Source organism: Gracilinanus agilis, chromosome 1, assembly GCF_016433145.1.
Source record: "Gracilinanus agilis isolate LMUSP501 chromosome 1, AgileGrace, whole genome shotgun sequence".
In the NCBI taxonomy this organism is placed as follows: Eukaryota; Metazoa; Chordata; class Mammalia; order Didelphimorphia; family Didelphidae; genus Gracilinanus; species Gracilinanus agilis.
Genome location: NC_058130.1, coordinates 343,848,479 through 343,971,062, shown reverse-complemented (window position 1 = coordinate 343,971,062; position 122,584 = coordinate 343,848,479). Strand labels below are relative to the sequence as shown.

At 36.3% G+C, this 122,584-nt stretch overlaps 1 protein-coding gene across 3 annotated transcripts; it reads right to left on the bottom strand.

Moving 5' to 3' along the window:
- Window positions 1–14,363: 14,363 nt before the first annotated feature.
- Window positions 14,364–114,939, bottom strand: SCAMP1 (secretory carrier membrane protein 1). 3 transcript variants are annotated; one of them, XM_044663220.1, is made up of 9 exons: window positions 114,832–114,939; window positions 73,429–73,506; window positions 66,571–66,669; window positions 64,831–64,942; window positions 60,927–61,055; window positions 54,630–54,789; window positions 30,242–30,343; window positions 24,426–24,543; window positions 14,364–17,442 (listed from the first exon to the last, which is right to left on the bottom strand). In XM_044663220.1, the coding sequence occupies exons 1-9, from the start codon at window positions 114,886–114,888 to the stop codon at window positions 17,278–17,280; spliced, it is 1,020 nt and encodes a 339-aa protein (XP_044519155.1). In that variant the 5' UTR covers window positions 114,889–114,939; the 3' UTR covers window positions 14,364–17,277. The 3 variants fall into 3 exon arrangements, with proteins under 3 accessions (XP_044519155.1, XP_044519163.1, XP_044519172.1); XM_044663228.1 differs by having other exon boundaries at window positions 64,834–64,942; XM_044663237.1 differs by lacking the exon at window positions 73,429–73,506 and having other exon boundaries at window positions 64,834–64,942.
- Between the last annotated feature and the right edge of the window lie 7,645 nt (window positions 114,940–122,584).

Genomic DNA, 122,584 nt, shown 5'->3' with positions numbered 1-122,584 from the left:
CTAAATCCAGCAGCAACAACAGCAGTAGTTACCACAACTGACATGATTTACAAAAAGAGAAAAAAGGACAGCTAGTCGTGCGACTTTAGTTTTTCTAAGCATAGAAACTCTTCTGAGGGACAGACTTAAAGAAGACGAAATAACTATAAATGAAGGAATGCTTCCCTGGAAGTTGTAGTTTTTAATGGTCAGTGAATCTGAAAACACCCTACGGATGCCCCATCCATTCGAAGGATAGATGGACAAACTCAAACTCCTTCCTTTCTCTTGGGAAAAGCTCTACCCACCTCAGAAAGTGCCTTGGGGACTAGAAAGCACACCCGTGTTCACAGCTGTAGTGTTTTGATTGCCATTCTGAACTTTAATTTTTAAACCATATTCATAATGCTCTTCCCAAAACTATATATTCCCTGGTTTATAGGCATGGAATCTTCATTTATGCTACTCCATGTTCATGAATTAGCCAAATGTAGGTGTTCATAATTTAGGAAAAAAAGGTTTTTTTGTGAAATTTTTGATGGTTGTTACTTTTTTCTAACACTTCAGAAAGTATCTAAAAAATTTGTATCAGTGAAATCAAATTGACTCACAAATCCCAAGGAATCCATCAAAGGGACCAACAGAGATGCATTTTTATTTTTATTTTCTTACAACAACCTCTCAACTGGGAGCCCTGACTTGGTTAGAAAACAGCTGAAGCCCTAGAACTCTGCTTAGCAGCATTTTTTCTATTCAGCTCAGTAACCCAATTTGTGTGTTTTCCTTTGGATGTTGTATATTAGAAATCTTAGGAAAATTGGTGATTTTCTTGGGGGATATATATTCCTGGTCCAGTTCCCCATCATGGTGTGAAGATGATACTTGGTTCTTGAAGCTCTACTCTATTGTATCAATTCAATTTAATAAGCATTAAGCTGCTATTGTATGCCAGACACAAAATCAAAAAAGAAAACTGGCCTTGCCCTTAAGGATCTTATACTCTACTTGAATACAAGCCCCATGATGGTCTCAGTATTTCAAATGGCAGAAATAATCATCACCAAAAGGCTTTTTTTTTTGTTTTTTGATTGGTGATCAATTATGGCCACAACCACCATGGATCAAAAGTGGATAAAAGGACATTAGCTCTTGGGTCCCAGTACCTGTATGACCTTAGACCCTTTCTGGTAGACATCCATTTCTTCATCTGCAAATTGAAAGAATTAGAGTAGATGGCTTTTAAGATCCTTTCCAGCTCTAGATCTATGATTATTTTCATCAAGAGTTCTCAAAATCATTGATTTGGGAGGGGAGAAGACCCAGCAAATGATGAATCAAACAAAAAAAAGGAAGGTCACTGCAAATAACAAATCAATTGAAAATCCAAAATTACCAAGCAGAATTGTTTATGGATCGCCTGAAAAGATGACAGAGGCAAGGTCATTGGAGGAAAGTATGAGAACAATAACAAAGGTGATGCAGGGCTCTGAAGGAAGGAAAGGCCTTTTTCTTTGGGGGTCTTCCCCATTTCGTCTTACCCCAAAGCTGCTAGCTTTAGAACCTCTGTCCAAGGTGCAAGGTCTTGCCAGAAATAAGATAAAATCCCAAGTTTCATCTTGGGTAACTGTGATCTTGGGTAGCATGAGTTCTGTAAGGGTTTCATCCTATTTCCTACAACCCATCACCCTCTGCTCTCTTCTACTAAAATTCCCCTCCTCAGTAAGTTTCCAGACTCAGCTGAGGGCCAGAAGGGTGACCCAGGAGATTTTGATCTTTTGCACCTTTGGATGTGCTCCCAAATTTGTGCTTTATAAGATTTTCTCAAGGAGCCGCTTTAAAAGCTACATAATCACCACTGGCTCTTACCTTTGACCCATGACTCTAATCACTTGTGAGTGCACACACCTGCCATAAAGCTGGGCTCAGGTTGGCCTGACCTGACTCTCCAGGAACCCTCTTGAGCTAAAGGATGGAAGTCAACTCTGAAACTCAGAGAGAAAGAATGTTAAGGGTTTCTCTTCCAACCACTGGTTCCCACTTTGACCTAAGTCCAAAGTAAGTAAACCATAAATCCTGTGACACGGGGAACAAGGAGAGGCAGTGTTAAACTTCTTGAATCGGCTCCTTTTTTTAGACTAGATTCTCGATCTCGTTTTGGTGGCCTACACTAACAGCTTGGAATCTTTAGCTGTATCTGTTATCCCGTATTATCCTAGGGTTAAAGAAGGCTCTAGGGAGGACTGGAGTCCAGGCTTGTAGTAATGCTCTGACCTTAAAGTTTCTGTGTAGGCCCAGAACCCAGCTTCAGCATTTGCTCAGTTATTGCTTTCAGGGCAAAGCATTGTAGTTTTATTCACTCAGCAAAGGTCTTTTCTTGACTCCTCAACAAAATGTTCCCATACCTGTTTTACCCTCCTTCATTTCGACCCTCAAGATGACTTCAAGCTCCTTTTAAAAGTCAAACTAATTTCTATAGGCTAAAAGGACTTCAAGAACCAAAATGGACATTGTATCAGCTTCTTCAACTCTGTGGCTGTTGTCTTTGATTGTACAAATGGTGCTATCCATACAGTATTCTCTTCCCAACGATTACAAGTAAAGATGTAAATATTTGTGACCAGAACCATCCCCTCCACCCCCCAACAAATTAATTCCATTAGTTGAACCTTGTAAGATTTTCTTAAAAAGTACCAAGAAAATGAAACCACTAAAAAGTAACCCACACACTGAAACAAAAAAAAGAAGGAAATCTACCTGGTGGGTAAAGGGTAGCAAAGAGGACATCAGCCCTTGAAGGCTTGGTGTATGCTAAACCAAATAAAAGAGCATCCATCATCCACCACAATACATCTCTCTCCAACAAAACTTCCCAAAATCATGTTGGTTTGGACTCAGGTTATTCCAAAGAGCTCTTTAAAAACCACTCAAGATGGAGACTATGCAGGGAAGAAATGCAGATGTTAGCTGCTAATTCTCAGCTCTTGCATTTTTCTAGCAGACATCAAAAAAGATAGTCGCGATATTCCTAATACATTTCAGCCAACCATCTCATATTATATCGTTGAAAATGTAATGCACTTGGATTTTTTGCAGCATTACCAGAAAAGTCATATTTATTTCTGCCCAAGTCTCAGCTCTGGGAAAAATTATAACGTGTCACAATAACACCGAGAGGACTATGAGGCTCCGGGAATGTTTGCCAATGGTTCTGTGGATTCTTTAAACCTGTGTGTAGACTCAATGGTGTAACATTCTGACTCGGGGTAGGAGGGGGTATTTTGTATCAATTTTAAATCTGTGGTTTGATAATCTTTTGTTAAACATGTATTCAGTAAAGTGCCATAGTCCTTTTTTTTTTGAAGTGTAGCATATTTAAGAATATATGTATGCGTGTGTGTGTGTATATATCTGTACACACATACACACACACACACAAGTCTGTGAGAGATGTGCAATAACAAAGGCGTATGTTTTGTTTGAAAACTGGAGGAGTTGGAAAAGGGTTGGGGGGGAGGGATGGGGGTTATCGTCCTGTTCAAAGCAAAGGAGAGCTAGGAATTTAGGAGTTGGCCTTTGGACCCCTGGTGATCCTGACGCGCTATATAAAACTTAGCCAGACAGAAAATGAGAAGAAACTTGATTGTTTGGGGGAGGTGAATCTCAGCCTATAAAATCACTAGACTTTTTTTTTTTGGGGGGGGGGGGAGTTAAGCCTGGGAATCCAGGCCCAATTTTTTGCTAGCCTTTAATTTGAAATGTGAAGCTGCCATGCTGCTTTTATGTCAGGCTAATCTCTAGTAGCAGATATATAGATAGATATATAATCACCAAGAAGCTTATTTCTGAATATGCTTTTTTTTTTTTTTACACTTGTCACCAATGTGGGACCACTGCTTTGAGGCTGTTTTCACACATCTTCTTCGCCATATTAGTCTTGCTTCGTACAGGCATTTCTGTGCAATAATCATGTGGGGAATTTGGGATAAATCCTAGGCCTGGAGTTACACATTTCTCCATAGGAGTGATGATTCTGTAAGGCCAAAGGGATGAAAGGCAAGACTAGGGTTTCCTGGGAGATTGAGGTGAAACTCCCCATTGGCCTGGGACATCCTGGGGAGGGGGAGAGGGTGAAGGGGGACCCCGGTGCCCTATGGTATTCAACAGCCACTTGAGCCAAATAGAAATAAAACTGTGCTGATGGACTTAGTTTGAGCCAGTGATCATTTGTGGTACTCCTGTTGTGTTCTCGACTAACTAACTTGTTTTTCTAGCATTGCCTAGGTTCCTGTGCACATGTATTTACCTTCTTTCCCACTCCCAAAAGATCTGAATTAAACTAGTCTTTATAAACCTATTCAGAATGTGCCTGAGTATCTTGATTTGACTGCTGTGTCTAGCTTCTTGGTCAAGAAAGTATGGGGGACGGGGGCAGCTAGGCAGCTCAGTGGATGGCTTGGTGGATTTTTTTTTTTCAACATCCTGACAGAGCTTTGATGAGAAATCATCTTCCTCTTCTTAAAATCACATTTATATGGCCTCAGACACTTCCTAGCTATGTGACCCTGGGCAAATCACTTAACCATCATTGCCCAGCCCTTGCTGCTCTTCTGTCTTGGAACCATACATAGTATTGATTCCAAGACAGAATATAAAATAATAAAAAAAAAATTAAATCACATTTATGCATAACAGAAGACAATCCCCTATGAAAGGCATTAATTTCTACATCTGTGCTTTGAGCAAAACATGGATTTTCTCATATGACTTAGTTGGTCCTGATTCAAATCTGGACTTGGGCATTTCTAACTGTGTGACCTTGAGCAAATCACTTAAGCCCCTTTGCTCAACCCTTGACACTCTTCTACCTTGGAACCAATACACAACACAATACTGATTCGAAGACAGAAGAAATTTGTTGTGTTTTTTTTCTTAATTAAAAAAAAAAAAGTATCGTCCATATACTCTGCATTCATTTCATTGAGCTTTTTGCTAGAATAATAAGCTCTCAAGTAGACTAAAACTTCTATTTAAGGGGATGCTGGATTTCTATTTAAAAAGAAGGTTATAAAACATCTGCTGAGAAGATTTCAAAACTTACGGGGGAAATAGAAAATCAAGGTGAAGGATTCATCTCAAAAGGCAAGCTGCAATCCTGAATGCAAACGCATTTTTGTGGTTTGCTTTGAGGGGCACTGGGAGAGCTGTGACCCACTCCATTTCTGACCTGTCCTGTTGGTGGCCTGGTTTCCCCCTCCTCCCATTCACCAAGTGGTCCAGACATCGACCAGACTACAGCTCAGAATTCCTGAGTGAGCAACAGACAGATCGGGAGAGGGAGCAAGAGGTGAGGAGAGGGAGGGAGAGAAAGAGAGGAGAGAGAAAGAGGGTAGGATGGGGGGAGAGAGAGAGAGAGAGAGAGAGAGAGAACAAATTGGGTAATGGATATCCATGTTGGTCCTACAAAACAATTCAACAGTTACAACACTTCCTAATGGAAGCTATTTTCCACAAGTTTCTACCCAGGATGCAGCAGGGTAACTAACTCCCCTTTTAGTCACTAACATTACTCAGCTTGTTGAATACCATGAGATGGTTTATGACCTATATCCATGATTGGAGTCTTTCTGTCCGAGGTCAAAGGGAGTCAGTGGCATCATTTGGTATTTTGGCTTCTTCCACAGATTAAACAAACAACAACAACAACAAAAAAAAAAATGACCTTTCATGTGTATCAGAAAACCACCCTCTGAGGAATGTGATGATTATTCATTTTCCCAGATGAGGAATCAAATTCAATTGGTCATAGTTACTAAATAAAGTTGGAATTTGAACCCAAGTCTCTTGACTATGTCTCTTTCTCTCTTCACTGTCCCACCTCCTCTGCTGGTGTTCAGCACAGCGCCTGACACATCATAGTAGCTAGATGAACACTTATTCCTCCTTTCCTTCTCTCTCTGTCTCTGTCTTCCACTAACAACCTGGTAAAATTTGGGTTAATTATCCAAAGGGTGAAATCCAAACAGAAATATTATACAGATCATTATCTGGGTCCTTCTGATAAAAAGTAGTGTTTGGTTCACTTCCCTAGATGACTGCCCCTAATTTTCTAGATGTTTCCTGACTTTTCTGCCACAGTGAAGCTTGGAAAACTTGCCTCTGGCCAAGAAACATATCGGAGTTGGGTATATCAGAGATACTCTCTCTTGCTTTTGTCATCTTACTAAACCTTCAACATTTGGTATTCCTTCCCTCACTTAACTAGAACTTCTACACTCAATTTTCTAGAACATCATGAAGGGCAATGATAGTAGTAATGGCATTTATACAGCAGGAAAATGTTTTGCAAACATCATTATCTCATTTGCCCCTTACAACAACTCTGTGAGACACATAAACTATTAGCCTCACTTGTCACTTGAGGAAATTGACATTGAGGCCTTAAGGGGCCTGCCCAGAATCCCAGAGCTAGTAAATTAGAATTTGAACTCGGACCTTCCTATTCCAAATCCAGTACTCCATCCATTAGGCCACCAAACTGCCTCTGGCAGTCATCGATGAACATAATTATTAAAAGTTGGTTGGCACCTTGCTGATCAGTCATCCCCAACTCTATGTGACCCCCTGAACCATAGCCTGCAAAATTGTCCATTGGGGTTTTCTGGGCAAAGATATTGGGGTGGTTTGCCATTTTCTGAAGTAAATAACTTAGGTTAAGTGACTTGCCCAGGGGCCATGCAGCTAGTAAATGTCTGAGGCTGGGATTTGAACTCGGGTCTTCCTGACTCCAGGACCACTATCCACTGAGCCATCGAGCTCCTTTGCACCTGGCACTTATCTGAAATCATGAGGCACCCCAATCTGCTTAAAAATGGACATCTTTATTGATATCACTTTAAAATGAATAATTTATACATGTGACTATAAATATATCCTTGTACTGTATATTATCTACTGCTTCCAAAAAGTTTCTGCTCAAGTGGCTAGAGTACTCTTCCAAGTCACGTCAATGATTTCTGTTCCGGCAGAGGCTGAAGACGCCCTCTCTCCCCTTTGCCCTCTCCTCTCTCCTCTCATCTCCCCCCTTTCTCTCTCCCTCTCTTCCCCCTTCTCCTGCTCCCCCTTCCCCCTCCTTACTTTACCCAGCATCTGTTTGTGGCTCACGCCAAAATAATTCATGACTTGGAATGATTAGGAAGTAGGAAGAGAGATGAGGCCAATCTGCTTCTACACGGCCTTTTCAAGGTTTCCCAGAATGCACGATAATAATTCTACGAGTGACAGGATGCTTCATGGGCAACTTCAGTTTTTTTCTTATACTGCGAGCGTATCCAGGTTCCTTGTTATACCATTTCGGTTCTATAGACACAATTCATTTATGTATGTGGATGTTATTTGGGACTGTATGTCCTTGATGGAAAAGCTGGTTCATCTTTCAGGTCTTAATAAGTCCTGAAGGGCTCTAAATACATTTTCTGCCTGCTCTCTGTAGTCTCCAGAACCAACCACACGTCTTCATTCCCAAGGCTGCTGTTATTCCCTTAGTCATTCTGCCTGTATCACAAGACTGCTGTCCAGAGAAAGAGAAGAAGGAAAGCTGTTCCATCTATCCTTTCCCTCACAGCTTCCTCTTCCCCTTTTCCAGGGCAGTTTTGCAAGTTTAGAGTCTAAAGATAAAAGTGCTTCGAGTAGTTCCTGTTAGAGAGGCCTGATTATTTGCCCATCCCCACAGAAAAGGGAAAACAGAGGCAGGGAAAACTGTATTTAGCTGAAGAATCTCTTGACACAACAACGAGCTCAAAAGGAGATGAACCAATGAATCGAAGAGTCTTTAGTTACAAGATGCTTTAGGCCTGCCTATTTGATTTTAGGCCCTTTAAGGATAGGAAGCAGATCTTACTGGTGTTTGTACCCGCCCACAGCCTTGAATGAGTGGTGCTTTACACCTAATAGTTTCTTGCTATTTTGAATGAACATTTGGATTGCTAAAGGCTCATCTCCATCACCTATAATAGTTCCTTCCATATTAACCAAACAAGCAAATAAAAGGGGGAGGGAAAAATACAGTAGGAACAAAAGCAAGGGCAGTTAGGTGGCACAGTGGCTAGCGTGCCAGGCCCAGAGCCAGGAAGAGATCTTCCAAAGTTCAAATCTGGTGTTGGCTGCTTACCATGTGATTCTGGGCAAGTCACTTAACCCTGTTTGCCTCAGTTTCCACATCTGTAAAATGAGCTGAAGGAAATAGCAAACCACTCCAGTATCTTTGCTAAGAAAACCCCAAATGAGGTCATTAAGATTCAGACACTACTGAATTAACATAAGGCAAAGACCTAGGCCAGAGATGTCAGAAGAAAATGAGAGAAAAGGGTGACATGTTTATGAAGCAAGTAGAACTTGGTGACTGTGTGGAGAAGAGAGATAAAGAAGGGAAGGTCAAAAGATGGCCTAACACTTGTAACGATAGGACGAGAGAAAGTATCAACCAAAAATGGATAGAGAGGAAGAAGAAGAGGAACCAGTTTGCTGGAGGAGATAAAATTCAGTTTTCAAATTTGATCTAATAGTGGTAAATCCATGGGGCAATAACCAGTAAAGTAACTGTCAATATGAATGTAAGAGAACTTGGCTTCTCATGCTAACTTTGCCACATGGGCAAGTAAAGTCATTTAAATGGTGAGCAGTTTCCTTATCTCTAAAAGTGGTCACTAACTCTATCTGCCACCTCACAGAAGTGCAATGATTTAAAACTAGATGGCAGCTGTGAAAATGTTTTCAAAGAAGGGCTTGAGCCTCTCAAGTTCACATGACTCGACTGAAGAAAAAACTAAAGCATCAACCAAATGGGTACTCAGGAGATAGGAAAGGGTCCTTGACCTCAACGAGGTGATATTCTACTGCAGCCATATAACATGTACAAATAAATGGTTACTTCAGGAGGGGGAGAGTTACTTCAGGAGGGGGAGAGTACTAATAGCACCCTCAACTGAGCTTTGGGGGAAATTAGGAATTCTAAGAGGAAGAGATGAAAAGGGAGTGCATTTTAGAGATGGTAGGGAGCACTTAAAGCAAGGAGGCAAGATCCCAATCTGAGTCTGTATTTTATCCTATAGTCAGGATTCTAAGCCTTTTTTGTGGCATGTATCCTTTCTTAATAATTGGAGAAAATGCTACATTTCAGTCAGAGGTTAGTGGAAATAAAGATGTATTTTTTTCTCCAACCAAGTTTACACATCTATGAAACTTGGATCCTGGGTTAAGAGCCTCAAGTTCTAGCTCTCCTATTAGGAAACAGAATATTTTTTGAGCAAAATAGTAACCTATGTTCAGATCTGTTTTTTAGGGATATTAATTTGGAATTGATGTGAGAATGTAATGGAGAGGAAAGAATCCAGAAAGCAGAAAGACCAAATGGTGACTCGACTCTTCCTTTTTAATCATCTTTAATATTCAATCAGTTATCAAGTCTTGTTGATATTCTACTTCCACATTGTCAGACCACATCAGAAGCATTGTGTTCAAATTTCCAGGTGCCATATTGGAGGAAGGGCTTTATAAACTAGAATGTTTACAGAAGAGGGCAACCTGATGGCAAAAAGCTTTGAGTCCATATTATTGATGGAAAAGTTGAAGGAACTTTGAATGTTGAATCCCAAGCCCACATGATGGCAGTGTTCAAGGGCTATCACATGGAAGAGGGTTTACATTTGTTATGCTTAGCATTAGAAGGCAGAAGCAGAAGCAACAGGTAGAAGTGGCAGAGGCAATTTAGCCTTGATGTCAGAAAGAAATCTTCCTAATAAGTACAGCTCTACAAGGGCAGAATGGGAGACAAGCTGGGTTCCCTTTCCCTGGAGAGCTGAGAACCAGACAAAACATTTGTTGTGTATAGTGTACAGGTTATTCTTGTTCAAGCATAACTTCTAAAGTTCATTGTAACTCACATCTTGCCTGACCACTGGAATCCTGGAATATCCAAATCTCCTCTCCAGACCCACCCATAAATCCCAGTCCCCTCACAGAAGGACATTGTCATCTTCTTGAGAAAATCTGAATCATGAGTTCCTTTGTATTCTCTACTCTCCTCCTTAAATCTCTTCTCTATTTCATAATTTGTCCAATACTTTATTCCTCTAATCCACTACTCTCCCTGGGCCCTTGAATCCATCCCTCTCCTATCTATCTTTCATCTCCTCGACTACCTACAAACACACTCAAAGGTAAAATAATAGTAGATTGGAAGCTCTGCTGATAAAGGCAGGTGAAAAGAGGGAGCTCAGTATTGTCACATTTCACCTTGGAATATTAAGCCAGGTGCTAAAAAGGTTAAGGTTTTTCCTGAAATCCAAGGATTCCTCTATTGTCAAAGGATTGATGGCCACTTCTAAAAGAAGAAATCCAGAAACCATAAGTACCCCTTTAGTAGAAACACATAAATATGCAAGACAAGAGGACTTGTAAGAAACCAGTAATTATAAATTTGTCTTTCAAACTATAAAATCGAAGTATGTCAGGAGATATGGAGGTTACCACAGGGTAGTCTGTGTGTTTCACACAGGTCTGGACCCACCTACCCTCACCAGGAAAAGAATAAAAGGGAATATGGAAGATGCCACAGATTAGGCATTGTAGAAACAGCGACAAGAACCTTAAGGTTAAGCAGTTATAGTAATAAAATAATGGGTGGCTTTTTCTTGATTACTTTTCCCAACTTATTTAGAACTTGGGAGGGAAAGAGCAGGAAAAACAATTTGGTAAAAGTTAACAGGTTGGAGACATTACCAATATACTCTGTCAATGCTTTCAATGTTGAGCCAGTAACCTATAGAAACCTAAAATATCAAGTTTGGGACAACAGACAAGTTTTTTGTTGGTTTTGTTTTTTTTTAAACTACATTCTGTCTTAGAATCAATACTATGTATTGCTTCCAAGGCAGAAGAACATTAAGGGCTAGGCAATGGGGTTAAGGGATTTGCCCAGGGTCACACAGCTAGGACGTGTCTGAGGTCAGATCTGAATCCAGGATCTCCTGTCTCTAGGCCTAGCTCTCAATCCATTGAGCTGCCCCCAATGGACAAGTTTTAAGGCATATTAGTTCTGTTTTTATTCAAACAAAGATGGAGTCATGTAGCAAGACAGTAGCTGTCAAGACCAAATTGGAATTTCCAAGTCAAAGTTAGTTGCCATATTAGAGGACAGAGCTAAATAAAGCCATTTTAGTGGTGTTTGCAAATGAACATGGCATGGAATAGGGCATGAATTTGATAAGGATGATAAGTTCACTTTGGCTCTCTTGCCCTGAAGGACTTAAAAAAGACATTTTCAAAATGGTGGTTAACTAAAGGCACTGAATGTAATGAGACAAGATATACTGAAAGCAGCCAGTAGCTCAGCCTATTCTGCTTTCTACAGCAAAGGCTGTATCAGAATATTCCTTTTACAACAAATGGGTTACATACTACTAACTAACATACAAATTCTAGCACAAACTGAATCGACTTAAAACACTAACAAAAATAAACAGCTTCAGTTCAAGGGATATCTAAATTGAATCAACTGAATGTCTATTGTTTCATAGCAATTCTTGCTTTTTTGTGCCAAGGTACATATTCTCTTTTTCTTAATGAAAATTTTAAACAAAATATAGTCCCTGTGAAAATTCTTCTCTCCTTGAAATTAAAATTTAGTTTGTTAGTGGTTATGATTTGTTTGTGTAAATGATAATGTACAACATGTCTAAAAATGTATCAGGCTCCAAAAAAAATTTTTTCCCAACTCACACAATGATTTGTACCATTGACATTTACCTCCAATTGACACAATTTCCCCCTCCTACAAACATCATTTCCTCCTGCTCTATTGCAAAGTCGGTATTGCTTAATCTAAGAGTTATAATCTTGAGAAGATGTCAGGGTAAAAACTCCAAGGACGTCACTGATATTGCTTCATCTTCGGCCTAAATCTGGGACTCTCCATCTAGAATGATGTGATTGCTGAATGAACCAATAAATAGGGGCTGTTTTTCTGGCAGGGAGGTTTCATATATAAGGATCCATTGATCATTACATGAAAAACGTAGAGGAAGCCTGCTAAATGAGACTAAGACAAAAGAAGCTAACATACTTCAAGAGTTATGGAGGATTCTGTGTTCCACATAAGGGTACTAACAGTTAAGGAGAGATACCTGCAAGAGTTCTTAACCTGAAGTCGAATAGGCTGCTTTTATTTTTAAAAAATGTAATAAAAACAACTTCAATATAATTAGTTTCCTTTGTAGTCTTATGTATTTTATCGAAAAGAATTTTAAAATTGGCTTTCTCAGATTATCAAAGAAGTCAAACCCAAAAAGGTTAAGAACCCTTAGATTAGAGAATAAAATATGTACTGTTGGATCTCATAAACAACAAAAACATAAGATTCAAAATTGTCTTCCTATTCAAAGATTTTTTAAAAAAGCTTCATTATATTCTTTTCTACAACTATGCAAAAAAAGAAAAGAATAAGGTTTCAGAGAGGAAGCTTGTTGGTTAGGTTGGCAAGGCTATTAGGTTTAAAATGAAATGAATCAACATTTGAAGATAATGTAAGTCATACGATTTGAATATGACTTAAAAGTATTATTATTCTGTAGTTTTCTTAACATAGGATACTAGTGGAGTATTAAGAAATTGAATAGTGCTAGCAAAAATCTATATGCCGATTAGAAAAAAAAGTTTTTTAATGCGAAACCACTAGAATAAAGTCTGGACCAATAGAGCCATCTTACCCATTTGTTTGAGGAGACTTGAATATCATTTTAAGGTAACAAATGTAATCTTTCTCTGGGGACTTTAAATGAACAAATGCTCATCTATCCAGGACAGTTTAGGTATAGTTAATGACTTAAAAAGTTACTAGACCCTTTTAAGCTCTAATATTTACTTGAATGAACCATCTCTGGAATCAGTGCAACAATAAACTGATGCTGAATCAAGAAAGTCTGGTTTTGGGGGGAAGGGAGGCAGGGAGGTAATCTTCATCTAAATGAAGCTTGTAATTTTTAACAAGAAAATATCATAAAATTTAAAAGAAATATTTCCATTTCTGTAATGTTAAATTAAGACATGTACATTTGATTTGCTTAACACCAAGGCTTGAAATATAATTTAATTCTGTCTTTCCAAAGAAAGAAATCTTCACTGCATACTGTTTATCAAAATTTTAAATTATTCTGTGCTAAATCAGTGTATTGTGATGAATTAAATCCTAAAAAAAGTAAGTTTATAAAACAATTTTCTTAAAAACCCAACATTTTAGCTAACCACATTTATCTATTTATTATTATATTATTTTATTAAAACCATGTGAAGCTATTAATGCTATTTTATGGGCTTGGGTCACTTGTGATGATAATAATAATAATAATTAAAAGAAAACATTTTTCTAACCAGATTTATTTTAACTTCTGGAGTGCTCAAACTAGATTCAATCAACAGATGACTTCTAAAAAATTTCCCAAACCAAAGGGGGAAGTAGATGAGGACACAAGTATGCAACAACTCTGATATACAAGAGCAAAATATGCCCAAGTCAATGAATTCTGCATATGAAAAGTAGTAGTAATTGTTGATTTTTAACTAATAAAAGTGTACAAATTAGTGTTGATGCTAATGTTTTGAGAAAAAAGCATAGCAATAAATAGATTAAAGAAACAAACAAAAATTTTAAATACAAGCATCATTCAATGTAGATGAGGAAATGTTAACTAAGAAAAACATTTTCCTAATCAACTGCGGAACTCCAAACTCACTTCTGTAACACACACAAACTGAAAATACTGTTTGCTTTAAAGTGAACTCCAAAACAAGGAGCACCAAGAACATCATTCTAAATCATGTTCCTGCAAAAAATAAATAAACAAATCTTCAGATAAGGATGTGGGGAATCCAGCAATACAATTTATTCTCTAGATCAGCACATAAAATAGCATTTAGGAGTGATGCTGGAGGTGGGGAGAGAAGGATGAGGGCAGAGAAAGAAACAAAAGAAACAAATACAACGAGAAAATACTGATACAGAAGTATCAATTGGATCAAAAAATAAACATATCTAACTTAAATTCTAGACACGACACATTAAATCTAGCTCAATTTTAGACAGGGCATCTGTGTTTAACACTGAGAAGTAGATTCAGTACAGACAAGTCCATGCTCCACTGCTTTCTGAGTCCAATATAAGACAAACATTTATCTGTTGAATGTTTTGAAATATTTTCTGAAAACACTGTGTATAGTCAAATTCTAAGTGGGTCTGATATGTTACTTCTTGTTTCAAAAAATTATAAAATTATATATAAATTTTAAAACTTCAAATATGGAATTCTCTGTACAGATCAGACCACTTGTATAACTCCTGTCTTCAATTTTTTAATGTATTCTTTAAAACTATACAGAGCAAACATCCAGTACACAGTATTTTATTTTCTGACACTCTGTTAATACAATAAATACACAAAAATTTCAAACTACTCAAAACATGCAACATCAGAGGGACAGATGAGAAGGGCATTTATATAGAACCAAGACAGTTGTCACCATGATAGCAAAGCATTATTAGTCATTTACAAAATATACAAACATCCCTCAGATAAATAATCCAAATCCTAAATTACAGACCACTAAGCAAATGACTTCCAGTGTCCAAACTTTACTTTGAAATAAATTAGCCACAATTTATTACTAGAAAACAAAAATTAAATGGGTGCACATTATGCTTAAATTGCTCTGTGACAGGTACCTGGAATTTTTAGTGTAAAGTATAAAACATTTTTAACAAACAGCCTCTGCTTTCAAAGTGAACACATGAATATTTTTTAATATTGACCAAAGAAAAGTAATTCCTTTAAGGAGTTATGATTTAAAGTTCCTTTCACACCTGACTTTGAACATTACACCATTATTTTAACGCAAACTTGCTCTTTAGAAAAAGAGCACAAATTTGTAACAAGAGTATCCAAACAAATAGATTCAAAACACCTCCCCACTTTCCCTTACACATGAGAAGGACCTGTTGGCTTCATGAATCCTTTTACACTCAATAATGGCAATTTTAAATTTAAAATTTAATTTAAAACATTTCTATTTTGAAGGAAACAATAATTAATCTCCTTTCTAATTTTTAGAGGTCCTCCTAGAAACAAATTTTTATCTGTGGTTTAAGGAAACACCAAAATACATTTGGAATATGAGTTGGTGACTAACAATGAATGCTCTTGTGACATTTAGTAGTCAATGTTTTAACCACTATGAAATTATTACAATAAAACACAAAGCATTATATAGTCTAATACCTCTCAGCAGTGGGAAGAACTGCTCTGAAAGATTTCATTTGCAGTGCTTACTTTATAAGTTGTGTAGGGGTTACTACTAAAGAAAATATTTATGGAAAAATAGCTTTAAACTTTATAATAGGAACTAGATTTTTCTAACAATAATGTAGAAATGTATTTCAAGTATACAAATTTATCATAGTCCCAAATAAATTCAACAGAAAGTTGACTCGATCCACATTACTTGGCCAAGTTATTTACACAATGATTCTTAACAGCAGGAGCTATGTCAGTCAGGTTGCTAAGCTGGTCCAGCACTTAATTTAACTTTATAACAAAGAAAGGGTGAGGGTAAATTTTTAAGTATTTAATTGGTGTTGATCTGAATTTTTTAAAAATAAGACTTTGCATTCCACTCAAATATATTCCCCATATATAAAGCTCATTAAAATCAGATCAATCGATGCTGTTCTCTATAAATGTCTCATTTCTCCTTAAAAACTGCTCAAGGATCTCCATGACTTTTTAAAAAGATGACTTGGGAAGGTATGAAGCCAAATGTATTACAATGAAACTTCTGTGTAGCATGGAGGCAAGTGAGTAGTATAACCTACACAATTAAAAATACACTTAGCTTTACTTTCATTTCCCTTCTCAGAATAAGCAGAATATTTAAATGTTTTAATTTTACTACTTACTTCCACGTGAAAGTCTTGCTACTGCAGAATTTAAACAATTCACAATTTGATTTGTCTCAAATCCCAAAGACTGAAGTGCAATAAAAGGAATTCAAGTATGTGTGAAGCATCAGCTTAAAAAATCATTAGCAGTGACAATAACAGAAGAAAAATAAGTTAAAACACTGTATATTTCTATTTGGGGACAAAGGGCAACCTGCCTTGTAAAGGTAAGAAAGTTAATACCAATATTAAAATACAACTTTCATTGTTAAAACACAAATGACACATGCAAACATTAAGTCCTTAATACAACCAAAATTTCACTCCAAGTAAGGGTAGAAAAGACTAACCACAAACAAGGGTATAGCAAGAACTAAGAAAGCATCTTTTCTTTAACAGCATTTTTTCTAAGACATGAATACTGATTTCTTTTTAAAAAGAGCAAGTATAATCACTTAATTCTACTCCATCAATTATGTTTGAACTCAACTGTACACTGCATTGCATATTCTACTGTTAGAATATCTGAGCCCCCAAATCAATTTTTATTTATGAGTATAATACTCCATTTAAAATGTTTCTATGATTTGAAAAAAACATTCCACCAAATCCTGTAATTATAAATGGTACAGATAAATTCTGAACCAAAATACTAATTTATTCAATTTAAATAACTCAACAGTGTTCATGCAAGCTTACAGGTTGATATCAAAAGAACTACTACCCTAAAAGGAAAATAAAAAATAAAATTGAAATTTACATCAGCTCTTACTGAATGCACACAGGCCCATCATCAATTCATAAAGCTTCCACTCTAGCAAACCAAATTGAACTTTCCAAACTCTCAGCCTACCCTATTTCTTTCTGTACAAAACAGGGAGACAGAAATCAAGAATCAATGCACTTGCTCCTAAATGTCCCTCATATCTAATGAAAGACTCTCAAAAGGATTACTGCAGCTAAAACCTAAATGGATTTTTAATCATAATGAAGTACCTTGTTAATTTCAGTGTTCCATCACTGAAATAAGTCATTAAACATTCATCCCCCAAAAAATATGGAGAATATTTATTTAGCATACAGTATAATCTTTTTCTTTGTGAGGGAGGGGCACTAAAATATTGTTCAAGAAAAAATAATGTTAAGGATTCAAACAAAGAACTTTTCCTGGTTTTAGCCCATGCACAGGTGAATGGGAAACATACATGCTGTGGATAGTGTGTATTTCGAACATAAAAATCTTCATAGAATAATACAGTAACTTGAGAAAAAGTACAGTCAAAAGGTTAACAGTGTGTTGTTGTCTGAAGACTTGTCTAAATCTGGTTACCCTTGAATGCATTTTGGGCTGCACTTGTTGCTGCTGTTGAAGCTGCATTTGCGGCTGCTGTCTGTACGGTTTTATTAGACATCACCCCTGTTGCAAACTCTTGCTGGGCCTTCTCGAAACTAGCACCCGTTGTACGGTATAGTCCATGCACCTATGGAGGCAAAAGGGGAAAATGGCAAAATCCCCAATGTTATATATAGTCAACTATAGATATACAAAATTTTAAGCAACTCAGAGAGAAGAATCTAAAGTGCTTAGAAAGACTGGAATGAGGTTAGATTTTTCAGTAATATTCTACTGAATAAAAAAGACAACCTTAAAAAGAAAATAAAAAAAGCTCAAGGGAAAAAATGAAATGAATAAGGCAGAAAGTGATCTAAAGGAGTGTCAAATCTTAAACTACTACAAAACAGTAATCATTAAAATGATTAGGATAAGCAGCACTGCAATGACCCAGGACAGCTCTGAGGGATTTATGGAAAAGAATGCTACCCACATTCAGAGGAAGAACTACAGGAGAGGAAACACAGAAAAAAACAACTGCTTTGAACACATGGGTTGATGTGGACATGATTGGGGATGTAGACTCGAAACGACCACACCAATGCAACTATCAATAATATGGAAACAGGTCTTGATCGAATGACACATGTTAAAACCAGTGAAATGTATGTTGACAATGGCGGGGGGTGGGGGGTGGGGTGGAAGGAGAAAGTAAAAACATGAATCATGTAACCATGGAAAATTTTCTTATAAAAAAAAAAAAAAAAAAAGATATAGTATGTCCAAAACAAGATTGATCGGTGGAATAGGTCAGGTAAACAACGTGCAGAAAACAGTAGCATTGTGTTTGAGAAATCCAAAAACTTTTTTAAAAAATTACCAGGAAAGAAGAACTTGTTATTTGACAAAAACTACCAGGAAAACTAGAAAGCAAACCTGACAGAAAAGAGGCATCAGCTAACATCTCATATCATGTACCAAAAATAAGTTCCAAATTGATGTCTATGAAATAGTGAAATAATAAATAAGTGGAGCAAGAAGTTACCTTTTAGATTACAGAAGAGTTCATGAGCAAACAAGGAAAAGAGAGAGGATCACAAAAGAAAAAACAGACAATTCTGATTACATAAAACTGAAAATTTTTGAATAAAACTAATGGAGCTAAAACTTAAGAACTCTGTTTAACAGAAGTGATCAATCATGATTCCAAAGGACTGATTATGATACACGTTATCCACTTCTTGGCAAAGAAGTGATGGACTAACTATGAGACATGCATTTCTGAACATAAACATTGTGGGAATTTATTTTATTGAACGTTGCTTATGTTACAAGAACTTTTTCTTCTAAATTATATGTGGGTACTAAGTTTGTACTTCCAAAGCGATAATTAAAAAATGGTTATGCAAAAATATTCATAGCTGTGCTCTTTGTGGCGGCAAAAAATTGGAAAATGAGGGGGTGTCCCTCGCCTGGGGAATGGCTGAACAAATTGTGGTATCTGATGGTGATGGAATACTATTGTGCTATAAGGGATGAGGAACTGCTTGATTTCTATTTGAACTGTAAAGACCTCCAGGAACTGATGTGGAGTGAAACAAGCAGAACCAGGAGAACATTGAACACAGTAATGAAAACACAGTGGGACGATCAAATGTATTAAGACTCTGCTACTAAAAGCAATGCAATGATCCAGGACAATCCTGAGGGACTTATGAAAAAGAAAGCTATCCACCTTCAGAGAAAGAACGGTGGGAGCAGAAATCCAGAAGAAAGCATGTGATTTATCACTTGTTTGGTGCATATGGTTTGGGGTTTTGGTTTTAAAAGATTACTCTATTACAAAAACAAATAATATGGAAATAGGTATTGCATGTTAATATATGTATAACTCAGTGGAATTGCTTGTCAGCTCTGAGAAGGGGGAGAAAAGAGGGGAGGGAGAAAACATGAATCATATAACCATGGAAAAGTATTTTTATTTATGTTAAATATTATATTTATGTTAAAAAAGTAAAAGGCAAAAAAATTATATGCGGGGTAGGAGGGAAAGAAAATACATTGTTAATTGGAATATTTTTAATGTTTACATAAAACATTAGTTAAAATATACATTAAAATATTAAACTATCAATAAACAACTAAAATTGTCTAAAATTACTAATAATCATAAAATACAAATTGAAACAAAGTATCAATTCATCTATCAAGCTGGAAAAGATAAGAAAATTCACAGATCAAAGGACTGTTTGAAGATAGAAAACCAATTCACTACCAGTGGAACTATAAAAGTAATTTGGATTTATACAACAAAAATTACTAAGCTGTTCAAACTCTTTGGCACAGAGATTCCACTACTGTGACTATAATCCCAAGGAGACTGCAGAAATGTTCAGAGCATCATTATTGGTGATAAAATGTTGGCTAGAAAATACATACGAATAACTGGGGAAGAGGGCTGAGCCAATTAAGGAATTTGAAGTACTTTAAGGAATGATAAATATGATGAATTTAGAGAAATGGATATAGAGTAAAGAAAGCAGAGCCAAAATAATAATATTAATGATGGCTAAAACAATTCAAAGTCAAAAAGAGGCAGCAAATTGATGGGAAATATAGCAATCAACACTATCAGTTTATAACCCACAATGGGGGGAGAGGGGGAAGGAGGTTACCCCTCTTCCAGTGACTGTATTTTAAATGGTTCTTTTGGACATATGACAAAGTATCTGCCACATCAATCATTTAAAGCATAGTAGGATTAAAAAATTAAGTTAAATTTGAATTGTTTTTTAAGGCAATATTCAAAGTGAGTCTCTATATGTAAGTGATTATTCAAACTCTAACATTCAAAAATGTTCCCAATTTTCCTCTAAGGCTATCACACAATCTTTAATTATTCATTCTCTCTTACTTCAATTTATAAAGTAAACATAACTCATGTAGCACTTTCATAATGTGATGGAAAAGGGATGTAATAATAACCTAAAATGCAATTCTCAAAAGGCTAGTTACAAGGACATAGGTTCCTTTATAGGCCTGTAACTTAATGATGAGCCTGACCCCTGGTGGATACAACTAATGGCCAACAACATATGGATCTTAAGGGCTTGAAAAATAGCTAGTTCTGTGTCTGTATGTGTGGGGGGGGGGGGGGGGAAAGAACATAAGAAAGAAAAATAATAACCGGAAAGTAGTTTTTGTTAGAACTATTCATAATTAATCTCACAATTCTAGCTCAGACTCAGTATGCTGTCTAAAATTGAATTCCTATTTCCTCTGAATCCTGCTTCCTTTGCCTCTGTGCCAATATCACTTCCACTCTTAAGTCTGCAGGGGTCCCCCCCTTCTTCCTTATAACCAATTCATTACCAAGTTCTCAGCAATAACTGATATTTAACCCCTCCTTTTTTCATTTCCATCACCCTGATTCAGGCCATCATGATCTCCTGTCTCAACTATAATAGCTTTGAAATAACCACCCTGCCTCCAGGCTCTCTTCACTTCAATTCACCCTGGATACAACTTCAAAACTTATCTTTTTAATGCATAAGAATGATTATGGACCAAACGACATCTCAGAGTATTGAAGGAACATACAGCTATGAATTTGAAGCCACTATTGGCAACTTCTGAAAAAAATCATATACATATGAGAAGTGCCACAGGACTGGAAATGGGCAAATGTTCTAATTTTAAAAAGGAAAAAGGAACACTCATCAAACTACTGCTAAGGCACTTAACTTCCATCTCTAGCAAAAAATTCAAGAATTAAACTTATGGAAGGAATGGGTTTGTGAACACTTGGAAAGGAAACTGCTGACTTCTATGAGCCAGTATGGGTTCAAAAACATGTCATATCACATTAAACTCATTTCTGTTTTTAATTATTATTAATTAAAGGAGGATTAATGATAGTAGATAGCTGATATTTCTATGACTCTTTAGCACTTTACACAGAAGAAATACCTCATTTGGTCCTCAAAATAACCCTGCACAATAAATTCTACAGCTATTATCTATTTTATAGACAAGAAAACATAGAGAGGTTGTTATGTGACTTGCCCACAGTCACAAAGTTAGGTTAACAGTGTCAGAGGCCAAGTCCAAGCCCCAGTCTCTCAATCCACAGGCCTTTTCTCTATCATGTTGTCTCTTGAAGGATCACTAAACTAGCCTATAAGAGGAATACAATAAAATGACTTGAAGGTCAGCAACATCTGACCACCAATGCTTTCGTGGTACCTGGACAAGACAGAGATGGAGGCAGAATCATAGTTTCCACCTGGTGAAGGGCTATCAGGTAAAAGGGAAACTTCTGGCTTGTTTTAATTGGCCTTGGGTGGGGACAATATTGAACTAGGGTCAAGGTACAAGTTGCAGGGACATAGATTTCAAATTAATACAAAGAAAACCTTCCTAACACCAGAGCTATCCAAAACACATTACTTTGAAAAGGATCAAATTTCTCTTCACTAAAGAGACTTCAAGTGAAAGCTGAGCGACAATCTGTCTTGGATGTTAGAGACAGAATTTTCTTTCAGATAAAGGTCATATCATTCAACTTTTGAAGTCCTTTTGAAAACTCCAGTGTGACACAGGAGATAAAAGTGACAAACTTAACTAACAGTCAGGAGACCTGACTTTGACTCTCATCTTGGAAAATGACTAGCTGGGATATGATCATGGGCAAATTACAACCTCTCCAAATCTTAGTTTCTTAATATAAAAAAGGAAAACAGCACTGGTACTATACCTCATAGGGCTGTTAGGAAGAAAGCACTTGGGCAAAACTTTAAGTGCCATATAAATGTTTAGAGTTATTATTCCAACTCTAAAATCCTACGATGATCACCTCTGCTACAATATGTACTTTCTAAACCATGATGTGGCAGCAATCACCAAGAACAGGGTGCTAAAAAAGCTTTATGAAAGAGTAACATTTTAATTGGGGCCCACTTACTTGGACAAATGGGGATGGGAGGAGAAAAAACTAAATTACTGCAAAAAGTTATTGCAAGAACAAATTTAAGAGGACAGAAAATGGATTTTTTCCCTTTGACTTCTTTTTATAAAAGAGGGATAATAACCATATTCAAAAATGGGCTTTGTTGATATTTATTCACTGTCCCAAAATGTTACAAAAACAAAAGCTAATGCGTGGCTTAATTTTGGAAGTTCCGATGTACAAAATGCCACAGTTAAAAAAAAAAGAAAAAGAAAAAAGGTGGTGTTTCTCACCTTACTATAATCTATTGCCAGGGGCAGCTGGGTAGCTCAGTGGACTGAGAGCCAGGCTGAGAGAAGGGAGGCCCTGGGTTTAAATCTGGCCTCAGATGCTTCCTATCTTTGTGACCCTGGGCAAGTCACTTTAACCCCTTAGCCTACCTGTTCCCACTCTTCTGAACTGGAACCAATACACAGTATTGCTTATAATATGGAAGGTAAGGGTGTTGTTTTTTTTTTTTTTAATCTATTGTCTTAAAAGTGAATTCATAATAAATTTCCCATAAATAACAAGTTACTACCATGGTTAGTTTCTTTACAAATAATTTTTTCATTATGTAAAATAATTCAAAAGGAGAATAATTTGTCCCAAATAATTCAGACGAGAGATGAACAACATATAGCATTGATGTCATGTCACCACTTCACACCAAAAGTACCAATTTGTTCTTAACTTCAGAAATAATCCCATAAAAACCTAGGGTTAGAAGGAACCTATGTCACAGGACTAGTCAATTCAACAATTAAATGTAACCATTTTAGGCACCATTTGCAAGGGGAGTGTCTTATGGCCCCTACACTAAAGGTTATTTTAATTGGTAGGACTGAGGGAGTGGGGAAGAAGCATACTATTATATAGGAGTGCAAACAGCTCCTATTTCCTCTCCTATTTTCCTTTCTGTTCTGGGAGTGTCTAACATGCTAGAGTTTTTCTTTTGTCTAAATATGGCCACCATTTTCTTTTTGTTTCATGATAATATGTTTCTAAGGTATCTAAGTGCGTGAAGTGTTACACTCTTAATACTTCATGTACTCAGTTGAGTTCTTTCAGAGAAGGCAATAATACCCTATGTTTGTAAAACACTATACTTCCCTAAAGCAGAGTTACCTATATCATTTCATTTTAATCTTCATGGCAATCCTAGAAGTTATATAATTAAGCTCAGCTCTAAGCTTCAAACATTAGCATAATTCTTCCTAATTCAATTCTCATCCTCACCTACCTCAATTCCAAAAAGACAGATAAGCAGCAAGGCAGAGTAGTGGATAGAGCCTTAGGCCTGAAGTCAGGAAGACCTGAGTTCAAAGCCATCTCAGGACCTTGGGTAAGTCTGACCCTGGGCAAATCATTTAACCTATTTCCTCAACTGTAAAATGGGAAGAATAACAGCACCTATCTCCCAGTGTTGTGAGATAATATCTGTAAAGTACTTAGCATAGTGCCTGGCACAAAATAATGTACAAATGCTAGCTAATTATTATTATTGTTGTTGTTTGTTACTACTACTTCTACTACTACTACTACTACTACTACTAGTATTTAATAGAGGAGGATAGATAGACTAATAATACAAAGAAGGACTGTTTCTAGGCAACAAAAAAGACATTTTCACCTCCCTGCAATATGATACTGTAGTATAACAAAAAGAACATTCACTGTCTATAGAGTCAGAGAAGTTGCATTCAAATCCCACCAGTGATGTTTACTCCCTCTGTGACCTCAGCCAAGTCACTTAGCCTTCTCAGTTTCAGTTTCCCCAGCTGTAAAATGAGAGGCTTGAACAAGGTCGCTTCCCAACATCCATGATCCTATCTGCCATTATTTAAAAAGCTTGGAAGAAGGGTCACTAGCCACATCCTCATGGGGAGATGGAAGAGAGGAAGGCAGGGGGCAGAATAAAGGAGTCTCTCATTTTCTTCCTTCCTGAATAGAATGTGAGGTAATAATAAAATGTGGCTCCATGGGCTTTTTAGTGCTCTCCTAGAAGACAAAAGTATGCCCAGTACATCTGATTAAGCTCAAGGTTTAATGAGCTATATGCAGAGGGTGCTGATACTAGGTTACATAAAAACAAAAAGTTAAAAACTTAACAATAAAATCTAAAGTTATAGGACTCCTCTTACCTTTTTAAACATAACTAGAGAGATAACTGCAGATGCTGTGAAAAGTGCTGCTATGATCATCATCATGATTCCAACAGGAATACTTTTGTTGAGTCCAGTTAAGGATGAAATCCAACCACTGAGTTATAACAAGAAAGACAAAGGAAACATATTTACATTAACTCAAATTTTAAAATAAATTTTAAAGTGGTCACCTCACTTTTCTAAAAACATGGGTCACTTAAGGTCTCTGAATTATATTTTGTTTTATATGGATGACCCTATGCACGTGCTATGTAACAACTTTTATCTCAATACAATAGTATAATAGTATATAGTATACTAATTATCATATTAGTAGTGTAAAAGTTAAAAGGATAATAATTATACTAAACACGTTAAAATTTTCACAAAACCATTTTTCTAAGATACTTCTATGCCTAGATACTTCAAAAAATAGGTACCTGCAACACAGATTTCATTATTAAGTGTGACAATTTTCTCCACTGATTATGTCTTCATCTAGTTGTGTACAACTCAAATAGAAATGGGGCTATATAACTAATATGCCATACATAAGGATCCCTGCTGATTGCATACTTAGTTTTGAAGTGAAATATCTATCTTTTATTGTATTTTAAAACATTTTGTCAAATATTTCCCAATTACCTTTAAATTTGGATCACAGGAATGTGAGGGCTACAGGTTCCCACTGGCAGAGTGTTTGACACCTCTGTTTTAGTTGACTGTTTTTCATGAAATTGTTATGGCCAAAAAAACCTTCCTTAACTAATGGTTTAGTAATGAGTCACCCCAGACAAACACACTGAGTCTAAACTCAAAACTTTTTTTTTTAAACCTTACCTTCCATTTTAGAATCAATACCCTGTATTGGTTCTGAGGCAGAAGAGTGGAAGGACTAGGCAATGGGTGTCAAGTGACTTGCCCAGGGTCATACAGCTAGGAAGTGTCAGAGGCCACATTTGAACCCAGGACCTCCCATCTCTGGGCCTGACTCTCAATCCACTGAGCCACCTAGCTAAACTTAAAACATTTAAGAAAAAGCACCTCCAAAAGTCAATCTCTCTTCGTAGACTAACAGAATATAGCACCAGCACTGCCTTTGAAAATCTCAGGCCACTTCCAAGCTAGCATGAGGCTCTGGAGTAGGGCTTGATTGGCACAAGATATTATTTTAATGTGAAGTAAAGTGCTTCTGACACATTAAAATAATGAAAAATCTCTGAACTCTTAAGGACTTCCTAATCATACATTTAGTCAAGAATTATTTTATGGTTAAACATTTAAAATTTCCTCTTTTCCTCAATGTCAAATGCTTAGGTTATACAAAGAAATATATACTAAGAAAAAATATACTAAGAAATGTTTAAGATTTAAACATTTTTAAAATTTATTTTAAAGATTTTATCCACAACAGTGGATAAAAAAATACCTTTATATATAAATTGGCACAAAAATATGGTTATGGGCAAGAATATGTTTTTAGAAAAATATAGAATATTTTCAGGGTAACAGCACCTGCTGCAACAAGAAAAAAAATTATCCCTATGACACTCATTGTAGAAAGGGCTACTGATCAATTGTAAGCTAAACTGGACTTCTCTGTTCCTCACTTACACATGACCCTCTCCCCTCCTCCATACCACTGCACTAGCTAGCTTCCATAACTGAAATATACTCTTTCCTTAACTTCACCTCATGGAGACCTTCTCATCCTTTAAGATACAGCTTGGACACCACCTTTCTTGATTCTCTCCAAATGTGAGTGTCCACACTACCTTATATTTAATTATTTACAAGCCAACAGCATTTTGAAAATGCCTACTAATGTACAAGGAAGTAGGTTTAGACCTAGAGATATAAAGAAAGGCAGAAACAGTCTTGGTCTCAAGATGTTCACAATCTGATTGGGGGAGAAAACCTACTAACAATAGATGGTATAACTGTAGATAATCTTAGGAGGAAGGCACTAGTGTTCTACAACACAATACAACAATGTAAATCAAAAGGGCAATAGCCAAAAAAACAATTGGAATATGCTGCAAAATTATAAAGATCAAATTTGGCCCCAAAGAAGAAACATTACAAGAAAATATCTCCCTACTCCATTGAAAAGGGAGAAATAGGAAGAAGGGAAAAGATCAAGGGATATGGTTGATCAGTTTTGCTGGGTTTGTTTGTTTTTTAAATCTTCTCTTTTTAAAAAAAAGATTTTTGTTATAAAGAACAGATAGTTCTTGGGTGAGGTGGAAGGAGAGGAATGCAGAGGGGAAACCTAAATGATGTAAAGGGAAAAGATATCACTATAAATGTATTTAAAACAAAACAAAATAACCTTTTTTCTTTATTTTATTTTATTTATTTTATTTTTATTTTATTTTTTCTTTATTCAACTGGTAAATCAGGAAAATTTAATAGAACTTACCTAAATTTTAGCAAAGCATTTGAATAAATATCTCATGAAATAACTGAGGAAAATATGGCAAGATATGAACTAGACAACAATAGTTAGATGAATTCAGAAACAGTTGAACAGATAAACCCCCTAAAAGAGTCACTAGTAGCTTGATATCATTTTGGAAAGAAGTCTCTAGCAGTGACCTAATGAATCTCTTTTTTGGCCTATGCTATTTAAGAATTTTTTTCAATTGTTTGTATAATGTCATAGATGAAAGATACCAAAATGACATATGGAAGGAAATTCAGATAGCTGACCAACTGGAAGACATTCAAGATCAAAAAAAAAAAAAAAAAAAAAAAGGTTCAAGACAGTAGAGTAGAACACTGGATTGAATCTAATAATATGAAATTTAATATGGACATATGTATACCCATACCCATATTATACCCACCTATATGTTTTTATTATACTCAAAAAAAGTAACCTCAAAGAAGCAAATCTGAAAAAGATCTAGGGATTTTAGCAGGGTGTAAAGTGACATGGCCACCAAAAAAAGTCATGAATTTAAGTCTGAATAAATGAAGAATTTGTTTCATGAGACCTAGCAGGTATCCAGGACTAGTGATAGTCCCACTGTATCCTATCCTAGTCAGACATCAGCTAGGATACTGTGCTCAGTTCTAGAAGCCACATTTTTAGGAAAATCCAGAAAGCCTACAGTAATAGGGCTTCCCACATGGTGCCATATGAGAAATGGCAAAAGTAATTCGTATGTGCAGCCTCAAGCCTTAGGAGGGGACAGGATAGCTATCTTCAAATATTTTAAAGGGCTACAATATGGAAGAGACTTTGGACATGTTTTGCTTGGTCCCAGAAGATCAATGGATGGAAGTTAAAGAAAAGCAGAATCACACAAGTTCAACTTTGGAAAGAAACTCAGAAACAATCTATTTGGGCCTAGAAGGCTTCCTTCACTAGAAATCTTCAAACAATGCCTAGTGACCCATTCTCGAGGTTTAGAGGAGATTCTTATTCAGGAATAGATTAGAATAGATGGCTGCTATGAGGTCCCTTTCAATTCTGTGATATCGTCTTTCCCATGGCAGTAATAATTTTTCTAACATGAAGTTTAGAGAGTAGGTACAGACACTCGTGGGCACCAGTAATACATTAATTTTCTAGAAATCTACACTTACAAGAGAAGATGCCTCCTTAAGTCACTAATTCCTCAAGTCATCCCAACTGGCAAAAAAAGGGCTAGGCACACAGAGGAAAATTAAGTCATTCGTCATAAGTTAGAAAAGCAGGGACTAATTATTGTACTTAGTAAGCATGTCTAAATCCTAAAGAAATAGGCAGGATAAAAACTTTTCTGTATTGCAGCAGACTGTAACAACCAACTGAACTATACACCTGTGTTGAGAAAAAAAGTTTCTTTTTTACTTGCTTAAAAGAAACACAAGAGATAATGAGGTATAGCTAACCTTAAATCAGAAAAACCTGCATTTGACCATATCAAATTGCTTGCTGTTTTGGAAGAGGGGTGAAGAGGGAAAGAATTTGGAACTCAAATTTTTTTTTAAGTATTAAAAATTGGTTTTTAAACGTAATTGAAAACAATGGTCAGGGAAGGCAAATGAAGGGAGAAAAACCTGTTTTGGAGTTCTATCTGACAGAAGGACTATCTACCAGACTTCTCCCACCCCACTCTGAAAGATTAAATAAATTTTTTCCCTGAAAGGTGACAAACCTGCCCTACCCCTAACTTGATTATCTAAGGGACTAGAGATCAAGCTATCTTTTTTTTTTTTTTAAACCCTTGTACTTCGGTGTATTGTCTCATAGGTGGAAGATTGGTAAGGGTGGGCAATGGGGGTCAAGTGACTTGCGCAGGGTCACACAGCTGGGAAGTGGCTGAGGCCAGGTTTGAACCTAGGACCTCCTGTCTCTAGGCCTGACTCTCACTCCACTGAGCTACCCAGCTGCCCTCAAGCTATCTTTTGAAGTAACTTCCTCATGCCTGTGGCCATAATTAAGTGTCTTCCTATTTATCTGCAGGCAAAAAATGGCCTTCTACATGGAGTTAGGACCCCTCAGACTTGGCATGTGTCCCAACATCATTTGAACCACCACCCCTTACACAGCTGAACAGACACATTTCCAAAGAGAGGTGACAAGGACTTGATCTGTCTAAGCTAAGTAGGGATATAATCTTATTGAATATCTTTTCTGTGTTATGAATAAATAAATATCCCGTTGTTAACTGTTAAATGATGAAATGAGTCTCATTCCAACACCAATCCTAAACTAACAAGGTAAGAGCCCGAACTGGGCCCACCAATTATACCTCTTGCCCAGCATACCTGGCTATGTGTCCTTGGGGAAGTCATTTAATCTCTCAGTGCTCTAGGTTAGGAGTGCCAAGGTCAAATAGAAAGGAAGCTATTACACCCTACATCCTGTAGGCTACATATTGACTTAAAAAGGTTACATTAACATTATATTCTATTGCATTTTTATTTTGTCAGATATTTCCCAATTACATTTTAACCCGATTGGGCAGTACCTCATTCAGAATTGGGAGTGGGGAGAAAAGAAGCATGCTTGACATCTTTGCTCTAGGTGATTCTTTAAAACTATTAAATTGCAGAGAAGGTGGTAGTGGCATTGGTAGAGGGAATTTCCTCATCCAGGAGTTCCCTAGACCAGTAAATTCACAGGTCTAGTCCCTATCCCTAAAAAGCACAAGTGTAAAGGTTATTGTGACCAAAAAGATTATGATTCTATGACTGTATCACAAAAAAGTGAAAACCAGTAGAGGGTAAAATAAACCGGTGGAGAGTTTGCTTTGTAACCACGCTAAGGAAGGACAGAAAAAATAACCTGGGACAAAAGCAGAAGAAACAACAAATCAGTTTGAGATGGCAGAGACCTCTGCTGATCACTCTACAGAGATCTGTTCTAAGCAACAACAGTGATAGTTTAAGTTCAGGCTTTATTACCTCATCACCCTTATGGACCACATATGGAAAACACCATCTCAAAAGATGAAGGAGAAAAGGTAGAACAGACCAAGTATAAAGAGAAGAAATTCATACTAGAGGCTTGCTATTTATAGACTTAAAATGTTAGTACCACTTACAGAAAACAAATTGGTTTTCAAATTTCATGTTCAATCTATTTTTTAAACAATTGTGTGAATATAATCTTCAAAACAACCATTTTTAGCTCAAATGTAATCTTTGAACAATATTTTGCTAATCTAGGTTAAAAAATGATAAAAATTATTTTGGACATTTTTATATCATAGTATTGAATTCCTTATCTGTATTACATCTCTGAAATCTAAAATACTATTATGAAAACATTAGATCATGAAAATTAAAATAGAAATAATTAGAATTAAATAACTTACCAATTGCCCCAGCTCTGAAATCCTGCAGCCTGAAGCACATGTACAGCAAATTGACAAATATACACAAAGAAGAATACAAAGAATCTGAAGGAACTATCACTCCTGAAGGAGGAAAAGGGGAAAAAATATTTTTCTCAATATATTTTATACTTAGTATTACAGAATAATATTAAAACAGGAATAAACAACTATCTCAGACCCAAAGAAATAAAGAACTACTTAAATACCTATCATTCAAGAAAAAAAGAATTTTTTTGTCCTGTGTATAGGTTATATAGTTGAAGAAAACTTTCAAAAAGCATTTTTTAACTTTTTTGAGAACATGTCAATTTAAGATTTTTTTTTAGTGAATAAACATATAAATTGAGGTTTATCTTTTGACCCTTTCTTCTCCTTAACAACATAGAGACCTATGAAAAATACTAATTCCAAAAGAACTGTAACATTACAGAAATAAATTCATAGGCTCTATGATTCCAGATGTCCAGAAAATGATATTCTCTAACAAAATACAGGAAGACCTGACATTCATGTTTGTAAAGGGTTTGTGATAGTATAAATTTAAATGGTATTGTCTAAACTTTCAACAGCAGCAAGTCAGAGTTTTCACATTAGTTTAATTAGTTTAAAACAGTGATGGGCAAACTTTTTAAAGAGGGGGTCAAAGGAAGAAATGCTCATCTGTCAGCCAAAGGCAACTCTTTGGAAGTTTCTTTGTATTGTATCCTACTCATTGTATTTGTCAGATTAGGAATAATGTCACTTGACCTGGTAGAACATTTCAGGGGGCCCCATCTGGGCCACCAACTGTAGTTTTCCCATTATGGGTTTAAAAGTTTAATTTTAATTTAGTATTTATTACACTGAAGACAACAACGAAAAATGACATTCCCAAAATTAAGAGCTTACAACCTGAGAAAGGTGAAGAACTGAGTATATAAATAACTACCAGGCAATTTTAGTCATGAATTACAAAAATGAAAAATTTAAGAGTACATAAAAGGTATACAGAAGAATAAAGACAAAAAAATTAAATGGACAGGAGTGGCCAAAAAGAATGAGAGACTTGAAAAGGAAGACATAATAGTTGAGGCTTGAGCTAGGTCTTAGAAGAAGCTTTCAGCAGATAAAGATATGGAAAGAAATCTACTCCAGGCATAGGGAACAGAGTGGGCAAATTACAGGGGCCACTGAAAGCTAGAGAAGTAGGTTGGATCCAAAATGTGAATGCTTTATTTGACCTCAAAGCTCAAGTCAAAGTAAATACAGGTTCAGGAATTCTACAAAATTGGTACTCAGAAAATGGTGTCATCGTGACCTTTTCTGTTACACAATGCTATATTCAAGCAAAGAATATACATATATTATATGGCTATATAAATATAGGTTTGTCCCCACAAGCAAGAAACTGAACCCAGCCAGAGGTGAGGGAGACACATTAACATTAGAGCAGAAAGATGCTAAAAAATAGGGTTTGGGTGGCAAGATTACACACTCTAAGAAATGGCTTGGTTGAGAACAGGTAATTAATGCCAGATGAAGGAGAGAACATTCCTAATAAGTCCTAGATATGGTAGAAAAATTCTTGGGGAATTTGTAAAATATCAGAGAGGTTCCAGTAGAGGGAGTTTCTTTATCTGGATCACAAACTGGTGGAAGGATCTAATGTTAAAAAAGGCAGAAGAGGGGGGCAGCTGGGTAGCTCAGTGGAGTGAGAGTCAGGCCTAGAGACAGGAGGTCCTAGGTTCAAACCCGGCCTCAGCCACTTCCCAGCTGTGTGACCCTGGGCAAGTCACTTGACCCCCATTGCCCAACCTTACCAATCCTCCACCTATGAGACAATACACCGAAGTACAAGGGTTTAAAAAAAAAAAGGCAGAAGAATGGCTTATTAAGGGTCCTGTAGTGGATCAGGACTTCATCCAATCAAAAAGATGCAAGCCTTACATACCTGATTCAAGAGGTTACAGTGGGAAAGAGCACTGTTTTGTCTATAGGTATCAAGACTGTTTAGCCTAAGTGACTCCATATTGGAGTCTTATCATCATAAATATAACATCAAATAATAATTATAACATTAGCAATATTAAGTTTTTAATTGTCATAACAAATTACCTAAACTGCCAAAATAAAGCATTTAGTATTTTATTCAGGATATAATGGGGGATCCAATGAAGTTTTCTGAATAGGGAAGTGACCCTCTCACATTATTAGATTTTGGGTGAATGTTGGAATGGAGGGAGGAATGAATACGAGGAAACCAGTTAAAAGAAACTTAGCATGGTATCATGATAAGATAGCCAGGATGGAGGTATCTAACAAGCATTTGATATTATACAACTAGTTCTGAGAGAAAGGCAGAGAGAGAGGGAGGTTGAGGCTTTTAATAAAGAAGCTAAATATGGAAATGCGCGTTGGATATGAGGAGGGGGTGAAGAGGGGTGACGGGGAAAGTAAAAACAAGAATCATGTAACCATGGAAAAGTTTTCTAAAAAAAAATTTTTAAATAAAAAATAAAAAAAATTTAAAAAGTGCTGAAAATGAAAAAAGTAAAGAAGCTAAATAGAAATCAAACAAATAGAAGTTATAGGAGATGAATGAGATTGGCAAGAGGGAAAAATATCAAGAGAAAAAAAGAGTTTCAGAAGGATGAGGAGAAAAAAGATCCAGTAAAGAAGACCAAGAAGAAATAGACTGGGCAAGAGAGGTGAGGAACAATGCCATGGAGGTTAACAGAGAAAAAAATTATAAAGATGATGCTCAAATACTACAAAAAAGGTCAAACAGGATAAGAACTAAAAGATTACTAGATTTGCCAGAAAGAATCCTCTAGTGACATTTAAAGAATAATTTAAGCATGGTAGGAATGGATGCCACATTGAAGAGGTTTTAGGAATTAGTATATTAAGAGTAGCACAGAAAGAGTGGGGAGGGGTATTGTTTTGGGGGTAAGATTATAGCATAAGGAGTTAAGTATATAATAAGGTAAGTATTTAAAGATTCACATAATGGGAACTAGTGGGTTCTGCATATATCAAAGGGAACAAATGAAAGGAAGAAATTTGGATAAATTGTGAAGGGTCAGAGATGAAAATAGAGAAGTGAAGAAGCAAATTGAATGTGAAAGGAAGCTTGAAACTCTCAGTGGGGTGTTCTGAGCAGCTGGAGCTGACAGTTGAGGGAGAGTGAGGAATTTTGTGGACAAAGACATAGCTCCAAAGCTAAGCTCTCTCCTTATCCAGATGGAAAGCTATCCAAATTGAATATCCCAGATACAAATTGAGTATCAAGTTGTTCCTGAGGGATCCTAGAAAACTGATTTACATCAACTGACTCCCAAGAAGCTATTACTACAAAAAGAGACTTTGACCTCTAAGTCACTTCAAGTGGGCTCAGCCTACAGACTGCTGTGGCTAGGTCACTTCTGCCACCATCTTCCTGATCAAGAATCTAGCTCTGCCAATGCAACTAACAACAATATGGAAATAGGCCCTAAACAAGGACACATGTTACAACCAGTGGAAATGTGCATCGGCCATGGGTGGGGGGAGAGCAGGGGGGGTGAAGGGGAAAGTAGGGGTATGAAGCATGTAAACAGGTTAAAAATGAATATTAATAAAGACCTGGATGTTTCTTAAAAAAAAAAAAAAAAAGAATCTAGCTCTGACTTCAACTTTAATAATTAAGTGGATAGGTTTAGCATAGATTATTTACACAGGGAGATTGGGAAGAGTTAGTGAGGGAGTCAATACAGGTCCAATTCTGTTGGACACTGAAGAGGTCTGTGAAGACCAGTTTGGGGTCCTGGGAAAAATAGAAAATATTAGTGAAAGGGACTTTTTTACTAGCCCTCCTACCCCCCCCCAAAAGGAAACATTATGCATAGATATGGATCAGAAGTAAATGAAAGATCAATCAAGTAGCCCTTCTAAGCACCTACTTTACTATGTGTGTAGCAGTAGGGCTACAAAGACTACAATGAAATTGTCCTTGCCCTCTAAGAATTTATATTCTATCAAGAAATCAAGCATTTATTAAGCACTGACTTTGAACCAGGCATTGTGATAAATACATAAAGTAAGCCTTTAATACTTAAAAAGCAACTTCACATATAAATCAATATATACAAAATAAACAGAAGGTAATTAGAGGGGAGATGCACTAGTGGTTGAGAAGATACACAAAGACTTCATGTAGGATAATGGTTTATAGGAATAGTAAGGCCAGAGTAGTTTGAGTTTGTTTTCCTAAATAAGATAAAGAGAGTTGCAGGTTTGTAGATGCAGGAAATGCACATGAAGATGTGAAAGAAAGAAAAAGGATAACCAGAAGAACCACACTGTAGAATATAGAGAAAGAATGAGATGAAGGCAACAGGTGGATGGGTGGATACACTTTGGAAAAAGAGCAGATCATCTTGCTGGAACTTGAGAGTAAGAAAAAAGTGAGATGTGCCATATATGTCTTCTTCAAACAATAAGAGGAATATGAAATTAATATTGCATATCAACACTAGACAAGCCTATTTCAGAATGTTTATCTTGGGATGGGGGAGGTTAGGGAGGGAAAGAATCTGAATTGCAAAAGGTCAGAAAACAATTATTAAAAAATTGTTTCTACATGTAATTGAAAAAATTAATAGTCAAAAAAGAAAAAGAAAGAAAAGAAAATGAGAGATTTAAACTACGGAAGAAGGGAGATGAAGGAACTCACACCTGAAACTCTTAATCTTCTCTGTAAAGTAGGAAGCAAAAGTTCTCTGCTGAAAAAGGTAGGTATTGAATTGAGAACTTGAGGTTTGAAACTGCAACTTACAGAACAAAATGCCAACTCCTTAGTCTAGTTTGCAAGGCTTTTCACACTAGTCTCCTAATTTACCTTCCATATTATCCTCCTTGTTCTCTATGTTCCAGCCACACTGCATTTCCCTACCTCCAAGCTGTTCCCCCCTCAGGTCTGGAACACATTCCTTCCTCATCTAGAGGGCTGCTGAAATCCTTCTCTTCCTTCAAAACTCAGATCAGGACTCACCAGCTCCCTGAAACCTTTCCGAATCCCCAAACAGAGAGACCACTTCTTAGCTCTATCACATTCTGCCTTATTTTATGCTTGCTGGAACTATATGAGGAATCTGTGGTGTCAAATTCAAATAGAAATAGAGACCATTAAAACTGTACAAAAGAATCTCTGTGGGCCACATACTGACTTAGAATCAAAGATTAACATAATCTATGTTCTATTGTATTTTAATTAATTTGCCAAATATTTCCAAATTACATTTTAATCTGAGTCTGGCCACAGTGTAGGCCAATGTTTGACACTCTGATCTCATTCCTCCCATTAAACTGGAACACCCTCTGAGGAAGAGACTGTGCTGATTTTCATCCTTATATCCTCTATGGAGAACCTATATAGCGCACATGCCAGTGTGTGCCAGAGAGGGCTGCTCCCTGCCCCCTGTCCTTGTGCACCTCAAGACATTTCTCCCATTACCCGCCCTTCTGCCCAGTAGCCCAATGGGAGCTCTTCCTCCTCTGTCTGGAGTAAAAGGAGTTGGGGGTGTGGGGGAGGTCACATGTGGTGTGAGGGTTGCAGTTTGGGCACTCAATCTCTAAAAGGTTTATCATCACTTCTCTATACCTAATTTAATGCCTTAATAATATTCAAGTGTTCAAAAATGTTTACTGAATTGAACTATGATAAGATAAAGACCTGTTGTGCCAATTTTCAAAATTATACCAAATTTCAGAGAGGGAATTCCTTGGGCGCAAACATTAAATATAAATGTCTATCCTTAAACTCTCAAGGGATAAAGTAGTTCATATCTGACTAGTTCACATAAATTCACTGCACCTAAAATAATATGACTATATAAACATGAAAGGCACATCTCTGCTATATCTATGAAGACGAAGGCTATTGGAGTGTTGGTGGCCAGAGATCTGGGTCTGAAGTCTGAATGAGCCAAGTTCAATACAGGCTCAGACACTAGCTGTGTGACCCTGGGCAAAATCACCTAATTGCTTGCATCAGTTTTCTTGTCTGTAAAATGGGGATTAATGCCTATCTCCCAAAGGTATTCTAAGGATCAAGGGATAACTGTGAAGCACTTAGCACATTGCCAGGCACAAAGTAAGTGCTATAAGTGTTACTTATTATTATTATTATTATTATTATTATTATTATTATTATTATTATTATTATTAATTACAAACTGGAGTTCTCTTAATGCCTTTAGCTCTGAAGTGGAGGGACTTGGAAGATTTTATTATAACCTAAGAATGTAACTCTATTGTTAAAAAGTACTGATTAAGTTCTATTGCAGTTCAAACAATCCCAGGGTACACAGTTAAAGTTTTATTCATTTTTTCCCCTAGTCAAAACCCCATATGGTTAGTATATTTCTTAGTATCAATATTAAAACAAAACTTGCCAGTACCTACATTAACAGAACTAAGGAGAATCAAATAAAACATTGTTTATTGTGTTTTCAGCACTCCTGACAATGTTACTCTCTACTTCAACCACTCCCAAAGAGTCACACCCAGATCTTTCTCATCAACAGAAACTGCTTCATCTTCAACATCTTGAAATTAAGCAGAAGATCATAGATTTAAGAAGTGAGAGGGGCTTTAAAAGCTGTTCAATACAATCTCATTTTACATACAAGGAAAAGATTAAGTGACTTGCCCAGGGTCACACAGCTATTCTTAACACCTAGCCCAGCATTTCATCCATTGGACCACCTAGCTGTCTTGTCTGAACAAGACCTTCTTTCCTTCTCTTCCACTCTTTCACTCCCACAGAAACTGTTCACAGACCTCATCACAACTTCTAATCCTTTCCACTATTCCTTTTCTCCCAATTAGTCCCCATCTGGTTTTATTTAACTCCCTTCATAGGTTAATTTAACCTCAGATCAATTCTCAATGCTTCTCTTCAACCTTTTCATTCATTTCTAATGAAAGTCTTATCACACTCTGTACAACAGCTGTTTTAAATCTTTTCCAGGTTTCTGAACTCTTTCTCCTAATTTTCAAATGCCTATTGGCCATCTTTACTTAAGGTCCTGCCAACAACTCATATTCAATACATCTAAAACCAAAATCATCATCTTCCCCGCCAAATAGTTATTCCTCTTAATTTCCTTTTTCCATTACCCAAATTTTTAAAATTCAAACCTATCTGACTCCTCCTTTTTGCTCTTCCTTGTCCTCCAAATCCAATCAGTTGTCTAATTCAAGCTATGCCAGTTTGAGTTACAGAACAACTAGCTCCAGCTCTGAACATACTGTAAACACCAATTCCAGCAAAGAGTGGCTTTCAACTCTGGAGCTAAGCTGAAATTCAAAAGCATTTTTATCAATTCAACCTCCAAAATAGGCTTTTTTGGCTATTCTTTTTTCATTGCCAGTGCTTCTTTTAAGTTGTAGGTTTATTTCATGTGCCTTTAGTCAAGTCAAATCATTTTCAGTCTCTTTTGTAGGATTCATTACCTATAACCTGCTCCCTAAAGGGTACAACAAGAGGGTTCAATATTGGGGCTTTCATTTTTCTCTTTGCTCTATTGTGGTGAACCCACCAGCTTCCCACAGATTTATCAAATGACACTCAAATCCACACAAATAGCCCTTCTCATCTTTCTCTCTCCAAGTCCAATCACATATGTTCAAATGCCTGCTAGACAATTCTACCCAGATATGCCAAAAACATTTCCCACTCAACATGTCCAGAACAGAAATCATTCCCTACACACACACCTGCTTACTCCTCTATTTCTGTCAAGGATACCACCATTCTTTTAATCATTCAGGTACCCTAATCTTGGCATCAACCTCAACTCTCTATTCTTACTACATATATACTTTCATAACATCTTTCCCATTGGTTGGTCTCTGTCCATTCTCATTACACATTCTCATCTGGACTACTGTAAGTCCAACTGGTCTACTATATCTAGCCCTTCCACTCTCCAAATCATGCTTACTATAACTGTAAAACTGATATTCCTAAAGCATAAATTTGACTGTCACTTGTATTGGCTCCAAGGCAGAAGAGCACTAAGAGCTAGGCAATGGTGGTCAAGTGACTTGCCCAGGGTCACATAGCTGGGAAGTGTCTGAGGCCAGATTTTAATCTAGGACCTCCTGTCTCTAGGCCTGGCTCTCAATCCAGTGAGCCACCCAGCTGTCCCCTATCCTTATAATTCTTATCTTCGTCTCTAAGTTATAAAAATAACGAAGGCTAGCTGGTTGAGTCTCAACAAGAATCACATTAGGACTCTAGAGCCTTAACAGACTCAGAATCCAAACCAAAGACCAGGATTTTCTTTGGTCTACTCAGTTAAATCAATATATAAACTGCAACAGATAGTCAATAGTGTTTCCCAAGTTGGAAAAAGAAAACACTAAAACTCCTTCAGGTCTTTCCCTCAGACAAACAGAGAGAAAGGCAAAGATGTTACCTCCTCCAGCTCTGAGAGAGAGTCCCTGTGTGTGACTCTGCCAACTGCCAGAGACCAATTGTCCCTGCCACACCCAGAGAGAGTAACTGTCACAGAAAGAAACCGTTACAACTGTCAACATTTGAAATTGACACACTGTCTCAGCTCGGCTTCAAACTCCAATTCTTTCTCAAGACAGCTTCTTCACTTCTTATCTCTAAACTAATAAAACAATACTTATTTTCTAATATCATCCTGATACACTACACTAATTTAAGAAGCTTCAGTGGCTAACTATTGTTTCAAAGATAAAATAGAAATTCTCCTGACATTTAAAGCTGATGAAAATCTGGTTCCAGTAGACTTCTGTCAGCATCAAAGCCAATGTGACATTCCTCATGCACAACATTTCAACTCCCACCTACATGCTTTTGCTAGCTATCCCTTCTGCCTGACATGCTCTCACTCTTCACTTACATCTCTTATGACCACCAGCCATCCTTCAAAGTTCATTTTAAATATCACAACCTTCAATAGGCTTTTCTTGATTTCCTCAGTTGCTGGTACTCGCACTTCAAATTGTGTGTGTTCATCTTATATGTAGCTCATTCTCTTGTCTTTGAGCCTACTGTATCCTTCCAGCAGAAAGTTAAGCTTCTTGAAGGCAGGACAATCTTGTTTTTGTTTCTATATTCCTAGCACAATAACTGGGACACAGAAAGGACTTAAAAGAAGATTGCTGACAAATTACCAAGATGTCTACAAAAGCTCACTTATAGTCAATCCTTCTAAACCAAGCACCCTGTTCTCCTTAATCTATTAAATTAAAGCCCAAACTTCTCAGTCTAAGAAGAAAGACCAACCACTTGTGATTTCCTTTATACAAATCCTAACAGTGCTCCAATCAAACTCTTCCTCATCCTCTGAAAAGAAATTATAATCCCACAGTTGGAGGGGATTTACCTAGTCATACCTTCCAACATCTCTGGTAAGAACACTTAAAGCTGAAGTTAAGGCATCTAAGTTTGAATCTTGGCTGTCACTGTCACCTTGAACCAGGTGTTCATATCATTAAAAATCTATGGGTCTCAGTTGCCTCACCTGTAAAATTTAAAGACTAGGTCAGATCGGGCTGGCAAATTAACTGCCCTACTCTATTTCTGTATGATCATTCAGCTAAGAATGATTTTTACATTTTAAAATACAATAAAACTTTAATTTGAAATGTAAAAATCATTCTTAGTTCACAAGCCATATTAAAAACAGGCTGTGGGCTAGATCTGGCCTGCCAGGAATGTAGTTTATCAACCCATGAGCTATATTAGTGATTTCCAAAGTGGGCGCCACCGCCCCCTGGTGGGTGCTGCAGTGATCCAGGGGGGCAGTAATGGCCACAGGTGCATTTGGGGGTGGTGAATAACTGTAAGGGGGTGATGATAGTATGTGACAGAGGGCGCTAAGTAATATTTTTTCCTGGAAAGGGAGTGGTAAGCCAAAAAAGTTTGGGAACCACTGAGCTAGATGATATAAGGCCCTTTTTAGCTCTAGCCCTTAGGATCTTCAGTAATGGGGAACTCATGACTTTACGAAGTAGCTCATTTCTACTTTTAGACAGCTCTAATTATAACAAAGTTGTTTAGGTTTTATCCACTGGTCCTAGTTCTGCCTTTTGGAGTTAACCAAATAGGTGAGTCAGACCTCTTCCATAAGACAGCCCTTTCAAATATGTGATGGATGACAACAATCACATAGCTCAACATCTCTGTCCTTTTCCAACTCATGCCTCTGTTCATGTACCTCCATATGGAATATATTCCTACTTCCACGTCTATCTTTCAAAATATTAGCTATTCTTCAAGGCCTACTTCTAGTAGAACATCCTTCAAGAAATCTTCCCTCTGTAAAACACTGTGCACAGTAACATTAATTTTATGGAATTATTAGCAAGACAATGATCCAGAAAAATTCTGAGGGACTTATGAAAAAGAATGCTATCCACCTCCAGAGAAAGAACTGTTGGAGTAGAATTGAAGATGAAAGCATATGACTTTTCATTTGTTTATTTGGATATATGTTTTGGGGTTTTGGTTTTATAAGATTATTTATTCACTTACAAAAATAAACAATATGAAAATATGTTTTGTATGACAGTATATGTATAACCTAGATAATAAAATAAAAACTATTTACATTAAAAAAAGAAAAAGAAATCTTTCCTTATCCTGCTCCTCTGCTCCTCCCCACCTTCAGCCAGAAGTGATTTATCTGTCCTTTGAACTTCCACTACATGTTGTTTAAACCTCTTATGGCAATTATTAAATAGCCCTTTTTCCTTTAAATATCTATGTAATAGGGATAAAGTACATGGCACCATCTGATCTTTACCAAATTACCCTCCAAAAAACTATGATATGATGCCTTGGAAATAATTGTGAAACAGCACAAACCACAAAAAAATTGGTGAATTAATTGTTGAGCCTAAAACAACTTATAAGGCTGGTATGAGAGATCTAGTACACCAGATGGAGGTTAAGCACAAAGCAGTGCACCAGACAGGCCCCACCACAGCAACTAGCCTTTGCACAGCTGAAGCAGCAGCAAAAGCTTCCAGAGTTCTCAACCACAGAAAGATTAGGGGTGTGTGTGGGTGGGGTCAAACAACTATTAGAAAGATGTTACAAAGGTCCTTTTTCTAGTTCTAGGTGCAAGATTCTTTCTGCACTGCCCATAGGCAGATCCAAGCAGTAATTCTGGAGCACACTCTCAAGGGGAGGAGAAGAATTAGCACACATGAGTCTTGTGGCCACGGGGCAGCAGGTAACTAGTTACAGTTCCAAGTTGGAAAGAATGCTTGTGGTTACCCCCTGAGCAGAGCATAGGTCTAGAGAGTATTAACATATTTCTTAATAAATCATATCAACTTGGAAGAACTGAAAGCAGATAGATTACCAGAGCCAGCTCTGAAGGTAGCTGCACAAAGAACCTGAAACTTGGAACAGTGCTTCCCTTCAGCTCAGTTATAGACCCGAATTTTAAGCTGCTGAAAAGGGAAAATGAGCAAACAACGTCAGAATTAAAGAAACTCAATATAGAAAGTTATTTTTATGACAGGGAAGACCAAAACACAAACTCAGAAAAAGATAACAAAGCTAATCCTGCTATAATCCAAACCTTCCAAGAAAAAAATGAATTGCTCTCACTCAAAAAAAAATTAATGGAGAAGCTCAAAAAAAGGGTGGACTTTAAAGATCAAATAAGAGAGGTAGAAGAAAAACTTAGGAAAAGAAATGAGAATAAGACAGGAAAATCATGAAAAAAAAAGTCAACAGCATGGTAAAGGAAGCACAAAAATCCAATGAAGAGAAGAACTCCTTAAAAAGCAGAACTGACCAAATAGAAAGGGAGATACAAAAACTCACTCAAGAAAAATCATTTCTTAAAAATTAGAAATGGGAAAGTGGAAGCTAATGATTCCATGAGAACATCAAGAAACAAAGTCAAAAGAATGAAAGAATAGAAGAAAATGTGAGGTAACTCAGTGGAAAAACAATCAGGAAAACAAATCCAGGAGAGATAAGCTAAGAATTGCTAAATTACCTGAAAGCCATGATCAGAAAAAGAGCTTAGACATTATCTTTCAAGAATCAAGGAAAATTAAATTAGAAATACTAAAAACTCAAAGGAGAAATTAATAAAATCAAAAGTAAAAGAACTATTGAATTAATAAATAAGACTAGAAGCTGGTACTTTGAAAAAACAGATAAAATAGACAAAGTACTGGTAAATCTAATAAAAAAAAGGAAAGAAAAAACCAAATTAACAGTATCAAAGATGAAAAGGGGGGCTTCACCTCTAATGAAAAGGAAATTAAGGCAATCATTAAAAATTCTTTTTCCCAATTATATGGCAATAAATATAGCAATCTAGGTGATATGGATGAATATTTACAAAAATATAAATTGTTTAGATTAGCAGAAGAAGAAATAGAATATTTAAATAATCCCATATCAGAAAAAGAAATTGAACAAGAATCTAGGAAAATTGCCCTAATATTCTAGAACCAGAGGACAAAATAGAAATTGGAAAGAATCCATTGATGACCTCCTGAAAGGGATCCCAAAAGGATAACTTCCAGGAATAGATATTGCAGAGGGCAGACTTCAACCAAGAATCATTTACCAAGCAAAACTGGGAATAATCCTTCAGGGGAAAAAATTGGGTATTAAATGAAATAGAGGACTTTTCAACATTCCTAATAAAAAGATTGGAAAATCTGGCCCTCAAACATAAGACTCAAAAGAAGCACACAAAGGTAAACAGGAAAGAAAAATCAAAAGACACTCAAATAAGGCTGTGTACATCACTACATGGGGAGATGATTCTTGTAACTCTAAAGAACTTTATTATTATTAGGGCAGTTAGGAGTATATATAGACAAAGGGGAGCTTTTAAAGTGTAGGGGAAGATGGGGGAAGTAAGGAGGGAGTTTTGTGAACCTAACTCTAATACGAATTGGCTCAATGAGGGAAGAACATACACAATAAATTGGGTAGAGAAATCTATCTTACCCTATGGGATAATAGGAGGGGAAAGAAGCAGGGCTGATAGAAAATAGGCAAATTGGGGGAGGTAGAGTTCACAAACTAAATAAGGAGAAATATGATGGAGAATAATGCACAGTAATCATAATGGTACATTTTTTTTTACAAGTCCCTCTAATAAAGGTCTCATTTTTCAAATACAAATGAGTCAAATACATAAGAATGCAAATCATTCCCCAATTGATAAATGGTTAAAGGAGATGAATAGGAAGTTCTCAAATTAAAGTTCTCTGTAGTCATGCAAAAAAAGAATGAAAACAACTTTGAGGTACCACCCCACACCTATCAGATTAGTTATTATGATAGAAAAAAAAAAAAGACAACTAAACAGGGATGTGGGAAAATTGAGAGTGCTCTGTTGGAGATATTATGAACTGATTCAATCATTTAGGAGATCACTTTTGGACTTGTGCCCAGAGCCATAAAACAGTACTTACTTACCCTTTGACCAGCAATACCATCATGAGGTTTATCCCAAAGAGATAAAAAACAAAAAGGATCTATATGTACAAAAATAATTTAAACGGCTCTTTTGGGGGGGGCAAAAAATAAAAAATTGAGGGGATATCCATCAATTGGAGAATGAGTGAACAAGCTGTGGTATATGATTATGATAGAATACTATTGTGCTATAAGAAATGACAAGGAGATTGCTTTCAGAAAAACCTGGGAAGACTTACATGAACTGTGATAAAGTGAAATAAGCAGGACCAGAAGAACATTACACAGTGACAGGAATACTGTACAATGAACAACTGTGAATAAATTAGCTATTCTAAGCAATACAATGATCCAAAACTATCCCAAGGACTCACGACAAAAAAATGCAATCTGTTCCCAGCAAAAAAAAAAAAAAACAAAAAAAAAAACCTTGAGTCTTAATCCAAACCAAAAAAAACCTTTTTTTTAATTTCTTAGTTTTTTTACATTCAAGTTTCTTTCCACAAAAGGATTAATATGGAAATTTTTACATGATTGCACATGTAAAATCTATGATAGTGTTATATCATCTTTTAAGGGGAGTTTGGAAGGGGAAAGGAGAAAGAGAATTTGAGACTGTAAGAGTTAAAAAATAAGGTTGGCTATATATATATATATATATGAGTGTGGTCACCAAAATTAATACATCTCAAGTCAAAATGACTTTTATAGCAGTTTATTTACAAAATAGAGGGAAAGAGTGAAAGTAGAGAAATAAGAAAGAGGGCAGAGTAAGAAATCTAGTTTAAAGACCTAGACTATTTGCTCCAGCCCATCAGGGCTCCAGAAGCCCCAGCCAAAGGGCCTAGGGGTAAATTAAGCAAGGACTCCAGCTCTTTGCCTCCTCCTCGAAGACTGGGGAGGGGGCCTCTCTGGATGCTAGTCCCTCCAGGAGCCAGAAAAGGAGTCAGCCTTTTCACTCACCCATGTGGTAGTTCTAAAGGAAGAACCAAGAGCAATTCAAGGTCCCAAGCCAGAGCTCTGCCAAGGCCAAGTTTAAAGGAGGAAAGCCCCTCACAGGAAGTTGCAACTACTTTTAAAGACTCTTCTTTGCATCACTTCCTATGCCTTCCTTCCACTTTACGTGGACCAATCACAGTTTTAGAATTTTTGTAGGACTGCCCAGGCAGCAGTTAGTCATTTCTGAGTTGTCACCCAGTTTAGCATGTGGGTTGCAGACCTCCCCTCACTTAAGGAAATGTGGGGGTATATAAGTTTCTGGTGATTAAATCTAAAATTGAGCAGGAGAGTTAATCCCATCTTCACAAGACTTAATTTTCTTTAAAAAATGTTGGAAACTGTTTTTAAATGTAATTAGAGGAAAAAATTAAATTACATTAAAAAAAGATGCTAACTTTGAACTTAACATCCCAGTAGATCATTCAATTTAAAAAAAAAAAACTATGTATATCTTACGTTCCTTTGCATATAAGCTCTTTGAAAGCAAAGGTTTATTACTTTGTATATAGTAATCTCTTAATTAAGACTTACTTCTTGAATAAATGAACAAACAGGTGAATAAGCATGTTGCCCAAAGACAATAAAACCTAAACTACAACTTCCTTCTATTGCTATTCTCTTATTACTTTTTATATTCCTCTCCTGAGAATCTAATTATGTTATGATACATAATTAACATATATATTACATTTCTACCTAAAAGAAACCAACTTTGCCTATCTACTCAAAGTTAAGCAATGGTAGTTAAATATAAAGAATTTATACAACGCAATCAAATTTGGATATATATTTGTCAAAATGATCTATAATAGAAGCAAGGAAAATATAGTCTGGATACATCTAGGAAAACAAAGATCCAGATAGTAAATACTTTATTTTTTAATCAAAAAAGTAACTAAAAACTCAGGGAAGGAAAATCAATCAGATTGCAAAACAACAGAAGAATAAGATCACATGCCCTCTTATGGAAACAGATGGAGGAGGAGATGAGATTAATAAAGCAGATGCTTCCCTGCACATAATAAAGATGATTAACAGCACACTGTGAAGCCATTCTCAGATTTTGGTATGATTCTTTTGTATAAGGGCAGTTTTTTGTTTTTGTTTTGGGGGGGAGGGGTAAGAGTTATAAAAATATTTTTTATTTTACCAATTACATGTAATAACAAATTTTCACATAAGTTTTCCAAAGTTATATGATACAAATTGTCTCCTTTCCCTTCCCTTCCCAGAGCTGGCAAGAAATTCAATCTGAGTTATACATGTATTATCATAAAAAATGTTTCCATATTGTTCATTTTTGTAAGAGAATAATAATATAAAATCAAAACTCAAAATCCAAATCCAAATGAACTAAAGTGAAAAATCGTATGCTTTGATCTACATTCCAATTCCAACAGTTCTTTCTCTGGAGTTGGATTGTATTCTTTGTCGTAAGTCCCTTGGAATTGTCCTGGACCCTTGTATTACTACTACAGTTGATCATCTTAGAATATTGCTGTTACAGTGTACAATGTTCTCCTGATTCTGCTTATTTTATTCTGCAGCAGTTCATGTAGGTCTTTCTAGCTCTTTCTGAAATCATCCTATTCATCATTTCTTACAGCACAACAGTATTCTATCACCATCACATACCACAATTTGTTCAGCCATTCCCCAAGTTGATGGACATCTCAATTTCCAATTCTTTGCCACAATAAAAAGAGCAGCTATAAATATTTTGGTACAAAGTAGTTCCTTTCCCACAAGGGCAGTTTTTGAAGTAGAATAACAAAACAACTACGTGCTGCTCCAGGTTCTACATGCCTAGAGCTTGGAACTATGACATAACCCAGAGGCCTGTTCTCTCCATACTCCTAAAATATTCTTCCTTTTTCTCTATTTGCCCCATTATAACCAAACCTTTAAAGTAGCTGATTTCATCTGAATATTAGGAAAGCCACTGATCAGACTAATTCTCACAAAAGATAAATGATCAGCTCAATGTAGAAGTTTCTTACCTTTTTATGTGTCATGGACCCTCTTTTCACAATTTAGTGAGTTACAGATCCTTTGTCAGAATGTTTTAAATGCATAAAATAAATATATAGAATTATGAAGGAAACATACTGAGAAACAGGTGTGTGCGCCTGTGTGTTTTTAAAAAAAGTTCATGGACCCAAGGTTAAGAACTTCTGACTTAATATGTTAACCAAACTAGGGGTTTTCCCCTTTTAAAAAATCAATAGGATAAGCTAAAGGATTAAAATCTCTCTTTCCCTTCTAACCCTGAACTTCTACCAAACAACATGGGTGAGTTAGAGTTAGGCCTTTTGTGAATGAGGACAGACCAGGGATAAGCAAACTTTTTAGAGACCAAATGCCTGAACTGCAACCCTCATGCTGCATGCAAGCCACCCCCCTTACCCCAGACATGGAAGGAAGTGCTTCTAATTAGGCTATTGGGCAAAGAGGCAGGTAATGTGAGAAATGTCCTCAGGGGCATGTGGAGAGGGGAAGGGAACAGTTCCCTCCAGCATATGTGCCATAGGTTCATTAACACAGAGATAGACTCAAATTACTCAAATAGACTAAATCTTAGTAGAAATGACTAAACATTCAATAGGCATTTTATACATATCTCTTATTTAACATGTCTTCACATGCAAATGAAATTAACTTTAATTTTGACAGATGAAAGAAGCATTAATTTAAATTTAACACCCAATTAAATGATACCTACTAGTGTGTGTCAAAAAACCCAGCAATCTAGAAAGGTAGCTTTCTTTTAAGGTGGGTAATTATTATATGTATAACTTTTTGCCCACCACTACAATCTTACTCCAGCTTGTGCTAAAAAGAGCACAAAGTCTGGGAAGGCTCTCCACCAGGTTCCCAAAGTATAGGCTTTGAGAATAGGTCTAATGAAGGATTGGCTGAGTAAGAATAAAATAATAAACTCGTCACTAAAACACTGGCTACCAAAGTATTATGTTTTTACCACAACTCATGAAGTCTTTCTACTAAGGCACAGAGGGGTTTAGATTTGTCTCAGGAAAGTGAGTGTTGAAACAGATAAATCACAGGCCCTGGAGGTAATTTATATAAACAATTTCCTGGAAATAAAAGTATCTATTTACATATGCTTACAGTGTCCAAAGTATTTTACATAGATAAATAGTATATAGATTAGCATAAGAATTCTTTGATGTAAGGAATGTTATTGGGGAAACTAAAGCTCACAGTTATGGGACTTGTCCATTGTCACCAAAGTAACAAGTTTGGACCCAGATTCTGACTCCAAAAATCAATGTTCTTCTCAATCAACAAGCTTAATAAATATAAAGAAATCTTCTATAAACCAAGGCATTGCACTAATTGCTAGGGATACAAGTACAAAGTAAACTAGGCCCTTTCTATAGGGAACTTACATTTTATTTTACTAAAGGAATATAACATTTTTATAGATAAACAGACCACAGACATATACAAAGTAGCATGATGGGTGTGAGAGGGAGAGGCATACAACAACAGCAATCAGGAAAGGCCTCTTAGGAAGAGGCAGTGGATCTAAGTCTAGAAGGGGGTTGACTGGTTCCAAGAAATAACAGTAAAGAAGAAAAGCAGAAGCCTGGGAAGATGGATGGACTTTGTGAAAACATAAGGAGTTTGAAAATGGAATGGCATCTATCAAGAACATCAGGCACATCAGTGTGGGTTAGAGAATCAATCTTTTAGAAAGAGAAGCAAGAACCAAACAGAGGAATGTGGAGTCTATCCCAAAAACAAATGTAGAATCACTGAAGCCTCCAGAATAAAAGACAGACATGGTCAACCTGCAATTTTAGAATATCTTAGAAGATGCACTGTAGTGTAGCAGAAAGTGTGCCAGACTTTAAGACAAGAAAGACCTAGATTTATAACTATCTGTCTCTTCTACTTAAAAGCTGAGTAAATATGGTAAGTCACTTAATCTCTCCAGTCTTTTTTTCCTCTTCTGCAAAATGGGACATTTATTACCTCAGAGTTATGAGGAAAATTGAGATGTTTAAATGTTTGCAGACTTTAAAATCTAGAAAACTGACAGCTATTCTCATACTCACTACATGACATCACATACAATGAATGAAAAGAGTGCCGGACTTAGAGTGAATGTGGATTCAAACTCTGTTTCTACCAGTTACTACCTTTGGAGTCTTTTATTAATTCCCTGAACAACATCAGTGATGTCATCTATAAAACAAAGAAATTGGCCCAAGAGAATGATGTCAAGCTCAAACAGAAACAGGTTTCTACAGGCTACATAATGACTTTAAAAACACAAATTAACATTATGTTGGAAAATATTTTTATTTATTTTACTCAACCTTTCTCAGTTACAGTTGAATCCAGTTCATGCCAAAACCTGAGTGATATCCCTACACTGGAAGAACTCTGAGGTCATAGGCTCTAAATCAGCCTTGGCAAAGACGTGGCATGCATGCAGAGCTGGCACACAGGGAGCTGCTCCCTTCCCCCTCTTCCCAGCACCCAGGGGCATTTTTTGCATGTCCCACTCCGCTGTCCAGTTGCCCAAAGCAAGCACTTTCTCCCTCCACTCTCTCCAGTAATAGGGGGCTCACAGACAGTTTGAATTTGCCTTCTAGGCACTCGAACTCAGAAAAGGTTCACCAATGGGGCTCTAAATCTATGATCCTATGAGTTCTGTAAAATTTTCTGAACTTGGAAATTCTCTCTAAAACCCATCTACTCCTTCCAAGTCTCCCTCATCTCTTAAACCTGATCTTGACTCCCAACCTCTTGTTGACCTACTAGTTTAGCATACCTGTTCTCAATTCACTCTCCTCACTTCATCAGTCAATTCCACAATGTTCATCAAAATGTTGGTAATTAATATTTTTTTCTGGCCAGGGAAACTCAAAGTTGGCTAAGGATAGGGCTATGAACAAAAGCAAGGATGGATTACTATCTATGTCATTAGTGGGAATGCTAAAGCTGATGAAATCATAGATCATTTAAGTGTTAAAATACATTTTCATATTCTGTTCAATATTTCATATTCAATTCAATAGAGAACCACTTTTCATTTTCTATACTATATTCTTTTTTTCCTATACCCTTTTAAAAAAAAAAACACCTTACCTTCCATCTTGGAATCAATACCATGTACTGGTTCTAAGGCAGAAGGGTGGTAAGGGCTAGGCAATGGGGGTTAAATGACTTGCCCGGGGTCACACAGCTAGGAAGTGTCTGAGGGCAGATTTGAACCCAGGACCTCCCATCTCTAGGCTTGACTCTCAATCAACTGAGCCACCCAGCTGCCCCCTTCTATACTCTTTTATCAACCACAGGTATGACAAGAACATTAATTATGTTAATCAAATATTAATTTTAAAGCTATCAATTTGTAAGATATGAAGTTGAAACTGAAAAGAGACAAACTATAAGGTAGGCATAGCATTTAATATTATAAGACAAATTAAGCTGGATAAAGGTAGATACAATGCAGGAAACAATGGCTTTAAGATTGGTGATGGAAGCAAGGACCAGGAAAAATTATGTGAAAAAATTAAACTGCTTTAAAAAGTTCAAAAATAAAAAATAAAAAAATTTAAAAGTTCAAAAATGTTTTCATTCTAATACTATTGGTAAAATTTTATAAAAAATAAATATTTAAGATATATTAAAGTTCAGTGACATCAAAGATATCATCATGGTTCAGGCACTAATTTGGGGGGAATTTTTTCAAACATTTCAAGATGCATTAAATGTTTACAATGTAGGAAATACTGCATTAGGACCTAGTTGCCATAATTAAGACATGTATATTGGACTTTGTACTTCATTTTCTTGTCAATATTCTCACTACCCAGGAATAATGTATAGTATTAGCTATTTCAAAGCATATGTTGATTATAACATAAGCATACAGCACAGAATTTGAGTTGGAAAGGACCTCAAAGTTCATCTATTTCATACTTAAACAAAAATCCCCTCTATAATATCCTTGGGTGATGGCTGCCTCCTTTAAGATCCAACTTCCTCACCCAAGAACCCAACCTTGAGAACCCAAGGCAGCATATAGGGCAGCTTTTATTATTAGGATCTCTACCCTTCTATAAAATATAAATTTGACTCTTGGCAACTCCTACCCTAATTTCTCTTCCACATGAGGCTCCTTCAAATACTTGAGATATCTATCATCCCCACAGTTTTTTCTTCTCCAGGTCTAACGTCCCCTGTTCCTTTACTGTTCTTTATATAAAATGATCTGTCTCATTTTACATGACTTTTAAAAGATCACTGAAAGTGGCTCAACAATTTTATCTAGGAATTCATTCAATAACTATGGATGTAATTAATTTAGGCCTGGTAACTAAGTCAAAAGTACTTAGGTATTTGTTTTCTTCATCATTTCAATTCTTTCAAATGCCATGGTCATTCTCTTTAGCAAAAAAAAAGAGAAAACACAGTAAGAATAAATATCTCTGCCTTCTCTACTCCTGACATCATCCTATCTCTCCTATTTTGTGCTTCTCTGCCTTTTTATGATCTTCCCTCCTTTTCATGATATAGTTACAAGGATTTTGTTGAAGTTGTCCTTAATTTTCCTCATCTGCCTCAGCTATTTCTGTGCTTTAACACTTCTGAAACTATTTTTACAGAGCTGTGCCAGACCTCTCTGTTCAGTTATCTACCTTTTGTACATTATAAAACAATTTTAATTAGTTTTTGTATTAACCACCTGGTTCTTTAAAACTCTCCCTCTTTTTTTCCTTATCATAATTGCATTCCCTGTTTCTTCTGAATTTCATTCTTGTGAGCTTTCCTTCCTTAATCGACTGTCTTCTCCTCCCTCTAGAATTTTGGTGCCTTGGAAATCTGATTCCCTAAAACTTAGGTGCCTGCCAGACTACACTTTCTTTACTTCTTCTTTATGACAAATTCTAACATTGAATGGTCACTTCCCTACAATATTCTAATCATTTCTACACTTGCAACCAGTTTTTCTTTATTGGTAAGAAAAAACATAATAGTAGTTTCCATAGCTGGTTTCTTCACTTTCTGAAGAATGAAATTATCACTGACATAAGCTACTTGTTAGTTCACTGATTTTGGGCAAAGAGAGCTCTAGCAGACATTTAGGTGACTATGAAATTGCCCATGACTACTATATCATGTCCTAATACTAAGTTTGTGATCTGTTTCCCAAACTCACTGATTTCCTTTCTGTCCAGATCACAGTAATATGTGACCATACCACTTGTTTCTCACTTAAATATTCCCTCCTTACCATACTTTCTCTCTCAGGGTTCTTGAATTTCCTGGCATAAGTTTATCTTCTTAATATATAATTCTTATACCATTGTTACTTTGTGGTCACTGAACAATGTGACTCCAATTCAGTTTAGCAAACATAATGCACCTACTACATACCATAACACCATTTATCTGTTAAATATTTTAAATATCAGTCACTCATTCTAATTTATCCTAATTGTATTATCTGGCATTTCGTAAAATTCTAATTTTTCATCAACTTGATTGTAAACTCATGTGAGCAGGAAAAGTGTAGTATCAGGGTGTCTAGATTTGAGATTCTTCAAATATAATTACCTAAAATGCAAGTAACACTTGTTTAGCTTTTTTTGTAGACTTTAAGAGAATAAATCTACTATCATTAAATGTTTAACAAGTGACTACAGGATTCATGGCTAGAAGGTGCTTTAGAGATCATTTAGTCTATAGATAAAAAAAAAAATAGTTAAGAGACTTGTCTACTGTTGATCACAGGTAGTAAACAACAGAACAATTCTAAGCCAGGCTTCCTAACTCCAAATTCAATGCCCTTTTGACTATCCCAGGTTGCATCTCTATCTAAACACAAATATTAACAGTTTTATAACTGCTAAGAATTGCATTTTATTAAGTGAAGCAGGTTTAAATGAACTCAAAAAGTTTGTCCCTTCGGGAAAGAAATGCTGAAATTACCCACTCAAAAGGCATATTTATGACATTTGCTTAAAGTTCTTCATAAAATATTCTTCTCTTTACCCTATTAAGTCAGAAAAGTGAAATCCAGCTAATTAACTTTTTATAAGTATTTTATGAATATGTTGACACTTTTTAAGGCAGGGGGAATATCAATGATCACTAAAAAAGCAATGGTCACAGTTCAGTTAAAAACTGACATTGCTGGGGTTCAAATTCCTGTTCCTACATGTTTATTTCAACTCGCAAATTGGGCTACATATCAAATTCAGATGTGTATGAATCCAAATGCATTTAAGTTATTTCAACAGAAGAAGGAAAAGGAAATTGGAGGTGATTCCAAGCTAAACTCTTGTCAATTGCATCTGGACTAGAAAAGAAAGCCCTTGCTCAATTTAAGAGTCATGTTGGCCTAAGTATCACATACTTACAATTAATTACCTGTCTGCTAGTCTTCCATTTAAAAATAAATAAGGTTGCCTGAGCTTCTTTCTTTGTGACAAGGTCCTCTTTCCCCAGCTTCGTAAGACTGCTCTCTTTTTACCTCTTTCTTCCTTCTCTTTCTCCCTCTTCCTATTTATTTTCTCCATTTAAACTCTGGCTAATATAATATAACACAATAATACAATATATTGGCCAGCATACCTACCCTACATACATCTTTGCCTCTTTCTTTCCTTTCATCTTAGATTTAACATGGAAAAACTCAGTTAATTAAAAAAGGTAAGATATATAAATATTGAATACAACTATGTAAAAGTTTGTAAAATTATAAAATTAAATTAATAATAATAAATTAATTTTCAAATTAATCTTTTTTAGTTACTCATGATTGATTAGATTATATGGGCCTTTTTTTTAAGTAGAAGGTGAGTTTATATATAAAAGAAAAATGTCGGGCAGAAATGGTTGGGGGAAAAATAAAATAACTTCCAAAACAAACGCTGAAAAACAGATTTTTTTTTTAAAAGAAAAAATGTCATTTTGGCCTCTGTTGACAATTCTATAAAGTTGCGCAATGGCTTCTTAAATTTTCTAGCATACAGCAAATGTCCATTTAGCCAAAGACTAAACAAGACACATTTTCTATCTCAGGAAAGTTACTGTAAGGAAAATAAAGGAAAGGTAAGGCATACACTTTTAATTTAATCAAATGAAAATTAACTGACATAGGAAAACTATGGTTAAGTACTTGTAACCATACAGAACTGTCATAAATTATTTCTAAGTACCACTCATGAAAAATATCATGCCAGTTATTCTTGCTATCTGAACAGCATTACTGAATATACTGCCTTTTTGCAAATGAATTGGTATGGAAAATAATTAAATTACTAATCATAAACTAGCAGAGGTGAAATTGCTTCACATTAATTATCACACATAGTTACCTTAAACCATTGAAAAATTAAAAGGTTTTAATAGTCAACTTTACATTACAGTAGAAAATAACAAGAGGAAAATGCTCTTGGGAGTTAGTATCTTAAATACAATAGGATATTGTCACAAATTCAAGTTTTTACCTGGTATGTTTTTACTGCAAAGAACAAATTTATTATTTTTTTTTTTGGCCCTTACCTTTCGTCTTGGAATCAATACTGTGTATTGGCTCCAAGGCAGAAGAGTGGTAAGGGTAGGCAATGGGGGTTAAGTGACTTGCCCAGGGTCACACAGCTGGGAAGTATCTGAGGCCAGATTTGAACCTACGACCTCCCATCTGGCTCTCAATCCACTGAGCTACCCAGCTACCCCCACAAATTTATTTTATATTCTATCAACTTTTATGTATAATTTTTCTTTTCTGAATGGGGGAAAGAGAAGTCACAGAGTTCCTAACAATGAAAGGCAGTCACACTTTTGTTTCACTTAAGGTCTATTATTAACAATTATGCACAATATATAATTATGAAAAGATCACATTTAAAATTTTACCTGAAAGCTCCATAAAGTGGTCTGTACCAACAGACAAATGAACAAGGAGTAAAAAGCATGAACCAGAGGATACTCAATCCAAAATCAACCCCTCGTCCAGGCTCAACACAAAACCAAGCCAAGCATCCAAAGATATTTAGGAACAGTGTTACGGCATGGACTGTGAAATCAAAAAAATATAGAAACATAATTTAACTCAACATATCTAAGTTCATTCCATAAATAACATAAATTTCTAAAAACTACTTCCTAATACCATATACTTTAAAATGAATTCCTATACTACTATTTCTAAATGTTCATTATACTTCAATATATCTTTCATATCATCCTTGTGGACATTCCTTCCAGAGAGGTACACACCACCAGCCCTCTCCATCTTCTGTGTGACCTTAGCCCATGATTTCCAGCCATTCTCTGGAGAATCTACACTAAGTGTTGGAGACCTTCCTCTGGTTCTTTAAAAATATTATGGATATCCTTTCCCAGAAATTAGACTGTCCATCTGATATTTTCTTCATGTACTCTACATGACCTACACACCTCTAGTAGAGCTTAAACTCCTTTATGGCAGATGCTATTAGAGCTTTGTACTAAAAATACAATTAATAAATGTTTGGGGGACTGAATTTTCCAGTCATACAGATTTTATGAACTCTTTGACACTTCTCCAAAAAGACCTGTAGTGTAATAGGTTGCATTCTCCATTGTCCTGTGTACCACCTGAAATTTCTGCTCTTGTGAAATTATGGTCTTTGGGACATATATAACATCATTGGGAAAATTCTAGTGTTCAAGTTTTCCTAAAATATTTAATTTTTATAAATAATTTGAAAATCCAGGAAAGATAGCAAGGCATCACAATATTTTAGCATGAATTCTGTTGCTCTTATCATGGTGGTAAATGGTCCATTCAAGCTAGGTCAGCCCTATATCTTATAATATGTCTAAGGTTGGCAAAAGTACCCTGCCAAATAATTATTAGGTCTTGCCAATGGTGATAGGGCAAGAGTAGGGATATTCCTAGATACAAAATTTGTCTAATGTAATGTGCAAAAAGGGTCTGCAGAAATTTTTCTCCCCAGAAACTATGAAGGAAAGGGTAATGGAAAGCAGCACAATCTAGAAGAAAGCACATAAGACCAAGAAGTCCTGATTTCTAGACAAGGGACTTCATACTAGTCTTAGTTTTTAATACTTTATGACCTTAATCATGTCATTTCAGCTCTGTGGACCTCAGTTTCCCCATTTACAAAACAAGGCGGCTAAATCAGATGAATCCTCTTGTGAAGAGTGAATCAAACTCTCTTTGTCACTCACCAGACTTTTAAGTTAATCAATCAAAAAGGTAAGTATTCTTATTTAGTTGCTGATTGATAGACAAAGAGAGTTTGATTCACTCCTCATAATCTAAGTCCCTCCTAGGTTTCAAATTCTATCAAGCCTCTTCTGAAACTTTCTTATACAAATATTTATCTGTTATTTTAAAAAATGCAATGGCAAGGATCTAGAGGACCACATAACAGCCCAACTATAATAAATTATTAATTTTCGAATTTTAGTTAGCAAAATCATCAATTCTAATGAAATGATAGAATAATATATTTAGGGAAAAGGATTTCTAATAAATCCTTTGTTCTTAAAATGAAAACGTACATTTTTATTACTGGTGTTGGCACTTCTTAGTTTCTATCAAATATTGTGCAAACTCTTAAATACTGATCATTGTTTTTATGACTAAATAAGAAACTGTACAAAAAAAGATTAATGTCATCATGAGTCAAAAGAACTAGAATAATCCATTCAGGTAAAACAACTTCGTGTCCTCATATACTGAATAAAGAAGTTAAATTTACGAAATTATCTATTAGTTTTCAGTATAACAAAGATATATGATAAAGTTTTAGTTGAAGAGAAAGCTCTACAAGGAAACCTAAAATTTCTTCAAGTTAAAATTAAATGAGGACTAAAAGTCATTGGAAAAGAGGATGACAGACTTAAGAGTTGGAAGGGTCCTTAGAAGTCATTGAATTAACCATCCTAATATTATAGAAAAGGAAACCAAGGCCTAAAAAAATGAAGTGATTCACCCCTGGTCCCATAGACACAAATCTGAGGCAAGATTTGAACCAAGATATTCTTGACTATGGGTCGAATGCTCTTTTTAATACATTACACTGTCTTCTTCAAAGGATCAAAATACTCTCACATCAAAATTTAAAGGTCATTTTTGACCTTTTAAACTGTACATTTAAAAAAATTTTTAAGAAAAATATTTTTGGACCAAACCTATGATTCTACTGACATGTGGAAATTCCCTTAACCAATGCAAATTGGCCAACTATTCTACAACGTAAAAGTCTTAGAGCACTGTCAGCACCACTGAGAAGTTAAATCACTTGCCCTATGTCACAAAGCCAATGTGTATCAGTGGTGACAATCGAATCCAAGTCTTTCTAAAATATGTGTATCCACTACATTGTGCTGCCTCTCACTATTGTGAATATTAAATACTTTGTATACTATGTATATACTAAAGATAAAAACAAGAGTTATAATATGCTTTTTTTTTCTAAGCATAAAACGGTAAGCAAAATACTAGTAAATGGAAAAATCTGAAGTACAAATCTAAAAAACCTGAGCTCCAGTCTAGACTCTGTGATGCTAAGCATAGATGTGACCATAGTCAGGTTAAGGGCATCACTTTGGACTGAATTTAGTTTTTACAAAATGAAAGCATGAACTGGCTTCTAAGTTTTCTTCCAATTCTATGATTTCATGATTCTAACATATAATGCTACATAAAAACTAAACTAATCTGTCATCTTAAAAACTGGAAATTTCAAGAAAGCTAGGTTATACTATCAAAGACATTTACAAAATAGTCCAAGATTTACAAAGAACATTACACAAATTACCTCTCTTCATGACAACTTTGAGATAGGTTCTACAGTGATTATTAATATTATCTCATGTTAGAGATAAGTGAAATGAAGCCAGGAGTTGTTAAGTGACTGCCTATGTTCACAAACTGGTTAAGTATTTAAAAAGGATTGCAACACAGGTCCCTCCTGATTCCATGTTCATGTTGCCTCCCATTAAAAAAATTAAAAAATTTTTGCTGGAACAAAAAATTGTATAGCAGAAGACCATATAGGCTATGTACATGATTCAGCCACCTCTTACTGCTAGAACACCATTTAGAAAATTACTCCAAAGTATTAAGTGTTTATTACTTTTTAGCATGAGATTCTTATATTCCAGAAAAAATCTATACATAATTAAATTCTTTAACTCCACCCCTGCCCCACTTTGATTCAGTTTAAGATTTAAAATTTTGTGGTCAATCAAGTCTTAAGGGCATATTATAAGACAGTTCTTTTACAGTCTAATCCCAACCCATCTGTAGTTTTTTTTTAAAATATGATCAAATTCCCTCCTTTCACAGAAGTGAAAAAAGCATACAATTGTTTGTTCAATTCCAATGCGGAGATGCTGGAAAAATATTTCAGTAATCCCTATACTTCAGTATAATCTCAGTAATACATTGACATATAAGTTAGTGAGAATTGCTTCCATCAATGAAGATCACAGGTCATCTATAATGTCTATAGTCATCTGAGACTTAAAGGGGTTAAATAAATGACTTGCCCTAGGTCAAAAAACATACTATCCAAAAGTGAAACCTGAATCCAGATTTCTCAGTTCATTCAAACAATCAAATATGCCACACTGCTTATTGATAAATATAAAGAAGACAAAACAACTTTCTTTTGTACTTCACTTCCTCTTCTCCCATTCATCTTCTACAGTTATCTATCTTTTGCCCCTCCCTAGCCCCATCCCAAATCAGTTCTGGAAGCAGGATTGAATCAATTCAGCCATTATTCCTAAAAGGGGTGTGTCAATCTACTTCCCAAAGACTCCACTCATCACCCCCAAAATTTAAGACTAAACTGCTTCTCCCAGGCCACCCTTTTGAGCATTCTGTTCCCCCTTAGAAAAAAAGCTCCCAGAGGGCAGGATCTAATTTTGCTTTTGTATCTGTATCTCCAGAGTATGGTGTATACGAAGAGCTTAATAACTGCTTTTTCATTCACCAACATATTCGTCTCCCTAGAAGGCAATGTGTAATAGTGGGAAAAAAATGAAATATTAAAGCAAAGGATTCTCTTTACCACAAAGGACTGGATCTGAGTCACAATTTTTCAAAAGTCAGAACCAGAAATGGAATCTTTGTTTTCCCTGAGTTCACAGTCAAGTTTACAGGTGTGTTGAGAATGGGGCTGGGAAAGCTACCCAGTATATTCTCTTCCATCATAAGAAAAATACAAACAGTTGTTCAATTTCTGTGGAAAAACCACCTGCTTCTTCACAGCTACTTTTTTCTCTATATATCACATTAACTTTGTTATAAAATAACATTCTTCAGATGATGGCAAGACATTCATTAAGGCAGAGAATGCAAAACATGTAAGGTAAATTTCTTCCACAGCAAAATTATACTTCTTTAATAAAATATGCTTATATGAGGGTGAGTGGACACGTGTGAAATCTTTAATTAAAATGAACAAAAATGTTGAAGGTAAAAACTGAACACAGGAAATAAAACATCTACAAGAGACTTAAAATAATAATAGTCTTAAGTCTTTGGCATAAGAGTCAAAAGATTCAAACTTTCTTCCTTTCACATCCATAAAGGCTTCATTTAAATAAACAATGTGACTATTGTATCAAGCAGGAATTGTGGCCTCACATTTCGGAGGGAGGGGGGAAGGGGAGTCTTTATATACACTTAAAGAACAAATAAACCTTATCTGCCAATATTACAACCTATGAAGAAATAAATATGGCCCTACAAAAAATAATATATGAACTTAAGTTCTGTTGTTCAATTAGAGGGAAAATATTCCATCTAGTGTACAAAATACCACCTTCTCCCTATTGCCTACTAGTAGTGGTACTCAATGAGATCCTGGCTGATATCAAATATCAACCAGTATCAAGACTGAATAGAAGCAGGGCAACTAGGTAGCACAATGTAAAGCACCAGACTTGGAATTAAGAGGACTGGAGTTCAAATCTGGGTTTCAAACATTTCCTACCTATGTGACCCTGAGCAAGTCACTTAACCCCATTTGTTTAGCCTTGTTCTTCTGTCTTAGAATTGTTACTGAGATAGAAAGTATGGGTTTTCTAATTTAAAAAAAATTTTTTTTAGGGCTGAATAGAACCCAACTGGGAATTCTGTAGCATATAGTGCAATGTGGAGCTACAATTAAAAAGAGTATGATATATGAGCTATATAATTCTTTCAATGAAGACCTTCACCAATGGTCTCATCCCTAGGTTCCTAAAAGTTATACCAAGTAAGCACAAACTTGGCAGGTCCTACCAGGATGAAAAGACTTCACATATACATTCAGCAGCAAATATGTACCCTTAATCTAAGGACCAATTAAACTAAATTCAGAAAGACTCATCACCAAATAACAGATTCTTCTTTGGAGAAAAGTAGAGGAGAGTATACAACTAATGAAGGAATTACAATCTCAATCACTGGAAGGGTTAACCATCCTAATAAAAGCATTACTTCTTCTTGAAATTTTGTATTGTAATTATTTTGGAAATGTATCTGAGCACCTCTGACAGAAAAATGGAAGCTCTAATAAAAGGCACTTTTCCCACTAATGATAATATATTTACTTTTCAAAAAAAAAATTATTTAGCATCTGACTAGAGTAAAAATTACCTAGAAAATATGGTAAAAAATTCAGTTTATTCCACAGTAAAATATTCTGCTGTCGTTGAAAGAAGTCAAGATACCTACATTTAACAGATACAAAAATAACTCTGCTTTCTTCTGAATAAAAATAATACCATATGCTATTTTTAATGTTATTATTTTTAAAAACAACCACTGCAGAAAGAAAATGTTCTGAAAGTAGCAAGAACTATTACAAAAAGATCACCTATCATATATTAGGGCAGTTCTATACACATTTTTCCTCAAAAGAATTCAAGTATTTCTCACTGTTCTTCCCCCTAAGGTAAAACAAATGCTTAAATAAAAATAGTTCTCTCTGGAGAGGGCATTTGTTATCATTTGTATTTACAACTTTAAACTACATCAGTATGTCTTGGGTCTGAAACTGCAATTTGGTCTTTTAAAAAGGAAAAAATTTTAGTAATAATAACTTTGTAACTTGAGTTTTAAAATAGAAATGTTTTTTTGATTTTGATTTTGATGCCATAATGGAAAGTGTATACGAATTATATGGTTGATTCTATACTCACACATCCACAAGTAGTACATAATCTTTACTGTCTTCTGAAATTCTACAGGGATATCTACAGAAAAATCCTGATAGAAACAAGGTCCCACTGGAAAATTCCCAGGAAGAGGTGGCCAATTATTTTTTCTGCCTGCAAATGAAAGAAATAAGTAATTTTAAAACTATACCACTTGTTATTCTTATTTCATCAAAGAGATCCATTTGGCTCACTGAAGAGTCTAACCTTCCCTAGTCTACAAAACATGTGAAGTCATAAATGACATTACTGCATTCATTAGCATAAGACTATAAACCTCCTATAACTGATTGAAACATCTCTGTCTCCTGGCTTCCTTTAAATCTCAAAATCCCATTTTATGTAAGAAACCTTTTCATCTCCCTTTATTCTAGTGCCTCCCCTCAGAGGTAATCTCTAATTTAACGTGTGTGTGTGTGTGTGTGTGTATCTTGTTAGTACATAATTCCTTACATATAATCTTCACCATTAGAGAGCAAATTCTTTGAAAAGAAGCTGTTTGCTCAATTATACATAGACTCAGCAAAGTAAAAGTGATATAGTAGGCACTGCTTGTTGACTAGGTATCTTCAGTACAACTGGTTTGGTGAAAAGAGCCCATTTACATTCACTGTTAGGATTCTTAATTATGTTTCCCTCTATCCTATTTTCTTAAATTTATCCTTCTCTTTTATGACTTTGTCTCTAGTCCTAAAGAGTCTGTTTTGCTTTTAACCATGTCTCCCCTAACCTACCCACCCTATTATCCTTCTTCCTCCTTTCTCTATAATCCTTATCCTCCTTCCATTACCTTGTTGGGTAAAATTCATTTCTGTATCCAACTCCAAGTGAATGTATGATTTCAGATGAGGGTGAGATTCAAGTGTTACCAGTTCTCCCCTATCTTCCCCTCTACTGTGTACTTCATTTATGTGAGATAATCTTCTTCCTTCTACTTTCTTTCCCCTTGTTCCAGTGCATCTCTTTCTCATCTTTCTAATCTTCTTTTGAGATCATCTCAAAATAACAGAATCACACCCATGCCTTCCAATTTGACCTACCTTTAGTCCCTTGTGATTTGTATTTACCTCTTTATACTTTTTTGAGACTTGTATTTTAATACAAAATTTTCTATTTAGATCTGGTCTTTTCATCAGAAATGCCAGAAAATCCTTTATTGCATTCATACCTATGTTTTCCCCTGAAGAATTCTGTTGAGTTTTGCTGAGTGGGATTATTCTTGGTTATAATCCATGGCTACATGGTTCATGTTCTCTCCCTCCCCTCTCCTAGAGCTGACAAGCAATTCCACTGTGTTATACATGTATTACCACTCAAAACCTATTTCTAAATTATTCATTTTTACAAACGAATAATCTTATAAAACCTAAACCCCAAATCATATACTCAATATAAATAAGTGATAAATCATATTTTTCTTCTGGATTTCTACTCCCACAGTTCTGTCTCTAGCTATGGATAACATTCTTTCTCATAAGTCCCTCAGAATTGTCCTGGATCACTGCATTGCTATTAGCAGCAAAGTCAATCACATTTGATTGTCCCACAGTGTTTTAGTTAATGTGTACAATGTTCTCCAGGTTCTGCTCATTTCACTCTGCATCAGTTCATGGAGGCCTTTCCAGTTCTTATAGAAATCAAGTAGTTCATCATTCCTTACAGCACAATAGTATTCCATCATTATCATGTACTACAATTTTTTCAGCTATTCTCTAATTGAGGGACAGCCCCTCATTTTTCAAAGTTTTGCTACCACAAAAAGCGCAACTATAAATATTTTTGTAAAAACAGAACCTTTCCCATTTGTTTATTCATCTCTTTGGGACACAAACCTGGTAGTGGTATTGCTGGATCAAAAGAGATGGATTCTTTTAAAACTCTTTGGGCATAATTCCTAATTGCCTTCCAGAATGGTTGGATCAATTCACAACTCCACCATCAATGCATTAGTCTGATTCTGACTTCTTAGTATTGCTGTTTGCAATATTTCCTTCTTGACCTGTGAGTTCTGGATTCTATCCACATTATTCCTGAATTTTCATTTTGAAGCATCATTCTGGAAATAGTTGATACACTCTTTAAATGCCTGGTTTTCTCTCTGGTTCTGGGTAGTTTTATAAGTTCTTGAAATATAATGATTAGGCTCTTTTTTGGTTCATTGGTTTTATTATTAAATTAAGCTACTTGATCAATTTTCCAAGTCAGTTTTCTTTACTATGTGATATTTCACATTTTCTTCTATTTTTTTCAGTCTTTGGAAACATTGGCTTCCTTTTGACCAATTCTGCTTCTTAAGAAGTTATTTTCTTCAATGAAGCTTTATGCCTTTTTTTTTAACCAAGCTGTTTTCATAATTTTATCACACAACAATTTCTTTTCTAATTTTTCCTCTATTACTCTTATTTGATTATTAAATCATCTTTTTTTGCTCTTCAGAAAAAAAAAAACTCTTGTAGGAATTCTTATTGGACTTGGGTCCAATATGCATTATTTTCTTAAACTTTCTTTGTACATGTTTTAAAATCACTGTATTTTCCATTTGTGTCTTGAGCTTCCATGCCACCATAGTAGCTTTTTATGGTCAAGTTCTTATTTGCTCTTGTTTCCATTCAACTTCTTGACTCTGGACTTTATATGAGTGTTGGGGACCTGTAAGTGTTCAGTGTTTCCAAGAGGGTATGATCTCTTGAAACTTTCCTCCTGGTCTGAGCTCTGAAAGTTCTTGGCCCAATTTGGGCCTGAGTTTGTGTGTGGTTCAGTTTCAATAAACTACTGCTGGATTCAATCACCTTTAGCCTGCCAGATAGTTTGTCAAGTTCAGAGCAAATGAACTTCTGACTTCTCCTTGGAATGCACTGGAGAACTTTTTTATCTCCTTTGTTGTGGTTTATTCCACTACAGACTTATGTGCAGGAATAAGAATTAGAATTGAGCGCTCTCTCTCTCTCTCTCTCTCTCTCTCTCTCTCTCTCTCTCTCTCTCTCTCTCTCTCTCTCAAGCTATTTCAGGAACAACTTCTTTGCTCTTTACACAAGTAGGGCCCCCTTCTGCCTCACAACCAATAACCACTCCCCTCCACCCTGGAATTGTGACCCAGAACAAGATGAGTACAGAAGTACTAGATATCAATTGTTCATGCTCCTAATGTTCATATAGGGGTCCCTGGCATCTCTTTCTGGCCTAGTGTTCAGCCCCATTACTGATGCCAAGTTGCTACTCACTATTGTACTCCTCCTTCTATGCTATGCTCCTGCTCAGTCCCCAGTCAAGTAGCCACACTGACTCATATGGCTTTTGGGGGGCTTTCTTGATCAGAATTCATCTTGGTACACTTTTAGGTCATTATGGAAAAAGGCTGTGAAGGAACTAAGGCAAAAAATTCTACCTCTTACTCTGCCATCTTGAATCTACTCTACACTTTCAGCCTTCCTAAAAATATGTTCTGAACTGACAAGAGAAACTCCCACTGATGTCTTGAAAAGGCATTGTAAAGATATTTGATAGCAAATATAAAGTTCTACTCTTTTTTCTTAACTTGGTATTGTTAAACATTTCAACTATACACTAGAATCATCACAGGAGACTTTCTCATATTGCTCAAAAAGCAGTCACAAAACAAATACTGAGCAAAAAATATGTTATTAACTATGAGCTAAAATATGGGATTCTGGAAAAATGTCTGTCTTCCTTAGTCTGGATAATCTACCCCAAAAGTTCTCTAAAGCCAATTTTTAAAAGCCAAAGCTGAAATCTAAGTAAGGAATCTCCAAGGTATATATTCCCTAAGAGCTAAGTCATGGCCTCGGTAATATACAAACCAAAAGAGTAAAACACTGTATATGCAATTTTCAAATTTGCTTTAAAATTTCTGAACAGTTCTGATACATACCACCATGCTGATTGAGGCTCTGCATTTCTCTTTCTCGGCGATCTAACTCTGCTGCTTTTCTTTCTAGCTCTTCTTGACGTTTAAGCAGTTCAGCTTGAGCCAAGGCATGTTCCTGAAGAAAAAGGCCACAACAATTAAGAATGCTGATAGAACGCTCAAATGAAAACATTTTCCAAAATATTTTCCAACTACACATCTACACCACAAGATAGAAATTTAGCATTTTTAATTCATTTACTTTTTCCCAAATAAAGGATTATATTTTTAAAATACCATAGTTTCAGAAAACACATACTTATAGAGAGGCTGGCTCTACTTGGACTTCCTGAGTAGAAGAAAAAAACCTTCCTAAATCTGACTAAATAGTTATTGAAGTGGAGGTTACTGCTGTGAAGAAATCTAAATATGTTATTATGTCCACAAGGGCATAGGGAAGGATTTGTAGACTTTTATTGATTTATCATATAGTGTCCTAGTCAGTGTGTCAAACTTTTACCCATTTTGACTTTCACCACGATTCCCTTTTGACAGTCAGCCAGTTTGTGGCTACATAGTCGCTTAATCCTCTTCCCTAAGCAGTATCTTCCTTCATTTCACCACTATTACAATATTAATATTATGTGCCAACAAGTGATCTGCAATAATAAAAAGCCTTTAAATCCACAAGGTAAGTTATGTGTATTCAACAATGAAGAAATCAGGAAGGCTAGTAGTATGGTTGTCCAAAAGATTACCATGTAAAGTATCTGGATAATTATCTTGATATGCTCAAGTTGACCTATTATGTGGGTGATAAAAGATGTGTACCCAGAGTGATTTAAAAAAATTAATTGTCTTTGGGACCCAGAATAACTTTAAGAAATTGTCTTTGAAAAGCATGATCTAACCAGCTTAACTCAGGTAACTATGAAAACCAGCTTTCTCAGTCTTGGGATATTGATTAGACTAAAGTCCCACTAACCAATGGTTCATTTCATACCAACTCTCACTATCTCTGGGATGAGCTAGCCAAATGTCCTTGTGTTTCTCAAAAATATGTCTAGGTCCCACACTTGCTATCTCTGATCCACTCATGACCTCTGTTGGCATGGGGTATTTTAGAACTGTTTACTATTACATTTTACCTTGATGAGGAACCTGCTGGTGTTGATTTTTATATCCTCTTTGGATTATTTGGGAACCTGAATATTTCATGGTTATTTATCATTCTAAAAGATGTGTTATTGCACCAAAAAAAATATGCACAGAGTTTCTGCTCCTCCTCCTTACACCAGGGAATCCATCAATCCTCATTTCCAGAGAAGTTTCTGTCCATACTACCCCAAATCGCAACCTGGATTGGCCCCTTGCAGGCCCCTCTCTAGAAAATTATTTAATCAACTCTTTGCTACTTTTGAACTGAGATCCTTAGCAATAGGCTGATTTGTTCTACAGGCACATATATGTCATTACTTATTAAAAATTATCTTGACTTTAAAGGCATCATATCTCTCAATTATTTTCATGTTCTTGGAAAGTGGGACAGTGGTCTCTATGGGTCTGTATCACTGTGCCCCCTGATGTTTGTTCCCCCTCAGGGGAAAGAGAGACCTAAGTTACATAGAGTTTGTGTCTTACATCACCTATGTTGTCCAATACACGAGTCACAAAGATTAACCAAACTAAACCATTTTAAAACGAACAAGTATGACACTAGTCAGAAAAAAATGCAAAGAATTTCCTCTGTTATCATGAACTAACCTTCGCAATTTGTGTATAAGTTGGGGCTTCTTCTGTTGGCTTCATTATCGCTGGTTGTGTACTAGGTACATTAGGCATTTTCACATTTCCTGGTGGTGCCTAATGAAAATAAAGAGATATAAGAATAGGCCAAATTTAAGGATTCATTTTAAAAGTGTTAGTTTTAAAAAATGAATTGAAAACTTAGAAGAAAAATGTAAATATGCAATATTCCTGATAATTAGGAAATAATCTGCTGTATTCATAACTTGAATATGTTTTGTTTGGTTTTTTAGTCTAATTGTTTTTATAAAAATAAACAATCAGACATTATGTACTTAAAAAAGTTTTAATTACAATCTTACTTTCCTATTGGGAAAATATTTTTGTACTCAAAGTAATATGACCCAGAATAATGATAACAGTATAATAACCAACAATCATATAGCATCTTTTAAAGTCTGAAAAGCACTTTATATACATTATCTCATTTTATCCTCACAACACTTTGAGGTATGTACAGGAGGAGATTAAGTGATTGGCCTCAAGGATTACACAACTAGTATATGTTTGATATTGGATTTGAACTCATCTTTCTGACTCCAGGTCCACTAGATCTCTTAGTTGCCTATCAGAATGTAAAGTGCATATTTTTAATTCGTGAACATCTGGGGTACAAATATGAGTATATATGCACAGAGCTTAGCTCACTCAGTCTCCCTAGAAATAGTTTTGAATCACTTTTGTAAGGATGGGATTTGAGCAAGGAGGATGAGACAAATGGAGCCAGAGACTGACAGTTGGTGACAGTTGAGACCAGAGAGAATTCTGGGTAATTCTCTGGAGGAAGAAGGAGAGCAGAGGGCTTCTGGCGGGAGACTGGGAGGAGAGAAGAGGAAAACATCCCAGCTCAGATCCAGTCCTGAGGGCTTCCTGAGGATCTTTCTTTGGAAATTGAAACCCTGATTCCCTGATCAAAGCCTGATCTCACCCATCAAGACTTCAAACATCGAGTCAGCTAAGTTTTGGACTCCATTTTGGGATCAATCTCCTAGTCTCCTTCACCCATCACCCAACCTTGCTGAGAGACCATTTCCAGTCTAACTTACAATTATAGAAAAAGGATAGAAAAACAAAACTAGAAATAGAAACAGAAGAAGGGGTGGTGAAGAAGCTTAGGAGTGGGAGCCATTAAGGTTTCCACCTAAGCAACAGACTCCATAGAAATAGAGAAGAGGACATCCCAAATCCCTCTGACCTTCACCCCTTTCCCCAATCCTTGAATTGTGAATAATAAAAGCCATTCATTAGGTAGGTAGCATTCCAGAGTGCCTGAGAGACAGCTAGGGAGAGGGGATCCACAGCTTGGAATAGCTGCCTCCATCTTGGAGCCAGACCACCTGCTGTGAAGATGACTGACCTCAGGTGAGGCTTGTGTGAACCCCACCCTCATTCAGAATTGGACTGGGGTACCACATACCTCATCTTATAGGGAAGCCTCGCCCCCAATTCCTGTGGGGCAGCAAGACCATCCAGGTCACCCAGTTTCAGGGTGACACCCCCTTGAAGTCTCCCAGTATATATTTGGCAGGAGGGGAGAGCTAAAAGAGAGTCTCACTTCATAGACTTTCTCTATCTCCCCTCTATTATAACATTAGTTGCTGGCTCTCATTATTACACTTTCAATCACTGTCTACTTAACTAACCCTTTAAAAACTCTTTTAGAAACAAAGGCTCAGACCTGCCTGGTAGAGGGCATGGGGTTGGTAATTTTAGCAAATAAGTCACAAGAATGTTACTATTTATCTTGTATTTATATTTTTAAGTGATTTTTTTAATATTACTATGATGCCAATGAATATGACTTCGATTTCTGGGATAATTTTTAAATGGATCATTAAAGAAATTGTTGTCAAATATCTAGAAAAGGAAGCAATCATGGCAAAAAGCCAGCACAACTTCATCAAAGTTTTTGATGCACAGCTTCATCAAAAACAGATCATGGTGAAATAACATCGTTTCCTATTTTGATAGAATTACTAAGCAAACAGATGAAGGGAATGCTGCTGATATGTTTATCAAAGCTTTCTATAAAGTATTTCATATTATTCCTGTGAAGAAGACAGAGAAATATGGCTTAGGCAGTAATGTAATTAGATTTATCAATGACTGGATTAGCTGAATCAAAAAATAATTATAAATGGGTCAATGTCAACAAGTAATGAAATTTCACTGAAAGACCTACCTGAAATTATGAGTGAAATGAGCAGACTCAAGAGAACATTATATACAGCAACAGAAATATTGTTTAAAGAATAAATTGTGGTTTCTGGTGGAGTTCCACAAGCTCTGTGTTTGGCTCTGTGTTGCTTAACAAATCTTATCAATAATTTGGATAAAGGCATGGATGACATCCTTATCAAATCTGCAAATGACAAAAAGCTGGTAGGGACAGCCAACAAAATGAATGACAATGTTGGGATCCAAAAGGATTGTGACAGGCTTGAACATTGGGCTGAATCTAACACTATTGTGTAATTAGAATTTTGTACTCCAGGACTCCATTTCCCAGAATCCCACTTTTGTCCTCACATTACGTCCTTACGTTTTGGAGATAATGTTTCTGTAACCCTGCCCTTGTGCTCTCTTCTCCCACGAACGTCATTGGGGAAAACTTCTCTTTACTCAGGCTTTACTTTTGTCATTTTTATTTCCTTCACATTTCAAGTGATTATTAATAAATATTATAAAATATAATACTTGGAGTTATTTGATGTTAATTTTAATCTTATGCTATGAAATTCAAGAGAAAAATGTAGCCTTAGGCTGAAGAACAAAAACATTAACTTCACAAGGACAGGATGAGGACATAGATTAATAGCAATCACCCTGAAAAAAAAAACTGGAGGTTTTAGTGATCATCAAGATCACCAAATCAACGGTATAATGTCAGGGGGTGTAAAAAAAAAAAAAAAAAGAATTCAATTTTGGGTTACATTTAGAGAAGAAGAGCTTACAAGAAATAAAGAGGTAATACTCTTACTGTACTCTATACTCAGTAATCATCTAAACCAGGGGTCGGCAACATATGGCTCTTTCTGCAAGAGCCATTAAGTCAATTTTTTTTCAGGCGCTGTTACAGGAGCGCGCACTGTGAGCACTGTACGGCTCTCACGAAATTACATTTTAAAAAATGTGGCATTTATGGCTCTCACGGCCAAAAAGGTTGCCGACCCCTGATGTAGAATATGACAATTCAGTTCTAGACTTTATTGTTTAAGATGTGCACTGATAAGCTAGAAAGTGTCAAGAGAAAGGCAGCCAGGATTGTGAAGAGTCTTGAGAACATGATATATATGAGGTCCAGTCAAAGGAATTTGGTATATTTATATATGGTCTGGAGAAAAGAAATTCAGAAAAGATTTTATTGCCATCCTTCAAGTATCTGAAGGCTATCATATAGAGGAGTGATTAGCTTGACCCAGAAGGCAGAAGCAGGGGCAATAAGTAGAAGTTGCAAAGAGTTAAATTTAGATGCTATCAGGAAAAGTGCCCCAACAATTAAAGCAGTACAACAAAAGTGAAATGAATTATTTTAAAAGGTGAAGTAGTCCTCTTCTTTGGAGTCCTCTAATGACCTCCTTTTTGAGTATGTGAATGGATATTTCTTCCTTTTGCATTTGGGTTAAACTAGAAGGCTACTCTAGTCACTCAAGAGCTCACAAATTCTATCATTCATAGGATTAATCATAGCTGGTTTGAAGATTTGCAGAGAGAAAAAAATATAAAGGAGCTCATGAACATGAGTTTTCCCAAGCAGGTTCTAAGAAATGGTATACACTTTGGAGAAAGCAAAGCATACTACAATAGTATACTTACTATATGCTGAGAGTATAAATTGTCACAAAACTCAACATGACCTTTGACCTAGGTGATCTCTTTTCTGGGACTAAACCATAAAGAAATGACCAAAGGAAAAAGGGTCTATTTATACCTTCTCCAAAATATTGTTGTTTCGCTTATAAATAGCAAAAATGAGTATATCAGAATGATTAGAAAAACCACTGCATAAGTCACTATACATTAAATATAATTATATATTGTCATGCTGGAAAACTGTATGGAAGGAAATACAGAAAGATATGAAGTGAAACAAAGAAATTCAATCAACAAATATTTATTATTCATTTACTATATTACCAGGCCTTCACTGTAAAGCATATTATACACACTTTGAATATAAATGAAAACAAAACCAAAAATATTAGAACTTTCTAAGCATACAGTTTGATTCAGAAGAGGAACCAGTGAAGAAATTTGTGATGCCGCATTGTTTAGCTTGAATTTGTTAAAATACATTATATGGGGGGAGGGGGGGAGCAGCTGGGTGGCTCAATGGATTGAAAGCAAGGCCTAGAGATGGGTTCAAATTTGGCCTCAGACTCTTCCTAGCTCTGTGATCCTGGGCATGTCACTTAACCCCCATTGCCTAGCCCTTACTGCTCTTCTGCCTCAGAATCAATACATAGTATTGAACCCTTACAGTAAGTCTAGCTGAGATGATAAGAAACATATATAAGATAGATGGAGCAGCATGAGCAAAGATATGGAAAATAAAAAAGCATGGGGCATGTTCAATTGCCAAGTTTGGCAGGAATAAAAGAAGTACTGGATCAGAGAGCCAGAAAAGAACGACCAGAATCAGACTCTAGAGGGCCTTCTATGTTAGGCAGTGAAGTTTATTATTCTATAAGCAATGGGGATTCACTAAAGATTTCCGAACAAAAACAATCATCAGAATTATGCTTTAAAAAGATTAACACCACAATTGCATTTTCAATAGGAGAGTAAAGAGAACTGTTTTGTAGAAATATTAATCAGATAAGAGTATTCTGCATGAAGTGAGGATAAAATAGGGGCTACAGAGAGAAACATCCTACTAATTCACTGCTTTAAAAAAAGTTTTATTTTACTAACAAATTTCCACGTAAGTTTTCCAAAGTTATAGGATCCATATTGTCTCCCTCCCCCCTTTCAGCACAGACAAGCAATTCAATCTGGATTATACGTGTATTATCATGCAAAACATATTTCCATATTGTTCATTTTTGTAAGCAAATAATCTTATAAAACCAAAACCCCCAAACATATACCCAAATAAACAAGTGATAAATCATGTTTTCATCTGTATTTCTACTCCAACAGTTCTTTCTCTGGAGGTGGATAGCGTTCTTTTTCTTAAGACACCCAGAATTGTGCTGAATAATTGTAATGCTGTTATAGCAAAATCTGTGACATTTGATCATTCCACAATATTTCAGTTACTGTATATAATGTTATCCTGGTTCTGCTTATTTCACATAGGTCTTTCCAGCTCTTTCTGAAATTACCTTGTTCATTGTTCCTTATAGCACAATAGTATTCCATCACAATCATATACCACAGTTTGCTTAGCCATTCCCCAATTGAGGGACATCCATTTAGTTTCCAATTCCTTGCCACCACAAAAACAAATCCACTGCTATAGGTTAGGTAAGGGGTAATAGAAATGGGAACTTCAGTGTTGGCAACAGGAAAGGAAAGGAAAAGATAGGGGCTAAAAATACCTCAGGAATTAGAGACCAAACTTAGTAACTGATTGAATTTTGTCAGTGACATAGATTTCAAACTGAGAAGAGAGAGACAACTGTGATAGGAATTGTTTAATTTGTTGTAATTGTATTCCTTGACAAAGAGATCAAGTGGACCCTGGCTATGACCTTGAATAGTCAGCTAGTCTAACCCATATGGCAAAGGAAATATTGAATGTAATATGTGATATACCCAAAAAGGGTTTATCAGAGGCCTCCAAAGAGGAATATTCCACCTCTTAAAGCAACTCATTCCACTTTTGTGCTGCTCTAATTGCACTACAATGACCCATGCTACATGCTAAGATGGATTAGGCTAGATAGCTCCTGAAGTCACTTATAGCCAGAGACCATTTAAAATCCTTACCAAGAAAAAAGATATAACTGTAAACTCCATTTTAGACAAGGTAAACCAAAAAGCACATCTATCAGAGTCAAGGGACCCAGAAGCACTGGCTAGGGATCCTTGTTATGTAAAAAAGGCATTACCCTAGATCAGTGATGGCAAACCTATGACACACATGCCTAAGACGGCGCACAAGGAGTTCTCTGTGGGCACTCAGCCCTCCCCCCCAGAGTTTGTTACTAGAAAGAGGGACTCAGGCAGAGCTGCTCCCCTCTCCCTCTCCACCACACCTGCAGAAATGTTTTCACATCCATCACCCCTCTGCCCAGCAGCCCAATGGGAATGCACAGGGGACAAGGTAGGTGGCTTACAGGTGACAGAGCTGGAGTGGAGGGGAGCAGAGCACTCTGACCACTCCTCTCCCCCTCTTCATATGTGCTGAAGAAATTCCTCACATGACCCACCTCCTCTGCCCAACAGCTCAATGGCTCCCTCCCCTGTGTAGGGTATAGGAGGGAGGGGGCGTGGCAGCATGGTACTCAGTCTGGGAGGTGGGGTGGGAAAAGGCCCACCACTCCATCTCTAAAAGGTTGGCCATCACTGCCCTACATCACCACAAAGATGGCATAGCTTTCAATAAAACCTCTATAAATTGAAGAACTTATTCAAATACTTAAAAGAATATATAAGTTGAACATGAAAAAAATCTTCATGTTTCATTAAGATTTTGATAGTAACTTTACATCACTTCTTAGTTTCCATCACTCGCAGTTTGAAAAAAATCTTAAGTTCTAAATAATATTGGTTTAAGCAAATCAGCTAAATGAATAAATTCTTAATGAAAGCATAATGCCTAGATAATTTCAACCTAACCACTTGTGAAAATGTAAAGAATATTCTTACCGTTCTAGAATCAGAAAATGGATTATATTCATCAAGCCCTGGTGGCATATTTCTAGTCACCTGTGTAACTGATGGATCCTGAAACAAAAATTTTTAAAAATTGTTAAGTGTTTACATTATATTACTTAATAAGTCAACCAAACTCTGATCACAATAAACCTGATAAAGACAATAAAAGGGCAAAGAGATTTTTTTTTCTTTTAATCCCATCAAGTTTCTAGGTTTTAGTATTTTTACATAGGTTTTTAAAATGACATTATTGTCACTTCCCAAAGATGCACTCTCCTCCTAAAAAGTACCTTTCCTAGTAATAAGTAAAATTAAGAGAAAGAAATTAACCTACTGGCTTTGTTTGAAAATACATGCCTCATTCCAAATCCAAAGACTGCTAACTCTGCCAAAGTGCAGAAAGCATGTTTCACATGACCGATACTCTAAAAGTCAAGACTGACCACTGTGTTATCAAAATTTTCAGCTATTTCCTTATATAAATTGTACTCTTGCTTCTGTATTAGTGCATAAAAAATCTTATTTTTTCAAAATTCTTTCCAGTCTTTATTTCTTATATCATAATTTGTTCAACAAAACTCCAAACAATGAGTAACTATTCCCCTTCTATTCAGCTTCTGCTATTATTTATTTAGTTATCCATAGGTACTTTTCCTCTGTTTATCTCTAATATACTATGTTTTAGTCTGCCATTGCTGGGTCAAAAGGTATTCACAGTTTATCCACTAATGAATGAATGAAAACTTCAGTGATCCTTGACTACTTCCTATTCTTCACCCCATATGTCCAGTCTTGTTGCTTCCTACTTCTGCCTGGTCTTTTGAATATACTACTTCTAATCATTTCCATTGTCACCACTCTAGCTCAGGTCTTCATTACTTCTTTCTCATATATAATACTACCATAGCCTCCAATCTCCCATCATTCTTCCCCCTTTAATCCAACTTTGGTAGACAAGTACAAATGTTCTACTCCATTGCTCAGAAACTTGAAATGACTCCATGCTGCTTTTCTGTCCTGTCCTTTTAGAAATCCCTATTTTATTTGATGTCTAAGTTCAAAATAAAATTTATCCAACAGATTATGATCAAGTTTAAGAAAAACTCTGGTAGAATAAAGGTATACTTAATATAAGAAGATGATGGGAAATGAAAGATGTGTAGTTCATGAATGAAACAAAAGCAAGAACAGTTTTGCATTAATACCACAAAACTATAACGAGACTTAGTGGAAAGTCTCCTGCATAATTAATATATATTATAGCCATAAAATATATGTAGTATGATATTGTTTGGTTGTTCAATCATGTCCAACTCTTCAGGACAACAGACAGATGGAGTTTTGGGGGCAAAGATACTGGAATGGTTTGTCATTTCCTTCTCCAGGGGATTAAGACAAACACAGAGTAAGTGACTTACCCAGAGTTAACACAAATAATAAGTATCTGAGGCCAAATTTGAATTCAGATCTTCCTGACTCCGAGTCAAGTGTTCTATCCAATGAGACACCTGTCTCTAATGTACTGTGTGTGTGTGTGTGTGTGTATGTGTAACCTGTAATATATATATTTAATACATATATTAGTGAGGATTGTGGATAAAAATTAGATAGCATATGAAGGTATCTGTGGGTGGCAATCAGAAAGAGTTTCATGAATAAGATTATGGATTTATTTAAATTTTAAAATATAAGACAAAACTCCTAAAGAAATACAAGCTGAAATAGCAACAGAAACCATAAATGCCAAAGAGCAAAACAATATTTAATAAGCATATTAAAGGAACAAAAAGAAGGGAGTAAGGAGCAAAGAACGAGATACTAAGGAAATCGCAAAGCTTAAAAACATTTACAATAATTTTTAAAGCAAAGATAAAGCACAGTTCAGCAAAAAGCAATAAATAAGAGAATCAAAGAACCAAGAATGTAAGAAAACAATAAAGCAATGCAGGATTTAAAAAAGAGATGTGGAAAAAAATCAAGATGATAAAATTTTAGATTACTCTAGTATCTGAAGGATGGAATTTTTAAACAACCAAATCTGAGGAGAAAGTGAAAGAATATCTCACAAATTGGACTGTAACACCACATTTTGATAGTGAAAAGCTATAGAGGTTAATGCATTGCTGGTGGAGTTGTGAACTGATCCAACCATTCTGATGGCAATTTGGAACTATCCCCAAAGAGCTCTAAAACACTGCCTGCCCTTCGATCCAACCATACAATTGCTGGGTTTGTACCCCAAAGAGATCATAGATAAAAAGACTTATACAAAAATATTTATAGCCACGCTTTTTGTGGTGGCAAAAAACTGGAAAATGACGGTATGCCCTTCGATTGGGGAATGGCTGAACAAATTGTGGTATATGCTGGTGATGGAATACTATTGTGCTCAAGGAATAATAAACTGGAGGAATTCCATGTGAACTGGAATGACCTCCAGGAACTGATACAGAGTGAAAGGAGCAGAGCCAGAAGAACATTGTACACAGAGACCAATACATTGTGGTAAAATCGAATATAATGGACTTCTGTACTAGCAGCAATGCAATGACCCAGGACAATTCTGAGGGATTTATGGAAAAGAACACTCTCCACATGCAGAGGAAGAACTACAGGAGAGGAAACACAGAAGAAAAACAACTGTTTGAACACATGGGTTGATGTGGACATGATTGGGGATGTAGACTGGAAACTACCACACCAATGCAACTATCAATATTATGGAAATAAGTCTTGATCGATGATGACACATGTTAAAACCAGTAGAAATGTGCGTCGACTGGGGGGGAGGGGACTGTTGAAGCGGGGGTGAAGGGGAAAGTTAAAACATGAATCATGTAACCATGGAAAATTTTCCCTAAAAATAAAAATAAATAAATGGATGGATGGATGGATAGATGAATGGATGGATGGATGGATGAAAAGAAAAGCCTCAGAAAACTTTAAACTGAGAAGTTAGTCCAAAATCTATCATGACATAGTTAATTGGATAAGAGGCATATATTCAGAAATTAAAGTGACATAAAAACAAAAGGCATAAATAAAGTTGAGATTAAAATGTAATGAAGGATTGATTAGCAATGAGGACCTAGTATTTCAGCATATGCAACATTTCTCTCCATATATCAATCCAACATATGAAATTTTAGGGAGCTTTCTTCTATCTCAGACACTTACTAGCCATGTAAACCTGGGCGAGTCACTTAACCTTTGTCTGCCTTGGTTTGCACATATGTAAAATTAGGTTAATAACAGCATTGACCTCCCAGAATTGTTGTGAGGATCAAATGAAATCACTGCAAATGTGCTTAGCACCTGAGCTATATAAATGTTATTATTATTTATAAGAATAGTATTGTATTCACAAAAAATTATTTTATGTGTTAGCACTTATGTGCCAGTCCCTGGCACATAAAAGATGCTTAATCAAAGTTTACTGAGTAACTAGATTCCAAAAAATCTCAGGAAATGTGAGCAATGTGAGCTAAACCAGGACAATTCATATAATGACAATAATAAAAACAACTTTTAAAAAAATTTAAGAACTCTAATCAAAGCAGTAACTGTGCCTCCACAGAACCTATGCTATTACCTACTCACATAAATTATCAGCATTTCTAATTACCATCAACAAAATCCAACAGCAAGAGATAGAAAGGAAATCCCATTCAAAATAATCCTAGACAATGTAAGATATCTGGGAGTATACCTATGAAAACAAACCCAGCAACTATATGAACAAAATTGCAAAACACTGTTCAAACAAATAAAGTCAGACCTAAACAAAAACATTAATTGATCATGAAGAAGCCAAACCAATATAGTGAAAATGAGGATCCTAACTAAATTAAATTACCTATCATGTAACCATGGAAAAATATTCTAAATTAATTAATAAGATTTAAAAATTTTAAAAAATTTTAACTATGCCATACCAATCCAATTACCCAAAAATTATTTCACAGAACTAGGGAAAAAACAACAACAAAAAGTTCATCTAGAACAGGGGTCGGCAATGTATGGTTCTCGAGCCATATCTGGCTCTTTTGAGGGCCAGATATGGCTCTTCCTGCAGGAGCCATAAAGTCAAATTTTTTTCAGGCGCTGTTACAGGAGTGCGCACTGTGAGCACTGTACGGCTCTCACGAAATTACATTTTAAAAAATGTGGCGTTTATGGCTCTTACGGCCAAAAAGGTTGCCAACCCCTGATCTAAAAGAACAAAAGGCCAAGAATATCAAGGGAATTAATGAAAAAAATATGAAGGAAGGAGTTCTGGCTGTACCAGATATCAAACTATATTATAAAGCAGTAATCATCAAAATAATCTGGCACTAAGAAATCAAGTGGTGAATCAGCAGAATAGATCAGGTAATAAATACATGACAGTTTAGCAATTTAGTGTTCGATAAACCCAAAGATTCAAGCTTTTAAGGAAAGAACTCACTGACAAAAACTGCTCGGAAAACTGGAAAGCAATATGGCAGAGATTAGGCATTAATCAATATCTCACACCATACACAAAGATAAATTCAAAATAGATACTTGATCTAGAAATAAAAGGTTACACCATAAACAAATTAGAGGAACATGGAAAAGTTTACCTGTCAGATTTATGGATAAAGGAAGAATATAAGGCCAAACAAGACATAGAGAACATTATGTTAAATTTAAAAAGGTTTTACACAAATAAAACCAATGCAACCAAGGTTAGAAGGGGGACAATAAATTGGGGAGAGGGGAATTTTATAACAAGTATCTTTGACAAAAGTCTCATTTCTCAAATATATAGAGAACTGAGTCAAATTTATAAGAATACAAAACATTCCCTAATCAACAAATGATCAAAGGCCTCAGACATTTCCTAGCTGTGTTACCCTGGGCAAGCCACTTAACTCCCATTGCCTAGCCCTTACCACTCCGTATTGACTCCAAGAAGGGAGGGAGGGTAGGAGGGAAGGGAAGGAAAGAAAAGAGAGAACGAGAGTAAGAGAGTAAGTAAGAGGGAAGGAAGGAAGGAAGAAAGGGAAGGAAAGAAGGAAGGAAGGAAGGAAGGAAGGAAGGAAGGAAGGAAGGAAGGAAGGAAGGATATGAACAAGTAGTTCTCAGAGGAAGAAATTAAAACTATCCATAGTCATGTGACAAAAATGAGCAATCTAGAGCCAGACTCAAAGGACCACAAAACTATGCATTCCCTTTGACCTAGCAATACTACTACTAGGTCTGTATCCCAAAGTGATTGGATAAGGGAAAGGGACCTACCTGTGCCAAAATATTTTCAGCAGCTTTTTTTGTAATGGCAAAGAATTGGAAACTGAATGATGTCCATCATTCGAGAATTGGATGAACAAATAATGGTATATGGTTGAAAAACAATACTATTGCACCATAAGGAATGAACAAGATGAATTCAGAACAATCTGGAAAGATTTATATGAACTGATGCAAAGTGAAATGAGCAGAACCAGGAGAACAGTACATACATTGGCAGAAATATTATATAATGATCAACTGTGAAAGACTGAACCATTATCCGCAAAGCAAGTCTCCAAGATAACCACAAGGGACTCATGAAAAAAATGCAGAAGACTCTTGAGTATAGAGCAAAACATACCAACTTCCACTATATATTCTTCATGAGATTGCTATTTTATGTATGATATGTCATATTATTACCTGAACATGGAAATATATATTATATGAAAATATAGCTATAACCTATATCAGGACTGGTTAAGAGAATTGCAGATATTTTGCCTGTAGAAGAATTATGGAGGAAAATATCTAACCAATGTAGCACACATTCACAACTACATATACAATCCTTTTTTCTTATTCATGGAAATACACATTTGTTGGTTTGTCAAGTTCAAAATTTTTAAAATTTATCATGAAAATAAAGACAGTTGTCTAATTTTTTGAAGGCCCATAAAGGAGAAAAAGGATAAAATTTATTCTGTTTAGCCCCCAAAGGCAAAACTAAAAACAGTGAGTCAAGGCTGCTCCCTAAAAACTAGAGTTATCCCAAAATGCCCCAGTCAGGGATTAATGAATTGCCCTCACTAGGCATCTTCAAATGTAGGCTAGCTGTCTTTTTTTGGTAATTTCTCGTTGGAGTGAATAACTTATAGGGTTCCTTCTGATACAGTGTGGAAAATAAAGTAGTAAGCTATATGGCCAAGTGAAAAAATGTTTTTAAAAAAAAGGACACAATAATCCTGAAACAAAAAAAAGGACAAAGACAATTTTTCTAGATTCGCGATATTGCTTTCTAACTCCATTTATTTTTACCTGGATGGGGACACAGAAACTAAGGTATTTTTATCTTGCTAACATGGGAAGATAATTTTGCTTTGAATGATAAGTGTTTTTAATATGATGGAATACATTCATATAAGTAAACGCAACTTAAATACCTGTTAAATTTCCCCACAAATTAGATTTTAGGTAGGTTTCCAGAACAGCCCCCCCCCAAATCTATTTAACTGATAACTGAGTATTAATGGTATCAGAGAATTTAATCACCATACATAAAAAGAATTCTACCATTTTTTAAGCCTCTACTATGTCACAAACAAAGGAGGAAGATCCTGGCAACACCACTAGTGTTGGAGGAATCAGGAAGAGACCTCATGTAGAAGGAGGCACTTGAGCAAAACTACAAAAAGAAAGCTTAAGATGCTAAGAGGTAGAGGTGAGGAGACAGTGCATTCGAAGGCACAAAGATGAGAGGTCAGTAAGAAGAACAGCAAGAAGAATACAAAAATGTGTTCAAAATTTCAATTTAGAATACCAGAAATGAATCTCTCCCTCCTTGCCAACGCCCCATGTTATTTCTATGAATTGCTCAGATAATATAAGTGGAAAGTGAAAGAGAGGTTTTTGTCAAGCATCCTCTTGACAGAAGGAGGTACACCCACTGAAAGAGTGTAAGGGGCTATTTTGAGCACTCTTAAGTTTCTGTTTTTGTTTATGGGCTCTGATGATTCTTTTGGGTCTTAAACATTTTCTGTAGTGGAGGAAATAAAAGTTGTTCCATACATGAGATCCATATTGTGTGAGAGAATTAGTGGGGGTAATGGGATACTCACATTTGGGGAAATCTTCTTTCTACATGGTATACCTATAACTCATCACCAAAGGATGTACTCTACTGTCATTGAAACCTCTTCACCCTGGAAGTACTCCAAACTAAAGTACTTTAGACCTCTAAGGTCTCATCATCATCTTTTTTTTTTTTTAAATAGTCTTTACTCTCTTAGTAACAACTCTATGACATACAGGCAAGGGCTAGGCAAATAGGTTTAAATGACTTGCTCGGGGAGTCATACATAGCTAGGAGTGTCTGAGGCTAAATTTGAACCCAGGTCCTCTCCATTCCAGGCCTTGACAGTTCTATCCACTTACTTTCTTGATTGGCTGGTTCTTCTCAGAACCTCCAATTTAAAGAGGTCTAGGCCAGTGAGGTCTTCATTATTCTCCAGATTGCCCTACTGACTCATCTCTAGAAGACTGTATGCCAAGCTCAGACCTTCCCTCGCTCTTTCCCTTTTTTTTAGCTCCCTTTTATGTATTGTCTCCCCTATTAGAATGTAAACTAATTGAGGATAACAATTATATTTCTTCATGATTCTGCTTCTATTCCCAGTATTTAAGGCAGTGAATAGCATATATTAAGTATTTAATAAATGTTTGTTGATTGTTAACTGACTGACCTAGACATGTGCCATTCCTAAGTTTTATACATATCTTCCCAGTTTTTCTGGGCTGAGAACATGACAAAGAGATAAAATTACCTCCTTAGAGGAGGGAGAGAAATATCCTAGGAACAAACCTAGTCCTAGTGAGCAGAGTCCTTGAGTCCCAGGCCATTGTCACAACCCCCAGATAAGAAAACTAAAGCAACAAAAAGGGAAAGGGCCTTGCCCATGGTCACAAGGCTTATATGTAGCAAAGTTGTGACTTGAGGAAGCAAGTTTTTAGTTTCATTTAAAATATTAGGAAATACTGGTTTTCTCTAAAAAGCCCTTTCCTTCTTTAAAAAAAAAAAATGGATTAGAGGTAGTTCCTTAAGACCTTAATTATAGTCTGGGTCACACCATGGCTACCACTTAGGCACTAAGACCTACAGGATTAAGATAACCATTGAAGATGTGATAAGATAAGTTTCTGGGCACAGCTCCTGCTACCCTGATACAGCTTTCTCCACACACAATGTGCCCTGCTCCTGCCCAAATTCCTTGAGTCCCAGCTTCCCTGATGAACCTTGCTCCACACAGAAACCTGATTGGCCTTGTCTTCTCTGATATTATTCCCTGGTCCAGAACCAATAAAAAGTCCAAGCCATGTGGACTCCTTGGCCCATATCATCACTCTACCCTGAAGACCAACTGACCAGAGGTGTTTCCAGATATGGAGACAAGGTTAAAGATGCTGTATCCTTCTTGATAACACCTAGCTGTGTTAAGGCAAAGTAAACTCCCTCCTTTGTTAAATGTTCAGCAATTTATAAAGTGCCTCATTTTGACTCAACATCAAATGTGAACTAAGAAAGTATTGGCTTTTAAAGTCCTGCCTACAATAGAAGGGAAGAGGATACTATTTAACTCCAGAATAAGGGGAATATAGTCCAGGAGTGAGGGGGGGCAGAGAATCATGAAGTAGGGCTATGTTAGGTTAGGCAAACCTCACCAAGCTAAAAAAAGACTTAGATGGAGATTAATGATAAATTAAATTGTTTCTCAGAGACTTGAGCCTAAATTGCAGAGTACATTATTGGTATTAATATTTTTCTTTGACAAACTTAAAACTCCAAATTCAGCCATGTTTTCCTCTACATCACACGGAATTTTGCCCTATAACCTTCTTCATCCTTTCACTTACAAATGCCTATGAAATGACTGTCCATATTAGCTGGTTCCACTGCTTATCAACCACTCATTTCTCAAACCCTTACAATCTGTCTTCTTATCTCACCATTCCACTGATACTGCTTTCTCCAAAATTATCACCAATCTCTTAGCTGCTAAACCAAAAGGCCTTCTCTTATTCTATATGGCATCCTGCAGTTTATGATACAAAACTACTCTATCTTCTGGAATAATGAGCCTTTTTTGTGGTTTCTTATTCTCTCATGTTTCTTTTTGGTCTTTTCATCTCCTTTGCAGAATTATGATTTTTCTCTCACAACAAATCTCCTTGACATAGGTAGACCCTAAAGTTCCTATACTGGACCCTCATCTAGTCTTTCAGTAATCTGTAACAGTTCCCGTACATACATGTTCAATCATCTCTACATGGAAGACTGCTGGAATATATATGTGTGTGTATACCTACACATATATGCACACATATATTTCGGCCTGAATTTCTCTAGTTCCAGACTTACACTACCAAATCTTTCCAGACATCTCCATCTGCATATCTCATCAGTCTCAATATGTCAGGAACAGAACTGATTATATTTCCCAAAAATTTCCTATTTATATTGGGGAGTAGCATAATTCTTCCATTTACACAAGTTTACTAACTTACAACTTCCTTTTCTCTCTTTCTGACACACAAATATCCAATCAGTTTTGAAGGCTTGCTAATATTAGCTATTAGCTTCGTAACATGTTTCATCATCTGCCCCTTGTTTTCTACTCACTATCTTAGTTCAGGTCCTTATCCTCTCACAACTAAACTACTGGAACAGTCTCTGAATGAATTCCCTCAACTACATTTTCTTTCCTATCCAACTCAGCCTCCATACAGCTCTAGAATAAATTTCCTAAAGTATAAATCTGACCATTTCATTACTCTGCTTAAAAACCTTCACTCTTGGCACTAAAAAAAAATTCAAATTCTATGACATTTAAAAACCTCCAGTCTGGCTTCCTACTAGCAGTTTCTTTAACTTGACTGTCAAACTCCCATCTCTTTAAGCCCAGGCTTTTTGTCCATGTCCAGAATTCACTCCCATCTTCACATCTTTAAATCCCTAACTTCCTTCAGGGCTCAGCTCAGAAGCTTTCCCTTATTTCCCACCTCACGCCCTGCCCAAGTTTTAGGTGCCCTCTTACTACTGAAATTACCTTGCCATTTACTTGTACACCATATTTATCCCCTAATAGGATGTTGGCTCCTTTGTATCTCTAGCACTATGTACTTTACACATAGTTAAGTGGTTCTTAAATTTTGAACTGTTGAACTAAATGAGGCATCTGGGCATATTTTTCTTTTATTTGGTGCAAATCCAAAGCTATGGGGAGTGGGGGGGGGGGGGGGTGGCAGTCCTAACCAAAACAACATTATCTCCAGAGAATAAAAAGGAGAAGAGAATGAGTTAACTCAGAGGGTGGTGGGAGTATAGAATAAGGAAGGAAGAAGGAATAGTTCTCAATAAATGGCCTGTTTTTTTCATTCAAATATAAAGTGAGTTCCTCCAGAAAAGGTAGCATACAGGCTTTGAGAGAAATCTGGAAGAGGAGAGAATGTGATAGAGAATAAAAGTTCTTGTATACAGCAATTAAGGTCCATCTGAGATTAGAGAAAGTTAGTTTGTAGAAGACTCAGTTCAAATAAATGCATTATTTGGGGAAGTAGGTAGCACAGTGGATAAAATGCTAGGCCTAGAATCAGAAGGACCTGGGTTCAAATTTGACCTCAGACAATTCCAGTGTAATTCTGGGCAAATCACATAACCCTGTTTGCCAGGTCTTTGCCTCTCTGTCTTAGAGTTGATGTTAAGACAGAAAGTAAGGGTTATAAATAAATAAATGCATCACTTTTTCCACCACAAATACAAGGGCAGAAAATGCAGCTGGTGAGGGATAGGTAACCCAAGTCTGGAGTTTGTTAAGAGGCAAACTGAAGAGTAAAATATATAACTGAATCAGTCAACCATAAAGATCAAAACTGATGGGAAGAAAGTGAAGCTAGAAAAAGGGTAATGAACTAGGAATACAAGAGTAAGTTTAAGACAAGTGAAAGAAAAGCAGAAATGGGGACAGGTGGGTGGCTCACTGGAAAGAGGGCTAGGCCTGGAGAAAGGAAGTCCTGGGTCCAAATCTGGCCTCAAACATGTCCCAACTGTGTGACCTTGGGCAAGACATTTAACCCCCATTGCCCAGCCCTTACTGCTCTTCTGCCTTGGAATCAATACACATTATCAATTCTAAGATGGAAGGTAAGGGTTTAAAAAAAAATGGAGAAATAGAAGGACAGAAAGTTATGACCAAAATCCTCACTGACATGAAGGTGACCCTAAGATCTCACAGGCTATACCAGTAAAAAGCAAGGTTCTGATAGGTTCCACCAAATTCAAAAAGCTTTGAGGTTAGCCCAATAATTGACTGTAAAGCTACTGTCTAAAGATTAGCCTAGCCTTTCAGAGAGGTTCACCACTAGGTTAGGCAAAAGGTAAACTGGGATATATTTTAGCGATTGTAACTCTCAAAGGCCATATAGGTTAAAGAAAGGTTGGAATATTCCTTAGTAAGAAAGAATGCTACAGTGAAAAATATTACAGATCCAAAGTATTGGGGTAGCTGAAAATTTTAAAGTAAAAATCTTGCCACACTATTACTAATAAATCATTAGCATTAACATCAAACCTTATTAAGAACCAAGAAGGAAAAAAAGGCAAAATGTGCCTAAAAGAAGATCAAAATCCTAGATATCATGTCCTAATGACAGCTAACAATTTCATAAGGACACCAGTAATATAAATACAACATAGTCTGAAAACAGAGTAGTTCCTTCATAGTGATAGGTCAAGAATAAATCTAGATCACAGTTATAACTAGACACCACCAAATCTCCAGAGGGACAAAATGCATCTGCAACTTAACCAGTTAGGATGTCAAAGGTAAAAGGATCTTCAGGCTATGTATGACAAGTCAGGGGTGGGCTTCCACATCTAGCAATTAGGTACAAGTTCTAACCACTCCTCTGTGTGTGTGTCTATATTCCATACAATACATCAGGGTCACTATCTGATGCAGAAGACTCAATGTAGTATAGGGAGGGTTGAGGTCTTATTTATAAGTACCTCTGATTGATTTTTCTATTCTGATAGCTAAGGAAGCTGTATATCAATTATCAAGCTAAAAACTTCCAGCAAGAAAGATTTCAAATATGGAATGTTCCAGAGAAAGAGCAGGGTTACATTGCAAACAGTAAGATGAGGCATGTATAGATAAAAGATAGCATATCACAAAAAATGGCTAAACTCCTCCAAACCAGAAGTTGTCAGAACTACCAAAAATGACCAACAGCCACTAGAGTTTCTTCTTCATATATTGCCAGGAAGTGTTCAGGTCAAATGTGGTCAACATACTCTTTGACTTAGTCTTTCCAAAGAATGCTTGTAGACCCTTCTATAGACTTTCACAGATCTTAATCAGAATCTTAAACTTCGGTTGAAAACATTCATCACTTTGCTTATACTTTTGTGAGTGAGAGGATTGCCATTATGTCAATACTCCAGTTTACATAAATAATTCTCTTTGGTAGTTTTAGCTCAGGATAATTACAACAATAAAGAGCTTATATCAGAGGCTTCCTATTTCCATACAGAGTTGAGAGTTCACTTATATCCACAAAGAATTTGTCTGATATTAAAAGCTTATTGACCCAATTTAGAAAACAGAAATCAGGATGTTTGGATTTAAAAGAGGAAACAAGAGACTCCTTTTTAAGAGTCAGACTTAAAGAACTAGTTTCTAATAATTTTCAACTGTGACTAAATCTTAGACTGGCCAACATCTCATAATTAAAGGAACATTTAAAATACTTCAAAATGCAAAGATATGAGGGCAGCTGGGTGGCTCAGTGGCTTGAGAGCCAGGCCTAGAGACAGGAGATGCTGGATTTAAAACCGGCCTCAGACACTTCTTAGCTGTGTGACCCTGGGCAAATCACTTAACCCCCATTGCTTAGCTCTTATCACTCTTCTTCTGCCTTAGAACCAATACACATATTGTATTGGTTCTAAGGTAGAAGGTAAGTGTTTAAAAAAAAGTAATGATGTAAACAATTCAATATACTGATGAAACACAACAAAATTTTTCTAAACCATCAATTACCAAATATCCACTTAATACGAAAAGGGTCTCAATCAAGAGAGATTGTCACATTAATTGCTTTAAAAATATCATCTGCTATCCAAGCACCCGAGTGCTTTAAAGCATTTTACCTATCTAGACATAGACAAAATTACATTATATTTAAATTTCATCAATCTGAGAATGTTTGATTATGCCAGCTATGAGGGAAAAAAAAATAACAGACCAGGTCTTAGTTTTCCACAAGCTTTTTGAAAATTAAAAAGGATGAAAGAAGGACAAAATGAAGGCTTTATTTAATTTTGGTATAAAACATATTAAACAGGACTTTCGGCTACTTTTACCACAATCAGAGTTTGACTTGGCTATGCTCAGCACTGCAATGATCTGGAACAATCCTGAAAGGCTTATGATAGAGAATGCTATCCACCTCCAGAGAAAGAACTGTTGGAATTGTCTTTGACATCAGTGTATTTATGGTTTTATTTTGGGGTTTTGGTTATGTATGACTTTGCTCTTACAACAGTGACCAATATGGAAGTGTGTTTTGCATGACAATAAAAATAAATTTTTGTTTAAAAAAGCAAACAACTATAGTTTGAAACACAGTCAAAGAATGCTGACTAATGCTGTCCCTAATCTAACCAAAAGGAAAGGAAGGAAACAAGCATTTATTAAAGTCCTACTAGGTGCCAAGTATTGTGCTAATGTGCACTTTAAATATTAACCCATTCAATCCTCACAATAATCCTGGAAAGTAGGTGCTATTATTATCCCTATTTTACAGTTGAGGAAACAAAGGAAGGCTCAAGGTTAAGTAATGTACCCAGTGTCAGAGGTAGTGTCTGAAGTTGGATTTGAATTCAGGTCTTCCTGATTCCAAGTCCAACGTTTTATCCACTAGCTGCCTCTAAGAAAATAGATATAGTTCTGGCAAAGTTATATATACATGCAAGAAAAAAAAAGGTCTTCAGGAAACTGAGAGGAAAAAAGCATGATGCTCAAACTTCTAGTAGTAAATGCCTGCAGAAAAAGGTTAAACAGAATTTTATCAGAAAGAATCAATCAGATGTGTCTATAAAAGTGAACTCAAGGAGTCTTTACTAAAAGTAGATTCAATAAATTGCCAGAAAGGACAAAGATTTATCAGAAGAATTTGGAAAATATCAAATTACTTTATACTTTTTAGAATTACCATTACCAGAAATTTGTAAATTCTTAGATTTTTGCTTAACTTATGGGTACAGGACTTGATACCATTTACTACCCTCAGGTTGCAACTTCAAGGTGGAGAAGAGCAATCAGAGACCCAAGAGAAAAGGAGGCCCTACCTATATAAGGACCAGTGAGGAGAGCAGAAAGACAACAACTAGACTCTCACCAGATCACACTCCCTTGGAAATATCAAAAATCTACCGGGGGGGAGGGGAGAGGAAGACAGCTGGGTAACTCAGTGGATTGAGACAGGAGGTCCTAGGTTCAAATCTGGCCTCAGACACTTCCCAGCTATGTGACCCTGGGCAAGTCACTTGACCCCCATTGCCTACCCTTACTACTCTTCTGCCTTGGAGCCAATACACAGTATTGACTCCAAGATGGAAGGTAAGGGTTTAAAAAAAAAAAATCTACAGGCCCCCAAATTGAATAACAGAAATTCAAATTGGTCATCATTCCTCAGAGACCAATTCTAACATAATGTCCAAAGATTTTATAAAAGGCTAGAAAAATGAGCAAATGAGAACCTGGCCATAAAAAATTAAAAATTACTATGCTGACAGGGAAGCTTAAAACACAAACTTAGATGTCACCAGAGATTTGTAAATAAAAGTTTCAATGAAAAATGCAGATTGGAGTAAAGCCCAATAAGAATTTTTTTTAAGAGTTAAAGAGAGAAAAAAAGAGCAAAAAATTTTTTATTTAAAAAAAAATCAATAGTAGCAGAGGAGAAATTAGTAAAAGAAACAAGAGCTATGCAATAAAATTATGAAAAGGGAAGTAACAACTTGGGAAATGAGGTATAAAAACCTCACTAAAAATAACTCCTTGAAAATTAGAACTGGTCAAATGGAAGTTAATGACACCATGAGTCTTCAGGAAATAATAAAGTCAAAAGATTGAAAAAAAAATAGAATAAATTTTAAGAAAAACTTTGAAGGAAAACAATTGACCTGGGAAGCAGGTCAAAGAAAAACAAGATTTAGACTACCTAAAAGCCATGTTCAAAATAAGAATCAAATTTCAAGAAATCAGAGAAAACTGCCTAGGTATGACAGAACCAGAGGGCAAAATAGAAACAAAGAATCCAACAATTGCCTCCCAAAAAATATCTCAAAATGAAACTCCCAGGAATATTCTGACAAAATCTCAGAACTCTAAAGTCAAGGAGAAAATACTTCTCACTGCCAGGGAAAAAAAATTATTCAAATAACATGGAGCCACAGTCCGGATTATACAAAATTTACCAACTATTAAAATAAAGGAGGGAAAGTTTAGAATATAATATTCAATAAGGCAAAGAAGCTAGGATTACAATAAATAATTTATTCCGCAAAACTGAGTATAATTCTATTTTTAATGGATATTTAAAAAAAAATAGAGGATTTTCTATTATAAAAACATGTATGTATATATTATCAATTACATGTAATAAATTTCCACGAGTTTTCCAAAGTTATATGATTCAAATTGTCTCCTCTCCCCCTCCCAGAGCTGGCAAGCAATTCATTCAATAGTTATACAAGTATTATTATGAAAAACAAAAATAGAGGACTTTCAAGCATTCCTAATGAAAACAACAGACCTAAATGGAAAATATGTTCTTCAAACATAAAGTCTCAAGAGTAGTATAAAAATGTAATTTTGAATAAGAAATCATAAAGGACTCAATGAGATTAGACTTTTTACAATTTTATATGGGAAGATGATATTAGTAACTCCTAAGAATTTTATTACTAGTGGGACAGTTAGAAATCTACATAGTCAGAAGGCATAAGTACTATTCTATTAGGTCAGTATGACCTAAAAAAAAAAAAAAAAAGAACAGAAAGAAGAGAAAGAGGAACGCACTAGGAGTGAAACGAGCAGAATCAGAACATTATACACAGCAACTGAACATTATACACAGTAACTGAAACATTTTGGGATGATCAAATGTGATTGACTTTCCTACTAAAAGCAATGCAATGATCCAGGACAATTCTGAGAGACTTATGAGAAAGAACGTTATCCACATCCAAAGAACTATGGGAGTAAAAGTCCAAAAGAAAACATATGATTTATCACTTGTTTATATGGGCAAATGACTTGAGGTTTAGGTTACTCTATTACAATAATGAATAATACGGAAATAGGATTTGAGTGACATACAGACACCCCCATGAGAGGTGAAAATCTGCGAAATAGCGGCATAATATTTATTTTATTATTTAGGTATTTTTTAAGGCTCTATAAACCCTTCCCACTCTCCTATAAACCCTTTTCCATTCTTATTAACCTTTCCCACACTCTTATAAACACTGAGTCAATCATCGCCCAGGATACAGAATACATCGCTATGGTTGGTTGCCTTTCATTACAACAGCCAATACTGTGCTGTGTACAATCTCAAGTTAGCAAACTTGCGCAAGCAGTACCTGTAGTGGTATACTGCATTTCCATTGTTACAGTACAGTATTCATCTGCAAAATCTCATGATATAGCAGAAACTCTGCAATATAGAATTTAATATATTTATTTTTAAAACCCACAACAGTGAAGCTGCAATAAAAACAGCAATACAGCAAAGCAAGACTGTATGTGTGTGTGTGTGCGCACACACACGGGGAGGGAAAAGGGGAAGACAACAAGGATCATGTAACCATGGAAAAAAAGTAAAAAAAAAATATTGGTGGTCTGGAGGCTCAACACCAACGTTATAAATGTTTTATATTAATAATATATTAATAAAGAGAGAGAGTTTGATAAAGATAGAGAGGTATCAGCCTTTACAACTTAGGTGAGATCAGGTCCCAGATTTCAGCCCAGCAACAGCCCCCTCCATATTTCACTGCCACTTGCCAAGCACCTGTCCAGAGAGTCAGTTTATTCAAAAGCAGAAGTAATGAGCCCCCTTTCCTTCCTACAACAGTATTTTAAACCCTACTAGGTCCTCCTCATGTTCAGGCTGATGCCAGGGAATGTTTGTTAGATATGACATTACTCTGTGAGACCCCTATTGGGGTGCTGCGAGATGGAGGTATTTTACTTCACACAAGGGGAAATTATCTCACATAAAACAAGAGTGCCAAAGATGGCCCACTGGCCACTCTTCCCCCAACCCCTGCCCCCCAAAGAGTTCCTTACTAGAAAGGCACCTGAGGACATTTTTTCACATGACCAGCCCCTCTGCCCAGCAGCCCAATGAGAGTGCTTCCTCCCTCCCTTGTGTGTGTGGGCAGGGGGAGGAGGCACAGCACAGCCCTCAAGTCTCTGGTGGGGTGCCAACAGGTGTAGTGAATAAAGTGACACTAAAGTTGGGGGTGCTCACTTAATCCTTGCTGAATGAGGAGGGGTAGAGGGTGATTGAGGTAATAGGAGAGAAATGAAAGGAATGAGTTTAGTGAAGGAATGGACAAGGCGGTATTTGGATGGTAAGAGTACAGGTGAGGTATTCAGGAGAGGCAGCTAACATAGACTAGACACTCAGGCTAGAGACAGCGGACACTGGAGGGAAATGGGCTGAATCCTTCCAGGCAGGAAAGGTACTTCTATAGACACAAGGAATAGGGCCAGTCAGAAATGGTTTAAATCTGCCTTGCAGGCTTTCTTGTCAGTTTCTCCAGTACTCAAAGGAGGAGTCTCAAGGCTCCTCACTGACAGTGAAACTGAAGGGATTCAGGAGGAAGTGCGGGCAACGACTTCCTCCCAAGATGGATGCCTCCAGTTGCCTCAGGAAATAAAGTAATTCCTTCCCTCTTCAACCCTTGCCTAAACTTCGACACAATGATTCACCAGAGGATTTGATTAGGTAACAAGGGGATTTATTAATATTCAGGGTTAGTCAGAAGGAGAGAAGGGTTTGGGGTTTCTGACAGCTTCTAGGGAGAAACTGAAGATGGGGGAGGGTCACAGGAGTGGGTAGGACTGAGAGAGAGCCTGCTCTCTCGGCCAGGAAAGATTTGGCTACTTTTAAAGTAGAGAGTATACTAAATCAATAAATAAGAGATAAGTTTGATTCAAGGATATCCTACTTGCCTATAGGGAAACTAAACTCACAAAGTCTATTCACTAAAAACCAAAAGCCACCCTTCTTCCCAGAGCCCACAGGAAATACAGGAAAGGTAACAGGGGAATAATATGGAGAAGGTCAGGGAGAGGTCCAGAGAAATTAGCAAGGTTCAAATTATCCAAAGACAAAAGCACAGGCCAAAAGCAAAGCCAAAACCCAAAGGCAGAGCTTCAGTTGGACCTTCTGCTCTCCTCAAGCCTCCGGTTCCAACTGACTCCTGTCAGGATTCTAAGGCTTCTAACTGCCAGAAGTTTTCTGTTAACTTTTGCAAGGGCAAAAGCCTTTATTGCATCTTTGCATTACACAGGGCACTTGGTCTAGGGGGTGGGGCCTGGCACTCAGTCTCTAAAAGATTTGCCATCAGTGCACTAGAACTTCGCTCTTATCTGATCTGTTTCAAAGAGACTATACATATGGACACACACATACACACACACCAAGTATAGAAATTCATCTTACACAACAGGGAAGTAGGAAGGGTTTAAGAGAAAGGGGAGAGGGCTATAAGAGGGAAGGGTAGATTAAGAGAGGCAATGATAAAAAACTAACCAGATTTTTGGGAGGACAAGGTACGAAAAATAAAGGATAAATAGAAGAAAACTGGATGGAGTGAAATACAGTTAGCATTCATAACTATAACTGTGAATGAGATGAATTCACCCATAAAATGGAAGAATATAGCAGAATGGATTACAAACCAAAATCTAATAATGTTCTTTACAAGAGATACATTTGAAACAAGAAAACATACACAGAATTAAAATAAGGAATGGAAATATTGTATAATGATCAACTATGAATGAGTTAGCTATTCTCAGCAATACAGTGATTTAAGACAATTATAAGTCTCGATGAAAAATGCTATTCTGCCTCCAGAGAAAGAACTGATGGGGTCTAAATGTAGAATGAAGAACACTTTCTCTTCCTTTTCTTTTTTTCTTAGTTTTTTTTGGGGGGAGGGGGTCTGTTTTCTTTTATAACATGACAAACATGGTAATATGTTTTGCATGACTACACATGTATAACCTATATCAAATCTGCCTTCTCAATGAGGGAAAAGGGAAATGGGGAGAATCTGGAACTCAAAAAATTTTTAAATATATGTTAAAAATGTTACATATAGTTGGGACAAAATTAAATATTTTTTAAAAAGTAAGGGAATGGAGCAAAATCTATTATGCTTCAGTTGAGGTTAAAAAGGCAAAAGTAGCAATCATGACCTTAGACAAAGCAAAAACAAAAATAGATGCAATTAAAAGAGATACTCAAGGGGCAGCTGGGTAGCTCAGTGGATTGAGAGCCAGGCCTAGAGACTGGAGGTCCTAGGTTCAAATGAGGCCTCAGACACTTCCCAGCTGTGTGACCCTGGGCAAGTCACTTGACCCCCATTGCCTACCCTTACCACTCTTCCACCTATAAGTCAATACACAGAAGTTAAGGGTTTAAAATAATAAAAAAAAAAATAAATAATAATAAAAGAGATACTCAAGGAAAACATTTCACTTAAAAAATTTGCCCCAAAAAAGGACAACAAAGTAATATCAATACTAAACATATATGTACCAAATAGCACAGCATCTAGATTCTTTAAGGAAAAATTAAATGAATTACAGAAGTAAAGATTAAAACTCAACTACTTAAGGATTTCACTTACCCCAATCAGACTAAGACAAATCTAACCATAAAATATATAAGAAAGGAAATGAACAGAATATTTAAAAATTAAGACATGCTAGACCACTGGAAAATAATGAATAGAAATAAAAAAGAATACACCCTTTTTTTAGCTGTACATGACACCTTCATGAAAATTGACTATATATATATATTGATGTGTAAAAACTTCACTTGCAAATGTGGAAAAGTATAAATATTAAATGCCCCCTTTTCAGACAATAATTCAATAAAAAAATGTAATAAAAGGCCTTAGAAGCACAAACTAAAAATTAATTGGAAGCTAAATAATATAATCTTAAACTAAAAGAACTAGTAAAAGAAAACATTAAAAATCCCCAATTAAATACCAAAATTGAAATCCAGAAAATAGAAGAGTAATAAAATTGAAAAAAAATTTTAACTAATAAATAAAACTAAGAGTTAGTTTAAGAAAAAGCCAACAAAATAGGTAAAATTTTGGATAATTTAATTTTAAAAAATGAAACCAAATTGTCACTCTCAAAACAGAAAAGGAAGAATAAAGCAATAAATAAAGTAATTATTAGGAGTTATTTTGCCCAATTATATGCCAATAACACTGACAGCATAAATGAAATGGATGAATATTTACAAAAATTAAAATCACCAGATAAACAGCAATGAAAATTGAATACTTAAATAACCCTATAATAGAAAAGAAATTGAACAAACCATAAATTAGCTCCCTATAGGGAAAAAAAAGCCCAGAATCAGGTGAATTTACAAAGGAATTCTACCAAATATTATTAGAACAATTAATTCCAATATTACATCAATGGTTTGAAAAATATATGTAAGGAAGGAATCTTACCAAATTCTTTCTGATACAATAGTTTTTATTTTGAAAACTAAAACATGAAGGGCAAAAACAGAACTTAAGCCAATTTCTCTGAGTACTAACACAAAAATTTTAAATAAAATATTAGCAAGGAGAGTACAGCAATATATCACAAAGAAAAACACTATGACCAGATAGGATTTATAGCAGAATAGCAAGGCTGGTTTAATTAGGAAAACTATAAGTATAATTTATCCATATCAATAATAAAAATAATAGAAATCATATAATGTCAATAGATGCAGAAAAATATTTTGACAAAATATAACTCATTCCTATGAAACTCACCAGAGTATAAGAATAAATGTATCTTTTTCTCTAAAATCAAAAGTAATCATTATCAGTAATATGGACACAGTAGAAGTCTTCCCAATAAGATCTGGTATGAAGCAAAGATGTCCATTATCAACATTATTATCCAATATCACACTTTAATGTAGGCTATAACAACAATACAAGAAAAAGAAACTGAAAGAATAGGCCACAAGAAAACAAAAACTATGACTATGTAGATGAGATGATGGTATCCTTGGAGAACCTATGAGAATCAACTAAAAAACTGGTCGAATCAATGAACAACTTCAGCCAATTATCAGGATGTAAAATTATCAACTTAAATCATCAGCAGGCCATTTATATATTACTAACAAAATCCAGCATCAAGAGATAGAAAGAGAATATCTATTTAAAATAACTGCAGATAACATAGAATACTTGGGAGTCTACCTACCAAGACACAAATAGGAATTATATACATTCAATTACAAAACACTCTTCACACAAATAAAGACAGATTTCCTAAATATTTAGGAAAATCTTAACTACTTATAAGTGATAATTCTCCCTAAATTAATTTACTTATTCAGTGCTATACAAAAGTACCAAAAGAAAAAAAATAATAAAATTAATCTGAAGGAACAAATGGTCAAGAATATCAAAAGATTGAATGGGGAGTTTGGGGGGTGGGAATAAAGAAAAGCAGTCAAACAGTATCAGATCTCAAACTTTATTACAAAGTAGTAATCATGAAAACAATCCAGCACTAGTTAAGAGTAAGACTTGATCAATGAAATAGATTAAGTACAAAATATACAGAAGTAGATGACCACAGTAAACTATGTGATAAACCCAAAGATCCCAACTATTAAGGCAAAGACTCACTTTTTAACAATAACTGTTGGGAAAACTGGAAAGCAGACTGGCAAAAACAAGTCACAGACCAATATCACATTCTGTATACCAAGAAAAGTTCAAAATGGGGATATGATTTAGACATAAAGAGTAATAATATCATAAGAAAATTAGAGGAATATAGGAAAAAAATTACCTGTCAGAAGCCATAGATGAGGGAAGAATTCATGACCAAATGAGATATGAGAGGATCAACACAGGAGGTAAAGTAGATAATTTTTACTACATGAAATCAAAGTTTTGCACAAACAAACCCAATGTAACCAAGATTAGAAGGAAAGAAGGAAATGGGGGAATTTTTTTTACAAGTTTCTCTGATACTATATAGGGAAATGAGCCAATTTTTTAAAAAGTCATTTCCTAATCATAAATGATCAGACTACAAATAAGCAGTTTTCAGAAGGAGAAATTAAACTATAGTCATACAAAAATGCTCTAAATATACTAATAGTTCTAGAAATGCATAATTAAAATAACTTTGTAGTTACTACCTCATATCCATCAAATTGGTTACCATGGCAGAAACAGAAAATGACAAATGCTGGAGCAGATAAGGAAAATGGGCACATTAATGCACCACTGGTAGAGCTATGAACAACTGGTTCAACCATAGAGAACAATGCAGAACTATTCGCAAAGACCTATAAACTGAATAACCTTTTACCCAGCAATACCACTACTAGTCTATACTCCAAAAAGGCTGAAGAAAAAGGACCCACCTGTACAAACATACAAGCAGCTCTTTTTGTGGTGACAAAGAAATGGGCACTGAGGGGGGATGCCAATTAATTGGGAAATGGATGAACAAGTTTTGAGATATTATAAGAAATGACAAAAAGGATGGTTTCAGAAAAACCTGGGAAGATTTATGTGAAGTAATACAAAGTGAAGTGAAAAGAACTAAGAGAACAGTAACAGCAATACTGTAATGATACTCAACTATGCACACTTAGCTAATCTGCTCAATACAATGACCCACAACAATTTCAAAGGACTTACAGAAAAAAAAAAAAGGTATCCATCTCCAGAGAGAGAACTAAAAATCTCTAAGTGAAAGCTGAAGTATATTTTTCTTTATTTTTACACACACACACACACAAAACATAGCTAACATGGAAATGTTCTGCATGACTTTATATATAAAATGGATGTCATTTCTTGACTTCTCAATAAGTGAGTAAAGTGCAGAAGGCAGGAGAGAATTTGGAACTGAAAATTTTTTTTAAACTTCTATAAGCGCTCTCATGAAAATGTATTCTACAATTAAGGCCTTGAGAAACAAGGAGGGTGAAATATATTGAAAGTGTGCACCATATAACTATTTTTAACTTTTACTGATCTTTCATTTTTTGTATCATAATCCCTCCATTACAGAATGCATCATACATTCACCCTTCCTGGCAACCAAGAAAAACATAAGCAAAACCAACAGATAAAATGATTATATCTGTTAGGGAATATAATTTTCAGCATCTATATTTCCAAACCTCTCTACAGAGAGAGAAGAGAGATATGTTATCATCCAGCCTCTAAACACTGGTTTTAATCCAAGTTCAGTTCTATATTACTTTTTTCACTTACATTTCTGTAATCACTATATCTACCTACTAGTTTACACTGTTGTTTTGCATAAATTCATTCAAGTCTCCCTACATTTCTCCACATTCTTTATATTCATAGTTTCTTATATCACAATATTTGACTATATTTACATACTACATACCATAATTTGTTCAGTCATTCTCTAATTATGGGACACCCAACTTTGTTTCTAGGTCGTTTTTTTGCAACCAGAAAAAGTGCTGCTCTGAATAGCCTAGTGCAATGATGGCAAACCTATGGCATGGGTGCCAAAGATGACACACAGAGCCCTCTCTGTGGGCATGTCTACCACTCTCCCCAGACTTCATTACTAGACAGCCAGAGGGACTCTGGGCAGTTATTTCCCTTCCCCCTCTCCATGCACCTGAGGACACTCCTTACTGGGAATGCTTCTTCCCTCCCTTATCTGGGATGTGGGGGGGCGGGGGCATATGGGGGCAGGCATTCCATCTCTAAAAGGTTCACCATCAATGGCTAAGCATATATGGGTCCTTTCTGTGTTTGATTTCCTAGGGGTTCCTCTCAGCAGTGGAATTAGTGGGTCAAATTATTGGAATTATTTGGTAATACTTTATTTACTAACATTTATGAGAATGAAAAGTTTCTAAATCATAAATGTATCAGCCTCATTGCAATATGAGTCAAAAGATCCAAAATTATTTATTAACCAAGACACATGATAATTTGTGTCCACAAAAACAAAGGATGAATCATCTGAACATGATAGATTGTTTTGAATACAAGTCATATCCACAAAATGCAATTATCTTTGCAGAAAACTTTATATGTAGGCATATCATGAAAAATGATTGCAATAAATATAATGTAATCAATATTAAATATAGCCATTTAATATTACAACTATTTTTCTTAGATTTTTATTAATGTCCAAGTACTGAATATGGCAAGAACAACAAAATGCATGAAAAATGAAAGTGACAATGTTTTTAAAAGCAGGAAACAAGTCAACATGAGACATTTCCAAATCTTTCCCCATCCTTAAAAAAACATTCACACTATCTCTATGCTCAAGATGAATTTCTTTTAAAAGCTATCACTGCCTCCACTTCCTTTTTCATTTTGCGATCTGGCCTCTGTTATCACTCAAATAAAATTGTTCTCTCTAAAGTTAATAATCAGCCTGCCCTTTGATCCAGCCATACCATTGCTGGGTTTGTACCCCAAAGAGATCATCGGGGAAAAGACATGTACAAAAAAATTTATAGCAGCACTCTTTGTGGTGGCAAAAAACTGGAAAACAAAGGTATGCCCTTCAATTGGGGAATGGCTGAACAAATTGTGGTATATGCTAGTGATGGAATACTATTGTGCTCAAAGGAATAATAAATTGGAGGAATTCCATGTGAACTGGAATTACCTCCAGGAACTGATGCAGAGTGAAAGGTGCAGAACCAGGAGAACATTGTACACAGAGACTGATACACTGTGGTAAAATTGAATGTAATATACTTCTGTACTAGCAGCAATGCAATGATCCAGAAAAATTCTGAGGGATTTTCCAGAACGCTACCCACATTCAGAGGAAGAACTATAGGAGTGGAAACACAGAAGAAAAACAACTGCTTGAACACATGGGTTGATGCGGACATGATTTGGGATGTAGACTCTAAATAACCACCCTAGAGCAATTATCAATAATATGGAACTAGGTCTTGATCAATGACACATAAAGAAACCAGTGGAAATGCATGTTGGTTATGGGAGTAGGGGAGGAATGGGAGGGAAAGGAGAGTAAGAACATGAATCATGGAACCATAGAAAAAAATTATCTAAAAAAAAATCTTTAGGTTAATAATCAGTCTCTTATTTGTCAAATCTAAAAGGCCTCACATTTCTCTCAGATTTCTCCCCAACATTTGATACCACTAACCAACCCTCTTCCTGGATCTTCTCTCCTCCCTGAGTTTTTGTGTCACTTGTTCTCTCTCTCTTAGCTCTCTTCCTGCCTGATTTTTCCAGCCATCTGCTAGATTATTATCCATCTCAAACCCTTTAATTGTAGGTGTACTCCAAAGTTCCGTCCTTGGTCCTCTTCTTTTTCTATATATTCTCTAGGAGGCTTCATCAACTCTCAGGAATCTATTCACTTTGTGCATATGACTCCCAGATCTACATAAAAAGCACAAAGTCTCTCTCCCCTATGTACTGCCTACCTAACATTTCAAACTGATGTCCCACAGGAATTTGAACTTCAACATATCCTAAAATAATTAACTGTCCGGCCAAAATCCACATCTATCCCAATTTTCCCCATTGTAGATTTCTCAGAAGGTCTTGATCTGTATATCATTAAAACATTCTTTAAAATGAAAATTTGGAAGGAACTGAACATAGAACTAAAAAAAAAAAAATGTAAGCTATATTTAACCAAGTACATACAAGAAAATTCTGTACTGAAGACACAATTTTAAAGGCACTCAAGGGTCAATTTTCAGTACCTTGAAAAAGGAAAGACGCCTCAAAGAAGAAATGATCATAGATGGTATTATTACTCAAAAAAATCTCTTATATCACACTCAGAAAGTAAATTGACAGTATCATAACATCCACTACAACTCACGATAGGTATGCAAGTTATTTCAGAGTCAACTGTCCACATAGTTGTATAATCTAATCATTAGAGCAAAGGTTAAAAAAAAAAATCAAAATCCAATTAGAAGAGGACCAAGAAGAATCAATCATATGTGACTACAATAGTTCCAATCTAACCTACTTAATAATCCACTAAGAGAAATGAGAAAGATAAAAACCAAGCCTCCAATTGGTTAAATTTCTCTACAAATTACAATAATGTAAAACACATTACTGCAATGCTAACGGGAATCCAGAAACTGATTCAGCCTGTGAGCACAAACTTGCAAAGGAGAAAGAAATAGAAGCATAAGGAAAATATTAATTTAGACTATAAACTCATCTGTAACATGTAAGGAAGAGAACAGATTACAGCAGTATCCCCTATAAAAAACAAAAACAACAAAAAATGCAGGAGGGAAGAATAATCCTACAGAAAGTTAAAGAAATAATCAACCCATTTTATGCCAAGAACATTTATAAATAAAACAATACAACAAAAAGATTATTGAATGAACAGATCAGTCAGTTCATTTTAAAACTATCATTTGATGATCACTCTATTGCAAATATTAAAAATATGGAAATAGGTTTTGAACAATGATACATGTAAAACCCAGTGGATTTGCTTGTTGGCTCCTGGAGGGGGGAGGGAGAAAGGGAAGGAAAAAACATAAATCATGTACCCATGGAAAAACATTCTTAATTAATTAAATAAATATTTTAAAATAAATGAATTTAATTAAAATAAAACTATCATTTTATAGTGAAAGTTCCACACTTGGAACAGCTAACATCTGAAACGGGAAGCTCAACTTCTTAGAACTCTCAAAGGTCATGTATGGAAGTAAAAATGGCATTCAAAAAAATAATAAAAGTTAAGAGTTGATCAAGATGATATCCAAGGCATATCTATACTTAAAGACAGTTTTCAAGGTATTCAAAGATCAATTCTTGGTATCTCAAATTGGGAAAGATGCCACAAAAACAGCAATGATCATTAATGTTTTTTAAAAGGTCAACTTTAAAGACATCAGGAAATACTAACCCAATGTCTTTCTCATCCACTTAAAAAACTTTATGAAAATGTATATACATGTATAGTAAATATCTGATGATAGAAGTAAGAACAAATGGGCTTTTACAGACCTCAGCAATCTTCACCTTCACTTGATTGATTTAAACAGTGAACTAAAAACAAGATTCAATTTTTTACTATTTTAAAAAAATCACATGACTCAGGAGAACCAAATGGAGACTTAAAAGTCTTCCTAACAGGACATCAAGACCAGCTTATGAACAAACTAAATACACATGCCTTTTTGGCAGAGTACTTTGAGCTTACTGATGAGGAGAATAGATTCAAGATCAACTCAGGAACAAACTAATTACACATGCCTTTTTGGCAGAGTACATTGGGCTTACTGATGAGGAGAATAAATTCAATGTAGCCACAATTTTAAAAAAGCACTGACAAAGGTTTTCAGGTTATTATTCTTGACAAAATAGAGAATATGAGACAAATAATAGTAAAGATAGGCTAAACTGGTTAAAAGACTAGAATGAAAGAGTGGTTCAAAGTCAATTTATACAGTCTTATAATAGAGAGCTCCAAGGGAACTGTGCTTGGCTTATCAAATCTGTAGATGGCTCATGTTCAGGAAGGGATAGCTCATCCAGTAGATGGCAGTAAGAATCAAAAAAATAAGGGGGCATCCACCATGATCAGGTGGGATTTATACCAGGAATGCAAGGATGGTTCAACATTAGGAAAACTATCCACATAATTGACCATATCAACAATCTAACAAACAAAAATCACATGATTATCTCAATAGATGCTGGAAAAGCCTATGACAAAATACAGCACCCATTCCTATTGAAAACCCTGGAAAGTATAGGAATAGAAGGACCTTTCCTAAAAATAATAAATATATACCTAAAACTATCAACAAGCATCATATGCAATGGGGATAAATTAGAAGCCTTTCCAATAAGATCAGGAGTGAAACAAGGATGCCCATTATCACCTCTATTATTTAACATTGTACTAGAAACACTAGCAGTAGCAATTAGAGAAAAAAATGAAATTGAAGGTATCAAAATAGGCAATGGGGAGACTAAGCTATCACTCTTTGCAGATGATATGATGGTCTACTTAAAAAATCTTAGAGAATCAACTAAGAAAGAAGCTTGTAGAAATAATCAACAACTTTAGCAAAGTTGCAGGATACAAAATAAATGCACATAAATCACCAGCATTTCTATATATTTCCAACACATCACAGCAGGAAGAGGTAGAAAGAGAAACACCATTTAAAATCACCCTAGACAATATAAAATACTTAGGAATCTATCTATCAAAACAAACACAGGAATTATACAAAAACAACTACAAAACACTTTCCAAACAATTAAAACTAGATCTAAACAATTGGAAAAACATTGATTGCTCATGGGTAGAACGAGCTAACATAATAAAAATGACCATTCTACCCAAATTAATTTACCTATTTAGCGCCATATCTATCAAACTATCAAAAAACTTTTTTACTGAATTAGGAAAAACTATAACAAAGTTCATCTGGAATAACAAAAGATCAAGAATATTAAGGGAAATAATAAAAAAAAATGTGAAGGAAGGGGGCCTAGCAGTACCAGATATTAAACTGTACTATAAAGCAGCAGTCATCAAAATGGTATGGTACTGGCTAAGAGACAGAAGGGAGGATCAGTGGAATAGACTTGGGGTAAGTGACATCAGCAAGACAGTCTAGGATAAACCCAAAGAGTCCAACTTTTGGGACAAAAATCCACTATTTGACAAAAAATGTTGGGAAATTTGGAAAACAATATAGGAGAGATTAGGTTTAGATCAACATCTCATTCCCAAGATAAATTCAGAATGGGTGAATGACTTGAATATAAAGAGGGAAAATATAAATAAATTAAGTGAACATAGAATAGTTTACTTGTCAGATCTCTGGGAAAGGAAAGATTTTAAAACCAAGCAAGAGTTAGAGAAAATTACAAAATATAAGATAAATGATTTTGATTATATCAAACTAAAAAGCTTTTGTACAAACAAAAACAATGTAGTCAAAATCAGAAGGGAAACAACAAACTGGGAAAAAATCTTTATAACAAAAAATTCTGGCAGGTGTCTAATTACTCAAATATACAAGGAGTTTAACCAATTGTATAAAAAATCAAGCCATTTCCCAATTGATAAATGGGCAAGAGACATGAATAGGCAATTTTCAGATAAAGAAATCAAAAGTATCAATAAGCACATGAGAAAGTGTTCTAAATCTCTAATAATTAGAGAAATGCAAATCAAAACAACTCTGAGGTATCACCTCACACCTAGCAGATTGGCTAAAATGAAAGAAGGGGAGAGTAATGAATGTTGGAGGGGATGTGGCAAAATTGGGACATTAATGCATTGCTGGTGGAGCTGTGAACTAATTGAGTCATTCTGGCTGGCAATTTGGAATCATGCTCAAAGGGCTATAAAAGAATGCCTGCCCTTTGATCCAGCCATACCATTGTTGGGTTTGTACCCAAAGAGATCATAGATAAACAGACTTTAGGAAAATATTTATAGCCGTGCTTTCTATAGTGGCAAGAAACTGGAAAATGAGGGTATGTCCTTCAATTGGGGAATGACTGAACAAATTGTGGTATATGCTGGTGATGGAATACTATTGTGCTCAAAGGAATAATAAACTGTAGGAATTCCATGTGAACTAGAAAGACCTTCAGGAATTGATGAAGAGTGAAAGGAGCAGAACCAGAAGAACATTATACACAGAGACCAATAGAATGTAATGGACTTCTGTACTAGCAGCAATGCAATGAACCAAGACAATTCAGAGGGACTTATGGAAAAGAACACTATCCACATTCAGAAGAACTACAGGAGTGGAAACAGAAGAAAAACAACTGCTTGAACACATGGGTTGAGGTGGACATTATTGGGGATGTAGACTGGAAACTACCACACCAATGCAACTATCAACAATTTGGAAATAGGTCTTGATCAATGACACATATTAAAACCAGTGGAAATACGCATCAGCCATGGGGGGGGGGGGGATCTGGGTGGGGAGTTGAAGGGAAAAGTAAGAGCATGAATTATGTAACCATGTTAACTTTTCTAAAAAAAATATTTTTCTAAATATTTTCTAAAAAAAATTTTTTTTTAAAAAATAAAAAAAATAAAAAAAAATAAGGGGGCAGCTGGGTGGTTCAGTAGATTAAGAGCCAGGCCTAGAAATAAGAGGTCCTAGATTCAAATCCGACCTCAGACATTTTCTAGCTGTGTGACCCCTGGGCAAGTCACTTAACCCCCACTGCTTAGCCCTTACCACTCTTCTGCCTTGGAACCAATAGACAATATTGACACTAGGATGGAAGGTAAGGGCTTAAAAAAGAAAAAAATCAAAGTATATTTCATAGGCTAGAATATTTGGCTGAATCTAAGAACGTTAAATTTAATTTTTTTTGAATGTAAAGAAAGCATTACAGCTGGGATCAAGACTTCAATCTCTCAAGCAAAAGATATGGGAGAGATGGCTAGAACATAATTCACTTGAAAAGGATTTGGTGAGTTTAGTAGATTAGAAGCACAAAGTCATTTATCAATAATATTTTAATTGATAAATTCAATGGGCCTTTTCCTCAACCTCTCTAGATTCTCAGATAAAAAGTTGCATTATCTAGCCTTGGATTGATCTCTCTCACCTTAGACTGAGCCCTGCATCACCAACTTTTGCTGGAAATATTCAATGGGATATCCTCCTCTAGGCATTTCAAAGTAAACATGTCTCAAACAGAACTCATCATAATCTTTCATCAAAAATTCACTTCTCTTCTTAACTTCCCTCTTTCTAAGTAGGGCACTATCATTCTTCACATCATCCAGATTCATGTTTTTAGTTACCCTCCACTACTCACTCTTTCACTACACATATCCAATCTTTCTGCTTCCATAATAGAAACCCTTAACCCCTTCCCTTTCTTCTACTTACAAAGCTATGTCACTTTAGTTTAGTTCTTCATCACCATTCACGTGGGCTACTTAGATTAGCCTCCTAAAGGTCTCCCTTGCCTGAAGTCTCTCCATTCTCCAACCTATCCTCCAGAAAGCTGCCAAAGTGATTATTTCTAGTGCATAGGCTTGACAATGTCACTTCCCTGCTCATTAAAGTCCAATGGTTACCTATTGCCTCTTGGAACAAATAAAACTCCTGTTGATAAGCACTACTATCTGTCTCCAACCTACTTTCTAGCCTTATTCACATCTAGAACCCTATTGGTGAACCTATGGCAGCTCTGTGCTGGAAGGGACTGCTCTGCTCCTCTCCACTGTGCCTGTGCCTGAGGACACTTTCCCCATCACCCACCCCTCTGCCCAGCAATCCAATGGGAGCACTTCCTCCCTCCCCTATCTGGGGTGGGGGTGGGGGGCTCACATGCGGCATGTAGGTACAGTCTGGGCATTCAGTCTCTAAAAGGTTTGCCATCACAACTCTAGGCCATAATGGACTACATTCTGTTCCTCACATACAGAACTCTATCTCCCTTCTCAATGCCTACACACAGGCCATCCTACATGCCTTAATGCACTCTCCCCTCACCTCTACTTCCTAAAATCCCTAGTTTCTTTCCTAGAGAGACACATGATAGGGCTCTACATTATGGTCTATTACATGAAAAGGGTGATGAATTTGTTCTACTTGGCTCCAAAAAGTATACTAATGAAGGTTAGAAATCATAAAAAGAAAATTTCAGATTTGCTATAAACAAAAATTTCCTTCTAATTTGGATAGATATCTGGTAGTAAGTTTCCTTTTCACAAGTTATTTCCAAATAAAGACTATATGATAACTTGAAGGTCTATGTTGTAGAAAGGATTTTTGTTTCAATATAGGTTGCAGAAGACGACCTCAAAGGTCCCTTCTGGATTGCTCTCCCTCCTCATCTCTGCCTCCTTGAATCCTTGGCTCTTGTCAAGATCAGCTCAAGTACAGCTTCCTACACAAGAGATCTGTCTGATCCCTTCAGTTATAGAAAGGGAAAGGAGCACTTAATGCCTACTATGTGCCAGGCATATGCATATCCAGATTTAACTCACCAATTAAACCTTTCACAGCTAATGGTTTCCTCTTCCTATACACTTATCTTTGCCTTCTATTAGATAATACAATTATCTGTGTGTATATATACATATGTGTCTATATATACATACATACATATACACACATAATACAAATAGTCTTCTATGGGTTTGCTGCTTTTATTTTCATTTACTATGGCTTTTCCATTTATGTTTATAAAATATAATTTGTCTTGTTCTGTAAAGGAAAGAGATAATGTAAGCAATTCTCTTTATGTACATTCACAAAATATTATAAACTCAGCACATGCTTTTTAAAGGACAGTAATCTGGTAAACAGATGAGAAACTTAAGAGTAGAACTGACCATTAAATACTGGGAACTGTAAGTTGCCAGGGTCAAGTTCAGAACAAAATTTGCATAAATAGCTAATACAAAAATGAACACATTCATTATTCTTCCATGTATCCTTATTAATCTCTAGAATCAAATTTTAAATTACTACCAGAGTGGCACTCATACTTATCTTTGACGCTGTAGAAGGCAGTGTGTTATAATGAAATCAAAGCACCTGGATTCAAATTCTAGCTAAGTTCCTGAGTAGCCTTGGACAAGTGACTTAGCTCTCCAAATCTCAGTCTCTTCATCTATAGACAAAATGAGGGGAGTTGGACTGAATGATCCCTAATGTCTGTCCTTTCAAGCTCTTTATCTATAATCCCATTAGTTGAATGAATCAATGAAAATTGACTTAAGTCCTGACTATGTGTCAACAACACTTATTCAGAGTTTGGCAAAAACTGAACAATTTAACTAGCACAACAAAGCCTCCATCTCATGGAGAAAAAAAAAATTTAAATAGCAGATTTAGCATCAAAACAGTATTACAGGGGGCAGCTGGGTAGCTCAGTGGATTGAGAGTCAGGCCTAGACACCGGAGGTTCTAGGTTCAAATCTGGCCTCAGACACTTCCCAGCTGTGTGACCCTGGGCAAGTCACTTGACCCCCATTGCCCACCCTTACCACTCTTGCACTTAAGAACCAATACACAGAAGTTAAGGGTTTAAAAAAAAATAAAAGTAAAAAAAAAAACAAAAAACAGTATTACAGGTCCAGGTCAACCCCTTCATTTTACAGATGAGGATACTGAGATAAAAAATGGTTAAAAGATATGCCATGGGTCACAATGCTAATAAGTGTTTGAGACAGGATTTGAATCTAGGTCTGCCTGGCCCCTGGTCTTGCCTTCAATCCACTTTACTGCCTCTCTAATGACTAGTTTTTTTAATTATATGAATAAAAATAATTTACCCAACCACCTAATAAATACTAAATTCTAACCCACCAATCTCCAAAATTATCTCCTACTATTAGTGCATAAAATATTTTACAAAGTTATAATCAGTGAATATACACTATTTGTTGCAAGGCCTTTTTCATTTTTTTATGTATTTCATGAATCAGCATATACATCATGATTTTTTTAATGAATGTTTAGTTAGTTAAGATTTCATTTATATCACTAGAGACCATTTAAAAATAAGTACTTAATTGTAACTATTTTTGAAACAAATTTTACTAACTGGATTAATGAATTTAATATCCATCCTTTTATTAAATAAAACTTTTTATCAAATAACTTCAACCGCAGACACAACATTTGGAAAAAGTAAAAATAATGTCATCAAGAACAGGAAATAACATTTCATAATGTAAATCCTTTTAATAACAATTCCTGACAACTAGCAGTTTAAGAAGAAACTGAGAAAAATTACTGAATTTTTTAAAAAAATTACTCTATAAAGTGAGTTTCATGTTACACAAAATAGACACTATAGTAATAAGCCAAAGAATATCACAATCTTATATTCAAGATAACTCATCTGCCCTACTGCCACTTTAGAAAGAAAATCTTTCCTTATTTCTATAAATATCAGCACAAATCCTGTTATACAAATTTTTTGCATTAATATTTGCTAAAATGAAATTTGCCCTATATTAATTCTTTTGTTTTATAAAGTTAATTTAAAAACAGCATTCTTTTGGGGAAATTAATTTCACATACAGAGTTTTGGAGACATTTCAAATATACTTGGAGGATTTTTTTGTTTCTTTCTTATCATGGCAAATAACTTTCCTAAGATATCAACCTTGTACAGAGCAAACTGTCTTCTAAACTGCAGTGCAGTGTCCTTTTACCAACAGGTCATTTAAAATGCAGACTTGGCAGGAATCAACAAATCAGCTTTTTTACCACATTAGTCCAACTGGATACTACCTACACTTCAGAAGAATTAAGAGTATCAGGGACCCGCCTGACTAAATAGCTAAGAAAAATGTGGTTAGCTAAAGTTAAAAACAATAAATTGTAAATAATTCCTTGTAAAGGTCTCATAGAGAACCAGACACCAAAAGAGCAAGGGGGCCAAGGCCCAACTGAGGCAAGTAAGCAGGCAAGATAGAAAGAGGAGAGATCAGTAAATCAGGAGACTTAGCATGAAATTCCTAATCTGTCACCAACTATGTGACAGGGGCAGAATCACTATGGCCCTGTCTTCTCATATACAAAATTAAGGATATGGATCATATAATCTTTAAGGTCCATTATGACCATAAAATTCTAGACCGTTTTTATGGCAATCCTATAAAACATCTAAAAAAAAAAAAGAAAAGTTAAAAAATGTTTTATTTAGACTATATTAACTTTTAGAGATGCAACTTAATAAGAAATAAAAGTAAAAATTACTATCTTCTTCCAAAGTGAAGGTGTTGAGTAGAATGGAAGGTGTAAAAGTCTATCAAAACTCATTTGGGACCTATTCATTTTAAAATCAGATAAAATAAATTATTTTTATTTATATTATATGTAATAATAATAGCACTTATTATGTGCAAGGCATTGTGCTGAATGTTTTTTCACAAATGTTATCTCATTTGATCTTCATAAAGGTAGGTGCTATTGTTATCTCCATTTTAAAGTTGAGGAAACAGACAACGATTAAGTGACTTGTCCAGGTTCATAAACTAGAGTCTGAGAACAAATTTGAACTCAAGTTTTTCTGACTCCAGGTCTAGCACTCTCCACTGTATCACCTAAAATGGAACCTTGATTTAACATAGTTCTCTAAAAATTCTACCCAAGGGGCTTTATTTATTAAGCCAACCTATTCAAACTATTGTGCTGAAAGGAATAATGAACTGGAGGGATTCCATTTGAACTGGAACAACCTCCAGGAATTTATACAGAGCGAAAGGAGCAGAACCAGGAGAACATTGTACACAGAGACTGATCAACCTCCAGGAATTTATACAGAGCGAAAGGAGCAGAACCAGGAGAACATTGTACACAGAGACTGATATACTGTGGCACAATCAAACATAATGGACTTCTCTACTAGCAGCAATGCAAGGATCCAGAGCAATGGCCCAGGACAATCCAGAGGAATTTAAGAGAAAGAAAGATATCCACATCCAGAGAAAGAACTGTGGGAGCAGAAACACAGAAGAAAAACATATGATTGATCACATGGTTTGAAGGGTATGGGATTGGGGATGTTGAATTTAAATGATCACTCTACTGAAAAAATTAATAATATGGAAAGAGGTTTTGAACAATGATACATGTAAAACCCAGTGGAATTATTTGCTGGCTACCTGAGAATGAGGAAGGAGGGGAAGGTGAAAATATGAATCATGGAACCATGGAAATATATTCTAAATTTAATTAATTAATTTTTTAAAATGAAATGAAAAAAATGAAAAAAAACCTATTCAAGCAGTTGAATGGAATGGGCTTTAAAGACAACATTATTGTGAAGGTTTAAGTACTAAAACAGGCAAAACTCTAAAAGGTAGCAAGCATAATGTAGTAAAGAAAGCAGTAAACCCATTCTGCTGTGTGATCTTAAGCAAGTAACCTCTTTGAATCTCAGTTTCCTTTTCTGTATAATGAGGAATTTGGATTAAATGAACTCTAATATTTCCTTCTAGGACAATGTCCTATAATCCTTTGTTAGCACAGTAACAATTGCCCATAATTTGGTTCTACCTTCCTTTCTCTGATTTCCCTAAATAGATTATTGACCATTCCCTCATCTTCTGCCAGTCCACATCTTCATAAAAGCTATTCACATGTAGGATCCTAGATGTAGAGCAGTAAAGAACCTCAGAAATCATCTTGTCCAACCTTCTCACTTTACCAATATGAAAACTAAGGTTCAGGGAGGTTAAATTACTTGCCCAAAGTCACTCAAGTAAATAAGGATCTGAGACAGCACTGAAAGGTTGATTCTCAGTTTGCTGTCTACTGTGCCTAGCTCTTTCTCTGTTTAAGTCTTTCCTTTCTTTCAAGTCCCAGCTGTAATGTCATTTCTTGTAAGAAGCTGTATATATATGCAAATTCTACCTCTCAACTCTGGGTCTTTATCTTGGAAGTCCCCAATATATGGAAAATAGAGATTAGTTTTTCCTTCTACATCTGGGACACTACTTCCTATATAAAGCCTTTCCTGACCAGTTGTTAGTGCTATCAAATTTATTTTATATTATCTTCTGTATATTAATGATATTTATGTAACTTTTTAAAGTTTGCAAAGAGCTTCACATTAACTCATCATGTAAGTTTCACAACAAAATAGTTTGTAATTACTTATTTGTGTACATGTTGTATGGCCTGCCCCTCCCCAGTAAAATATAAGCTCCTTGAGGGAAAGATGAGTTTCATTTTTACCTGTGTCTAACACAACAGGTACTCAATGTCTGTTTAATTAGTCTTCTCAGATGCCCTTCATAACCATTATGCCTGTACTTCTATTGTATTTCAGCTTGTGTTGGTAGTTTTTTAACTTGTTCAATCACAGATATGAATGTTAGCTCCTTCGTCTTTGTATCCCCACTATCTAAGTGTGCAGTATATAGTAGACATTAAATTTTACAAATCCTTGACCATTTAAATCCTATTATTGCAACACTACACAACTGTACAATTCTTTGGGACTTTTCTTGCTTTTCTAACCCAGCCCAGATTGTCTGCTCCCACCCACTCATACCCTTTTCAGCTTTGGTGCATTATCTGCCCCAGTTCAATTGTAAACTCCTTGAGGGAAGGGACTATCTTTGCTTTAGAATTTGCATCTTTTCCCAGGGCTTAGCACAGCACCAACCACAAAACAAGTACTTAATGTTTGGGAAGTCAGGTGATGCAAAGGATAAGAGCACTGGGCTAGGAATCAGGAAAACTCAACTTTTTATCTTCCAGAGTTCAAATCTGACCTCTTTAATCTCACTTAACTAGCTGTGTGACCCTGGGCAAGTCACTTAATCCAGGTGGGCTCAGCTATCTCATTTGTAAAATGAGCTGGGGAAGGAAATGGCAAACTACTCCAGCATCTTTGCCAAGAAAACCCAAACCGAGTCATGAAGAGTCAGAAAACTGAACAATAACAGCAAAATGTTTACCAACTATTGACTTAAATCCTTAGTGATTCCTCCTAATTACAGTTCTCATTAGGCACAAAATTACCAATTTCCTTGTGATGTCTCATAATGTCATCTTATACTGTCATCTACTTAGTTTTTCAAATGTATGGTTAACAAAAATGACAGAGAAAAGAGGCTGAACCTGGAACTTCACTGGTTTAGACAGCTCCCAAAGTGAAGAAACTCTCTACCTGATGCAGACCTACATTTTCCCTGCAACTTACAGTCACAGTTGTGTAGAATAAAGACTTGCTCAAAGTGAAACTGTCAATATTGATACCAGACTTTGGACTTGCTAGCTCTGAATCTAAGTTCTCTATCCATTACAAAAAGTTGTCTCATGATGATTTTTTTTTAAGTGAAAATAAAATGAACATTTATTTTTACTGTAAAATTCAGGATTAGTGAAAATTTCATTCATTGAATGTCTATGGAACTACATGGGTTTTTTCTTCTGCTTTAAACCAGCTGATATCAACTCAAGATGGCATGTTGAGATGTCCAAACCTCACTTTAATCTTGGCCATTTTTTTAATTAAAGAAAAACAATTTAGTAAACATTTTTTGGAGCAACTAGGTGGCAGAGTGGGTACAGTGTCACCAGGCCTTGAATCTGGAAGTCTCATCTTCCTGGGTTCAAATTTGGTCTCAAGAAATTTACTAGATGTGTTAAACCTGGACAAGTCACTTAATTCTGCCTCAGTTCTTCATCAATAAAATGAGCTGGAGAAAGAATAGCAAACCATTCCAGTATTTCTACCAAGAAAACTTCAAACGGGTCATGAAGAAGTCATAACTGAATAACAAAAATGTATTATATGCTAAGCACAGTGCAGACCATTGGAGATAAAAATACAAAAGGAAAACAGTCCTTGTCTTAGAAGGTAAGGGAGGCAGTTTATTTTCTAATGGGATACAACATAAAGAATTGAGGACCAAGAAGAGATATTTTAGTTCCCAAATTAAGAGAAGAGCAATGGAAAGTTTGATATACCTTTATAAGGGCAATGGCATTATTTATCTGATTAGTCTCCCTAGGTAAGCTGGTAAAGTATTGGTGGCCAAGTGAGGCAGCACTGGGGCAAGGTCTTGATATAGTAGGCAACTGTGAGATTGCCACCAATCTTAAGTATACAATATGGTGTGTCTAAAGTTAGAAAATTTTAATTTATGAAAAATATGTATAATTAAAACAATTTACAATTATGTGTACATTAAGGGTGTTGGGGAAATATAAACTTGAACTATGTAAACACGACTTTAATTTCTAAAGTAATAGTAATTTTACAATAGCCTGAAAACTTGTATGTCATAATGTTACTGACACATTCTCTAAGCAAAAATTGAGCCATATATCAGAAACTATCACTGACTGCCAAGGTGCCTATGATGACCTAGCTAACATAAAGGAAAAACAATTAAAGAAATACTAATTATGGAAAAACAAGAAAGAACAATAGAAAACAAAATATACTTAAAGAGGGGTGATAAGTAATCAAAAGACCATAAAGTTTCAAAGCAAAAATTTTGTACATGGATTCAAAGATTGAAAGGACCATTAGGCTCTGAAATGAAATTGGTCCAGAAAATTGACCTGAGAACATATAAATTAGTCAAATTAGTCACCACAGAGATTAAGGTACAAGGAGCTCAGTTCAAATGTGAAGGAAAAATATATAATGTAGCTACAGAATTTTGGAAAAAGGAAAAATTAAGAAATAGTAAAGGAGAAATATGACAAAATATAGTGGAAGTATTTGTATGTTGACAAGAGCAAAAAATAATAGAGATTAAAAGAGTGAAAAATTGAAGATATAATTTAAAAAGTGCTAAATTTAGGTTATGTGCTAAGAACTAAAAGTCTTACTTCCTTTAACATTATATCATGACATATTTAACATTTTCTGAGCGTAGACAATTACCTCTGAAAGTATCCCTTCTTATAATGTATCTGGTTTAAAATAACTAAACTATGTCACATGGAATAGCATTATTTAAAACTACTTTTTGCATGGAATTGCTGCAAAGTTTGAGTGTCAGAAAGGGAAGAGTCAGAGCAAAACATAATGACAAAGCAGCAGTCTTTGCCACAAAAATGTACTGAGCTAACAAGAAGCTAAAAATGTGAAAAGAGGCATTATATAGAATAAATCTATGAAAAAAAAGGCAGAACGAATGCTGAAATATAACTGTTGGAGAAAATGTTTCTTTTTCTAAAGGTTGATATTTTCAGTTTCTGAAGCCTTCCTCTGATTACTTAAGGGAAAAAAAACTGAAATTCTGTGAATCTTATTACATTATCTGTGGAGACATTGCACAGGAAAAACTCTCATATAAACAAGAGCTAGAAACTCAATAGTGCTATAACACAGCATGACATAGACATAAGGATTCTTTGACTAAAATCTGAAGTGAATTTTTCTTCCTTTCAGAAATGCCTACTAAAAGACAAAACCAGTACTACATTTGTAGTTTACATTTTTTATATTTAACAGAAGGCTCAAAGAAAAACTTGCAAAATCACATTCGATTACTGCAATTGCATGCTTATTCCAGTTACCTGCCAAAATACCCAAGAGAAATCAAAGGACAACTAACTTTTCACAGATTAGAGAAAGGGGTCGGATTCACATTCACTAAATAGCAGTATTCATTTATGAAATATAGAGCACCTTCAATGAGGCAGTTAGCATTTCCATTAAATAAAACTGGGTGGGAGGCAATCAGCTCACAGAACAAACAATTGGACACTTCCTTTAACTGTTCCACGAGCAAGTATTGCAAAAGCTGTAACAGTCAAGTGAAGGGAGAGAAGATGAACTAGGAAATGGAACCAAGAGACTATGTGACGCACAAAGAGAGGAGTTCGGAAAGTATTCTTGCTGTTTTACCTTGCACGGGGCAGTTGAGATGCCTTGAAAACCATCACTCATCAGTGGGGGTGGGCGAAGAATTTTTTTTAATACTTTTTTCATCAACTTTTATTTTGAAATTAATATTCAGGATACCCCTTCGCCCCATCACCAAACATGCTGAAGGTTGACAGAGTAGGTGCCGAGGAGCAGCAAATACAAAAACCGCTTTTCTCTGTACAACGCAGTACCTGTCATCACCTCCTCCTCCACCACCACACTTCTCCCATCACTCCCACGCAGTAGCTAGCAGCCTCCTTCTAGAGGCACCCCACCCTCCCCCGCAGACACCCGCCCGGGTCCCCATGACAACCCAGCCCCTCTCCTCCTCACCTCCAGCACCCCTCCTCGATGCCCCTCCTCCCTCCTACCCACCCCGGGCCATTTTCTTTACCAAAACACCCCCTCGCCGCCCTTCCCGGGGGGTGGGGGTGTGGGGGGGAGGCGGGGGAGGCACGACCCCTTCCCCTAAATGCAAAGAAGTCCCCGGGGCCACACGGAGGTGGAACCCCACACCTGCCATTAGCCAGTCCTCAACCCAGGCGGGCTCAGAAGGGCCAGAAAGCCCCAAACTTGTGCCGGTGTCCCCGCGGAGGTGCGTCCGCCGGGGCCAAGAGGGCTGGGTGCAAAATGCCGGCCAAGTCGCTCACCTTGAAAGGGTTGTTGAGATCCGGGTCCGCGAACGGGTTGCTGTCGAAGTCCGACATCTCGCTCGCGGGGTTGGCCACCGGAGGGCCCAGGGGCAGAGAGAGAGAGAGACGCTGCCACCGAGGCCGCCGCCGATGCCGCCGCCGCCGCCGCCCCCCTTGCGTGCTCACGTCGCCGCCGCGGAGCCGATCCCAGACCGGCGCGACGGCCTCCTATTGGCGACCCAATGGGTCCGGGCTACTGAGCATGCCCCGTGCCCGGAGCGTCTGCCCCTCCAGGGCAGAATTCCACCGCTCCGGGTTTTCACGGAAGCTCGGTCGGGATTGGCGCTGGGAACGCAAGAGAGGGAGGGAACAGCTTAGGTGGATTCACCATTTCACCCCCAAAAGGGACGGGGTTTGCGATTGGATCGTTCAGTCTTATGGATACCCAGGCAGAGCGGTCTGCAGCGGCAGGAAGCTAGCAGGAGCCCACCTGTAGTCCAGGTGGAGGTAGAGACCTTTTTACTGGGAAGGAGGCGCCCACCATAATTCCTCCTTTCTCTCTGTACCTTCTCCTTCTGCCATCTTTGGGAGAATCATCCCCCACACTCTCAGGAAGGTGGGGAGTTGTGTAGTTAGAATCCACTGCCTGGCTCTGGGGTCGTCATTAGTGGTAAATAATGATGAGGTGTAGTGACGAGTTATATTTGCAATTCTCCAAAAGGAGATGAGGAAATGCTCTGTACCCTCGGGTCCCTGTTGAGTTTTGTGTACCTTTTCTCATTGTCTCCCATGAATCCACCTGAAAATCCCTCTCAACCGTTATGCTTTTCTGGTATTTTGGGTAGCCTCCAAAAGATGGAGAAGTGGATAACATGGTAATTGGTTCCCCTCATCGGGCCTGCTCAGTAAGCTCATTAGGACTAGCTACCCCAATTGGCATCCTGGAAGGACCTCAATAAAAATGGCTGCTGCCCCGGAAGTGATGTAAATAGGGCGTGGTAGGTTGACAAGGGCGCGAGACTAGAGTGACCACGTGCTTCTTGCAAGTCTGAGAAGGGGGAGTGAGTGATGGGTGCTTTGCTTGGGCCCACCCAAAGTTACCACTCTTAGAAGACTCAGCCTTGGAATAACCTAGTGGTGTAGAGCAGGAGAGTCAAACTCAGAATTGAGGAAAGCAGGGTGGGAGACTCATTCTTATGGTAAGATCCCTGCTGAGTCACATCGACTTGGTTTTAAAATGTCGTGTTATGTTGTATTTTTATTTGTTTTGTTAAATATTTCCCGATCACATTTTTTTATCTGGCCCAGCTGCACTGAGGAGGTTTGACACTCTTGGGATAGGATTCATTTCAGTTCTATTCGATAAACATTTAAGTGCCTACTATGTGCCAGGCAAGGGCTGGAAATTCAAAAGGAGCTGAAAGAGAGGCCCTACCCTCATGGAGTTTACAACTTAAGGGAGGAAACAACACCCAAAGCAAGTTAATATTTAAGAACATGTATGCCTCCCCTTTCGCAGTATATTTACCTTTTGTAGGCAAGATAAAATAGTGGGCCTTGGGGTCAGGAATATTTGGTAATCTCATTTCCTAAAGGTACTTGCTGGCTCAATAACATTGTTCAAGTGTGTCACATACACAATCAACTTCTTAGTGTCCCCAGAATAACTTTATAAAACTAAATTATAGAGCACTTGCATATCAGCAATAGACTAATAATCCACAGACTTCACAGACCAAAGCATGACACCAAGGCTTGTATGATCAGACAGTCAGAGGGTGGAAAGATGAGTTATAATCTAACCAAGGAACTCACCTAGCCCCTATAGTCCCTTCTAGCTTTAAATCTATGATCTTAAGTGCAAAGGCTATTGGAAAAGCCCCTCCTGAGTCATACACACCGGCCTTTTCCAGTGTTAAGCTAAACAGTGACTGGCACGGGATGAGCAAGCTTGTATGGGTTACAATCTGCACCACCAGATGCTCTGGTTACAGTATCAGATCTCAGTGTCTTACCCCTTGAAAATACACTCCTCTTCTGAGCTTCCCCATTGTTCTAGAAAATGCTACCATCCTAGATACTCAAGAAGTCTCTCTTACTCATATTTTAAATCAGTTGCCAAATCTTATCATTTCTACCAATAGCATATCTCGTGTTGGACTGTCCAGTTTCTCTTTTCTTACAGCCACCACCTTAATTCAGGTCCTCAGCAGCTCTGACCTGGACTATGGCAACACTTTCCTAATTGGTCTCTCTAATTTACTTTTCTCTCTCTGCATCCTACCCACAGTTGCCAAAGTGATTTTTCCTAAAGGAGAGGTCTCACCATGTTACTCCTGCTCAATAAATCCAAGTGGCTCCCTACTGATTCTAAGGAGTCATTACTTTATTTTTATACTATCCTTTTTTAACCTCAGTTTTTTGTTTTGTGATATGCATATTTATTAGAATTGTAGTATAGGTTTGTAACTTATAAATAACAACACTTATATACATCACAGAATCATAGAGCTGGGGGTAGAAAAGACCTCAGAAATTACCAGTCTGAGTATGTACTAAAAAAAACCAAAAATCTAGCCTGATAAAAGTACAGAGTCAAAAAAAGTTTGGAGACTGCCCTATAGCAATTAATCAAAAGGGAAAGAGGAATGCCCATTACTAAGCCCCCTAACTTACCTGGAGGTTCCATGAAGTCAAGCCACATTTAGAAAAACAAACATAGCAACCTGTCATGTTTCCCATAAATCACCACCAATGGTGTGATAGTTGCTGAAAAATAAAGTTTATTACCTCATCACCTTCACCAGAACATGGAACCTTTTTTTTAAGCTTTCTTTTTTTTTTTAACACTTCAAAAAACTTTCGTATCCAACTCTTCTTGGCCCCATTTGGAGTTTTTCTTGGCAAAAGTACTGGAATCTTTTGCCCTTTCCTTGACTAGATCATTTGAGAGATGAGGAAACTGAGGCAAGCAGGGTTAGGGGACTTGCCCAAGGTTACAGAATTAGTGTCTAAGGTCATATTTGAACTCAGGAAGATAACTCTATCCACTGCATCCCCTAGCTGCCCACTTCCTAATTACTACTTCAAAAATATTTGTCAGAGGTGATGTTCCCACAAGGAGTATCTTGCTGGGCAAGATACCTTTAAAGGACTGGTGACACATTCAGAGGAAGAACCGTGGGAGGAGAAACACAGAAGAAAAACAACTGCTTAAACACATGGGCTGATGGGGATATTATTGGGGATGTAGACACTAAACAATAACTCTAGTCCAATTTTCAATAATATGGAATTAGGCCTTGACAGTGGAATTGTGCTTCGGCTAAGGGGGGTTAGTGGGAATTGGGGGAGAGGGAAAGAACATGAAATATGTAACTAGGGGGAAATATTCAAAATAAAAATTTAAAAATAAAAAAATAATAATAAAGGACTGGTGACAGAATCAACAAAGTAACTGCTACCTAGAAAGCTAAGCTAGACACAGAGCACCAGGCAAAATCCAAAAGAACTGGGGCTCACTAATAAGTTTCCCTGCTGGTCACATATTGGCTTGGAAAATTACATTAACATTCTGTATTTAACTATATTTTTACTTATTTTGTTAAATATTTCCTAATTGCATTTTTAATCTGATCCTGGCCAGACGTGGAAATGTTGTAGAGCCAAGGCTTGACACCTTTTATCTAAGTAGTTCTGTGGTCTAGTGGATAAAGTTCAGAACTTTATCAAGAAAGCCACAGCTTGAATCCTGCCACAAGCACTTACTGTACTAGCTATGTGACTTTGGACAAGTCACTTGTGTTCTGGGCCTCAGAAATCTGTCTGTAAAAGGGAAGTGATAGATTGTTTTCACAAATGCGTCAAGTGTTTTGCAAATCTTAAATTGCTGTATCAAAGTTACCCACTATTAATCTAGGAGACCAATATAATGCAATAGTTTAACTTGATAGCAATAGCAGCAACCATTCAGAGTTCAAGAAAGCAGAAAAAGACCAGCACAGGTGTCTCATTCTCTGAGGCATGTTTGGTAATATGGTCTTTCCCCATTGGCAGCATCAATTCAGATCATTCAAGAAACATTTATTAAGCACCGTTTGTGGTATAGGCACTAAGGAGGCCCTGCAAAGTTAAGCTAAGATGTAACCAATTCCCTCAGTCTTTTTTTTTTTTTTTTTGGCATGTTGTCTCTTCTATTGGATTGGGAGCTCCTTAAAGTCAAGGACTGTTTTTGCCTTTCTTTATATCTGCAATGCTTAGCCTAGCACCTACATACTTATAAACACTTGTTCACTTGCGGGGGAATCTTCGTCTCTGATAGTGATCATCATCTCCCTTTTTTCCTGTGACTGGTTCTTTACCCTACCCTTGTTGCAATTAATTAATTAATCACTGAATATTTATTTAGTGAGTATGGTTAGAGTTTTTTTCATTCTCTGTATTTGTACCCCTAGCATCTACAACAGTACACACAAAATAGTCACTTAATAAATACTTGTTGATTGACTGCACAAATGATCAAGTGTATAGTTGTAAAGTATAAGATAGGCTGTGTAGCTTCAGAGAATCAGACTAACTGATAGAAGTTTCAAGGGAGCATATTTTGGCTCCAGAGAAGAACTCCCTTATCTAATGATTTGTTCAATCATGTCTGATTCTTGTGACTCTATGCTCCATAGTGTCCATGGGGTTTTCTTAGCAAAGATACTGAAGACTTTGTCACTTCCTTCCCCAGTGAATTGAGGCAGGCAGACTTGCCTAGGGTTATACAGCTAGTGCCTGAGGCCAGATTTGAACTCAGTCTTTATTTTATACCTTTATCTTCTGTCTTAATATCAAGTCTAAGACAGTAGAGCAGCAAAGGCTAGGCAATCAAGGTTAAGTGGCTTATGCAGGGTGATGAAGGTAAGAAGTGTCTAAGGCCAGATTTGAACTCAAGTCTTCCTGACTCCAGGCCCAGGGCTCTATCCACTGAGCTACCTAGCTGTCTCTTCATCTCATAATTAGATTGGCTTAAATGTATAGACCAAAAATCAAAAGGACTTCCATATCAGAAAGTAAATTTTCCTCCATCCCTGCTCACTGAAGGTGTTCAAATGTCAGAAGAAGGGATTTAGGTAATAGGTAAGGGATTGACCTGGAGGGCCCTTCCAACTTTGAAATGTCAATCGTGCTTGTGCTACCTACTTCACAGGATTCATGAAAAGACAGCACCATGTAAACAGTAAGGTCCTCTCCAAATATGAGCTGAAATTAGTATTGCTATTTTGTATATTACAAATAATCATCACATACTTGGTAATGTAGTTTGCAAAGCGTATGATTTTCATTTTCAGGTTTTAGACAAATGCAACAATGCTTGAAATCTCCCAAAGCAATATTGGATTAATTGTCAAATGACTAATTGGTAATAAGTGCTTTAGGAATTAGATGGTAGGAAACAAGATGGTCTGGAAGACTCTATGGAGAAGCAGAGTATGAGTAGAATTTGAGTGACTGGAAAAAAGAGAGGGAACAGCATAAGCAAAATTTCAGGAGTTATAGTAAATGTGTATGTGTGTGTGTGTGTGTGTGTATTTTATATATATGTGGAGAGAGAGAGAGAGAGAGAGAGAGAGAGAGAGAGAGAGAGAGAGAGAGAGAGAGAGAGACTTAGTTTGGCTGGAAGGGGTTTCAAAAGTTAATTGAAGGGGGGTCAGCTGGGTAGCTCAGTGGATTGAGAGCCAGACCTAGAGACGGGAGGTCCTAGGTTCAAATCCGGCCTCAGACACTTCCCAGCTGTGTGACCCTGGGCAAGTCACTTGACCCCCATTGCCTACCCTTACCACTCTTTCACCTATAAGTTAATACACAGAAGTTAAGGGTTTAAAATAAAAAAAAAAGTTAATTGAAGATAGCATTATCAGAAATGATTCAGAGCAAACATACAATAATTTATCATTAAGAAACTGCAAAACACTGAACAGTATTGAAACTAAGACTTCTATTCATAACCAACTTCAACTCATATATCCCTAATCTTGAAGAACTTTTTTAAACTAATTGTTACTAATGCTGAGTTCATGTTTCTTTTCCACTTATCTGTCCAATTTAAATTGTAAGTCATCTGAGAAGTGGCTATACCTTAGTTTCACACTCTGTACACTACTTCAAGGTGCAACTAACAATCAGTAAACAGAATTAATCATTAAAGGGAATTTATTTATCTTACCTCAAAGGGATTGCAGAGGTCTGGGCTCACAAATGTGTCAGAAACATAAAGGGACATGTCTCAGAAGAGTTGTTACTGATGCTCTTCACTTCTTATGAGATGATGTGTCCTTTTTTCAAGAAGAATTCAAGTTTGCCAGTGGCTAACCTTCATTAAGGGTCAGAGGAGATGGTAGCATCTCTGGAATGAGAAAAGAAAATATGTGATTGTTTTTCATTGTCACAAAGTAGAGTTCATTCTGGTGGGGAAAAGGTTAATGTTTATTTTTATTATACTTTTTTTATACTATATTATGCTATATAATTATGCATTATATAGATGACAAGCAGCCATTAAACTTTACAGAAATATTATTCATATGGTTGGGGCATAAGAAGATTTAGGACAGAGGTTCTTTCAAGTCTGTGAACTTGTTTTTTAAAAATATTTTTGATAATTTTATTTCAATATAATTGGTTTCATTTGTAGTCCTATATATTTATACATTTTAAAGCATTATTTTAAGCTGTCCATAGGCCTCACCAGACTACCAAAAAGATCTATGAAACAAAAAAAGGTAAGAACCCTTTATTTAAAAAACAGAAGTTTCTTCTTAAAGATTTAAGATCATGCTTTTTCTTTCCTTTTTTTAAATACAAAATTTATAAAATATATAGTGTTCTCTGGCCCTCTCTCCCAGAGGCCAACTGTTATAACTTCCTTCAAAGTACCATAAAGGAGTTATGAAAAGGTTAGTGTGGACTTCCGGTTAAGATGGCGGCAGAGTAAGGAGCAGCTGCTCGATCTCTCCTGACCGAACCACACAGGACCCCTCAAGGGGAAATAAAAACGAGTCCAGAGGAACGAAGGAACCCCACAACAGGGCGCAGCATTGAAGGTACGCAGAATCGGGGCATTTCCACACTTTAAAGGGGTGAAACAGTTCACACTAAAACACGAGAGGAAGAAGCCCCTCCCCCACCCCCCACACCGCACAAGCCGGTAAACAGGACTGCGGCAACCAGATAATCACTGGCAGCCCAGGAGCCCGTACCTGTGCACTGCAAGACGAGGGACCCCAGGTGGCTGGGACTTTCCCCGAGCGCCCACGTGGGCGAAGGCACCGCCTCCGGCAGGGACAAAGGCCCCTAAAACTCGGCCTTTCCCAAGCTCTGAAGGCATCGCCTCAGGGGCGAATAAAGATCTCCAGCCCACGGACTTTCACTACCTTCTGCGGGGGTGAAAGCAGGGCCCTAAGAGCAGCAGCACAGGCAAAGGCAGTGCCCTAGGCTTGAATAACGATCTCCAGCCCAGGCTTGGACCTCCAGTGAGGACCCTGTGCAGACCTGAGCTCAGCTGTGGAAGCAGCCCCAAAGACTGCTGAAGGAACCTCGGGCAGAGGGGCAGACAGGGAACTACCAGGAGTACCAGGAGGCCTGACCCCCGAGGACAAGGAGACCGGAGGCCCCCCCCACCCCCCAAGCTTGCAAGGCCCAGGCAGACCCGGAGTGCAAAGACAAAGCGGAAAAGGGGCGGGGCTAACAATGGCCAGCAATAAGGAAATCCAGAAGAAAAAGACCA

Bases quoted from the DNA above. Each gene is read 5' to 3' on its own strand.
- SCAMP1 (XM_044663220.1), bottom strand. From the start codon at position 114,888: ATGTCGGACTTCGACAGCAACCCGTTCGCGGACCCGGATCTCAACAAC. The intron at 73,507-114,831 runs GTGAGCGACTTG...TTTTTGTTTCAG, and splicing joins ATCTCAACAACCCTTTCAAG to GATCCATCAGTTACACAGGT. The intron at 64,943-66,570 runs GTTAGTTCATGA...CTTTTTCTTCAG, and splicing joins CTTATACACAAATTGCGAAG to GAACATGCCTTGGCTCAAGC.